The 144,179-nt window shown below is 40.7% G+C and overlaps 1 protein-coding gene across 1 annotated transcript; it reads left to right on the top strand.

Annotated features, from left to right (window-relative positions):
- Positions 1-41,048: 41,048 nt before the first annotated feature.
- LOC126251660 (splicing factor YJU2) lies at positions 41,049-109,561 on the top strand. The gene is made up of 7 exons (XM_049952231.1): positions 41,049-41,176; positions 41,284-41,384; positions 49,344-49,455; positions 63,101-63,268; positions 65,072-65,259; positions 90,470-90,620; positions 109,089-109,561. The coding sequence occupies exons 1-7, from the start codon at positions 41,153-41,155 to the stop codon at positions 109,356-109,358; spliced, it is 1,014 nt and encodes a 337-aa protein (XP_049808188.1). The 5' UTR covers positions 41,049-41,152; the 3' UTR covers positions 109,359-109,561.
- The last annotated feature ends 34,618 nt before the right edge of the window (positions 109,562-144,179 follow it).

Raw genomic sequence — 144,179 nt, 5'->3', positions numbered from 1 at the left:
TAAATGGACTTCTTCGAGGTAGTTTGCGTCAATTCAATTATTCTAGCATCTCTGTGACACTCTCAGATGGCTCACCAAAAAAGCGTTCATACTGTCCTTGTTTGTATTCGTTTAAGAGCCCTTATTATTCCTATTCCGTAAAGTATCTGTGAGTTCATCTTCATACTGGGTACTCGCAGGGCTTCGGCTGTTCAGTATAAAATGTCAAATGGAAACACCTACAGCCGTCTAAATTTTCAGTTTTATTTTATTTTTGCTACCAATTTCAGCGTTATATTATGGTATCTTCAGGCCCCTTGACCGACGAGTAGGAAGAATCCCACCTCTTGTACAATCAAAATAGTGGACTGCTATTCGTAGAGTAGCCATACCTTCGATCATCGATGAACTCCACAGGAGGTAAAACACGCTGCGTCCACCCTGTCAAGAAATCCTCAATCCAGTTACAAATTTCCCCTGACACGCCATAAGAATGTACCTTCAATAATCAGCGTAACTCAGATGTTTTTCGGAAATCAAGAAATACTGCATCTTCCTGCTGGCGCTGATCCACGGCTTTTAGGATGTCATGCAAAAGTGCAAGTCTGGTTTCATATGACCGTGTTTCCGCCTAGAAGAGGTCACTCTGTTCAAGATATCTCATCATACTTGAGCTCAGATAGGTATTTGTGTGGCTTATAAGAGGGACGATAAACAGTAAGACCAAAAAAAGAATAGATTTTGAAATGTGGTGCTGCAGACGAGTGCTAAAGGTTAGGCGCGTAGATTGAATAACTAGTAAAGAGGTAGGGAGAAAAGAAATTTAAGGCGCAACTTGACTGGACGTAGACACCTGTTGATAACACACATCCAGAGGCATCAAAGAACAGTGCGTCTGGTATTTCAAGAAATTCTGGGGAGGGGGGGGGGAGGTTGGGGGTAAAAATTCTAGAGGGGCACAGAGGCGTTTCTACAGTAAGCAGGTTCAAATGAATTTAGGTTGTCGATGAGGCTTAGACAAGACAGGGCAGCGGCCAACTCTTCGTCAGTAAACTTATCCATGTTGTGTGTCGCTGTTGACGTACAGCTAACACAGCGACAAAAACAAACCGAGATAGAATGTACTAGTACTAAATGCAAGTTGAGGGCGAAGAGTAAAGTTGGCATCATTGTTGTCTAGTATCGTGCGTGAATGGAACAGGTTTGTTTCCAAACAAGCCACACTATGCCTACCGTCGACATCCGCACTGCTGGAGAGACATTTTCACTGCAGCACAGATACAAAGATAAAAGTGAGTAACAAATCAAACGAAATGTAAGTAGTCCCCATGAACCATTGGAGAGCACGAATCCCTTATACCAAGGTAAACAGAAAGAAATCCCTGAACAACCTCTGAACTTTTGTCGATGGAGTTCGGGTTCACCACGCGTAACTTTTCTTGCTGAAGTACAGTATATAACCCATCCACCAGTAACGTCGTGCGTTAATAATGTACCATAGGCATGCCACGCCGTCTGTTCGCCATCGAATCTCTCTGTCAGTACATTTTGCTGCACTCGGTAACTTAAACTTCTATCTTTAAAGCATCGTTTCTACCCCAGCACCCATGTTAACATCAGTAAACCAAAATAGTCCAAAAATATTCAAAAGTTATTTTCTCTAACCTATGTTGACAGTTTTGAAAGTGAAAAGACTGTTCTCGAAAACTGCTTAAATTCTGATTTGTTCTGCATGCACTCATATGATCTTCCAGGCAACGTCCATTTGCCATTACGTTGCTTCCGAAACAAGTAAAGCTGTTCGCACTGTACAGCTATTCCCTAAAACTATATCACTCTTAATGCCATCGCTATTCACTATAAGTACAATGAATTTTTCAGTCTGTACAGACTGCCAAGAATGGCTGTGTGAATCTCAGTTTCCTCTTAGACAAACTGAGGTTTTATGGATTTGATTGTATAACGAAACAATGGATAACGGCATAGCTAAAAAAAAGAATGCGGGATGTTGCACTTAACAATTCAACCAATGTAAGTAGGAGAACTTCATCAAATCAGGAAGAAATCACATATGGCATTCCACATGGCTGAATTTTAGGTTCACTATTGTTTCTCATATATATAAACGATCTTTCGTCCAACATATAAGTAGAATAATTTTTTTTTACTATAGTATTGTAACCAATCCAAACATACATGCAGCAACAGAAGATATGGTAAATAATGTTCTTAAAGTACTACTGAGCGAGTTTTTGCAAATGGTCTCAAACTAAAGTTAGAAAAGACACAACGTATTCAGTTCCGCACATCGTTTCTACTCCAGCACCCATGCTAACATCAGGAAACCAAACTACTCCAAAAATATTTAAAAGTTGTTTCCTCTAACTTTAAATAGTTTATCTTTGACAGCTCCTTCTACTTCGTCGAAGAATTTCTTTTTATGTAATGTGTAAAGGGTAGGAGATAGGAACAGCTATTCACATCTGTATTTTAAAAAAGTTTGTAAAAGTCTTTGCAACTATTTTTTTTTTCTTGCTGACACGTGCCGACTTGGAAAACGCAACATTTACATGTAAAAGGGCGAAGTGGGGACTACATATGTGGACAATGAAGAACACGCGAAGATTGTGCCTCACATTTTTATTACGATAATGTACAGTGTAATACTGGTTTCATGATGCAAAGTAATCGCAGCACACATACGGTTGACAAGACAAAAATGGTATGAAGATGCCCGAAAGAACAGATACCATCTTCATACAGTTAAGGCTAACCGGCCATTGACCTTCTTCTTCTGTGCGGATGCACACGTATTGCCCGAACTCTTACGGGACTCGGTAAGATTGCCGCCAGTAATGAGTGTAATGGGCAGGGACACTACGAATGTAGTGTGTGGACAATACGTGGGGAATGTGGGTCTCAAGGGGAGCGTGTAAGGGATAAGTCCCTGCAGTCGCACTATCCTCTGCGCCCTCGGTGGCTCAGATGGATAAAGCGTCTGCCATGTAAGCAGGAGATCCCGGGTTCGAGTCCTGGTCGATGCACACATTTTCAACTGTCCCCGTTGATGTATATCAACGCCTGTCCACAGCGTAGGGTCTTGGTTTAGTTATCATTTCAGACAAAAATGGGTCTAAAGGCCCCTAAAGTATTCATCTGGAACGTTCCCCACACGCTACGAATGATGTGGAACGCACTGGCGACGCCTCACCATTGGCCACACCATGCCTGAATCTGGTTATCTATTGATGCACAGCAATGGCAATGTGCTGTCGTGTTGCAGACAGCCTACCACCTAGTGGCTCCTTTACCTTTCGTACGAGATCAGAGTCGCAGGGCAAACGGTCAGAAAAGTGTGGCTGTGGAGCTGCTCTGTGACGTCACGTGCCACGTTTGTCCACACACTGAAAGGTCGTCCCGAGCGCTGCTCAAATGGTCCAAATGGCTCTAAGCACTATGAGACTTAACATCTGAGGTCATCAGTCTCCTACATGTAGAACTACTTAAACCTAACTACAGCACACACATCCATGCCCGAGGCAGGATTCGAACCTGCGACCGTAGCAGCCGCGTGGTTCCGGACTGAAGCGCCTAGAACCGCTCGATCACAGCGGCCGGTCCGAGCGCTGCTGATCACCGGTTGCCACACGTCCTTACTGAAGCTTTCCTACCCGCCATGCAACTGTACGGCTTGAGAGGACTTTATTCCCAAGGGTTTCCACCGCATGCTCTCGCATTTCTCCATCGGAGAACGGCTGTTTTGATGTATGCGAGGTTTCTGATCACGGCTTACTTCTATCTGGCACAACTCTAGCCACACTTCTAACTTTGCGGTGCACTCTGTGGTACCACCGCTCATCACAGAGCCATCTGTTGCTGCATAGCTTCTGTGGTGTCACCGCTAGACACCACACTTGCTAGGTGGTAACTTAAATCGGCCGCGGTCCTGTAGTACATGTCGGACCCGCGTGTCGCCACTGTGTATTCGCAAACGTAGCGCCACCACAGGGCAGGTCACAAGACACGGACTTGACCTCGCCCCAGTTGTACGGACGACATAGCTTGCGACAAGACGTATCACGTCTTCCTCTCATTTGCCGAGAGACAGATTAAATAGCCTTCAGCTAGTCCATCGCTACTACCTAGCAAGGCGCCATGTGTATCATTGCTAATTGCTTACTACTATGCAAGAGATGTATTTCAACAAGAAGAACATCATTAAAAGTTAAGTATATTAAAATCTCTCTTCTTTTCTTTATAGTTTTCATCCAGTCTCCTGTTTCAGAATTTACGCCCGTCTGCGTTAGTTTCGCGTGCACCTAGCCACTCATTGTGTCGAGACCTTAGGGAATCGACACAACAATATTTTGGCGCCGAGGAGTGGTGCCGCGCCCACGTTGCAGTCTTTGTGTTATACTTGCTCTAATTTGCTTGTGTCATGGCTTCGCCGCATTCTCCAGATGTACTGTCCGAATTTTTTCGCTTGCAGAATCAGCAGACGCAGGCGTTATTGGAAGCCCTTGGACAGCTCGTCCAGGGTCAACGTGCGCTGCAAACCGATGCGGCGGCAGCCGCTTCTTCGCTACCGCAGCCACACAACGCTGTCGCACCGCCATTTAGGCCCTTCGAGGCCACAACCGAGAGCTGGACTGAGTGGGCCGATCAGTTCAACTTCCACCTCACTGCTTATGGAATTCAAGGTAAAGAGCGGCAGCCGTTTTTGCTTTCTTGTGTCGGTGTGTCTACCTACCGGGTGATAGTGAAATTGTTTCCCCGACGCGACGTAGCAACTCTGACCTACGAGGAAATTTTGTCGGCTTTAGATGCCTATTTCAAAGAAACAGTAAATGTAGTTGCCAAACGGTATACGTTTTTTCGTACAAAACGTACGGCCGGTCAGACTAATAGGGAGTGGGTAGCAACTTTGCAAGGACTTACTAGAGACTGCGCGTTTGCCTGTGAATGTGGCCTCCCATATTCAGATACTATGGTGCGTGATGCAATTGCACAGAACGTTTCTGATGTTCGCATACGGGAACAGATTTTGAAACTCGTTAATCCCTCCCTGCAACAAGTGATAGACATATTGGACAGGCAAGACACACTTGACTTTGCTCAGGAATCATTTGAAACTTCGCCAGCAGTGTGTCACATTAATCGGCCCGCCGGGCCCGCTGCACGGGACGCTAAGCGGCCCTCGCGCCCGACTTCGCTGCGGCCGCCTAGCTTGCAACCACGTGCGCCGCGTCAGCAAGCAAATGCAGTGAAATCTTGCCCGCGGTGTGCAACTAGACATTCGCGTGAAAATTGCCCGTCACGCCAAGCTATTTGCTTTTACTGTCAAAAGAAAGGACATGTACAAAGTGTTTGCCAGAAAAAGTTAAGATCAGACAATCACACAAATTCCAGGCCCTTTGCTTCGCGCCGGAATCGAACCCAGGACAATCAGGCTCGTGGACCTTCGCCCATGGACATTCATGTCGTTCTTTCCCACCCGTCCAGTGACACTTTAGCTAACAGTGACTGTGTTCGTCCCACCCAAAGTGTGCGTCGACGTCGCCGGAAATCCCGTAAAGTTGCAAGTGCTTCTGGACCTGTATCAGTTCAAATTGCACGAGACAGTCGCTCTTGTCGTCAACAAGACAATAAACTTTTTGTGGACTTAGACTTTGCAGGAAAAGTGATACCATTCCAGCTCGATACCGGAGCTGCAGTTTCCTTGCTCAATCACGACACGTACAAACAACTGGGCGCCCCGCCATTGCGTGCCGCACATGTTACGTTAACTAGTTACTCAGGACAGCATATACCTGTGTTAGGACAGTGCAGCCTTCTTGCCACATACAAGGGACAGACAAAACTTGTGTCATTTTACGTTCTTCGTTCCTCTAGTGCAGTGAACTTGTTTGGTTTAGATTTGTTTCAATTGTTTAATATGTCTATTGTAAATCAGGTCCTTTCAGTGAATCAGACTGTGCCTTCCGCCAGTGTTTCTAGTCTTTGTGAAGAATTTGCAGACATTTTTGCACCGGGCCTTGGTTGCGCTAAGAACTATGAAGCGCATTTGGAACTGAAAGACAACGCGCAACCGAAATTTTTCAGAGCGCGCAATGTTCCCCACGCATTGCGTGATGAGGTCGCACGAACATTGCACGATTTAGAATCTCAAGGTGTAATTGAACGTGTGCAGGCTTCTCTCTGGGCCTCACCCTTAGTCATTTTGCCAAAACCTTCCGGAAAACTGAGACTTTGCGTGGACTTCAAGGCAACTGTGAATCCGCAACTTGTGACTGCTACTTTTCCTTTGCCCCGCCCGGAAGATCTTTTTGACAAACTGTGCCCGGGAAAATATTTTTCAAAATTGGACCTAGCAGATGCGTACTTGCAGATACCTGTGGACGAAGAATCCCAGCGCGTCTTAGTGGTCAACACGCATCTTGGCTTGTATCGCTTCAAAAGACTGCCGTTCGGGTGTGCATCCGCCCCTGCTTTGTTTCAGCAATATTTACAAACTATTTGTGCGTCGGTCCCTACGGCTGCGAACTATCTGGACGATATTGTGATCTCAGGAAAGACAGAAGCAGAACATTTGCAAAATCTCCGAACATTATTTCAGGTATTGCGTCAGAATGGTCTTCGCTTGAGGAAGGACAAATGTGTGTTTTTTGCTCGTGACTTACCGTACCTGGGCCATGTCCTTAACGCCCAAGGTATACATCCGAGTCCAGAGCACCTTCGTGCCATTCAGGACTTGCCGTCACCGCAGAACTTAAAACAGCTACAGAGTGTGCTGGGTAAGGTAAATTATTATCACCGATTTGTGCGCAATGCTTCTTCCATTTCAGCTCCGCTTCATCGCTTACGCCGTAAAGGTGTTCCGTTCGTCTGGACGACGGAATGCGAACGCGCCTTTCGCCAGTTGAAATCGGCGTTACTTTCAAATACTTGCCTTACGCCATTCGATCCCCGAAAACCCCTTTTGTTGATGGTTGATGCCTCGGATTTCGGGATCGGTGCTGTGCTTGCGCACAAGGATGGCTCGCATGATCGCCCTATTGCCTTTGCGTCCAAATTGCTCTCATCTGCGCAAAGAAATTATTCACAAATAGAGAAGGAAGCTTTGGCTCTTGTGTTTGGTGTCACAAAGTTTCACGATTTCTTGTATGGTCGTCACTTTACCATCATCACGGACCACAAGCCTTTGACATCGCTTTTTCATCCGAACAAACCTGTACCTCCACGTACAGCGCAGAAATTCATTCGCTGGTCTCTTTTTCTCTCGCAGTACCGCTACGATATCTTGTATCGGTCCACTGCTAAGCACGGAAACGCTGATGCGTTGTCCCGTTTGCCTGTTGCTGAGGATAAAGCATTCGATTCTTCCGAACTTGCTTGCATGTTCATTGATTCGGAAGCCGATGACGTGGTCGCATCGTTTCCGATTGATTTTCGTCGTGTAGCTACAGCCACAGCTGCTGACCCTGTCCTTGCTCCCGTTTTGCGTTTTGTTGCTACGCAATGGCCCTTGTCAAAGTCACGGATCGAGGATCCTTTGGTTCGCCGTTTTTTTGCTCACAAGGAGAGACTTTTTGTCCGACGTGGTGTTTTGTTGTTGCGTTCCGATAATGATCAATCCCGAGTCGTGGTCCCACGTTCGTTACAGTCCTCTGTCTTAAAGCTTCTTCACCAAGGACATTGGGGTATAGTGCGAACGAAACAGCTTGCTCGTCAGCACTGTACTTGGTTCGGAATCGATGCTGCGATTACGAATATGTGCTCCTCTTGCGTGGCGTGTGCCGAACAACAATCCGCACCGCCGCGGAAATTCTTTGCATGGCCGAAAGCCACTTCCCCTTGGCAACGCTTGCACATCGATTTTGCTGGTCCGTTCTGGAATGCTCGATGGTTGGTTGTGGTCGATGCTTTCAGTAATTTTCCTTTTGTTGTCCGGATGTCTTCCACGACGTCTTCTGCCACCATCCAAGCCTTGTCTGCTATCTTTTGCATTGAAGGTCTTCCGCAGACTATTGTTTCCGACAATGGCCCACAATTCCTGTCCGCAGAATTTCAGTCATTCTGCAAGGCCAATAGTATTCAACATCTGACATCCGCGCCGTTTTCGCCTCAGTCAAACGGTGCCGCGGAACGATTGGTCCGGACTTTCAAGTCACAGATGTTGAAGTTGAAAGAGTCGCATTCACGGGAGGACGCTTTGTTGCTCTTTTTGTCTTCCTATCGCTCTCAGCCCCGCGATGGTCGCTCGCCGGCTGAATTGCTCCATGGTCGTCCTCATCGAACTCTGATGTCTTTGCTGCATCCGCCACATCAGGTTCCTGTGCAGCGGCAGACTCCTGCTTTTGCTCCTGGCGACGTTGTCTATTATCGCAACTATCGCGGTTCACGGCGTTGGCTCGCAGGGCGCATTCTTCGCTGCCTCGGCCGCGCGATGTATTTGGTTTTGGGGGCCTCTGGTGAGGTGCGTCGGCATCTCCATCAGCTGCGCCTCTGTCGTCGCCTGGGTTCTGCCGCTCCCCGTCTGCTTTCAGCGACGGAGCCGTCAGGTCAGCGCCCTGGGGACCCATCTACTGGCTCGCCTCATCCCCAGGTGTTACCGACGATGCCTTCCATTTTGCCTCATGGCGTCGCGCCGCCGCAGCCGCCGCCGGCGCCGCCAGCAGCGGACGCTTCGCTGCAGCCGCCTCGCGCCTCCCTGGGTCACGCGCCGCCGCTTGCTTCCCGTGACCAGCCGTCCTCCGCCATGGACCTCTTGCCCGCTCCGGACCAGATGTCGTCTTCGCCCGTCGGGTGCTCCGACCACATGGAGGTCGACCCCGCGGCTCCTCTTATATCATTCCGTGCGCAAACACCTCATGTTGACGTGCACCCTGGACTAGGTTTGCAGGCGTTTCCTAGCTCCCCTCGGACCGAATGGCCGGGTGCGGGTGGCACAGCCTCGCCTGTTGTTAGGCTCCCCACCTCATCGCATACGTCAACATGGGGTCCTCCCCACGGCGGGCGGAAGCCTTATCTCACGACCGTTCGCCGATTTGCGGGGGAGGAATGTGGTGTCACCGCTAGACACCACACTTGCTAGGTGGTAACTTAAATCGGCCGCGGTCCTGTAGTACATGTCGGACCCGCGTGTCGCCACTGTGTATTCGCAAACGTAGCGCCACCACAGGGCAGGTCACAAGACACGGACTTGACCTCGCCCCAGTTGTACGGACGACATAGCTTGCGACAAGACGTATCACGTCTTCCTCTCATTTGCCGAGAGACAGATTAAATAGCCTTCAGCTAGTCCATCGCTACTACCTAGCAAGGCGCCATGTGTATCATTGCTAATTGCTTACTACTATGCAAGAGATGTATTTCAACAAGAAGAACATCATTAAAAGTTAAGTATATTAAAATCTCTCTTCTTTTCTTTATAGTTTTCATCCAGTCTCCTGTTTCAGAATTTACGCCCGTCTGCGTTAGTTTCGCGTGCACCTAGCCACTCATTGTGTCGAGACCTTAGGGAATCGACACAACAGCTTCCATGCAAGAAACAGTAGTTTGTGATCGCCTCACAAACCTGCAAGAAAAAAAATAATAATTGCAATGACTTTTGCCCCAACCTTCATATATACTAATGTGTAATATGAATGTAAAATTACTTGTTACACATCATTACGAACAATAGTACAAACAATGCTCGGAACGTAGAACCACCCAAAAAACTGTAAACTAAAACTGCTATTCTCCCTTCCCGTACTCCGTGACGAGTGAGGTGGAATAGTGGTAAGGCACCGAGCTCGTATATGAGAGCACGATGGTTCACATTCCCACCACCTGACCATCCAGATTTAGATTTTTCCCTGATTTCCCTTAATCGTTTAGGGCAAAAGCCGGTGTGGTCCCTCTGAAAGGGCAAGACTATTTCCCTCCCCCTCCTTTCTTAATCCGAGCTTGGTTTCGTCTCTAATTATCTTGTTGTCAACGATGCGTTAAACTCTAATCTTCCACTCTTCCTTTCCTCTTACGTCCCCAGATTTTTGCTCCCTTCATCTAACTTGTTATGATAATCCACAATAAAAAGTTTAGACGACAGTAAGCACCATTGTCTGGTCGTCTCTTCATCGATGCATCATGCCGGTATTCACAACACCTCACATGTGCTACTTCAGCTTTTTACCGGTTCTAAATTAACAATCGGTATTGGTGTTTCAAAATAAGCTCTTGCAGTGCCTCAAGAAGTAGCTCCCAATTTATACTGTCACATTCTTTCTCATTGTGTATGAAGGAAAAAAAATGTCCTTGCTCTCTCTGGACTGTTTTCTGTGATTAATCTGAAACTCATGATGTCATACATTGTAATTCTGCCCTTTCTGAAGACAAACTGATCTTTGTATCTTAAGACCTAGATGTGGATAGACGTGAGCATTTGGATTCAGTATTTCTAGGTATTCAAAGAGCTTTGTATTACCACACAGACATTATTAGGGCCTCGTCTGCGATTCGACTGAAACATTTTTGACAGGCATAACGCAGCACTTTATCACTCACAGGCACAGAAGACACTTCGGGTGTACAGTAGAAAACTGTGGTAGAGAAAGTAGTATTTACGATACACAGGGTTAACGGGTATAAGTGCAGATATCTCTACTGGTGACTGATTATGGTGTACTGAACAACTGAACCGCAAAGTAAATAAATGTAACGTACTGCAAGTAAATAGGCAGACCGATTATCGTACGATTACATGACAGCAGAACAATCAATAGAAACATTTAAGTCCATAAAATATCTATGAGTATGTGTACGGGGCAATTTAAAGTAGAGCGACCACATAAAATTAATATCGGGTATGGCAGATGCAAGACTGACAAGAATCATCAGGAAAGGTATTCCTCCGTCAAAGGAGGTATGTAGTTTACAAAACAAGCGTTCTGCCAATGTTTGAACATTTCTCGTCAGTCTGAGATCCGTACCAGGTAGGATTGATAGAGGAAATAGATAAAACCTAAAGAAGAGCAGCGCATCTCATTACTGGTCAATTTAGAAAGCTCAACCAAGTCCAGTGGCACACGCTGGAATACGATTATGGGAAAGTGGCAGTGACACACGAAGTACCCTCCACCACTGACCAAACGGTGGGTTGCGGGGTATAAACGTGGATGCAGATGTAAAAGAGCTTGGAAGGCACAGCCAGAATTTCTGGAAGCAAATTTCTGGAACCAAAATGAAGAGTGCTCTTGATCATTTTGGATCTACGTGAACTACAGTCAATCAGTGATCCATTGCCTTCTTTCTATTCTGTTGACTTACATCCTCGAAAATAAAAGCAGAAAGAATAGAATCCCTTCTAATTATTGAACAGGATCATTCAGGTTTGCCCCTGGTTAGAAAAAACCTCAACTTCAAAACAACAGCTGTGTTAAATATCTTTAAAGTAATTTTAGTTAAATATCGGAAAAAAGAACGGATATGTAGCCAGCGAACCTACTACCATCTACATCACAAGTTCTGGTGCTTGGGTTGCACTGTCAAAATGAATTTTTCGGAAGACAGTTTCTTTCTGTCGTATATTCTGCAATACACGATTGCAGTTTCGGCATTGTCATGTGCTTAAAAAGTGCCTTAACACAAGTCATAAATATTCGACCATTTCTTGACAACGGAAAAGCTCGATGTTTGTATCATGGCCGGAAATTATGACTTATTCTAGGATCATATTTTAAGCACTTGACAATATCTAATTGCCGAAATTGCAGTCGTATGCTGAAAAATAATACATTACTGTCAACAGCAGAAAAATGTCCTTCACGAAAAAAAATCGCTAGCTGTAGTCCAGAAGAGTTATGGGAATGGTAAAAGTAGTAGAAGAAGAAGTTTAGTAAGTGGATGGTAGGATAAGATCGGAAGGACAGAGGGAGGGGCGGAGCTAAATACGAGATACGAATATCTGAATGATCTGTAGCACAGAGACCGACGTCATAGCGCTTTGGGACAGATAGATGATCGACTAGAACCACATTACCCTTATTTTTGTCGTTGTTGTTATTGTCGTTGTGTTGTTGTCTTCAGTACGAAGACTGGTTTGATGCAACTGTCCTGCGCAACCCTCTTCATTTCTGCACAACAACTGTAACCTACATCCATTTGAATCTGCCTGCTGTATTCAGGACTTTGTCTTCTACAATTTTTACCCCCCATACTTCTTTCCATTATCAAACTGACAATCCTTAATACCTCTGTACGGGTCCCTTCTTTTAGTCAAGTTGTGCCATAAATTTCTTTTCCCCCCAATTATATTTAGTACCTCCTCGTTAGCTACTTTATCTACCCATCTGACCTTCAGAATTCTAAAGTACTGCATTTCAAAACCTTCCATTTCCTTCTTGTCTCAACTGTCTTTCATCCACGTTTCATTCTTGAACAAGGCTACACTACAAACAAATACCTTCAGAAAAGAGTTCCTAATACTTAATTATAAAGGCGGTGAAAATAGGGTCAGACTGATTCACTGACTCATCATCGCCCAGTCCAATTTAAATTTGACTTCTCAACTAGAAATAAAAAAGGCTGTGCTCCAGTGTTTTTGGAAATTCCACCTCTGAAGGGATGAAACGGGGGATGAAAGTTTTTATGGAAATAATTCATTGTGCAAGCATTTTTGAAGCTAAATCAACGAAAATTTGTGTTTTTGCTTCCATTTTAGAAATAAAACATATGCATGTCACTGTTTTTGGAAATTATACCGTTATGGGGGTAAAAAGGGGGGATGAAATATTTTATGGAAATATTTCATTGTGTAACCATTTTTGACGCTAAATCAATAAAAATTATGTTTGACTTCTCTATTAGAAGTAAAACATACGCATGTCACTGTTTTTGGAAATTCGAGACTTCAGGCGATTTAATAGGGGGTGAAAGGATTTATGAAAATATTTCGTTGTGAAAGCATTTTTAAAGCCAAATCTTTGAAAACTGGTGTTTGGCTTCTCGATTAGAGATGAAAAAATACGTGTTCCACTGTTTTTGGAAATTCTTCTCCTAAGGAGTTGAAATAGGGTCAGACTGAGTCACTGACTTACCATCGCCCAGCCCAAAACGGCTAAGGTAGAAACTTGAAGTTTGGAGAGGGTGTGGATCTTATACTTTAGGCATCGTTTAAGAAGTGATTGTCTGAAATTCCACTCCTTACGGTGTGAAATAGGGGATGAAAGGATTTTTTAAAGTATGTCGCTATTAAAGGAATTTTGAAGCTACTACTACGAAAACTGGTATTTGATTTCTCGGCCAGAAAACAAAACATATGTGTTTCGGCATTTATGGAAATTCAGGCAGTAAGGGGGTAAAGTAGTGGATGAAAGTGTTTTTGAAAATATATAACCACTAAAGAAGTACTAAAGGATTTTCAAGGCTACATCTAGAAAACTGGTGTCTGACTTCTCGATTGGAAATTTAAAAAAAATCGTGTTTCAGTGTTTCTGGAAATTCAACCCCTAAGGGAACACAGTAGGGGATGAAAATTATTAAGAAAACATTTCATTACTTTAAAAAAAATTTAAAACTGAATTGGCTTCTCACTTCTCGGTTAGATATAAAGAAATATTTGTTAGGGGATGAAAGTTGCTTAGAATATCTTGCAATTTGTGAACAACATAAAAATTCGATTAAGTAAATAAAACAAAAAAATCTCTGCAGGTTACGCCGTCTACGCTAGCGAAGCATATTAACAAATTCATGTTTTTCAGAAATGATTTTCTTGCTATTGTCGTTGTGCATCTTAGATGATGTTCAGATGTGTGTGAAATCTTATGGGACTTAACTGCTAAGGTCATCAGTACCTAAGCTTACACACTACTTAACCTAAATTATCCTAAGGACATACACACACACCCATGCCCGAGGGAAGACTCGAACCTCCGCCGGGACCAGCCGCTGTGCATTTTATATCTTCCCCACTTCAGCCATAATAAAATTCATCTAGATTAAAATCCATCTACTATTTTTAGTGCCTCGTTTCGTAATGTAATTCCCTCACCGAGCGAGGTGGCGCAGTGGCTAGCACACTGGACTCGCATTCGGGAGGATGACGGTTCAATCCCGCGTCTGGCCATCCTGATTTAGGTTTTCCGTGATTTTCCTGAATCGCTTCAGGCAAATGCCGGGATGGTTCCTTTGAAAGGGCACGGCCGACTTCCTTCCCCATCCCTCCCTAATCCGATGAGACCGATGACCTCGCTGTCTGGTCTCCACCTCCAAGCAACCAACCAACCAACTCTGGTTTTATTTTTATTGATCTTTACCTTATCTCTTTCCAAGACATTATTCATTCCTTTCAACTGCTCTTCCAAGTCCTTAGCCGTTTCTGACTGAAACGAAATTTCTCTTTTTTTATTTCTTCTGTCTGAACTTTAATTCGCTTTCCAAATTTCTCCTTGTTTTGCTTCGCAGCTTGCGCAATGTACAGTCTGAATAACATGGGGGATATGTTACAACCTTATCTCACTCCTTTTTAATTGAATCAACTGTGGGTTCTTTGTGAACATTGTTTCACAAGGCTAAAATCAGTGTTTGTTTAGTTAATTATCTCACTCCCTTCTCCACTATGGCTTCACTTACAGTGTTAAAACTGCAGTCTGGTTTCTAAAGTAAAATAAGTAAAAAGTTATTTTAGTTATTTTCATTTCCCTGTGTAAACGAATCTTTAGGTTGCAACCCCTGTCGATCCATGAATCCATCAGTGATGAGACGGGTTGCGTACATCAACGATAGAGACAGTTGTACTATAGGAGCAACAAAATCGGAGAGTTCTCTCTGGAGGGGCTATAATAATATATGGTCCTTAAGAGGGACATCAGCCTTTCCAGTAGGTGCAGTTTTTAAATAAACTAAATACTGTTCTAATTTATGTAGAAATGTATAGAACATAATACCCACTGCTTTATAGCATCACAACAATCTTTACCCTCCATAACATGTGTGTAAGCCAGAAGACGCTAAATACCTGCAACATCTCTGATAATGTTTGTGGGTAGCGAATGTGTAAAGCCCAAATGCAGTACTCTCTAGGAAAGAACAAAGCGAAGGTACACAGGTTCAAATGGCTCTGAGCATTATGGGACTCAACATCTTAGGTCATAAGTCCCCTAGAACTTAGAACTACTTAAACCTAACTAACCTAAGGACATCACACACACCCATGCCCGAGGCAGGATTCGAACCTGCGACCGTAGCAGTCCCGCGGTTCCGGACTGCAGCGCCAGAACCGCTAGACCACCGCGGCCGGCTAAGGTACACAGGAATACAGGTATGTCACATCAGTTTCAAAATATTCCTTCTTATTAATCCATCAAAGTCGTTCTGCCATCAAAGCGCTAAACTTGATCTAAGTAAAAGAAAGTGTAGTGGTGTCATGCGACGTGTATTTTATTTATATTGCAACCTACTAAACATGCGTATATGTTAAATTTACAGAATTCAATTTTCATTTTGCACCGCTGTTAGTTAATGTCTGTCCAACATCGAACAACTCTAATAAGGCGACCGTACGAAATTCCCCTCGCCGATATGATTCATATTGACAGCGTGTGTAGGGCACGACTAGAACTTCAGTATATGAACTCTCATCTGTTTTCGAGAAGATACAGTTTAAAAATTTTGTGAGAGCTCATATACTTTGCATGGTTGCAAATATTCAAATCCGCAGCCGAGCGAGTAAGCATTAGCTTCATGAGCATCATGTCTCTGGATCGAATCTCATTGTTAGCGCTTTTTTCCCGATTTCCACGTAATTCTAACAACAGATTTATTATGAGTGTACAAATTATCAATATTTAATGATTCATTTATTATCGGCTTAATATTTATCGTGAAAAAGGAGAAAATAATTTTTGCTTGAGGAGATTGGAAATACTGTTTTTGTCATTTCGTGTACATTATTGTATCTACATTTGTGAGAAGTATTATATGTAACCTATGGTGTACTGCCAGAATCAGGATGACAGTTATCGCAGAAACACAGAAAACTATATTATTGCGACATAAATCACGTGTGATGGACGCCGAATTTTCGCATGTGCGTGATTTTCCAATGTGTCTACATTCTCATCACACAGTTTAGTGGCTTACCTCGCACACCTCATCACATCATCGAATATTGGTACAGACGACTGATGGTGTATGACTGATTGAACTGTTATGCAGTCTCCTCTCGAAGCTAGCTGTCTATTTTGTTCGATGATGTACTCGCAAAAAAAAAAAAAAAAGCTTTGAGGACTATGGGACTTAACATTTGAGCTCATCAGTCCCCCTAGAACTCAGAACTACTTAAACCTAACTAACCTAAGGACATCACACACACATCCACGCCCGAGGCAGGATTCGAACCTGCGACCGTAGCGGTCGCGCGCTACCACGGATGTACTTGCAATTTTGTAATTATATTATAAGGTTCTTCGCCTGCCTGTAAAAATAAGGCTGCACCGGTGGAGTGCATTTAGGTGGGATTACTTTAATACTGTACATTGACAGAATAACGTGAGAATGGAACAAAGGAAAAAGAAAACCGTACTGGTAACCAGACTCGACCCAGGGACATCGCGTTTAAGAAGCTAAAGCTTGCTCTTCCGTTAGGAACTCCTTGAATACTGGCGACTATACAAAGTATATGCAAATGCAAAGTCCTACACTTAGGATATGAGTGTAGGATAGCCGATGCAAGAAACCTGCACCGCTGCTTGTGGTAAGGTCCTAATGGAGGTGGTTTGCCTTTGCCTTCCTCCGACCGGATAAGAAAAGTTAAGCGTGTATGTGCGTCGTGTGCTGAGGGCTTGTACAATGTAGTGCTGGGTTTGTATTGTGAGGGATGAAGGAACGGGAGAGGATGAAACCTTGTGCCTGCACATAGCCTACTCCTTGCGACCAGCTCCAAGAGGGCCGCCCATCCGACGGACGCATCACCTTCGAGAGTGTCGCATGCCATCACTAAATAAGACACTGCGGACAGTTTTTGAACTGAATCCGGGACATTGGCGCAATGACAGGTGACGAGGATTTTTACACCACCAGCTCTCCTCCCCTCGCCGGCCGAATACTAGCAGCGAAAATTTCTTTCACAACCAGAATTCGAACGGGTGTACCCTCGAGATCAGCGTCACTGAACTACCCTGCGTTAGCGGACGCGCAAAGGGTACAAACACGCCTAAAATTTTCAAACTCGATTTTCTCAAAAGCGGTCGACAGTTGGGTCTTCGTATTTACATAAAATGTTGAACGTCCTGGTCGTGCTCTACACATCCTGGCAATATGAACCAAGTCTCGGTGAGGGAAAGTACGATAGGCCCCTTCTAAGGTTAGTTTTGACTGTACGAGATCGAAGTACTACAGGATAGGCCAGTGTGTTGCCCTGCTCGAGGAAACTACAGCGGAATAAGAAAAGGCGCAGCGCCGCTGACTGGCGAATTCCTGTGGCGATGAGGCCTGCGCGTGACAAAGGGGAACAGAACAGAACAGAACAGAACAGGGCCAGGGGCAGGGGAATGCGGCGCCTCGCCTCCCACGGGCGCGGCGGCGACGCAGGCGGGGAGGAGCCAGAGGAGGAGCCGCGATCCGCATTATGCGCCGAGGGCCCAGATAGAGTCTAGGGCCGCTGATAAAGGGCTCACAGCCCGCAGGGCTGTCCAAGGGCGGCCGCCGCCCCGTCCACTGTGCCGCGACGCACAGCAGCACAGCACCGCTGTTTGTGTTGTGACGGCAGGCTGCATCAAGGCGGTAGACAGCTCTTTTCGTCTCCGATACAGCGTGTGACGTCAAAATGACGTCATGTTTGTACAAAGTCTTGAAAACTCTAGGTTACCCCTGCATCAAGTTGGCGTGGTGTCCAGTGTTAAAAGGTTTGAAGGTCTTAGGAAAACAAATAGACTATCTGTTCAAAGGTATTCGGGCACCTATTAGTGGGGTGTGCGCCCCCTTCACCATTATGACTCTGTGCTCTGCTGGGATCACTTTTAGAGAAGTATTGCTATGTCTCTGGAGGAATGGCAGGCCGTTCTTCTTCAAGAATCGAGTCACAGAAGGCAGTGTTGTTGGACACTGGGGTCTGGATCGTAGTCGACATACTATCGCATCCCAAGCGGTTCCATTGGGTTCACCGCTGTGGTCGCAGGTTCGAATCCTGCCTCGGGCATGAATGTGTGTGACGTCCTTAGGTTAGTTAGGTTTAAGTATTTATCAGTTCTAGGGGACTGATGACCTCAGATGTTAAGTCCCATACTGCTCAGAGCCATTTGAACCATTTTTGACTGTGCTGTAGGGGTTGCCCACTCCTGGGATGGAACTCCCAACATTATGTCAGAATATGTGGCCTGAGACCTTTGGAGCGTCGTTAGATGCCAATGAAATGAAATTAATTATTACTCCATTTGTTGTTCAATATATATCTTGTAGCTGTGCCTTCAGCGATGGCCAGTTGCTATATAGGCAGCAGGAGTATGTGTGGCACAGTGTGGCAATACTAAAACAATCATACACAAGGTATTTCAATACAAAAATCAGAAAATCTATACCAAACAAACTAAATACTATCGATCCTATTGATCGTCTGTCTCTAAGCTAGCTGGATGGGGTATTTATATTGAACTGTGAAGAGGCTTTGTTCTGAGATATCATTTTTAATGTCCAAATCAGTGCCATTTATTACAATTGGTCAGGCGGCTCTGTCTCTGCTACATATGGTTAACGTCTTTATTTCAGTACCTGACAGGCATTGTTGCATCCTATCTAGTGCATCTTACTTAACCCTATCACACACAGCGCCCACCACAGTGGAGAACTGTGAATGGTCACTTCTTCAGCGCTGGCCGCTGGTGGCCGAGCGGTTCTAGGCGCTTCAGTCCGGAACCGCGCGACCGCTACGGTCGCAGGTTCGAATCCTGCCTCGGGCATGGATGTATGTGATCTCCTTAGGTTAGTTAGGTTTCAGTAGTTCTAAGTTCTAGGGGACTGATGACCTCAGATGTTAAGTCCCATAGAGCCATTTGACCATTTTAAACTTCTTCAGCGTTTTGAATAAGTCCTGAGACTGCAAATGAACACAGTCCACTGCAGTGAGCACTCCCTACTGGTGTTGTGCTCTGCATGCAGTTACAGCCTCATGACTAACTGAAAACGCCAGAAAAGTGGCCATTAACAGCTTTCCATTGTAGTGAAAATGTTGCACATCAGGGTTCATGCTAGGAGTGCAATGAAGGCAGTTTGTTCTGTGCTTATCAAACACTTTTCCACTGAGATCACTTGCACTCACACAAAGAAGTGTCCATCTCCCACTCTTGGTGACTGACTAATCATGTTTAAATGCTTACGTCTTGCGGCTGCCGTGTGTTGACTCTTCTTTGTGCTTAGGCATTGCAGGGCTATAGAGACTCATAAAGTCTTTACTTTTCCATTCCCATACCACCTCAGTGCATAACATTATCATACTGATTCACACGTATTTAATTTGAAGCTGGAACGGCTGCTTGGGTCAGGTGTGGGGTCACATATTGGTGTGGTTCTTGTTGATTATACTAGATATGGCCTACACGTCAACAGGAACGGGAAAGGTAGTATCGCTGACCTCATAGTAGGAAATTTAGGGGGAGGGGGGGACATTACCATGAATGGTAAAATACACTATGTGATCAAAAATATCCGGACACCTGGCTGAAAATGAGTTACAGGTTTGTGGTGCCCTCCATCAGTAATGCTGGAATTCAATATGGTGTTGGTCCACCCTTATCCTTGATGAGAGCTTCCACTCTCGCAGGCATTATGTTCGCTTAGAGAATGTTCTTGGGGAATGGCAGCCCATTCTTCACAGAGTGCTGCACTGAGGAGAGGTATCGATGTTGGTCGGTGTGGCCTGGCATAAAGTCGGTGTTCCAAACCATCCCACACGTGTCCTGTAACCACTCCGCCACTGGTTGTGCATTATGAACAGGCGCTCGATCGTGTTGAAAGATGCAATCGCCATCCCCGAATTGCTCTTCAATAGTCGGAAGCAAGAAGGTGCTTAAAACATCGATGTAGGCCCATGCCTAGGGATTTTTAGAAGTGTAGAAATCTCGCGTACAGACGTTCAAAGTCCATTAGTTCCACAGAGCGCCCCATTCTGCTCTCTCACAGTGTCTAATGACTACTGACGTCGATGATGTGGAGTACCTGGCAATAGGTGGCAGCAGAAGGCACCTAGTATGAAAAACGTATCCTGATACTTTTGATCACATAGTGTAGCAGCAGTTACAGGTTTTGGAGCAGCACCCTCTTTGCGATATATAGAACAGAAAGAGCTCAATTTCTAACTCTAAGGAAGGTAGGGTTGAAATGAAACTTCTGTTTGAGAAAGAAATTAAACAGCATAATTCCGGTACATTGGATCAGCTAACACAGTGGTTGGTTACAAATTTTATCTAATCAACAGAAATTTTATTCCAAGCACCATTTTATCTTAGTCAATGTGAAATGCCAACTATCTTTAGTGCATCAAAGTATTAGAGGGATAAGAAGTGAAATTAATGAACTACTTATCTGTACAGATGAATCAGAGTCATCCAACCCAGTTGACATAATCTACCTCTCTGAACATCATGTAACCACTGGTATAGATGTATTAAGTGTTTTAGGATTTAGGTTTACTTCTCACTGTATGAAAATATGTGCAACAGAAATAAAATTTCATAATAAGTCATTCATAATAGTAAGTGTATACCAAATACCAGCAGGCAATACTAATCTGTTCATAAATCACTTTCAAGTTCTGTTCTCCTATTTACAACAAAAAAGAAAGAATTAGTGGTTGCTGGTGATTTTAATGTGTATTTTCTTGAAAACTCTTTCAGTAAAAACTTTTTACAATCAGTAGCATTGTCATTCAGTTTAATTCATAGTTAACCTCCAACTAGAATAGCTAAGTGCTCAAAGATAACCATTGTTAATATCTTTACAGAAATGTCTAATGAACAAAATTATATTATCAAATCAATAATAAGTAGCCTCAGAGGCTATGACATGCGGTTCCTTTTGACAAATGTTGATATTGATCAGGATATAAAATTTACTAAATCTGAGTTAAAGAGTAAACAAAAAATTGATTGTTTCAGGAAACTCCTCAAAGACATGAATTAGAGTAATGTGTACAATGCTCAAGCACATATGAGAAATACAAACTTTTATTGTTTATAATAATGTCTTTAAATTTTTTGAAAACTGTTTTCCCCTTAAACTAACCCATATTAGACCAAGGTCTATAAAAAAAAAGCCATGGATTATTCAAGGAATAAAGGTGTCCATAAGACCAAAATGAAACTACACCTATCAGTCAGAAACAGCTCTACTGTAATTGGCAGATATGATTAAAAAACATATTATAGAACATTAAAGACAGTAAAACAGACATCAAAGCGAATGCATTATCTGAAAAGGATGGTCACATCAGATAATAAAATAAATACAATACAAGATGTAGTGAAGGAAGAGATTGGTAGAACCAGAGAATTAAGAGTAAATTATACATACATAACAGATGTGTGCAGCTTTGAAGTATTTCTCAATAAGCGCTTCATAACTGCTAACTAAAAGATGGGGTTGTCAGGTTCATTAGATGCTGCCATGAAATACCTCAAATCAATCACGACAAATAACTACAATAATATGAGCATGACCCTCACAACACCAGTAGAAGTAATGTCCACCATAAAGTCAATAAAATCCTTCTATGATAATACATCAACAAAGTTGATTAACCCTCTGTTAGTCATGTGGGCTACAAGTGTACCCTATACAAACACTAATTACTGCCTTCCCATTCTAGACAGGTGCAGGCATCTCTTGGACTCAGAAACTTCCTGTAGTGCGGTGCGGTTTAAGCCAACATAGGTGTGACATTCACTGAGTTTTGGCAATCATTTTAAATTTATTTTTTAAACTGGATTAATCCTATAGTCCTTACACCTAGCCTTGTCCCTCTTTTGGGTGCACCTGATGAACGGTTAAACAGTGTACCTGTGTGGTTAGTGACATTTTGGGTTATTTGTGTAAGCAGTCTTTTATCAATGGAACATTTTCTGAATGGTTGAAATTTACTGAAGATAAGCCTTTGAATAAGAAAGGAGATAAAGGAATATTACCAAATATCCATCCCATTTCACTTTTGCCCACGTTCTCAAAAATTTTAGAAAAGATAATATACATAGGTCTTTTTAACCATCTGAACACAAATAGATATTATCTAAGTGACAATTTGAATTTCTAAGTATTTCCAATATCATTAAATAATAAATTACAGGCTATTGGTGTATTTTGTGATTTGTCAAAGGCATTTGACTGTGTAAATCACAATACCTTTTTAAGTAAAACAGAATATTATGTTGTAACAGGAAATGCTGCAAGATGGTTCAATTCTCCTATCTCTGACAGAAAACAAAGGGTGTCAATAGGAAAAAGACATGTGTTAAGCTATCAGACATCATCCAACTAGGTACCAATAATATTTGGTGTCCCCCAAAATTCCATTTTAGGGTACTTACTTTTTCTTATGTATATCAATGACTTTTCATCAGTAACATTACCAGATATGAAGTTTGTTTTGTTTGCAAATGATACAAACATTGCAATAAATAGTACATCAAATATAGCCTTAGAAAAGTCGGCTAGTGAAATTTTTTTAGACATTAATAAATGATTCCTGGCCAATTCTCTGTCATTAGATCTTGATAAAACATATTCAGAACTTGTAAAAGGCTTCCTGCCAGTATTTGCCTAAAATATGACGACAAGCAGCTAGAAGAAGTTGACAGTAACAAATTCTTGTAATTACATCTTGATAATAAATTTAACTGGGAGGAGCATATCACATTTGCTATGAGAATGTTGTCAGATATAGGTGATATAAAAATAGAAAAGCTAGCTACTACACTTACTTTCATTCCATAATGTCATACAGGATTATTTTCTGGGTAACTCATCAAGCCAAGCTAAAATTTTCCAAGCTCAAAAAGTACAATATGGATTATTTGTGGTGTGAACTCAAGAACATCCTGCACAGGGCTGTTTCAGGAATTGTGGATACTAACTACTGACTCCAAATCTATTTATTCTGCAATGAAATTTATCATTAAAAATATTTCTGTTTTTCAGCCAAGCAACTCAGTTCATGGAATCAATGCTAGAAATAAGAATAACTTTCATAAACATTTAACATCACTTACTGTGGTTCAGAAAGGTATCCACTATCCAGCAATAAAAATTTTCAATAACATTGTAGCACCCATATAAAGTGTAACAAATAATACAGTTCAGTTTGAGAAGAATCTAAAGGATTTATTGGTGGCCATTTCTGCTACTCCACTGATAAATTTCTTAGCAGAACTGATTGATGTGTGTATGTTATTAATAATATCATGTAAGTGAATATTGCATTCAATTTTACTTCTGTACATATTTTGTGTAGTTCATTATATCAAGTCCTCTAAAAGATTTTTATTTAATTTTTTTGTTTGATGGTGCATGGCTAAAATAGCCATTGAATTTTCATATGCACTTAGTATATTGAACATGTAATATATCATGACAAGTTTGATATCTTTTTAAATGTAAATATGCTTAAGTTTTTCTACCAGTTCTACATCCTCAAGCGCAATTTCATTTAGGATCTGTGGAAGATACATTTGCATCTCTGTTCTTATTTTGTAAATATTTTTTGTGCATTCTTGTTTTCTGACATGTGCATCATTCCAGAGGATCTCCTCACTATGGATCAACTGGAATGAAAAGTGCATCTAATCTGATCTAGCCATCAACTCCCAACTATTCCCCCATTGTACGCAGTGCTGTAAAATGTGTTCATATCTTTCTGTATTCAGCATTATCTTAAGAGCAACAAGGGGACCATACGCTAAGCACGAAAATGTCCCTAAAATTAATACCACCTCCTTTGCACTTCACTGCACTTCACTACACATGATGGCAGGCCACATTCTACAGGCATTCGCCAAACCAATACCCTTTCATCAGATTGCCACATTTTATAGCTTGCTTCAAAACTCGTTTCTAGCCCTCCACTGTCCAGAGTTGTTTACCATTCACCACAGAAACGTATGGCTGATGATGAGCTGCTAGACGATTGGACCCAATTTTTTTAACTCATTGTACACAGTTGTGTGTTAGCTGGATTGCTGGTGGCACGATTAATTCCTTCTGCAGATTTCATGCAACTCTTAAAACAGCTCTCCAGAATACTTGACTATCGCTGGCCATTAGTAAATGAGGTCTGCCTGGTCTTCATTTAGATGTGGTTGTTCCTTCGTATTTCCACTTCACAATCAGCAACAATGACTTGAGCACCTTCAGAGGGATTGAAATTTCCCTGACAGATTTGTTACTCGGGTGACAACCAACGAGTATTCCACATTCAAAGTCAGTGAGTTTCTCCTTATCAGCCCATTACCCTGTTACTGCTGCTTTACTGATAGCACAAGACTCCATACCTACTTTTATGCTACTGTGTCCATCTCTTTTCACATTAGTGGTCAATTCTGCATTATCTAGATGTATTCAGGTGCTTGTGATCAGATAGATATATGCTACAGGGAAGACTTGCGACATACACAAGTCGCTAGAATGCACTGGTTGTGATGTCAGTCGTCGAATGCTGAAGTTCATTTGGTGCTTTGGTCTCTGAAGAAACGGTGTTCTGTTGCCCCATATCCGTTTCAGACCCACTCGCTTCAATTGCGTGTATTAACTTTTACTTTGTCTTAGCTGCAACAGAAAAATTTCCCTCCAATGGAAACCTGAGGGACACGTTTGTGAATGTTCAACCCTTTCATCACATGCAAGTGATGCCAACTGTTGGGCATCACTATGAAAATATAAGCAAGTTAATGCTGCAGTGTGCAGCAGCTTGTGACCACCAGAATACTGGGCTGTGGTTGGTTTGCCATACTCCACTGTATAACTGAATATTGTTATTCTGCATGGTAATTATTGAATGGTCATTTTATTTATTACAATAGTGAATATTTCATAATTAATTATTTCAGTACATAAAATGAAGCCAAGTGTACAAAGTATATCTTGAAAACCGATTCATATTTTTGAATAAATCTTGCAACTAAAATCATTTTTAAAAAGTTACCTACGAGAATTACCGCATAAAGAAAAATTTTCCTTCCTCCAGAATGAAGATCAGTTCTGACAGGAATACCCAAATCGGCAGAATACTGAATTGCATTATGCTGTCGACAGCCCTGTATAGCTCTGAAGAGGTGAAGGGCCGTGCATTCATCAAACACTTGTGGTCGTCCTATGCGGCAGTTTTCACATGTGGAAATGTTGATGTACACAGTATGTCCCAGTTCCGTTAGGACTGTTTGTGTGAAATTCCAAACTTTAATGGTATCTCAAAGCGAGCTGCAATGTTATGATCCTTCGAGTTTGGACAACAGCCATGTAGACGATCGCTGCAACAGGCATCCTTGCCATGAATGTAACGACAAATGTCTGACACTCGTCGGAAAATGGTGATGTAGCAGGGAGACAAAATCAAGTTTCTCTAATCCTCCATTGTTTCAATGCGAGAATACGTTGAATTCAACCCACATACTGGGAGGCAGGGTCCTGGTCGTTTCCCTACGACAACACCCCGCCTCACAAAGCGAAGATCGTGGGCGACTTTTGGCCAGAAAATTCATCACAGCAGCCACCTGATTGTTCCCTAAATTGCTGTTGGCAATGAAAGGACACTGTTACAATGCAGTTAAGGACATCCAAGAATACTGTACTGCAGTACTAAATGCATTCAAAGAAAGGACTATAGTCACTGGTCAAAAAAAGATTTAAAAAGATTTCAACTATATACTCATTCAGGGGGAATTAATTTTGAATAAAGACGATTATTTTGTGAACACAGTCCATTACTTTTATTTTTCATAGGCACATCCCTAATGGGACTGGGATACACTGTGTATTGAAGATCTGCCTTAAATGGCGTTGACCACGGAAGCCTAAATTCTTGCCCAATCTACGATACAATATGATCCATACATCTTGCACCAATTATTATCATCCAGTGCCCATAGACTATACCTCATGAAAAGTTGACATCTTATCTACACTTTGTTGTAGACTGGTCAGTTATCGTGTTATCATTCCATGGCATACATCGCATCTACCCCAGCAGTTGAGCATCATAAATGGCAAATCTTCAAATAGTGCAACTCTTCCCATGGTTTTAGCGAGTCAGCTTATAAAATTGTCGTGTAATAACGATAATGAAGTCCAAATCCGAAAGCAGTGTCGTCACTGCACTACAACACTTAGCACTAAATGCATCTTTATTATGGACACCATTGTACAGACAGAGCAGAATAGCCTCCTGAACAAAGAGTGCTGCTACTTGTAAAAACTTCGAATATTCCAGGATATGCAAACATTGCAAACATAGTAAAATTGGAGAATGTTCTAGAATGTTAAATAGTAAATATTTGCTGGTGACTTGATTTGAACATGAGACCTCGAGCACACCAGTCAGTCAGCTGTTTCTGATGTGTCATACATTACACATACATTTACTGTACACAGTGTACTCCTACAGGATAAAAAAAAATCAGTAACTCCAGTATTGTGGAACTTCGTTAGCTACACTCATTGTAAAATCACTCTCAGATACTATGTTCTCCTTAATGACATTGTTATTGGTAAAACACATTATTTTTGAGAGCTTTTCCCTCTCTTCACGTTCTATTACTCAGTTTTCCTCTAACAGTTTTAACATGTGTGTGAGAATCTGTTTCACAATATTTAACCCGTGTTCCTGTATTTTTCTTGCCATTTGCTTCAACTTAGGTCTATGATTACCACCATTACTTGATCTTCTTCCTCTCTCCTCCACCTGAGTACCTCCTGTTTACTGTTCTCCCTCAATTCCTCAATAATTCAGAACCATCATCAGATAAGAGCTTCCTAATACACTCCTGGAAATGGAAAAAAGAACACATTGACACCGGTGTGTCAGACCCACCATACTTGTTCCGGACACTGCGAGAGGGCTGTACAAGCAATGATCACACGCACGGCACAGCGGACACACCAGGAACCGCGGTGTTGGCCGTCGAATGGCGCTAGCTGCGCAGCATTTGTGCACCGCCGCCGTCAGTGTCAGCCAGTTTGCCGTGGCATACGGAGCTCCATCGCAGTCTTTAACACTGGTAGCATGCCGCGACAGCGTGGACGTGAACCATATGTGCAGTTGACGGACTTTAAGCGAAGGCGTATAGTGGGCATGCGGGAGGCCGGGTGGACGTACCGCCGAATTGCTCAACACGTGGGGCGTGAGGTCTCCACAGTACATTGATGTTGTCGCCAGTGGTCGGCGGAAGGTGCACGTGCCCGTCGACCTGGAACCGGACCGCAGCGACGCACGGATGCATGCCAAGACCGTAGGATCCTACGCAGTGCCGTAGGGGACCGCACCGCCACTTCCCAGCAAATTAGGGACACTGTTGCTCCTGGGGTATCGGCGAGGACCATTCGCAACCGTCTCCATGAAGCTGGGTTACGGTCCCGCACACTGTTAGGCCGTCTTCCGCTCAAGCCCCAACATCGTGCAGCCCGCCTCCAGTAGTGTCGCGACAGGCGTGAATGGAGGGACGAATGGAGACGTGTCGTCTTCAGCGATGAGAGTCGCTTCTGCCTTGGTGCCAATGATGGTCGTATGCGTGTTTGGCGCCGTGCAGGTGAGCGCCACAATCAGGACTGCATACGACCGAGGCACACAGGGCCAACACCCGGCATCATGGTGAGGGGAGCGATCTCCTACACTGGCCGTACACCACTGGTGATCGTCGAGGGGACACTGAATAGTGCATGGTACATCCAAACCATCATCGAACCCATCGTTCTACCATTTCTAGACCGGCAAGGGAACTTGCTGTTCCAACAGGACAATGCACGTCCGCATGTATCCCGTACCACCCAACGTGCTCTAGAAGGTGTAAGTCAACTACCCTGGCCAGCAAGATCTCCGGATCTGTCCCCCATTGAGCATGTTTGGGACTGGATGAAGCGTCGTCTCACGCGGTCTGCACGTCCAGCACGAACGCTGGTCCAACTGAGGCGCCAGGTGGAAATGGCATGGCAAGCCGTTCCACAGGACTACATCCAGCATCTCTACGATCGTCTCCATGGGAGAATAGCAGCCTGCATTGCTGCGAAAGGTGGATATACACTGTACTAGTGCCGACATTGTGCATGCTCTGTTGCCTGTGTCTATGTGCCTGTGGTTCTGTCAGTGTGATCATGTGATGTATCTGACCCCAGGAATGTGTCAATCAAGTTTCCCCTTCCTGGGACAATGAATTCACGGTGTTCTTATTTCAATTTCCAGGAGTGTATTTTTGGAAGGTGACTATCAACAGCTATCAAGTAATGTATAAAATGTATGTTTGGCCATCAGCTGCTCTTATTTTAAACCCAAATATCACCTTGTACAAAAAGGTGTGCATTATTCAGGAACACACATTTTCAATAACTTGCCAGCAGCCATAAAAAGCGTAACAACAAATGAAATTCAGTTCAAGAGAAGCTTAAAGGATTTATTGGTGGCCAACTCCTTCTACTCCATTGATGAATTACTCAGTATAACCAATTGATTTGTCTGTGTGTGTATATATATAAGTACAATATAACTTCTGCACAATTTCAGTGCAGTAATGCGTTCATTGTAAATAAGTGTGTGTGTGTGTGTGTGTGTGTGTGTGTGTGTGTGTGTGTGTGTGTGTGTGTAAGTACAATCTAACTTCTGCACTATTTCAGTGCAGTAATGTGTTCATTGCAAATAAGTATTATAGTAGTTGTATTAGACGTTTATTACCTTATAAATAAACAAAAAAACTTTTTTATTTTAAATTCAGTGCATTAGTATTTGTAAAGTGATTCTTTCATGTAGTGTTCATTAAAAAATGACGATCATTCCACTTGGGACCTGTGGAATGGTACATTAGCTTATTTGTTTGAGTTGTAAATATTTGTCATGTATTGTTGTCTTTCTGACATGTTCTACATGATCACTACAGATCAATTGGAATGAAAGAAAATCTAATCTAACCTAATCAACCTTTTTCAGTTGTGGACCATCTTCACAGATAAGGGTGAAAATGGTTTAAGCCACCACATTACGTTTGTCATTACTTAAATTATGTGTAGAGCATGTCATGAATGCCAGTATATGATACAGGATGTTTGGAAGCAAACATACTAAGTGCACTCATAGCAGCTGAATACTACTCAGGGTACACGTAGCATGTTTGTTTCTAAAAGTCCTGTATCATATATTGATATTCATGTCATGCTCTAAACATTTTTTAAATAATGACAAATGTAATGTGGTGGCTTAAACCATTTTAACCCTTATCTATGAAGATGGTCCATGAGTGAAACTGGTTAATATTTGGGTTTAAAGTAAAAGCAGCTGACGGTCAAACACGAATTTTATAGGTCATAGCTTACCAGTTGTCGCTGTAGTATGACAAACTCAGGCACAAAATCTAGTGGCCCCAATGAAACAGATGACAAAAATCATGCAACCAGCTACTCACACCATTCATTTGCCCAAAGCTTAGTAGATGAGACCATCATACTCATTTTGCAGTGAGCTTCTTTCATGTGTAGCTAATGTCTGATACCACAGGTTGGTGAAGTGTCACTTTACACATGGAATCCGACTCTAGCACTTACTGCAAAATACAATGTTTCTTCATCTCATCTTCTTATGAAGTGATAAAAACTGTAATTGTCGTCATCCATGTGATGGGAGCTGCTCCTGAATTTTCTGTGTGACATAGTTATACAATGATCAATAAAGCAAGCACTTCTTTGGCTGACCTATACCAACCTACTCGTTTTGTAGTTTAATGTGATGAGAGCATTACCTTCACTTTGACTGATGAGACTAGGTCTGTTGGTTATTAAAACCATAACACTGCTCGAAAAACATTGCTACATGTACTGGCTTTCATTACACATCCTGTGCTAGTCCAGTCACATGGAGTCCATCACACTTTAAGAATATTCCAGTATAGCTCAAATGAGTTCTTAAACAACTTTTTCAAAATCTTCAACTTTCTGATCAATATTGCCAAGTTAGAATCCAAGATGCAAAATAGAACATACCGTGAGACCTTAACTTTTCCCGGCGAATCGAATGTTCAAATACTTACGGGTTTGCTGCCGGGTGACGTCGTCGAACACAGCCGATATTTCGACAGGACCACACCCTGCCATTCTCAGGCACAAATGCAAGGAAGAAAACATGTGCAAACAATTTAATACCTCTGTTCACAGAGGAGAGACAAGGAAGACACCATACACAGAACAAGTGTCAACACAACCAAAGATAACCAACATCAGAAATATCGATGGTTCTGTGTGTGGTGTCTTCCTTGTTTCTCCTCTGTGAACCGAGGTATTAAATTGCTTGCACATTTTTTATTCCTTGCATTTGTGCCTTGAGACTGGCAGGGTGTGCTCCTGTCGAAATATCGGCGGTGTTCGATGATGTCACCTGGCAGCAAACACGTAAGTTATTAGAACTTACTGTGCTCTTTAAATTTAGTCACCTGAGAACCATTCACAACTTTAATTTGTCGATGTGTTCTCTTTAATATTTCCAAAACCTAGAGAAGACTCTTCTATGATAATGGGAGAACATTTCCCTTGGGAGAGTGGCACATCAACACTTAGTCTTGCTACAGCCTTAACTAAGAAGAAATTCTTTAATTTCTGGTATAATATGCTCTTTGCTGCTCACTTATGACATGTTGAAACAGTGCAGTCAACTGGAGCCCCAATTTAGACATGTACATATCCAGGTAATTGATCAAAGTGTATCTCAGAGAACTACTGGAGCTTTAATGCACCATTGGCTCATCTCTCATCCCTGCAAACTCAAATGAGGGTATCACACAAGGTTATAAATTTTGACAATACTGAAATAATTTCATCTCACTTACCACTCAGAGGCAAATGAACCTGACCATTGTGCTAATTTCAACACAGCACTAAAAGAGCTCTTTGGATTTAGAGTTTTGCTAGATGAAATGTTGAAATGGTGAAAACATTGGATATTTTTCAGAGAACAAAGTCTTCAGTCTCATTTTACAATGGTGGCAGGATTTCCTTGGTTTCTATAAGTTACTTAAGGTGAATAACAGAATGATTCCTTAATTAATGCCACATATGCTTTTCTTGACTCTCCTTTTGTAGTCTGAACAACCCCAGATATAAAGCTTTTTATCACTGCAAGAAATGTGTTGTAAATGGTATTCAGTACATAAATTGCATGGTTTACCATTTTAACTATGTAAACATCTTTTCAAAGTGAAAGATTTGGTTTTACATTTCAGCGATTAAATTTTATTTGGCCCAGTTTAATTGCATTACGCACTGTGTGTGTTTTTGTAATACAACACAAATTAACTTAATTTGATGTCTTCGAGTATTTAGTTTACTTATTACAATATGAAACATAAAATTTGCCAAGATGATGTACTAGATTCATTTTTGTCTCAATTTAAATTTAGGTCTTATTGTTATTTATGTACTCTTTAATTCACATGACTTCAGACCAGATGAGCAAAAACATGTAGTGAATCAAATATATTCAGATGATAGCAGTACATTCATACAGGTAATAAAAGCATTTGTCATTATTTACCCATATGGTCCTCTGTGCTGTAAAATGCTTGTTCTTTTAAATAATCCTTAAGAAATTCATGGAATGTCTTTCAGTCATACTGTCCTAAAGACTTGCAGGAAGACACTTTACTGGTTGTACACCTAAATAGTGAAGATCTTTTTCAGGATTTTTAAGAATGGTTTAGAAGAGATGACCTGGCATGAAATTTCTAATGAACCAAATGCAAACATAATATTTAATCTATTTCATGATAAATTCATTGCATTATTTGAAAAAAACTTTCTCCTTAAACTTATTAGAAACGACATTAAACAGCCATATAAAAACCATAGGTCACTACAAGAAATTGAAGTATATTGTGAAAGGAAAAGGGGAATGCGTCTGTTGGCAAGAATGACTACAGATCCTGTAATAGTTGCACAAAAAGTACTCAAAACTACTGAACTGGATGGATGAACTATCAATGATGATGTTACTTAAAATCCATCTTGATTGCAATTTTTTTTATTCATATGACTGGTTTCGGTTCATTCAGAACTATCTTCAGATCTGATATTTCAGTTACAGGAGTAGCCCATCCAAATCCAGCAACTTTCACTTGCTACGTCATCTGAAAGTTGCTGGATTTGGACGGGTTACTCCTGTAACTGAAATATCAGATCTGAAGATGGTTTGTATTGAACCGAAACTGGTCATATGAATAAAAAAAAATTTGCAATCAAGACGGATTTTAAGTAACATTATAAAATCACTGATTGCTGTCATCCCAAAAGACATTATGTCTGTTTTTGCAAAATATCCATGATGAGTCACAGTAGCAAATACATGTAATAATCATTCCTTAAATATAATGGAAGGTGTACAGACAAAATTTTCAAGCGAAAAATCACAGCAGCATATTGAAAAGTAACTCACATATAATTCAATTACATGGATTTATCACCAACTTCTCCTTCTAAAATTAAAATAATTCTACATTCTCTCAAAAATAAAAGTTCATCTGATTTTTCTGGTGTTTCCAATAGAGTACTAAAAATTTGTTCCAATATAATAAGCGCAGTCTTATCTGAAATATGTAACACATCATTAACTCAGGGCACTTTTGTTGCAGAGAGACTGAAATATGTCATTGTTTAATTCCTCTTTCAGAAAGGTGACAAGAGAGATCTCAACAACAATCGACCAGTTTCACTACTGAAATCATTTTCCAAAATTTTTGTGGTGATGTATTCTAGAATAATATCTCACTTTAGCAACAATGACATTCTCAGCAAAGCATAGTTTCGGTTTCAGAAGAGTTGCTCTACTGAGAATACCATTTACATATTCATTCACCAAATTTTACAAGTGTTAAATAGTAAAAGAGCGCCAGTTGGTATTTTTTGCGAACTATCTAAGCCACCTGACTGTGTAAAACACGCATTCTCTTAGGTAAATTGAAGTTTTATGGGACTGATGGTATAGACAACTAAGGGAAAATGCCATATCCAGTCAAAAGAATGTAGAAAGTTGTAGTTAGTAATTCAACCATTGTAGTCAAGGTACATAATTCTGACTGGGGAGAAATAATACATTGGGTTCCTCAAGGCTCAATATTAGGTCCACAGTTGTTCCTCATATGTAAATGATCTTCTGTCTAACACACAAAATGCAGAGTTATTTATTTTTGCAGATGACACTAGCATTGTAAACAATCCACACATACATACAGAAACAGAAGAAACAGTAAACAGTGACTGGTTTTCTGTGAATGGGCTCATCCTAAATTTTATAAAAAAACAAATATATCTGCACATCTAGAAGTACTAACCAATGATATTTGTAACACCTGATGGGGAAATAATAAACATGGCGGAAACTCCAAAATCCTTAGGTGTTCATATTGAAGAAAATTTAAAATGAAAAAAGCACATTTGAAATGTCAAAAATAACTTAGTTCAGCCATATTTGCACTTTAAATCACTGCAGATCTTTGGGAGAGACGAATCAGTTAGTTGACATATTTTGCATACATCCATTCAATAATGTCAGATGAAATAATGTTCTGGAACAACTCATCTTTAAGAAAGCAAGCCTTTGTCACACAAGAAATGCTACAAAAATAATATTTGGTGCTCACCTATGATCACGCTGCAGATACCTGTATAAGAAGTTGTGCATTCTAACTATGATCACAGTATATGTAATCCATTATGAAGGTTTTTGTAAATAATCCACTACAGTTGAAGAAGAGCAATGATGTACATAATTGCAATACTGGAAGGAAGAATACCATTCACTCCTCCACATCATGGTTGTCTTTAGCACGGTAAGGGGAGTAAAAAGCTGCAACAAATTTTTGGATCACTTGTGCAGTGATATAAATGTCTGACAGACAGCAAAGTAAAATTTGGAAACAAACTGAAATGTTTCTTCTTAAAAGTCCTTCTACCCTGTAGAATAATTTCTATTATCATAATGCGTAAAAGGTAGTGGATAGGTATTGCTAACTCACATCCATTTATTTTAAAAACCTTAATCGTTCACCATGTAGCCATATTTACAAATTAATTTCCAGTGTGAATGTCAAATGACTTGTTCCACATCATTACTATTTATCAAGCAAAATGATTCACAGGATATGAAACTAACTAACTAACAACTCTGTCCTGTGTTGTACTTCTTAGCTGGCCTTTCTTCCTCATGTTATATGAATGAAACTTTGTATTTTGTTCTAGTAAAGTGTTGTCTTTTACTAATGAAACTATTGTTCTGTATATGATGCGGCAATATTTTTATATTACTGAAGAGAGATATACATCAGCAGTTTGTTTTTATTTGGGATGCTTCTAGTGGAATTATTTTGCAATAAATAATTCTCTTTGTATTACTACTGCTGGAGTTTCGTGTAAGTTGTTTAAAAACAAATATAACAGTGCTTAATGAATAGCCAACTTTGTCAATATGTAGTCTCCATTGGGTGCTATTGTGAAGTGTTATTTCTAAAATAAATTACAGAGTTAATGTCTTCCACTATTGTTCCACCTATGTATATAACTACGTGATGTTCCTTCTCTCTGTTCATGCACCATGAACATTGTGTTTTTTAGATTTATAATTATGTCATTTTGTATGAGTCACTGCACTATTTTATTCATTGAAATAAATGCACTAACGCTTTTTGTTTTCTAGTTTTACTAATGTCAGGTTATCAGTGTACAGTATGCCTGCTGCTTTTCACTGACTTCAGTATTGCCTATAAAGAGACTGACCAAAACTGGACTGAGTACAGATCCTTGCAGTAGACCATACTTCATGGCCTGCATCCCGATCCAAACTTTGTAGTTACATACCGCTATCTGTTGTCAACATATTATTTTATCCATTGTGGTGCATGTGCATGCATGCCATAGCTTTGACGTTCTTCAGTTGTTTGTATGACTGACTGCATCAAAAGCTTTAGACAAATACAGAAACATAGAAGATACTGAGGTTCTTTTGATTAATGTGTCTATAACAGATTGTGTTAGGCTTCAGAGAGCTGTTTATGCAGATTTCGTTTTTTTTAAACCAGATTGTGCCAAAATTACAAATCTATGTTTCTTTACAGAAATTATCAATATACCGTGTGCAAGCACCTTTAGTACCTTTGAGAAACCAGACACTGAAGATACTGGTGTGTAGTTATTTGGGTCATCTTTGTGGCGTATTCGTACTACTTAGCTTATTTTTAATTTTTCTGGAAATATTCCTGTGATTGAGCAGTTAGTTGTATCTAAAAGTGGTTCAATCATTTCTTCAAGCTCATGGTTTATTAGATAATTTGATATTTCATCATCTCCTTGAGACTTCTTGAATTTTAGTTTCAGAATTATGTTTTAGGCGTTTATATTCTGTTTCTGGTTCAATGAACAGTGAGTAGGAATTCCGCACAAGTGTTCTATGATGCTTCAATCCCTGGTTATTGCTTTCACTCTTTAAATTTTGCACAGAATGTACGAAATTTTATTGATTAGGCCTATATCAGCACTTTTGTTCATTTTGTAACAATGCTGTTTTCAATTTTCATTGATTTAATAATATTTCTGTTATGTACACTCTTTCCGCTTTATCTTGTGACATTACTGTCACATATTGCTAAGCAATGTTAATTCATTTCATGGCCAGCACATTTTTCCATTTTTGTTTGTTTTTGTTGAATTGTATGTTCAGAGAGAAAAGTTTCACACATAGCTGCTGTTCAGAGGGCGGTCAAGGGTTCTGTTGCAGCGATAGAAAGCACATCAGTAAATCCCATTGCGTCAATCGTGCCCTCCTTGTGGCTGGTCTAGGTTTGGCATCAGTATGAGTGCCTCAAACCATCAGCTTTCCGTGTTAGTGAGCGACGCCAAGGTGGGTGGAGTCATTGAGGGGTATGATAACCTAGCTTCTCTGTATGCACTACTTATGGCCTGAAATCTCATTCCTAGTAGAAGCATTGGATCATCATCTATGTTTTCATTCAGCCAATGATACTGCATCAGTTCGCCTAGTGCACCACGCGGATAAATTGATCAATCGAAAAATAATGTGGTTTCCTGCCAGTACAAAGCACATGAAGGTGATATGTGTTTCATGTACACAGCAAAGGGGATGTCTGCTCTTTTCGTTCCCCAATTTTTCGAAAATATTGTGGCATTTCCCAGCCATAGCGTTGGTGACAGTGTAGAATCAGTCCCTCCACATGTGAGGTTTGAGAGGCTGGTAGTTGGGCAGGAGGAAGGAATGTTCTAAGAGCTGGAGACAGACGTTTGAGCCACATGGTCAGAGATTGACAGAGAAGCGATCTGATTTCTAACTATGCCTGCTTCTCAGCACTCTTGTGACTTGGAACAGAGATAAGATTTTGCAATAGGATGAGTTCAGTTTGCTAGTTATGGTAGCAATGTTGTCTTTCCACAATAAACAGTTGTCTATGGTGAGCCGTAAGAACTTTGTGTTGTGTACTACTTTCAAATCCAGTTCTTTTAATTGTGGTGATTCCTCTATTCTTGTTCTGCTGTTGTGCCTAAACAATATTGCATTACATTTCTCTTTATTAACCTCTTGATTCCAAGCCACTGAGGCATAGATTCAAGTATCATTTTGCTTTTTGTTATGTTATCAGGTAAATTTTTGCCAATGGTTGTGCTTGTGATGTCATCTGCAAACAGAATCATTTCGATTTCAATGCTAATAGGTAAGTTATTAATATATATTAGAACAGAGATCCTTATATGCTGCCTTGTGTACACTACATCTTTTTGTTGAAATTTTTATAAATATTTCTTTGGTTCACATTCTACTGCTCATTTTCTATTATCCAGGCATGATTTAATGATACTTGGGGCTTTTTACTCCAATTGTATAATGATTATGTTCTCTTATTAAAATGTCATGGTCAACTAGGTTGAAAGTGTTCGATAACTCACATAATATACCAAGAGGATTTTGGTCTTGACCTAGTCCCTCTAAGATGATATTTATACATTCGAATACTGCTAAAACTATCAAGTTTACTTCCAGAAATCCAAATTGTCTACCATTTATGATACCATTTCTTTACATAATATGACAATATGACATAAATCTAATTTCTTTTTTAAGGAACTTATGAGAAAATGGGTAGTAGGCTAACTGGTCTGTAAGATAGCAGAGCACATAGAATCTCCATTTTTGTATCGTGGTAATACTCTGACTATTTTCATTCCATATTGAAAACCTCCTCCCATTAGATGTTTAATTATTTATTTCATTTCTTATTACACTTTACAAGATAACATTAGTTTGAAGCTATTGGTCTAATATGCTAGCCACTATGATAAGACAGATAACATGAAAGATACAATTTGTTGACTCTTTCACTTGTATCCAGCAATATGAAGTTGAAAACTTTGGTTCAACAGCCACATATTTTTAAACTCCACAGATAATGCTCTGTGTCATCGGAAATATATGTTGCTGTCACTTGTAAAGCATAAAGGCAGAGAATAACTCTGAATACTCCTTATGATAACAGTTTTTCCCTGCAGAAAATGTCTCAGGCGTACAGAAAGAAGTGAAGACTTGTATCCTTATGAAGCCAGGAACTCAAATTTATAACTTCGCAAATAAAAAGAAAACAGGTGAGCTAGAAGTATTATCTACTGTATGAGAGTACAAGTTGAACTGTGCTTGAAAAAGAAAAACACACTTATCGGCACTGGTGGAATGAATGGTTTAAATAAGTGTCTTACATAAACTGTTAATATGAAGACTTTTCACATTTTAGTTTATATATAGTTACCAGTTTCATATTTCTATATTTAGCATCACCAGTCATATAAGCAACAATGAGAAGAAACGACAACAGTGGAAGCTGAAGAAGAAAATATTGAATAAAAAAAAAATTGGAGGCTCACGTAACAAGTCTTGTGAGAGTACACAAAGAAAACGTCAATCTACACTAAATTAAAGTGAGGATTAGACGATTTTCACAGATATGGAGGGCAAAATTTCATTGACAGAAAGTTAGACTACCAAAAGCAAATATATTATCAAAAACTGATTCTGTTCACTGAAATTCATAGCTTTGTATATGAATTTATCTATTTGACCATGTAAATCTCTTTTTCCCATACGTATATATTTATGGGACACATAGTCTTTTTTGCATTTTGATTTAACAACTTGCAAATTTAACAACTTGCAAATACATCTCTTTTAAATTTTTATAATAAATTGGATGTCTACAATTACTGCTAGTATTGAAGATATAAACTACATTTTTTCATGCATAAGAAACCATTAAACAATGTAAAAATTAAACAAATATCAATTACACATTTAACATGAAGTATTTGATCTGTTATAGGAAATATAATGATTTGCAAAAGTCTCAGTTACGACAAGTTTGACTAACCCTCTTAAAGTATAATAGTATAATAGCCTGAAAACTTAAGATAAAGAAGACCATATATGCTCCATGTCTCTGTTGTCTATGGGGTATCCACCTGTAAGTGTTTTTATACTATCTGATTATGGAGAGTCATAGGATTATATGTTTCATAAAATGGAGTGCTTGTGTTCGTTCTTCAGTTAACTGTTACAAAGACACTCATTTTAACAGTGCTTCGGTTATTTTTCCCAAAATACTGCTGAACGAAAACTCAACAAATTTCCATTGACCTGTAAAGAAGTCCTGTTTGCTCTACATATAAAAAATGTAAAGTTGCATATTTAACCAAAATAAGAAGTGTTAAGTCTTAAGCTGCAATATTAACAACTTTATAGCTGAAATCAGTCTGCAGTAAAGAAAAAACTGAGACATCTCCTTCTCATTAATGAGCTCTGGAGAAATTGACAAGTCGTTTTTGTTTTCTTGCTATGACTTTTCTCCTAACATCTGGATTGTATTTTGAATGTGTAAAGGACTTTTCTTAGTTAATTGGAATTGTGGTGTTGCCGAATCAGTAATGAATAAAGTGTAAGGAGGAGGTGAAAGAACAAGCACTACTATAATTCTGCAGTATTGTAACCACATCTCTAAACAGATTCGTTAATGATAACTGGTTGTATGAAACGTATCATCTTTGTAAATTCAGTTGTGCATTGTGCAAGAGGGAAAATAGGGTTCATTAATAGCTTACTTGAATTGTAATTCAGCCACATTCTACCTACAAATATAAGGATCCATCGCTGATAAATAAAAATGATGAATTCTGCATTGCTGATAAATAAAAAACAATAATTCTTCATGTTTTTCTATATAAAAAGCTTTTAATTTAATATTTCACATATGACTAACAATCTAGTTGCATGATGAGATTTTTGACTGCATGACATTTTTTGCAAAAAACATGGCAAGTTATTCTGGACAGAGGTTCGTCGGCAGCTGCAGGATATACTTTGTTTAATTAATTTTGACAGCTGTCAGAACTCTCATTCGTTCTTTACTGTTGCTGATTTCCACTAGAATACGTAACAACTGAATAAAGTTATGAAACCATAATTCTAAGAAGGGAACCTCCCCATCGCACCCCCCTCAGATTTAGTTATAAGTTGGCACAGTGGATAGGCCTTGAAAAACTGAACACAGATCAATCGAGAAAATAGGAAGAAGTTGTGTGGAACCGTGAAAAAAATTAGTAAAATATACAAACTGAGTAGTCCATGCGAAAGATAGTCAACATCAAGGACGATTTGAGCTCAGGAGCGCCGTGGTCCAGTTGTTAGCGTGAGTAGCTACAGAACGAGAGGTCCTTTGGCTCAAGTCTTCCCTCAACTGAAAATTTTACTTTCTTTATTTTCGCAAAGTTATGATCTGTCCGTTCGTTCATTGACATCTCTGTTCACTGCAATAAGTTTAGTGTCTGTGTTTTGCGACCGCACCGCAAAACCGTGCGATTAGTAGCCGAAAGGACGTGCCTCTCCAATGGGAACCGAAAACATTTGATCGCAAGGTCATAGGTCAACCGATTCCTCTACGGGAAAACACGTCTGATATTTTCTATACGACACTGGTGACGGCATGTGCGTCACATGACAGGAATATGTTGTCGACCTACCTAACTTGTACACTTGGCGAATGGGTAAAAAGATTCTTCTACCTTGCCCGATTTAGGTTTCCTTGTGGATGTGATAATCACTCCCAAAAATGTGATGAAAACATAAGAGTTTTGTCACATAAACTGAAAATAAAAAATTAAAGTTTTCACTTGAGGGAAGACTTGAACCAAGGACCTCTCGTTCCACAGCTGCTCACGCTAACCACGCGCTCCTGAGCTCACATTGTCCTTGATGTTGCATATCTTGCACATGGACTACCCAGTTTGTATATTTTGCTTATTTTTTCATAGTTCCACACAACTTCTTCCTGTTTTCTCGATTGATCTGTGTTCAGTTTTTCAAGGCCTATCCACTGTGCCAACGTACAACTAAATCTGAGGGGGCTGCGATGGGGAGGTTGCCTTGTAAGAGGACACGTTAGTACAAATCGGAACATTATGTCTTCTCTTTTGTATTTCTTACTTAACGAACATCGTATCCTATATATTCAAATCATAAATCGTTATCACGGTGAACTGTTCAAATTTGTTTATATAATATCTTTATACCAATACTATTTTAATTCTTCATCTCAGCACCCTGACATGTACAATTTCAATGTAAAAATGATCCAGAGATGAACAATCACTAATACTACTGGTACATCTATTAGTACTACATTCTTAACAAAATAGGGCACTCAATCCCAGTTTAACAAACTGATTCACTTCACACCATGCTTCACAAAGTGTTTAGAGAGGTTACCACTTCGACCATGGTTACCAGCTCACTATTTTCATCTTTGGTTTGGCAAACGTGTCTTCCGCGCTGAGGAACTTTGCTGTGTTGTATATGTTGCTGAGTGTGTTGTTACTGTGCTTCTGTTTGTAAACAGTATATTGGGTTTTTAACTGAGCAACACAAGCGAAAATGTCGGAAAGAAAAGTGTTAAATGTAGGTATCCGTAGTGAACGTTTTGTTGTAAAATTGTGTATTCGTCTAATGACAAATTAAATTGTTGACCAGTCATGAGTTCACTGATATGTAACTTGACTTTTCAGAAATATTATCCTCCGGATTTCGATCCGTCGAAAATCCCGAGGATGAAGATGCCAAAAAATCGTCAATACACTGTGAGACTTATGGCTCCATTTAATATGAGGTGAGAAACCATATCATAAGTTATAATGACTTCTCAGTGTGATGATGTCTGTTCAGTCTTGTTTAGTAAGCCATTTATCTAAGTATGATATTATGTGTCTATTCATTCTTCGACGATTTTCATTGTATAGTTTTCGTCCGCTTACATGAACATGAATAGTCTGTTGTAACATCCAAGTACTGTCAGTAAATTCTCTCATGAGGCCATACTCTTGTCACTACGTTATCTCAGTTGATGTTGGAATGAGTGCTACTTCTCCGAGTGGCATACCATGTAAAAACCGAAGAAAATATTTCGACTAATGGAATAGAGAAGAGATTTCACGATGGGAAAAATTGCGAGGCCTTGTCTTGCCAGTTTTCGTTCTGTGAATGGCAAGTGATTTTTGAGCAATCTGAGAAAATGTTAGTGAGAAAGTGCTCTAGAGGTCAGCAAAACAGTATTCCACATCTATTCCTAGTCTACAGAAAATTCGAGTTGCCTTCCAATCTCATATTTAAAAAACACTGCTGTGGACAGTTGGGTTTAGTCTGTCAATGTTTGGGAAAATGAACACCCATTTTGTTTCCTACTCTTATCCAGTGTGAGCTTACGCTTCATCTCTAATAACAGTAGCACCAGTATCAGGATGTTAAACTTAGTTATCTTCAGTATTCACCCATTCCTAATTTCCAGTAACCGCAAGTCAATGAGAATAATGTAATCAATATAATTATGTCACACTGCGTCAGTTGATTGTGTCTCCTCAACCACTACTCCTATAACCGATCCTGGCAGCTGATGGTAACTAGTATACTGCACTTAAAATTGCTTTCTGATTGATGTTTCAGTGAATTGAGTGGTAGGTGCGAGCCACCAGTCAGACTTAGTTCTTTCTCGAGCACCAAGTGCTTGCTGTGTTTCCTGTTTTGTAGGTAGGTGCGGCGCCTTGTTAAGTGTGGCCGGCAGTGCATCGGCAACACTGCAATGCAATCTGTCAAGCACAAAGTAATTTTAATCAGAGTATAATTAAAAATGTGTTAAATTGATGTGTTGACTGTTTGCTTTTGTCTCAGAGTTTTCGGCTGACATTTGTTTAATGATTTTACTGACTTTATCCAACACAAGTGACTGGGATTACCTAAGATTCACACTCCATTGCTTGTGGCAGACTAGAGTCAAACCCAGTTCTCGCATGTACTTTGTGCCCCAGTGTCTTTGAGACTTTCCCAGATCTGTACCATTAGTTCTCCCTCTGTTACCTGCAACGATCATTCACTGTAGGACGGGAATGCAGGGTCTATTTCTCTCGAGTTTTTCTGCTTTCTTGTTAAGAATATTGTCATGCTTACATAGGCATCCAGTTGTGGAGTAAAGAAGGGGCTTGTGCCCCCTCCTGGTGATTATGTGCTACTCTACTAAACTACACATTATAAAATTGTTGTTTCCATGAATTGATGATACCTTCTCAAGCTGTGTTGGGTGCAGCCCAGTGCCACATATAGTCCAATGAACTCTGCAGTCCAGTTGTCAAAGCTGCACAGTAATGTTACAAACTTCAGATGAAGATTGCATTGATTCAGCTGCTGAATGTCAATACCAAAGGCCAGTTTGAATGTGATTTTGCAAGATTTCCCACATTTAACTAACCATATACAGGCCTTAGGCTACACTTTACATGATCAACTAAAAAAATAAAGCTTTCAAAACACATTCTGGTTAACTTAACTATGCCAGTCAACATTAAAAAATAGAAAACACGAAAGTAATGGAATAAAGGTAATAATGTGATCAGGTGTGAAGTTTTGCACATGAACAAAGTGTAGTAGATGCCAACATACTTGAATTTGTTGTTGCTGTGCTCTTCAGTCCAGAGACTGGTTTGATGTGGCTCTCCATGCTACTCTTTGCTGTGCAATCTTCTTCATCTCCCAGTACCTACTGCAACCTACATCCTTCTGAATCTGCATAGTGTATTCATCTCTTGGTTTCCCTCTACGATTTTTGCCCTCCACGTTGCCCTCCAGTACTAAATTGGTGACCCCTTGATGCCTCAGAACATGTCCTACCAACCGATCCCTTCTTCTAGTCAAGTTGTGCTACAAATTTCTCTTCTGCCCAATTCTGTTCAGTACCTCCTCATTAGTTATGTGATCTACCCATCTAATCTTCACCATTTTTCTGTTGCACCACACCTCGAAAGCTTCTATTTTCTTCGTCTAAACTATTTATCGTCCACATCCACTTCCATAGGCCTACATGGCTACACTCCATACAAATATTTTAAGAAGTGACTTCGTGCACTTTTAAATCTATACTCTGTGTTAACAAACTTATCTTCTTCAGAAATACTTTCTTTGCCATTGCCAGTCTACATTTTGTGTCCTCTCTACTTAGACCATCATCAGTTATTTGACTCCCTAAATAGCAAAACTCCTTTACTACTTTGAGTGTCTCATTTCCTAATCTAATTCCCTCAGCATCACCCGATTTAATTTGACTACATTCCATTATCCTCGTTTTGCTTTTGTTGATGTTCATCTTATATCCTCCTTTCAAGACCCTGTCCATTCCGTTCAACTGCTCTTCCAAGTCCTTTGCTGTCTCTGACAGAATTACAATGTCATCGGTGAACCTCAAAGTTTTTACTTCTTCTCCATGAATTTTAATACCTACTCCGAATTTTTCTTTTCTTTCTTTTACTGCTTGCTCAATATACAGATTGAATAACATCGGGGAGAGGCTACAACCCTGTCTTACTCCCTTCCCAACCACTACTTCCCTTTCATGTCCCTTGACTCTTATAACTGCCATCTGGTTTCTGTACAAATTGTAAATAGCCTTTCGCTCCCTGTATTTTACCCCTGCCACCTTCAGAATTTGAAAGAGAGTATTCCAGTTAACATTGTCAAAAGCTTTCTCTAAGTCTACAAATGCTAGAAACGTAGGTTTGCCTTTTCTTAATCTTTCTTCTAAGATAAGTCGTAAGGTTAGTATTGCCTCACGTGTTCCAACATTTCTACGGAATCCAAACTGATCTTCCCCGAGGTCCGCTTCTACCAGTTTTTCCATTCGTCTGTAAAGAATTCGCGTTAGTATTTTGCAGCTGTGACTTATTAAACTGATAGTTCGGTAATTTTCACATCTGTCAACACCTGCTTTCTTTGGGATTGGAATTATTATATTCTTCTTGAAGTCTGAGGGTATTTCACCTGTCTCATACATCTTGCTCACCAGATGGTAGAGTTTTGTCAGGACTGGCTCTCCCAAGGCCGTCAGTAGTTCTAATGGAATGTTGTCTACTCCCGGGGCCTTGTTTCGACTCAGGTCTTTCAGTGCTCTGTCAAACTCTTCACGCAGTATCTTATCTCCCATTTCATCTTCATCTACATCCTCTTCCATTTCCATAATATTGTCCTCAAGTACATCGCCCTTGTATAAACCCTCTATATACTCCTTCCACCTTTCTGCCTTCCCTTCTTTGCTTAGAACAGTTGAATTAACTTAGTTATATTAACCTATTATAAAGTTTATTCCCAGTTTCTCCACTTCTAGAAGCATTAATTTCTCAATTTTGGTTGGTTATTTTTGTTGACCTCCAACACACACACACACACACACACACACAAAATAACAACCATTAATGAAACCCATACGTACTTAATCTACATACATACTCTGCAAGTTACCATGGCTGCCTGACAGAAGGTACCATGTGCCACTATTAGTCATTCCCCATCCTATTCCACTCGCAAATAGAGCAAGAGAAAAGTGACTGTCTGTGTACCTATGTATTAGCTCTAATTTCTCTTATATTTGTAGGCCTTATGTGAACTGTGTGTTGACGGCAGCAGAATCATCCTGCAGCCAGCTTCAAATGCCATTTATCAAAGTTTTCGAAATGTGCTCTTCCCTCCAGAGATTCCTATTTCACTTCACAAAGAGTCTCCATAGTACTCACATGTTGATCAAACCTGTTGGTAACATGTCTAGCAGCCCCTTTAATATGACTTGGGGTGAATTCCAAACACTCGAGTAGCACTCAAGAATAGGTCACACTACTGTTCTGTTCATGATTTGCTTTGCAGATTATCCATACTTCCCTAAATTGTCCCAGAAAACTGAATTCAACCATTCGCCTTCCCTGCTACCCTCCTTATGTGATTCTTTCATTTTATATCACTTTGCAACATTACACCTAGATATTTACTAATGCTGTATTAGAACATTATGGAATTGTTTTTCCTGCTCGTCTGCACTAACTTAGGTTTTTCAACTTTTAGAGCTAGCTACCATTTGTTACAGCAACTGGAAATAAGTCATCTTGTATTCTACTGTCACTCAAATGACACCACCGTCTCACACACCACAGCATTATCGAAAAAAAGCCACAGGTTGATGCTCATCCTGTCTATCAGCTCATTTACGCACGAGTATATAGAGAATAAGAGCGGTCATATCACACTTCCCTGGGGCACTCCTTACAGTGCTATTGTCTCTGATGAACACTAGGTTATATTATTTAAGAAGTCTTTGAGCCACTCAATATCTGGGAAGTTATTCTGCATGGTCACACATTTGTTAACAATCTGAAATGGGGTACCATGTCAAATGCTTTCTGGAAATGTAGGAATATGGAATCTGCCTGTTGCCCTTCATCCATGGTTCACAGGATATCGTGTTTGAGAAAAGGACAAGCTAAATTTCATGGACAGTGCCTTCAAAATATGTGCTGATTTGTGGACAGCAGTTTTCTTTCTTTCTTTCTTTCTTTCTTTCTTTTTTTTTTTTTTTTTTTTTCTTTTCCCCCCCCAATGAAATTTATTAAATTCAAATACAGAATCTCTTCAAAAATTCTTCAGCAAACCAGTGTTAAGGTTATTGATCTGTAATTTTGGGTGTCAGTTCTTTTAATCATCTTGAATACAGCAGTCACCTGTGTTTTTTCAAATCACTTGAGACTTTGTGCTGGGTGAGAGATTTGTGATATATACAAGCTAAGCCAATGCCATATAGTACTTTCTGTAAAACCGAACTGGTATTCCATCCAGATGTGGCGACTTATTTGTTTTGAACTATTTGAGTTGTTTCTTTAAGACAGGGATGCCTGTTGCTATGTTCTTCATATGGGAGACTGTATGACAATCCATAACAATCGTGTGTGGAACATTTCTTAAGTGTGAAATTTAATTCATTTTTCTGAGTTCTGTTGCCACACCTGACTGGTCAACAAATGACCGCATAGAAGCCTTTGACCTGGTTGGCGATTTTATGTAGGACCACAATTTTTTCTGGTTCTCAGCAAGATCTTCTGCTAAGGTATGACAGTGGTGGTTGTTGTATGTTTGCTTATCGGTATTTTTAAGGCATACAAATTTCTACCAACATTTTCCACTCATTTTTCATGCATTCTCCTTTAAACTGAGAGTGCAACAGTGCCTGCCTCTGCAGGAATTCCTGAATTTTGTTATTAAACTACAGTAGGATTTTTCCATCTTTAATCTACTACTTGCCACAGAATTCTCCACAGTGCAGTTTTTACAGTCTTTTTAAACTTTCCCCATAATTTCTCTATGTCCATAAACCTTGAACTGAATTATATCCATTCAGTAACTAAGTGGGATGCTAACAACATGCTTGTCTTTTCCTTTCAACAAAAATACTCTCCTGGCCTTCTTGCTGGATTTATTAACTTCAATAACCATTGACACTATTACAACAGCATAATCACTATCTGTATACTGATGCCACTGATAAGGTCAGCCTATTTCCATAGTATGTGGACTGTCAAGCGAGCTGCTAAAGATTGTTTTTGGAAAATGTGTTCAAAAGTACTTCCCAAGACTGCTTATCCATACCACCTGCAATGAATTTATATTCCGCCTCAGATACTCGTTCCTGGTTCAAGACTCGGCAACTGTGATTAGTTTCAATAGTTCTGTGCACTGTTGACACTTCACACATTGTATCATAAGGCCATATGACTGGATAAATTTCCAATTGTAGTTGCCGTAACATCACCCATAGTGGTAGCTAACATGTGACTCATAAATTGTGCTGTAAGGTCTATAACTTCAAAATTTCCAACTGTTAACAACATGTTGAACTGAAAATTTGAAGACCAAAAACAAAAGAGTAGCCAACTAATGATATTAAAATAATTCACTGGCAAGCCAATGAAAACAAATTTTCAAAACATGGAGTAACATTAATGTTGAGCATTAAGTCCAATGCCTCACCAACATCACTCACATTGAACTACTAAACTAAGATATTAAGTGCTAGAGAGGGCCAACACGGATGACAAATCACCATCTCCAAAAACAATACATTCCAAATACTTTACATAACACAACGTAGCTTGCACCACTGGTCAAAGCTGGCAGATGGTACAGCACATTTCAGTGGAATGAAAATTTCTCCAGGCACCGTTGCATTCTTATAAATTTTGAAATTTTGACAGCTTTCTGAACAAATGGGAATAGTAGCTCTCCTTCACAGTAAGCACATGTGTGGCAACAAATTTTATTCCTTGGTTCATTTTACACACCACATGCTATGCCACAGCCTTCAGTACCGTTTGTGTTTGATTTTCCTGGTTTGATGAAGCATCCAGTCATTTCAACATAGATTTTTCCCTTTTCTCCTGATACACATAGTATGCAAAATACTCCTTACATTGCAAGTTTATCCTTTTTAACACACTCTGATTTTTTTTGATCAGTTTGTTTAATAATTTTCCTGTGTTTGTGCAATATACAACCAATTCTGTCTTCCTGGAAATTTATGGCAATATCTCCATTTCATCTCCTGACTTGCCAATTTGCCAGATGTTAGATTTTGTGGCACTTTGTATATAACTAGTGGAGTGCCCATTGTTCCTCAGAATGCATTCCAAGTGTTTCATTTCGGAACTGAGGTGGTGCAGCTATGAGTGTGTTAATCATATCTCTTTTCTGCAGAAAATGATTTGAAAGTTTGTACATGTGTATTGATTTCCAGTGCATGTTTTGTCCTGGATTGTCACCATTCCTTGTAAGCAGCACATCTGGAAAGGATAGATGTTGATCCTTTTCTACCTCCATAGTTTATTTAATGTTTTCATGGAGACTGGTCAGATGTCCTAGGAAGTCACCAAGATGTTCCTCACTGGGGTTACTCACAACAAAGGTGTCTCAACATATCTGGACTACATATTAACTTTGCAAGGTGTCAAATCCAGCATCTGTCTTTCAAAAGGCTTCACGAAGAAATTGACAACCACTGGACTAATTGGACTACCTGTGGCGATGTCTTCCAGCCATTTGTAGAAATCACCATTCAACATGAAGTAGCACTTAGTAAGACTTGTGTGAAACAGTTTGATGATGTCCTGTGGAAAAATAGAACAAATATGCACCAGAAAGTTATTGAGTGGAACATTGGTAAACAAAGAATCAACATCAAAGTTGACTAGGATGATGTTTGGGCAAAGTCGTAGTTTCTTCATTTTTTCAGTGGAATTTCCTTATTCCTTTCTGTATGTGTCAGTCTTTCCCACATATTGATGAAGCAGATCGGCCAAGTATTTAGCTACTTTTTACATTGATGAACCAAGAGCACTTACAATCAGCCTTAATGGTACACCATCTTTGTAGATTTTTGGTAACCCATATAGCTGATGTGGTGGGGTTTCCATGTTGTTTAGGTTCCTGTGTATGACTGCCTAGAAAGAAGACACCTTGATTAACTGACCTGCAATGTCAGATTATGTGGAATATGAATCGGTTATTGTTTTTAGCTCACATGATGAGCAGTAGAGCTACAAATTTGTTAGTCACTACAAAGTTCCCATTTCACCACAAAATTTCTGTATAAGGCCATAACAACAAAAAATTACAAGAGTTTTCATTAGAAGATCAGTGTGAGCAATTTGATTTTTTTTCCAAAGAAAAAATTTAGTTTATCTTATTTATCTTCTGTCATTTGTTTTATTAAAAGGTGTGTTACCTGTGGAGAGTACATCTACAAGGGAAAAAAATTCAATGCACGAAAAGAAGATGTTGAAGGAGAGGATTATCTAGGAATAAGGATCTACAGATTTTACATAAAGGTAAATGTTTTCCACATCTTTGTAACACTCATTTAATTATGTAATCAGTTTATTATAAATTATGTATTTCCGATTTATTGTTTACAGGAGAAGTAAGTTCACACATTGTATCAGCTTTAGTTACAATTGTCCATATTAGATGTGCACAACATTTTTCCAACTCATGTTAAAGAAAATTGCTGCTGTAATCTGTACCTGTAAATTTATTTTACTTTACACTCATAAATATAAATAATTACAAACACTAATCTTCCTCTTCTTCTTTATGTTTATGCCTGCTTAGGACCACAAGGTTTACTTTGACACTTTACAGGTCTTCTGTTTCTTCTTGGCCCAGAAAGCTTTCATTTTCTGACTGCGAGCAAGCTTCTTCTCCTCTGTCCTCTTTAGTCTGTTGGTTCCAGTGCTCTTTTTGCTGGTAAGAGACATTGGGAATATTCCTTGTAGAATGATTTCCCAGAATTTTTACTGACCCTGTATGGTTTCTAATGGAATTTCAAGTTGCTACAGGTCTGATTTCACTGTAGTAATCCATTTGTTCTTGGAGGCTCTCCTACTACCTGTCATGATGAAGATTCTATTTGTGAGTCTACAGGAGTTGATGTAGGTCAAATGTCGTTAGAAGGCCAGTCATCTCTTCCTCATAGATGTGATTATGTTTTCATAGAGATAGTACAGCTCACTACTACGTTTGATCTGGTAGTTGCCATCCTCTTCTCTTATTGGTTCTAGTATTCTCCGTAGGATTTTATGTTCCTTGAACTCTAGTTTCCTAAGTGGGCCCTTGCTGGTGATCAGGAAGCATTCAGAGGCATGCAGTACAGAGGGCCTTTCTGCTGAGTCATAATATTTGAGTTTAAGCTTCTTGGAAAGGTACTTGGAGATGTAAATACTCTTGCAGGAGTGGTAGACCCTCTCCAACTTGTCACATCTGGTATGTACTGACAAATTCTCACTCTCATTTGGTGAAATCCACTCTCCTAAATATTTGACTGCGGAAACTTAGAGAATGCTTTGCCATCTAGTGGAATTGCAGATGGAAGTAATGTTACTAATTAACTCAGTTTGTTGTATACTGATCTTCAAACTGGTCATAGCTGCAATGCTGCAGGGGCTCTGTAGTTGGTGAGTAGCCTCGTTTATATTGTCAGGTCATCTGCAAAGGCTAGGCAGAGTACATTGAGGTTATCCTTGTTGTACTCAATCTTCATTCCAGTTACCGATGGTAGTGTGAAAGTCCATTCCCTGATAATCTTCTTCAGTACACTTTTGAAAAGTATGCATGAGGGGCCATCACCTCGTCTAACTCCTGTTTGAATGGTGAAACTCTCAGAGAGCTCACTGTGGAGGTTGTGTTCCTCAGAAGGGCCTGACTTAATATGCTGTTCTTATGTAGGCCAACTTCTCGTAGGGAGGAGATCAAGGTCTGTCTACCTATCAAATCATAAGCCTTTTGAAGGTCTGATTGGATGGCTACCCAGGTACGTCTGCTGTGACTCTGGTATTAAAGATGGTCTTGACATTTTGTATTTGCTGTGTGCAAGATCTATTAGCTAAAAAGTTGGCCTGATATTCATCTAGTTGGGAATCAAGTTGATTGCTGACTCCAGTTAGCATTGCTCTAGACAAAATCTTGTTCATGATAGCCATCACAGATATGCCACAGTAGTTGTTGAGGTCAGTCTTACTATCCTTCTTGTGAAGAAGATAGATCAGAGCTGAGGTCCATCCACTAGGTACGGTCTCCTTATCCATATCTCATGTGCAGTCTGATGGATGCCCTGTGTAAAGTATTCATTTGCATGTTTCCACATCTCCACTACTATGCCATCTTCACCAGAGGCCTTCTTGTTTGTGAGGCTGTTGATAATCTCCTCTTTTCTTCACTGGTTGGTGGTATTTAGACTGGATTCCTAGAAGGGGGCTCATGGAAGGTAAATCTCTTTTTAGGTTCCTCTGCATTGAGGGGCTTTTGTAAGTACCCAGCAAGAGTATTGCTGCAGTCTTTACTGTCCGACTGAAACTTCCCATCAGGTGTGCGAACCTGACAAACAGAGGCTGTGTACCATGTGTTCTCCAGTTTGTTCCCCCAATGGATGTCTCTTGTGTTCTTGAAGACCTCCTCTTCATGTTGTATCAGGAATGTGGTGTAGTTTCTCTCGAAATTACAGATGGTGATCACTTTTATGTCTCTTTATGTTAAAAAATCTGGTAGTTTGGCTCATTCTTCCACTTGATCCAGCCTCTGTGCCTTTTCTCTGTATCCTGGTCACAGTCTGTGTTCCACCAGGGATACTTGCCTTTGTTGGATGAGGCAGGGATGGTTTCTTGTGTGGCATCCAGCAGAGCTTTTCTGTAAGTTGGACCACTCCTGCTATTGTGTGCTTTTCCTTATGGAAGGTACAGTCCTCATCATTCAGTCGTAATGTGTTGAACTTCATCATCTTAGAGCTCTTCATAATGTTAGATGATTTCCTCAGTGGTTGTAGATTGGTCTTTACCAGGTAGAGGTAATGATCAAAGTGTCTAGGTTAGCTCCTCTGAGTACCTGGACAAACTGTGCCTCCATATGGTACCTCCTGTCTACAGCTACATGGCCTGTTTGGAATTCACCTAACAGAGATTTAGACTCTTTCAGGTCTTGGACTTCTTAGGTAAGTATTTGAAAAGCAGTTGATGTTAGCACCATGTTATACGTCTCACAAAAGTCTATAAGGTTCTGTGCATTCCTGTTGGTCCTCTTGTGAGAGGGATAGTAGCCAACTATTCTGTGATATTTTTATTCTTTGGCAACTTTTGCTTGGAAATTATCCATAAGCAAGGTGGTGTGGTGTTGTGGGATCTTGTCCAGTGTTTCTTCTAGAGTGCTCCAGTAGTGTTCAGGTACTTCTGGGTTTTCCTTGTTAGTGTCATTTTTAAGTGTATGAAAGTTCACTGTAGGGGCATGGTGAGGTCCTACCATCAGGCGAAGTAAAACCTGTTAAAGGATTGATCATTCTTTGATGTACATCTAAACCAGTACCTAGGTAGGGAAGTTCCTTTATCACTCTGATACGTGGTTTCCCTTTATAGAACCTATCTTATACAAACATTATCATTTAATGGACACATGAAATGTATTTGTAATTGTGAATATGGACAACCGTCAGTTGAAATTGAATCACAACAATGAAAATTTGTGCCGGACCGGGACTAGAACCTGGATTTCCTGCTTATTGTGAGTGTTCACCTTACCATTAGGCTATCTGAACACAATTCAGGGTCAGACCCAAACCTCCATATGTCATCAAGAGGAAGGCAAATGCTCACAGTAAGTGGAAATCCGGGTTTGAGTCCCAGTGTGGCACAAATCTTCATTGTCATACCGGTATAGCTGATGGTTGTCCATATTCGCAACTGTGGATACATTTTATGTGTTTCATAATGGCTGTAATCGCTGCAGTGCCTGTATTGTTCAGAAATATGATGCAATGTTCATTCAGACATGCAAGCCTGCCCAAAGGAACATTGCATCGTACTTCTGAACAACAAAGGCGTAGCAGTATCATATTTGACAGACTCTTGAGTCAAAATTGTACGTATTGAGTCAAAATTCTGTAATAACCCACTTGCCATGTATCATCTGTTGATGTATTCTAATATTTCATTAGCTACCTTTTCGGTAAGAGGACAGTTGCTGTTGTTTATTCCTATTCCTGTATCATTTGCAAAAATTAAAAATTTTGCATCTTCTGTAGCTGCAATTAAATGATTATGATTTCAGAAAAATGGGATTGTTTATTCAAGAGAAAGAGCTTCGCAAATTGTGGACGTCAGTGGTGCATTGGTCCACCTCTGGCCCTTATGCAAGCAGTTATTCGGCTTGGCATTGTTGGCAGAGTTGTTGAATGTCCTTATGAGGTATTATCGTGCCAAATTCTGTCCAATTGGCATGTTAGATCTTCAAAACTCTGGAATGGTTCGAGGGTCCTGCCCATAATGCTCCAAACATTCTCAACTGGGGAGAGATCTGCTGACCTTCCTGTCCAAGGTAGGGTTTCGTAAGCACAAAGACAAACTGTAGATACTCCCACTGTGTGCGACTGTGCATTGTCCTTCTGAAATGTAAGCACGTTGCCATGAAGGGCAACAAAATGGGGCATATAATGTCATCAACATAGTGGTGTGCTGAAAGTATGCTGTGGATGACAACCAAACGGATCTTGCTTTGAATTTTGAAATGACACCCCAGACCATCACCCATGTTGCGGGTGCCAGTCAGGTTGGTTCCCACTGCTGTCCAGTGTGTCTCCAGACATATCTTTAGCCTGGAATATCATTAACTGGAATAAAATTGTCTTCATTGGTGAGTACCGCTTTGAAATCAACCCCAATGATCAGTGAAAATGGATGCGGGGATGCCCTGGACAATGTTCGGTACCAACCTGACTGTTGCCTGCCATATGGCCGATAACCAGGAGTAATGGCCTGGGGTGCCATTTCGTTTCATAGCAAGACCCGTTTGGTTGCCATCTAAGGCACCCCTTCAGCACAGCAATACATTGACGATATTCTATGCCCTCCTTTGTTGCCCCTCATGACAAACAATGCTGGACTTACATTTCAGCAAGATAATACCTGCCTGCACGTGGTGAGGGTTTCTACTGCTTGTCTTCAGGCTTGCCAAACCTCACCTTGGCCAGCAAGGCCCCTGGATCTCTCCCCAGTTGTGAATGTTTGGAGCAGTATGGGTAGGACCTGCCACCATCTCGGGATTTTGATGATCTAATAATCCAGTTGGGCAGAATTTGGCACAGTATCCCTCATGCGAACATCCAACAACTCTGCAGTAAATTCCTAATCAAGTAATTATGAGGGCCAGAGATAGAACAACTCCTTATTGACTTGCTCAATTTGTGAAGCTTTTTCTGTTGAATGAATCATCCAGATTTACTAAAATTGTAATCATGTGTTTGTACATGTACATCACATCTGCCATTTTCCATTTCATTCATGTAATTTCTTTATTGTACGTCCTTTTTATATCAGAAATAACAAAAGACCCAAAATTGAACCTTTTTGTACACCATGCCTGATTGTTTCATATTCTGAGTGCCTGCCATCATGTGGCTCACATGGAGCTGAAATAAATTGTTTTTGTCATTCAGATGGGATGAAAACAATGAACCTGCTCTGCTTAAGTGTTCTGAAATATTTTACTTTGCATAAGGATAGTATGGTTCCACAATCAAAATCTTTAACCAGCTCAGAAGATATTTCCAGTGGCAGCAGTTTCTGATCTATTGATTCTAGTTTATCATCTGTCAAGGTAAGTATAGCCTGTTCAGTTGATAATACCTTTTGAAATTGCAGTTGTTTGCTGGTGAGTATGTTTCTCTGCACTTAGTGTGTGCATAGTAAATTATCTTCTGGAAAATTTTGGAAAAATAATGGCAGTAAAGAAATGTGTTAGTAATTCTCATGTATCTTCTCGTTTCTTGTGAATTGGTTTGACGGTAGCCTGTTTGAGTCACTGTGGGAAGTATAACTGCAAAAAGAGTCATTCACAATAAATCACTATGTTACTAAGGTCAGCTGAATAACATTTCATTATGTTACTGCTGCTTTCATCAGAGTCACTTGAGCATTTTTTTTTTTTTTTTTTAAGAAAATAACATTAACAACTTCTTCTAGAGATGGATGAAATTCAGTTTTGTCAAACTTGTCTGTGTAATTTTAGGATTATATTTGATTAGTCCATTATTAATGATTACAGAAATGTCTTCAGTTTCTTGATTTGTATGTCCCATCTCATTTTTTACTATGTTCCATGTTTTTATCTTGTTGCTGGAGGAGTGTATTTTTGTCTTGATTGTACACACATTTTGATGCTCTGATGGCAACAGACACATTTAGAATTTTACAGTGCAGTTTGTACTGTGATTTAACCCTTTCATCAACTGTGCCCCTTGAAGTGAAGAAGAGTCTTCTCTTGGTTCTGGATGATTTTCTGCTCCCATTTTTAATTCAGGGTTTAGGTGCATTTATTTGCTTCCACCAGTTAATTTTGCAGGAAGACAGTTTTGAAAGTAGCCAATGACTATGATACAGTACCGAGCGAGGTGGCGCAGTGGTTAGACACTGGACTCGCATTCGGGAGGACGACGGTTCAATCCCGCGTCCGGCCATCCTGATTTAGGTTTTCCGTGATTTCCCTAAATCGCTCCAGGCAAATGCCGGGATGGTTCCTTTCAAAGGGCACGGCCGACTTCCTTCCCTGTCCTTCCCTAATCCGATGAGACCGATGACCTCGCTGTCTGGTCTCCTTCCCCAAACCAACCAACCAACTATGATACAGAATACATTACAGTTTTCATTTATACCAGGGGGGTGAAACTTTAATTTCTCCCAACATACGAAATATTCACACACATTATGGGAATGTAGCCTGGTGACATCTCCAATGACCACCAATATTTCAACAGATCCATACTTTCAAGGCACAAATGTAGGGAGATAGAACTTTACAAGGAAATTTAAAACCTCATTATGTGGTGCATATAAGTGTCACATAGACTTCCAATACCTAGCAAATCTGCTGTTAAACTTTTCCAATCTATAGCAGAGTGTGCACTGATATGAAACCTTCTTACAGATTAAAACTATGTGCTAGAATGAGACTCAAACTTGGAATCTTCACCTTTAGTGGCCAAGTGCTCTAGAGCACTTGCTCTCCAGCACACAGTTTCAATCTGCCAGAAAGTTTCAAGTCTGTTATTGCTAAACTTTACCTTGGCACTGATCATCTTTTGGAATATAACAATACAGAGATTTTAGTGTGCCTTTCCAGCAATTGGGAGAGTGTCATTAATGATGCAGTTGAGATTAAATTAGCAAATTACCGTATAAACAGAGAGAGAAGTTGTTGCTTAAATTCTACTTAGAATACTACTCTTTTCCTGATCAAACAACAGAGGGACAGAGCTAATGCTGCTTGCTCATCCATTGGTAATTCATATTCGTTACCACTACTGCTGTTGGTCATCTTTGGTTGTATGATGGCACTAATTGTTTGCAGTGTCTGTGTTGTCTTTCTGCATGTGTCCTCATATATTGAAGTTTTAAATTTCTGTGCACAGCACTCCCTCATTACATTTGTGGCTTGAAAAGACCAGATATGCACCAATCGAAATATTGGGGTTGTTGAAGATGTCACACGGCTGCATTCTCTTAAGTTGTTTGTACACCCAGGGGTGTTGTGCACATTTTTTCAGTCTGCATTTCACAAATACTTCATGAATTTCACAGTCAATTTTTCATTTATTAGCCTTGTAGCTTAGCAGTTATTTTTGTCATGCTCTCTGATGCTGAATGTCAGCAGCTGAGAAGCCATTAGCTATGAAATTACACTGTGACTTTGCGGTCTCAGTGCATCTATAAAAATGTTGTCAATGGCAGTGTTATTGGTTCCAACCAATCTGCACCACAGCCGTGGGCATCCACATATTACCCTCCTATGCCAGTCTCTTTATGGGCCATCAAGGCACCCAGAACCCCAAACACCTTGTCTGGTTCAGATTCATCTTCTCTCCCGTTTGCTTCAGTTGTTCCTCCACAGTGCAACGTGCCATCTTCCTGAATGTTAACCTCTACCTTTCTCATGGCTCCATCCATACCTCTGCCTATGTAAAGCCCTCTATTCATCAATGGTACGTGCATTTTAATAGCTGTCATCCCCCCACCCCACCCAAAAAAAAAAAAAAAAAAAAAAACTCCCAAGTAGTCTGGCCACCTGTGGGTCCCTCATCTGCAGTGGCAAGAATTCTTTCCCCCACTGTGCTCACTCATTAAGGCATTCCCAGACAGGCACTATCTCTCAAACCTAGTCGACAGATGGATCTCCCTCGCCATAACCTCACAAACCCTAAGTATCCCGCAATCCCCCAGACACAGCTGCAGAGGAGCATCTTCATCACTCAGTATCATCCTGGACTGGAGCAACTGAACTATGTGCAGGAAGGGCCAGTTGTGAAAGTAGCCGTGTCATGTACTGTCTCCGCTGCAATTTCTGTAATGCATTGTATGTTAGCATGACCACCAACCAAGTAGCCAACTGAATGAATCTTTAGTAAAAAGTTTTATTTTTAGGTGTCAATCATCTGACTGGTACTATTCAAGGATTGGCACTTGAATTCGTATGCTCAGCAGCAGAGTACTGTATGCCTTTCTGGCTTAATAGTCCACACATAAAAAGGTAGATGTGCAATTTATTGAAACCATGCACATTATTAGTGGGTGAATGTGATTTACGCCCACATACTGGTTGTCTATCTTGAGCCACAGTCCACCTCCTGATGTCAGATGGAAGAGCATGTTACATTGTGTATACCAAAAAATTTCTGATAAAACTGACCTTCCATAATTGAACCATGTATTCCCAGCAGTGTGATAAAGACTAAGATCAAGACAGCCCATTCTTATCACAATCAGGACTCTCACAGAAATTGAATTCAGTACCACTGAAGAACAGGAACACTGTTTGCAACAAAACTGTCCTCCACAATGCCTGAAACTGCCCTGCTTCCAGAAGAAACCGCCTGGATTGTAGCAACCTCAGGCAGTTTGTACTATCCTGAACCACATCTGAATGGGCCATGGAAGATGTGCACACACACTCCACAAGTGGGGGCAAACTTTCATCACCATCTTGTGACTGCAGTGCAGAATGACAGACAGTTGCTCATGTAACAGCAACATGTCCCCCACATGCCTACAAGCGTCCTTTCGAAGGTTTCCTAACAGCGATGAGTGGTGTGATAAAATGCATAAAAGACGTTCATATCCACATATAGCTGTTGTCATTTATGCTATTTCATGCTGGAGAGGTGCTGACATGAAGCAGTTTTGTAACTTTGTATTTGTATTTCCATATGATAAATAAGTAAATAATAATCCAACTGAGTTGATAAGGCCCACCAAGTAATCCTCTCCTGTGCCAACCATTTCATTTTAGAGCTGCACCTGCACCCTACGTTGTCAAATTATTTGTTGGTTGTATTCCTATCTCTGTCTTCCCCTACAGTTTTACCCTCTTAAGTTCCATGTAGTGCTGTGGAAGTTGTAGTTAGTTATTCTCTGATATTGTAACAGATTTCCTGTCATCTGGTCCCTTCTTGTCAGTGTTTTTCGTATGATTCTTTCATTGTTGATGACAGAGTGAGGTGGTGCAGTGGTTAACATGATGGACTCACATTAGGAAGGTTGAAGGTTCAGATACCCATCTGACCATCCGGATTTAGGTTTTTCATGATTTCCCAAAATTGCTTAAGGCAAATGTGGAAATGGCTCCTGTGTAAATGACACAACTGATTTCCTTCCTCATCCTTTCTCAATCCAAGCTTGTTCTACTTCTCTAATGGCCTCACTGTCAATGGGATGTCAACTTCTAATCTTCCTACCTTGTTTCTTCATTGTTTCTCTGGAGGACTTCCTCATTTCATCTAATGTTCAATATCCTTCTGTAGCACCACGTCCTATTCTTTTCCAGTTTTCCCACACTCCACAGGTCACTGCCATACAAAGTCATGCTCTGAAAGTACATTCACACATTTTTCTCCCTCAAATTAAGTCCTATGTTTGATACTAGTACATTCTTTTTTCTCTCCTCAGGGATTCCTTCGTTGCCTACACCACTTTGCTTTTTATGTCCTCCTTGCTTAGTTTGTCATGTGTTCTTTTGCTTCCAATGTAGCAGAATTCCTTCACTTCATCTACTTTGTGGTCACCAATTTAGATGTTAAGTTTTTCACTATTATCATTTCTGCTACTCCTCTTTATTTCTTTGGTTTACTCATAGCTATCTTCTGTACTCATTAGACTGTTCATTCAATTGAATAGGCCCCATAATTCTGTTTCACTTTCACTAAGAATAGCAATATCTTGATGAATATCTTGATAAATATCATTTCATCCTGAATTTTAATCCAATACTTGAACCTTTCTGATATTTCCATCATTACTTCTTTAACATACAGGTTGAATAATAGAGATAAAAGACTGAATTTCTGTCTTGAACCCTTCTTAATCTGAACATTTATTTCATGGTCTACCATTCCTGTTGTTCTCGGTTGATTTTTGTACATATTGAATATGACACATCTTTCCCCACAGCCAAGACATATTGTTCTCAGAATTTCAAATATATTGTTCCATTGTATGTTGTAAAACACTTCTTCTACGTTGATAAATCATGTGAACATGTCCTGATTTTTCTTAAGCCTTGTTTCCATTATCAATCACAAAGCGAGGAGGCACAGTGGTCAGTACACTGAGCTCACATTCAGGAGGATGACGGTTCAAACCCACGTCCAGCTATCTAGATTTAGGTTATACTTCATTCCCATATTCCTCCTGGCTTCAATCTCCGCTAACCTCCTGCCCCCACAACCACCTCCACATGGCCTGGGTCCCAACGTTCACTTGTACTCCACCCACTCCTTCTACTCCATAGTCTATTTTTCCTCGGAAGTGTCATCCAGTCTCAATCCACTCTATCACATCATCATTATTGTGCACTACACGAACTCACCGTGACCGGCACTGGTGTGTTGCATTCTTATCCTTTGAACCTGCTGTCTCTTTCTGCCACATTCGTATTTTGTACACCTGTCATCTCACTCCAAGTTGTCAGTCAGCCGACCCAACTCCTCACTCCTCTGTATGTGTGTGTGTGTGTGGGGGGGGGGGGGGTCTCTATTTGGTCACTCCTACATTATTTACATTCTGCCAGAATTTTCCATACCTATTTACTGATCATACAAGAGGGATTTAATCTAGGTTTAGGGGGCTTGTTCTTGAGCAGTAATGGTTTCAGAGTGTTTTTATATGTTTGTGTTAAGTGTCATCAGCTGTAATGTTCTGAGAAACGGGTCAAATATATTTGTAGCTGCCTAGATTGCTCCTTCTGTAGTACCAAACAAAAGTTAAGCTGCAAGTAGTAAATAAGGAAATAATTTAAAATGTAATTTAAAAAAATAGGGAAGCAATATGAGAAACAGGATGTCTTCACAATGTGATGACTGCATGGATAATTAAAACCCTTGTTTGAAAAAAAGTAAACACTTGGTTTTGCATAAAATTAAACAGAATTTAAGTCACTAAAAAGATAGAAGTTGATGAGAAAGCTGCCCACAAAATTCAAGCAGTAATAAAAAAACTCCTGTCAAATTGAGAAGAAGCAGGTGATTAACAGTTAGAAAAGGGCATCAGAAAGTGTCAAGTACTACCACTGTCCATAACAAATGAAGAGACTTAGTTATACCACAGACCACTTTCCTTAGGCCGGTAATACACTGTCATATTTCTTTGTCAAAGTTAATATGTCAAATATTTATGTCAAAGAAATTTGTCAGATCTTGCCTGTCATCAAATAAATATGATCAAATCTAGGGCCTCGCTGTAGATTTGATCATAAAAGTTGTTTTTCTTCTGTTCACTGCACTGTGAAATGAAACCACTTGGAGCTCTGGAGTCACTACATCTATTTGACATCTTTGTAATGTGTTTGTAAATGTGGCTTCAAAGTTGGTGTGTTCCTTCATCTCAAACTTGCTTCGACTATGGTGGAGGGGTTAGCAAGGGGCACAGTGCATGCTGTTAATTGTGTGTTGATGGGTTGGTGGAATATGCTGCAGGTGACATTTGTCCACAATTACAGCTACAGCCATCCCCATCTACATCTGGAAACATCCAGTCAGCTTTTCAGCAAGTCGGAATAGAGGATGTGGTCACACTCTAAAATAAAAAGTGCTTTCTTAGCTTCCCATTCTACTTCATCTATTTTTGAACTCTGGAAGCCACAAGTTAAAAAGTGCTACACGTCTGTTTCATACTTTTTATTAATTTTGTAGTTGTTGGAACACTAATCCCACTAATTAAATTATTCAAAAATAAAAATAGTTTTTATTGCCCATATAGTGTATTAAACATTTATTTATCTTTACACATTCCACCTTCAGTGCTTAATCACTTCACACATTTCTGGAATTATTTTGGTTAATGTGCAGTGTGATATTCGAGTGATGTGTTGTAAACTAGAGTGACTCTCACCTCTATCAAGAAATCCCAGTGTCGCAGTTGCCTGTCTTCTGCAGGTATAACATTTCTCAAGAGAGTATTTTGTTTTGTAATATGAGAAGCTACTTTACTGAGCAAATACTGAAACACACGCTCCATCCATTCGTAAGTAATTTACATATAAGAGTTGATATCCCCCACTTGCAGCTCTCGTATCAAATTTTGCTGGATGCTTTTATTACCTCGACATAATACCCATGGCTTCATCCACGTATGTTTCCTTTTTTCGTGCTGCTTCTCTTCCAAATACACACACAATGCAATTGTGGTACTAGCAAGTGCAGCGCATAATAACAAGTTGTTATCTGCCATCTTGAAATTTGACAAAAAATATGACGACAATGTAATACCCTGTTTAGTGCCACGTCAAGGATCTTTGTCAAAGAAATTTAACAAATATTTGATCATATTTCTTTGTCAAAGCAATATGATAGCTTAATACCAGCCTTAGCAGGGTCTCTCCCCCAAGTGCTCATTTTGTTGTCTCCCTTACTTCCTTCCTTCCTTCCTTTATTCCTTCTGGTCACACTTCATGTCCTCTTTATTTCTCCCCACTACCTATGTATTCATAACCTCGGCTTCTAGTCTTACATACCAGGATATTGTCTTAACACTTTGTGTAGCCTTGTAATACACTCCCTTATTGTGTATCATGAATTTATAGTTTTCTTTCTTTATCTCCTCTCTGTTATCGAAAGTATGAATATTTATCTTCTAGAGTCTCTCTTTTCTCAGGTTATCTTTTGTTATTATCACCAGTTTTCTAGTATGTTAGCAGGTTTTTTTAGTCTCCATTCCTAACTGTCCACCACTTTCTACTTTATGCTGCTGTATCTGCTGCTGTTCTGCACATCATCCAGGATCCGAAATCTCTTCATCCCTGACCCTGTCTTCCCTCCCCCATATCCTTCTAAAACAGTTTCTATAAGCCCTTCCCCCTTTCTTAATGTGTATCCTATCCAGTTTCTTTTCCTTTGTTTAACCACAGTTATTGTCTCTGCTCTCCCACTTTTATCAGTACCTCCTCAATTATTGCCCCCCCCCCCCCCTCCCCCCCCCCCCACTTATTTTTTTCCATTGTCTGCCATGTCCACATCTCAAAAGCCATTAGCCTTGCTTTCCTCCTTGTACATGTTATAGCACTATGCAGGCTGATACCGCAGCGCCTGTTAGTTCACTGGAGTTATTTCATTTCTATGTTACCATGCATAACTTTGAGGCATTCCCCAATCTGCCGTCTGCAGATATGCTCTGTAGAGATCACAGATATCCTGAGGAGGAGAAAGGTTATCTGATTTTAAAAAAGTAAAGCAAGTTAGAATATGTTTCCCATTGTATACTTTGGGTTTTACTACTGCCCAAATCATTGTTTCAGCTATCACTAATAGTGTCTTCTTTACTCATTTTATACATAAAAATAAAGGAAAGAGACAGGCTTGGACTTCAGAACAAAAAATTAATCATTCAGTGGTGCAAATAACATATTGTATTTTGTTAAAACTTACATTAACTTTCTTGTTTCTATCAACAGTGTACACGCTGCCTACAGGAAATCTCATTCAAAACTGATCCTAAAAATACAGACTATGAAATAGAAGCAGGTGCAACTCGCAATTTTATGGCCCTGAAACTTGCAGAGGAACAAGCACAAAGAGAAGAGGATGAACGTAAAGAGGATGAGGCAACGAATCCTATGAAGGTGAGATGTCAGAACATATTTGTGTTAAGACATTTGTGCACTGCATGTCAAAATGCACATGCACATGTGCGTGTGCACACACACACACACACACACACACACAGAGAGAGAGGGGGGGGGGTATTGTACTCAGCCTTGCTTCTTTGCAGTTCCTTTTGATCTCATTACTGCCGACTATTCATCACAGTCATCCTTTAATTGATAAGCTGAAGTATTTCTTCTTTTATTTATGGCCCTTTCACATCAGTAATTGTAGTACCTGTGTACCCTTTTCAAACTTTTTGTTTTATCATTATCATGAGCTGTACTGTACCTTACTTATTGAATGTTTCTTAATCCTTTACAGTTTACTACTCATCACCAATCACTTGTGATCAAATCTAGTATACTTTGTAGTCCAGCAGCTAGCTCCTAAATTTTTGTTTATCCCTTATAGTCCATTGTATTTCTTATATCCCATGGTCTTGTCAAAGTATACCTGCTTTTCCAGTGATTGTTTTTTAATTTCAGTAAATTGTGGTTTTAGTTACTTTGATTGAGGAAAATACGAGGGTTATTCCAAAAGTAAGGTCCGGTTATAAAAAAAAAATCAAAACTAAAATGTTTTTTCAAAACAATTGTTTTATTTACATTCCTTACATCTTTATCTATTTTTCTACATAACTTCCATACGTATTTAAACATTTGTCACATCGTTCTACAAGCTTTTGAATGCCCATGTTATAGAAATCGGCCGCCTGTGACGATAACCAGTCCTTAACTGCTTCTTTCACTTCACTGACGTTTAGACTCTGGAGTGATGTGAGAAACCCATGTCTCATCCCCTGTGACAACATTGTTTAAAAGACTGTCACCTTCCTTATGATATCGCTCCAAAACATCAAGAGCAAAAGCCATTCTTTTCATTCGTTGGGGCTCAGTAAGCAGCCTGGGAACCCAACGGGCACACAATTTGTGAAACTTCAAATGTTCAGACACAATTCTGTACAAAGTTGTTCTACTCACATTCGGAAAATGCATCTCTACGTCTGTAATAGTGAATCGGCGATATTCACGAATTTTTTTGTCAACCGCATTGACCAAATCGTCTGAAATCACTGATGGTCGGCCACACCGTGGTTCATCGTGCACATTATCCCGTCCTTCATTAAAAGCTCGCACCCACTTGCGCACTTTACTGTCGCTCATTATGTTAGGACCGTACACTTCAGTAATCTGCTGATGGATTTCCGCAGCTGAATTGTTTCTTGCAGACAAAAACCGTATCACTGCCCTTACTTCACAATCGGCGGGCTGATCAATTGTCTTAAACATTGTAAAGTGACACTGTGAACTACACTCAGCAACAGTAACAAAGCGAATGGCGGCGTTTGACGCGCAAGGCTTGCCGGGAGTCGGCGCGCATGCGTGTTTTGTCATTGGCGCCAAATTTCAATAGTTACGGCGAATCGGACCTTACTTTTGGAATAACCCTCGTATATGTATGAAATCACATTTTTATTGAGTTGTATATAATCTGTAACATACTTCTATACAATACTAACATTATTAAATATTTAGTATTTTTGTTGGCAGGTTTTGGATTTAGGATGTAGAAATACATACTTTTTGCCCCCACTTGTTAATGTGATTGCCGTTTTGGTTTACTTGTCTCATTTTTCTGCCGTTAATGTTAGTTTCTTACATATTTTCAAAATTTTAATCTTGGATATGATGATTTGCATTCTTCAGCCTGACACAAAAATAGATTTGCTTCAGATCAAGAGAATATATATTTAGCTTACATTCATTGTTTCATTTAAGCTTCTTGAGAACCGCACAAAACAATCAAAGCAAGAACTAGAGCTACTTGAATCACTGGAAGAACTGAGAGACCTCAATCGCCGTCAGCGATCAGTTGATTTTGATGGCATGCTCTCCCAGTTTGATGACACTGAGATTCGTAAACGTCTCGCAGAACAACAAGAAGAAGAAGACGAGAAATTTATTAAGTAAGTAATCAATCTCATACATTTCAATTTTGAATGGCACCTATTAATTTATCTGTATTATCAGCCAAAAACCTTGGTCTGTATCTTCAAGTAGACCATTGCAATATTTATTTGCTTATCTGTATCAGCATTGCACATATGTATAATTTAACCATTGTTCATCTGTTTTTGAATCAAAGATCTTGTTGCTCTTCAGACTAAGTAATTTCATTTTGACTATCAATTTTTCCACTTCTAAGGATTAAATTTGAGGCAAGTGATACCTGTCATGATGAGAGCCAGTGGGGTTGTCTTTTGTGTAACATTCCTATTAGTTATTCCGAAACTGCAAATCTTGCCATCTCTTCCAATTTGTCTACAGATGCCAATAATGTTGACATTGGTACTTTAAAAGATAAATTAATCGGTGTGCACTCAGCTATAAAATCTCCAGCATAACCAGCATGTGACAGTTATGGAGATACAAACAAATAAATGAAGAAACAATTATCCATTAGTAACTGCCATATGCAACACTAGATTTGATGGATCTGGAAATTTCACTAGCTGGCCATCACAGGATATGGCACAACAGAAAGAAGTTATTTCAATGATGTCTGGTATCCCAAAATAGGATACACTCACAATAAAGAAAAGGAAAGAAAAATGTAACTAATAACAATTATTTCCATACTCTGGTGGAATGTGGAAGATATTCTGGATTTACATGGAGGAATTCATAATAAGAAAGAGCCATCTTTATCAACGACAGTTTTTATTTCTTTGCTCCTTTCTCACGAACAGCATTCAAGAAGAATATGCCCAACAGCATAAAGAGACCTCACTTTAGCTTACCCTAATCAAGTCATTGCTGTAGAGACTCAAATTAATACGAAGGGCATTCAAAAAGTTTTGCACAGTCGTCTCAAATTTACTTTTTTTTTTTTTTTTCCCTTCAGGAGGAGAATGAAATTTTTTGTGAACATACTTGGAACATTTAGCTATAAGCTGGTATATAAAAGTATTTTCTTTTATTTACATGTGTGCCACAATGGACTGTGAAGTATACGTCAGGTTGCGACAACAGTCGGTGATGGAGTTCCTCTTCAAGACTGGCAGTGACTGTACCACATCAATTCACAGGAAGTTGCTCCCTGTTTATGGGGAGGACACAGTGGATCGCAGCAATATCCAGTGGTGGTTGCAGAGGTTTAAAGAAGGTGATTTCTTTCTACTGGACAATCCATGATGCGGTAGAGCATCGACGGCAGTGAGTGATGTGAAGAAGGAGACCATTGATCAAATAATCCAAAATGACAGATATGTGATGACAGCTTTATGAAATGACTCATTTGTCATTGGGTAGTGTGGTACAGTCACTAGGGTACAGAAAAATCTGTGCATGTTGGGTGCCTAGATTATTAACAAGAGAAATGAAAACAATGAGGAAGAATGTGTGCGAGGGTCTCATGAAGACCTTAACTGAAGAGTGGAAACAGTGTTTTGATGGCATCATTACCCAGGATGCAACATGGTTGTATTTGCCTGAACCTGAGAGCAAAACCCAATCCACGAAGTGGCATCATCCGGGTTCCCCTCAGAAGAAGAAACCAAGACTATCATGAAGAGCGGGCCGAAAGGTGATGGCCTCCTCCTTCTGGGATCTCTGTGGTGTCATTTTCATTGACTGGAACCTGGTTCCACGATTAACCAGAATCGTTACTGTTTGTCATTTGACAAGCATGCGACCTGCCATGAAGACCCACAGACCACAACTTCAGGGTCAGCTCATCAGATTACACCATGACAATGCCAAACCCCATACAGCCCTTATGACGCAGGAGAAAATCAGGAAAATGGGTTGGAAAATGGTTCCTCATCCTCCTTACAGTCAAGAGTTGGCTCTGTCTGATTTTTACCTCTTTGGTCATCTGAAGGTCCACCTGCACAGTAAAACATTTGATAGTGAGAATGACTTATTTCCTGTGTCAAGCGATGGTGTAAAAGTCAATCCCTAGAATTTTACCAAAGTGCATTTACATCGTGGAAAGAATGTTGGGCCAGATGTGTCACAACTGATGGAGGCTACATTGAGTAGGCTCAATGTATATCTAAATGTTCCAAGTATGTTCACAAAAAATTTCATTCTCCTCCTGCAAAAAATAAAAAAATTAGAGATGATTGTCCAAAACTTTTGGAATGCCCTTTGTAGATTAATATTATTGTACAATTTCTCATTTTAGCATATTTCAATGACCCCTCCCCCAACTCCACCTCCCCCGTAAGGGAGAACCAGTAAGAGCCTCAAACTGTCAGAGGAGACCCAATCTATAGTGCTATTTTTGTTAATTTGTCTTCTGTCTTTGGCTTATAAACTTTTTCTCTGGTGTTGGTCAGTTTTTTGGATCCTGTATTTAAATACTGAGGCAGGCATAAAACATCATCTGAAATTGTACTAAATGCTTTCTCCAAAAATCATTTTGAACAATTAATTTAGAAGCTCAGTAGAAGTGTAGAAGGTTGAGAAAATGGGCTTGATCTCTTAGCAACAAATAATCCTGAGCCAGTATAGAAGCATCGTGATGGATACAGCAATTAGTGAACACAAGATAATTATGGTGAGTCTGAATACCATAACATCCAAACCCACCAAAACTAAACACAAAATGTATGTATTTGAAAACATAGATAAAAATTCGCTCGATGTTTTCCTAAGAGACAGCCTAACTTAGATTCAGGTTAAATCCAAAGAAACAGTGTCAACAGCAATTGAGAGATTTATACCAAATAAATTAATAAGAGATAGAACTGACCTCCCATGGTACACAAAACAGGCCAGTGCATAAGCAACGAAAAAAGCATGCCAAATTTAAAAGAACACAAAATACCCAAGATTGGTGAAGTTTTACAGAAGCATAGAATTTAGCATGTAAAGTTTTACAGAAGCTCAAAATTTAGCATGGATTTTAATGCAAGATGCTTTTAATAGTTTCCACGAGAAAACTGTATATAAAAATCTGGTGGAATATACAAAGAGATTCTGGTCTTAACATAAAGTGCACCAGTGGCAAGATACAACCAGTACATTCACTGCACAACAGCAATGGTAATGTTACCAATGATAGTGTGACTAAAGCAGAATTATTAAGTAAGATTTTCTAAAATTTCTTCATCAGAGAGGACAAAGTAAATATTCCAGAATTTGAATCCAAAACTGCAGCCAAGATGAGCAAGTTAGAAGGATATATCCTTGATGTAGCAAAGCAGCTGAAATCACTTATTAAATGCAAGTCCTCCAGTCCAGATAGTATACCAGTTAGATTCCTTTCAGAGCATCCTGATATGAAAGCTCTGTATTTCACAATTGTACAACCACTCATCCAACGAGAAATATGTACCTGAAAGATTAGAAAGTTGCACAGGTCACACCGATATTTAAGACAAGAAATAGGAGTAATCCACTTAATAACAGATCCATATCACTGATGTTGATACAGTGAGATTTTGGAACATACACCATAGTGACCGGAATCAGACAAAACCGCGAAGGAATTGAGATCAGCGGAGGCTGGCTGACTAGCCAATAGTATCAATAGTGAGATGCCAAAGAGTGACAGGTGGACAACCTGAAAGAAACACAGACAATATAGATTGCATGACAGAATAACAGGGCAGTGAGCAAACCAAGATCAAAAACTAAGACATGGTGAATTCAGAACCAAGACAATAATGTGTATCGAGATCACTATTGTAGCACAGAGAAATCACAACTGACTGTGGAGCCACTACACAGCAGACTTTTAAGGAAAGCTGAGGGCACTGATAGGTCAGTACAGTGGGTGTGTCAAGACAGTGCCTGTGCCAGAAGCGCCTCTAGACAGAGCTGTCATTGATTTCCATACTGTCTGGCAGGCCTTCAAATTCACTTGGCCAGGACACCTGATACTTCCCCCCTGAAATGGGCACATAGGGCCAGAAGCACCCTGGACAATGCTGTGGAGGTGAACAGATGGCACAGGTTGAGGCTCGGCTTAGAAGCCCACCGACGGAGAAAAATGCTGGCTTATCTGGCAGTGCACTTGGGCATAGCGACACAGTCAACAACACTATGGGCAGCAATGGCCAAGATGGTGGAGGTCCCACTGAAACCTCCAGTTCTGTACCAGCAGCATTGGGAACTGCCACTGGGATCCAGAAGAATAAGTTGAGAGTGGTAAGAGCAGGCGATCCAGGACTGATTGTGTCAACAGCGGTGGCACAGTCAGTAGGTGCAGATGGTGCTCCTTGGTATGTCAGTGCTCCAAGCCCTTTGGAATGTCCACTATCATAAGGTGCCACCCACGGGTGGCAACAACTGTGGCCTGCATCCACATGAGGATTTCACCCCATACAAGCATGCCCACAGAGCTGAACTTGGTAGAAAACAAGCGGTATGCTGGGTCCGAGGTTTTGTGAGCAGTGAGCCCAGGAGGTGGTGGAGAGTACGTGACTGCTGCCCTTGAAGGAGCTCCACCGGGCTATAGTCTTGGGCAGGGGTGGTCCTGTAGGTACTCAGGAAAAGCATGAGCCCAGCCATGCTGCTGAAAGCACCCATCACTTTCAACATTTTGTTGCTTATCCTTTGGTTTGTCGTTGGAGAACGAGTGAAATGGCAGACTAAATGAGTGTTTGATACCATTGAAGGTGCAGAATTGTTGAAAAGCCACCACCATGAATTTCAGTTCATTGTCCGACAGAATGGTGCAAGGAAGCCCTTTGATGACTAGAATCTGGACGAGAGGGTATCAGTGGTGGTGGACACCATGCTGACCACATATGGGTAGCTAGAATAAGTGTCCATGACAATGAGCCCCATACATCCCAGAAAGGGTCCAGTAAAGTCCAAATGAATGCGGCCCCATGGATGACGGAGTGTGCGCCTGCATGTGAAAGATGGGTCGAGCAGCCTGGTGCCAGACCTAAGCAGAATATCTGTGCACTTAATGGCCTCCACATCTTTGAACAGTCCCGGCCATTAGGCATGCCAACAATAGAGTAGTTGCAGAACTAGGGGCACAGGGTAGGCAGAATGATGAAACGATGAGTATCCACCTTCATGTCAATAACGAGAACATCAGAGTCGCCCAACAAGTGACATGGTTGGGAGACAGCAAAAGACAGCAAGGCTTCATGACTCGTCTGAAGGAAAAAATCAAGAAATAATTTTGGAAAGATATATCAAGCATGCATTGTTTTGTGCACCAGGAAGCCTTTTGTGCAGACAGTGTGAAATGTGCTGAAGTCATGAAGGTTGTGGTAAAGTGTGTAAATTTTGTAAGAGACCATGGTATCAACCACTGCCACCAGTTCAAATGCGTTTTGCATGTCCTGGAGGCAGCCTATGGTGAGAACACAGTGACTTAGCGAGGCAAAGCTCTTGGTGTATTTTTCTCAATTTGGGAAGAAACTGCATTGTTCATGGAAATGAAAGGAGAGAGCCAACTGTCATTCAGTGACGAGACATTGATAGCGGACCTGGCCACTGATTTTAAACAGCTTAAATACGTCACTTCAAGGAAAGCATCTATTAAGTGTTGATATTTGTGATAAGATTAATACATTCATGGACAAACTTCGTCTATTTAAAACTTCGTCTATTTAAAACTTCGTCTATTTAAAAGGCAACTTGGTAGTGGAAACTTAACATTTTCCAATGTTTTTCCTCCATTCAATTGGCTGAAGAAATAAGTTTTGGTGATCATCAACAGATTATGGTACAACTTCACTAAAGTTTTGAGGTGACATTTCAGGACATGTGATGCCTACAAAATGAGTTAAACCTGTTTAGCACTGCATTTTAAGTTGTACCAGATACTGTTCCTTCAGAAATGCAACTAGCACTAATAGAATTGCAAAACAGCACACTGCTCAAGGCCAGATATTAAAACACCATGAATTTGGTAAGATGGTATCATGATCTTCATGCAAAAGACTTTCCCAAATTAGATAGAAACGCAGCTGGCTTCATATCTATGTCTGTCTCAACATATGGTTGTGAAAAACTGTTTTCTTTAATGAAGAGAGTAAAACTTGCAGAAAGGTGTAAGCTGCACAAACCAACATTTTAAAAGGTTATTCTGCGTCTTGTGGCAGCTCGAGGACTGACACCCAATATTTCATTAATTGCGAATAAATGGAAATATATTTCTCAAACTAAATAAAACGTTTGTACGTTTGGCTCATATTAATGTTTTTTGTTAATTATAATCAGTCATTATGTATTGCCCTGTGCATGGTCTCCTCCCTATCAATTGTTTTTTGCACAGTGCTGGATTTAAGCTGCTTTCCCTCCCCTATCCACCTGTCACATTGTGTGCACATGTGCAAGCTGTTTACTCGTTCTGTCCGCCAGTGCCTGTGGGCACCCAGTTGCTTGCTGCTGAGCTCTCAAGCTGGAACAGCTTGGTTTACAGAGTACACAAATGGATAGTAGGAAGAGTCCATTGCCCAGCCTACATTTACATCTACATCTACATCATACTCCATAAGCCACCTAATGGTGTGTGGCAGAGGGTACTTCTGGTACCCCTGACTGATTCCCCCCACCCCTCTTCCACTCGTGAACGACACATGGGAAGAATGATAGTCAGTAAGTCTCTGTATTGACTGTAATTTCTCAAATTTTCATGTCATAGTCATTGCAAAATATGTATGAGGGAGGAAGTACTATGCTGTCTGATTCTTCTCAGAAAGTGTTCTCTTGAAATGTCAATAGTACACCTTCCTGCGAGGCACAACACTTGACTTCTTAACGTATGCCAATGGAGTCTGTGGAGCATTTCGGTAATAATCTCACACCTACTAAATGATCCCATGATGAAACGTTTGCTCTTTGTTGGATCTTCTCTATCTCTTCTAACAGTCCTACCTGGTAAGGGTCCCATATTGGTAAACAGTACTCAAGAATTGGTTGAACAAGTGACTTTTTAAGTACTTCCTTTGTTGATGAATTACATTCCCTTTAGATTCTTCCTATGAATCTCAATATGGCATCCACTTTTCCTACTATTTGTTTCATTTGGTCATTCCACTTAAGGTCACTCTAGGTAGTTACTCCGAGACATTTTATGGTAGATACTGTTTCCAGCAGTTTCTCATCAATAGTGTGGTTGTACAGTAGTGGACTTCTTTTCCCATGTACGTGCAATAGGTTACATTTATTTACATTCAGGGTCAACGGCCAGAGCCTCTGCAAACTGATACTGCCACTGGCATTGCTACTTTGTACTGATAACCACATCATCTGTGAACAGTCTTAAGGATCATTTATATACACTGTAATCAATAATGGTCATGTCACACTTCCTTGTGGTACTCCAGAAATTACCTTCCCATTTACTGATTTTGTTCTGTTGAGAGCTATGTATTGAGTTCTATCTGCAAGGAAGTCTTAAATCCAGTCACAAATCTGGTCCAATACTTTATAAGCTCAAAGCTTTTTACTAAACAATAAAATTCTAGGGGACTTTAATGCTAGAGTTGGATTAGATAACGACATATGGCCGAATTGCCTGGGACATCATGGGGTGGGAAAAATGAATGAAAATGGCCAGAGACTGCTTGAAGTTTGCTGCTTTTATGGACTCTGTATCACAAACACATATTTCCAGCTTAAGGATCAGCACAAGGTGTCTTGGAGACACCCGCGCTCTCATCACTGGCATCAACTTGACTTAGTCATAGCTAGGCATACTGCTCTCAAAAATGTGCTACTGACACGAAGTTATCATAGTGCTGATTGCAACACAGACCACGCCCTAGTGGCGTGCATATTGAGGCTCACTCCTAAGAAATGTCACCATGCTAAACCGAGAGGTCATCCCCGTATCAACACAGATCATGTTCACGACACACAAAGAAAGCAGGATTTTGCCAGTAATTTTGAAAGTGCTTTCCCAGGAAACGTGCAAGCAGAAAGGAATGTTGATAAGAAATGGGCAAAACTCTTGGGTGCAATCTACAACTCAGCAGTATTGGCCTATGGAATACAAGGAAAAAGAAATAAGGACTGGTACGAGCAAAATTTGGAAGAAATGGAACCAGTCACTGAGGCTAAATGGAAAGCCCTGCTTGCTTACAAAAGAAACCCAAATCAAAGAACTCGAGATGACCTACGAAAAGCAAAGAACAGGGCACAGCAAACATACAGGAGATGCGCAAATAACTACTGGCTGAATTGAATTTATGTGTAGATATACAGAAAGCGGCCGACTCTGGGAATGCTAAGGCAATGTACGATGGTATTAAGAAAGCAATTGGACCAACTGTCAGAAAAACAGCTCCTCTGAAGTCCAAGACGGGTGAAGTCATTACTGATGAAGGCAAACAAATGGAACGCTGGGTTGAACACTACCTCGAGTTGTATGCAGTCGAGAATGAAGTTAGCAAGGATGCATGTGATGCCATCAAACAAATGCCAGTTATGGAAGAACTAGATGCAATGCCTACTATGGAAGAACTTAGTAGAGAAATAGATTCTCTTGCTAACGGAAAGGCCCCAGGTGAAGATGGGATCCCTGCAGAGGTTATTAAGTATAACAAGTCTGTTCTTCTCAAACCAGCTGGGAAGAAGGTTATGTCCCAGTGAGTATGCGGAATTCGAGGATAGTTACTCTATATAAACAGAAAGGGAACAGAAGTGACTGTAACAATTACCGAGGCATTTCATTACTAAGTGTAGCTGGGAAAGCTTATGCAAGAGTCATCCTAATGCGATTACAGACCTTAGCTTCCAGAATCTACCCAGAATCTCAGTGTGACTTCAGGCCCGGCCGATCAACCGTAGATATGATCTTCTCCTTAAGACAGCTACAAGAGAAATGTCGTGAGCAGCAGAGGCCACTTTATATTGCTTTCATTGACCTTGTTAAAGCGTTTTATTTAGTGAGCAGAAATGGGCTTTTCAAACTGTTGCAGAAGATTGGATGCCCACCTAAACTACTGCAGATAATTGTCTCTTTCCATGAGAAAACACAAGCAACAATTTGCTTCAACGGTAAAACATCAGAAGCATTCCCTGTTAATAGCGGTGTGAAACAGGGGTGTGTGTTAGCTCCTACATTGTTTGGGATTTTCTTTTCCCTTCTGCTCAGATTTGCCTTTGAAGACTGTGAGGAGGGAGTGTATCTACATACTAGGTCTGATGGAAATCTTTTCAACATTGCTCGCCTCAAGGCCAAGACCAAAGTAAATACAGTCGTTATCCGTGAGTTCTTATATGCGGATGATGCAGCTCTAGTAGCGAACACAGAAGATGAGCTGCAGTATATAATCAACAAATTATCAAATGCCTGTGAAAAGTTTGGTCTACTCATCAGCCTTCAAAAGACTAAGATCATGGCACAGAGCACTACCAACCTTCCATCCATTAGCATTGATGGCAATCCTCTCCAGATAGTTGATGACTTTACCTACTTGGGATCCACAATATGTAGCAACTTGTCCATGGACACTGAACTTACTAACAGAATCGCAAAGGCATCATCTGTCATGGCTAGATTGAAAAACAGAGTATGGAACAACGGACTGCTTACCACAAAAACTAAATTAAAAGTCTACAACGCTTGTGTTATAAGCACCCTTCTCTATAGCTGTGAGACATGGACAACTCTTTCTAGGCATGAATCTCGACTGAACAGCTTCCATCTCCGCTGTCTCCGGAAGATCCTTCAGATCTCTTGGAGTCTTTCATCATGCAAGCACAACCAGTATCTTTTCACTCCTGAGTCATCGACATCTAAGATGGTTGGGACATGTCAGGTGCATGGATCCTGAGCGGATACCAAAACAGCTGCTGTACGGCGAACTTCAGGAAGGTGTGAGGCCAGTGGGACGACCGCATCTTCGTTTCAAGGATGTCTGCAAGAGAGACCTGACCAAGACCAGAATCAATCCAAGTCACTGGGAAAGCATTGCAGATGACCGTGTCAAGTGGCGAGTAACTGTGCGCAACGGCATCAAGCTCTCAGAGGACGAACGCACACAGGAACAAATCAGGAAGAGGACAAAGCGAAGAGACAGAGCGGCTTCTGTTCGAAGTCCCTCAAATTTCACATGTCCAAACTGCAGTAGGGACTGCCACTCTCGAGTGGGACTTTTTAGCCACAGCAGACGCTGCAGACTCTGAACCAAGCATGCTACACCATCATCCCTCAAGGATGGACGGATGCCATTATATAGTGTGAGGTGGTGTCATATGCCTTCCTGAAGTCAAGGATCATGGCATCAACCTGAGCACCATTTCAGCAGTGCTATGGATCTCATGGAGGAAGAGAACGAATTCGCAGAATCCATGTTGATTTTTATAGTGGAATTTTTGTTCTCCAAAAACATCATAATTCATAAACATAAAATGTGCACCGTGATTTTACAACAGGATGACATCAATAATATATTTCTAAAACTGTGTGCATCTCTCTTATGGCTCTTCTTGTAAACGGGAATGATCTGCGCTTTTCTTCCTGTCGCCAGGTATCCCTCGTTTCTCCAGCAATCTATGATAAACTGCTGCTAGAAGGGAAGCAAGTTCTTTGCATAATCTCTGTAGAATCTTACAGGTATCTCATCTGGTCCTGATGCCTTTCAACTGTAAAGTGATTGTAGATGCTTTACTATTCCGTGTTTGGATATCTCAATATCTGTCATTTCAAACGATCAGATGGTGATTGAAAGAAGGGAATAAGGTACAATCTTCTGTGGTGAAACAATTTCAGAAGACCAAATGCAGTATTTTGACCTTCTCTCTATTATCTTTTCTTTTGAAGCCAGTATGGTCTCTGACTGAATGAATAGATGATTTTGAACTGCTTACTGATTTAAGCTAAGACCAATACCTCTTAGGGGTTTTTAGTCAGATCGGTTGACAAAATTTTACTTTCAAAATCACAGAATGCTTCTCTCACTGCTCTCCTTATGCTTATTTTCCCTTTGTTCAGGTTTGGTTTGTCAGCCAGGTTTTGACTTCTCCGGAATCTGAGATGAGGGACTCTTTATTAAACAGAGCAGTTTTCTTACAGGGCTATTAAACCACAATGGGTCTTTCCCATCCCGTAAGACCTTAATCAGAACATATTTGCCCAAGGCATATTGAGCGATGTGTTTGAATTTTTTCCATTTGTGCTCCACGTCTTTGTTCTCATCACTGAATATTTGGTGCGGACACACTCAGATACTCTGCAATTTGTACGCTGTCAGTCTTGCTAAGCAAAATTATTTTCCTACCTTTCTTACCATCCGTTGTGAAACCCATAGTCTAGTTGCTATCACTGCCTGACAGTCACTGATAGCCTACTCTATGTTAACTGATTCAGCAAGCTCAGGTCTGTTTGTTACTAGGAGGTTTAAGACAATACCTTCACGAGTTCGTTCCATAACTATCTCCTCAAAGTAATTTTCGGTCAAATATTCATGTCACATGAATCCCTGTCTTTGGCACCAGTTTTGAAGGCATTACTCCCCCAATATATACCAGTCAGATTGAAGTCACCCTCCCTTAAAACAGCATGATCAGGAAAATTGTCAACAATATTCTGTAAGTTCTCTCTGAAGCACACTATCTATACAGCTCCTGACCCAGGAAGTCTATAAAATCATCCAATTACCATTTTTGACCACCTTTCATGCTTAACTTCATCCAGATTAATTCACAATCTGGATCTGTGATAACCTCACTAGATATTACTGAGTTCTTTATGACAATAAATACACTACCACCATTGGGGCCTATCCTATCCTTGCGATGAACATTCCAATCTGAACTTAGGATTTCATTGCTATTCACTTCCAGTTTCAACCATCTTCCTGGGCATTATAACCTTCAATAAGCAATACTAATTCTGGGACCTTTTCTTGGATTCTCCTGCAATTTACCAGTACCATATCAACCTTTCCTATACCAGTCTGTGAGGACGAGAATTCTCTGAAAACACTGTGGCCGATGTAAATTCGATTTTGGCAGGTAAGTCTCTGATCCCAAGGAGGGGTTTGTCTAACCTCAGGACCTCCATATGGATGCCACAAATCATGAATTCATTAGCTACCTGAAGTTGGTATATAATGGAAAAGACAAACTTGGAGAGGAGTAACTGAAACCAACAGACTGAACTTCTTTATGAGTAACTGACGTTTTTGGTGTGCCTCTTCACTTAAGTAACTTTGAACCACTACCCTGTTTTATACTTGTAAATATTATCCATGGGCATTGGAAGGAACCAGTGGGAAGCACAATATTGGTAGTTAATCATGTATGTTTCCCAGTCCATTTGCTGGACACACAAACCTTTCTGAAAGCAACTGGTTTACTACAGGGAATATACACTACTGGCCATTAAAATTGCTACACCAAGAAGAAATGCAGATGATAAACGGCTATTCATTGGACAAATATATTATACTAGAGCTGAAATGTGATTACATTTTCACGCAATTTGGGTGCATAGATCCTGAGAAATCAGTACCCAGAACAACCACCTCTGGCCATAATAACGGCCTTGATACGCTTGGGCATTGAGTCAAACAGAGCTTGGATGGTGTGTACAGGTTCAGCTGCCCATGCAGCTTCAACACAATTCGACAGTTCATCAAGAGTAGTGACTGGCGTATTGTGACAAGCCAGTTTTTTGGCCACTATTGACCAGACGTTTTCAGTTGGTGAGAGATCTGGAGAATGTGCTGGCCAGGGCAGCATTCAAACATTTTCTGTATCCAGAAAGGCCCGTACAGGACCTGCAACATGCGGTCATACATTATCCTGCTGAAATGTAGGGTTTCGCAGGGATCAAATGAGGGGTGCAGCCACAGGTCTTAACACATCTGAAATGTAACGTCCACTGTTCAAAGTGCCGTCAGTGCGAACAAGAGGTGACCGAGACGTGTAACCAATGGCACCCAATACCATCACACCGGGTGTACGCCAGTATGGCGATGACGAATACACGCTTCCAATGTGCATTCACCGTGATGTCGCCAAACACGGATGCGACCATCATTCAAGAGTAGTGACTGGCGTATTGTGACAAGCCAGTTTTTTGGCCACTATTCACCAGACGTTTTCAGTTGGTGAGAGATCTGGAGAATGTGCTGACCAGGGCAGCAGTCAAACATTTTCTGTATCCAGAAAGGACCTGCAACATGCGGTCATGCATTATCCTGCTGAAATGTAGGGTTTCGCAGGGATCGAATGAGGGGTGCAGCCACAGGTCTTAACACATCTGAAATGTAATGTCCACTGTACAAAGTGCCGTCAGTGCGAACAAGAGGTGACCGAGACGTGTAACCAATGGCACCCAATACCATCATGCCGGGTGTACGCCAGTATGGCGATGACGAATACATGCTTCCAATGTGCATTCACCGCGATGTCGCCAAACACGGATGCGACCATCATGATGCTGTAAACAGAACCTGGATTCATCCAAAAAATGACGTTTTTTCCATTTGTGCACCCAGGTTCGTTGTTGAGTACACCATCGCAAGCGCTCCTGTCTGTGATGTAGCATCAAGGGTAACCGCAGCCAGGGTCTCCGAGCTGATAGTCCATGCAGTTGCAAACGTCGTTGAACTGTTCGTGCAGATGGTTGTTGTCTTGCAAATGTTCCCATCTGTTGACTCAGGGATCGAGACGTGGGTGCACGATCCGTTACAGCCATGCGGATAAGATGCCTGTCATCTCGACTGCTAGTGATACGAGGCTGTTGGGATCCAGTACGGTGTTCCGTATTACCCTCCTGAACCCACCGATTCCATATTCTGCTAACAGTCATTGGATCTCGACCAACACGAGCAGCAATGTCGCGATACCATAAACCGCAATCGTGATAGGCTACAATCCGACCTTTATCAACGTGATAGTACGCATTTTGCCTCCTTACATGAGGCATCACAACAATGTTTCACCAGGCAACGCCGGTCAACTGCTGTTTGTGTATGAGAAATCGGTTGGAAACTTTCCTCGTGTCAGCATGTTGTAGGTGTCGCCACCGGCGCCAACCTTGTGTGAATGCTCTGAAAAGCTAATCATTTGCATATCACAACATCTTCTTCCTGTCGGTTAAATTTCATGTCTGTAGCACCTCATCTTCGTGGTGTAGAATTTTTAATGGCCAGTAGTGTATTATTGGTATTGGACTAGTGACCATTTTAACCTTGGCTCACATCGCCTGTCATAATAACACTGGAGACACTCGTCTGTATGACTAAACAGGTTAAATGGTGCACAGTCCCAGTTGTAGGTTTCCTCCAACCTCTTCAGCTCAGAGTAGCACTTGCAAATTGTGTACTCAATTGCTGCTTGGATATATTCCAGTCTGTGTCCTCCTCTACAGTTTTTACCCTAGTTTTTACTCTAGTACCATTTAAGTTATTCCCTGATGTTGTAACAGATGTCCTATCGTCCTGTCCTCCTTCATGTCAGTGATTTCTTTATATTTCTTTCCTCACTCCTTATCTGATCAGTCCAGTGAATTTTCCACATTCATCTGTAGTACCACATCTCAAATGCTTCAATTCAGTTATGTTTTGGTTTTCTCACAGTCCATGTTTCACTACCATACAATGCTGTACTCCAAATGCACATTCTCAGAAATTTCTTCCTCAAGTTAAGGCCTACGTTTTATACTAGTTGACTTCCTTTGACGCCGAGTGGTTCTGGCGCTACAGTCTGGAATCGCGCGACCACTACGGTCGCAGGTTCGAATCCTGCCTCAGGCATGGATGTGTGTGTTGTTCTTAGGATAGGTTTAAGTAGTTCTAAGTTCTAGGGGACTTATGACCTCAGCAGTTGAGTCCCATAGTGCTCAGAGCCATTTTAACTTCCTTTGACCAGGAATGCCCTTTTTCTTTGCACTAGTCTACTTGCTATATCCTCCTTGCTCCATCCGTCATGACTTATTTTGCTGCCTAGGTAGCAGAATTCCGTAACTTCACCTACTTCATGACCATCAATTCTGACGTTAAGTCTCTTGCTCTTCTCATTTCTGCTACTTTTAATTACTTGTGTCTTTCTTAGATTTACTATCAATTCTGTACTCATAGACTGTTCATTCCATTCAACACATCCTATAATTCTGCTTCACTTTCACTGAGAATAGCAATGTCATCAGAAAATCTTATCACTGATATCCTTTCACCTTGAATTGTAATTCCACTCTTGAACTTTTCTTTTATTTCCATTATTCCTTCTTCAGTGTATAGATTGAACAGAATAGGCGAAGGACTACACCCCTCTCTTATACCTGTTTTAATATGAGCATTTTGTTTTTGGTCTTCCACTCTTATTATTCTCTCTTGGCTCTTGTACATGTTGTATATTACACATCTCTCCCTATAGCTTACTCCTATTTTCTTCGCAATTCTGAAAATCTTGCATCATTTGACATCATTGAATACTTTTTCCCGGTCGACAGATCCTATAAATGTGACTTGATTTTTCTTTAGTCTTGCTACCATTATCAATCACTACATCAGAAATGCATGTCTGGTACCTTTCTTAAAGCCAAACTGATCACCTTCTAAATACACCCTCAAGTTTCCTTTCCATTCTTCTGTATATTGTTCTTGTCAGCAACTTGCATGCATGAGCTGTTAAAAGCTTGTTGGCTCTTGCAGTATTTGGAATTGTGTGGATGATATTTTTCTAAAAGTCAGATGGTATATCGCCAGACTCATACATTGTACACACCACTGTGAACAGTTGCTTTGTTGTCATTTCGCCCTATGATTTTAGATTACTGACACTATATTCATCCAGTGCTTGAGAAGGAGAGCACTTTGTTATTCCCAGTAAACTTAACACAAACACTGTCTAGTCACATTGATGTGACCTGTCAAAAGCCTGAATAACCACCTTTTGCAGTGCGGACCACTACAAGACATGCAGGAAGAAAGACAATGAGGTTCTGGAAGGTTCTGACAGGGATGTGGAGACATGGCGGCTCCAGTACCATGGCCAGCTGCACTAGGTTTCTGAGCTGAGGATCCATAGCACAAACAGTTCAACTAAGATGGTCCCACTGATTCTCATGTGGACTTAAATCCAGATAGTTTGTTTCCACAGAACAGACCCTGTCCCATGGCAAGCACATGTTTTCTACAGACAATCTCAAATATGACATGAAGTAACACATCTAGCAGCTCTTTGAAAACCTGTAGTTCCAAATTAATGCCCCTCACAAATATTGTGAGTCGAGCAACGTTTGCAACATTTGTGGTTTAGTCAAGGGTTAAAGCAGTAAAAGTCTGGAACTTCTACTGTAGTTGATTTTCCAAAACTGTGTGCAAATTGCAGATCTGATAAGACACCATTTGCTTGAAGAGGCAGACTCCTTCAAATTTCATAATGTCTGCTGTCGCTAAGCACTCGATGACAGCGAGCAGGCACGATTTCACCAAGGCCCCCATTGAGAACCAAGTTCCAGTTGTTACAATGATGTGTTTGTTACAATGATGTGTACAACTTTGTAGCTTGCTCAAAGCACTGCATCATTGGAATCTTCATTGACATCAGCAATCTACAGTAGTTGGTAACACATAAGTAATAAACAAAATCAATACAAATACATAGTGCGTAGAAGAAGTGTGTATTTATTTGTTGCATTTATTTATTTATGTATTTTGCTTCAGATTTACCTGTTGCTGAACTTTGCTGTTCATGTGACAATGAGTTGCTTTCTTGCATACTGTCCAGCTCATTGTACTACATCGCGTGAAGAGACGTGTAGTGATGCTGTATGTTGTACTTCACCATTTTCAGAACTTTGTGACTGACAAAACACTAAAGCAATCCATCTTTCTCAACAAACAAAAGCTGTTCTTCCCAACTTGGCAAAACTACAACTGACTGCTTCTAGAACTCATTGTCATCACTACATCCACAGTGAAGCACAGGATGTTACTAAACGACAGGCACATAATGCAGCAGTGTGCAAGTGTAGTGAAATGGACCCTTTTGGGCGCAGTACTCCCAGTGCCTGCCCACTGGGCAAGCCCCTGATCATTTACAGTCACCCATCCTTGTGCGGCTGACTTGGAACAGCCTGCTCTATGTCACACTTCTGCCTACAAAAACTGGATAAACTGCTCAGCAGTATGCACTCACATGTTGAGTTGCATACTGTTCTGAAGTAAATGCTTTGTCCATCACTGTGAATCAGTAACTTCCAAACTAAAAAATCAATCATACTATAGAAATATCATCTTTGTCCTAGAGTGTCCACAACTTCTATACGCAGGAGGGCTGCCAACCAACTTCTCAATTTTATGAACACCAAGCTGTTCTCAAAATGCATTAAATATTTGAGACTTTCATCTGGGAACAAAATCATGATTTTATTGTTGGTCATTCCCTTGTCCTGCTAAATACACACCTCTGGAATGTGTTGCTTATTGCCAGGGCTTTTTGCGTGTGTAATTCCAACTTATAAAGGTGTTGGAAAACACTTGTTGGTACGAGAGTAAATAGCCTTTAAACAAACCTAGTAGATACAGCCACAACACTGTGCTAGCGTTGTTAATTTCCTATACAGTTCACTTTAAACTAATTAGGGGAAATACAATGTATTGGCTCAAGGCTGCATAAAACCGAGTTCTACGGAATGCTAACCCGATGAGGCCAGGAATGAGGTCACACGTCTGATATGATACATACATGTTGGCTGTATTTTCATCATTTACACCCTTTCCCTCCTGTAATTGTTGGTTTTGAGGTATTGCTTTTCTTTTTTCTCCTAGTTTCCTAATTTCAGTGCTTTGTTCTCTCTCCATTATTTGCAAGATGTAGTCATAAAGTTTAATTATCTCCTTGAAAAATCAAGCTGCAACCAGGACACTTGGTGATGATATTAATCCTTCTCTATACAAGCTGTTCAAATAAAAATACCAACACTGACTGACACAATGACAGAGATGACAACAAATATATTTCTTTAAGCAACCAGTTGTCAAAAATGCATATTACATTAGTGCAGACTATCCAGGGTTCCAGCCCCTCTATTGGTACAACAAATGTTCAAAATAAGCAGCATTAAATTCAGTGCAGAGTCAGTGTTGTCATAGCGCAGCACATTATGAGGGATTTAAAATGTGTGACATGTTCTGTAAGTTTGTGGCAGCTGCAGGAATTGTTTTAACCACAGGAGTAGAATATGCTGTGGCTTTCATATAGCACCATAGAAAGGTAGTGGGGTGAGGTCTAAGAATCACACATGCCAATGTACAGCTCATCCCAGGCTGGTCCAGTGATTGGTGAAAGTATGGGTTAATGCTGCATGTACTGGTTTTGCAAAGTCCACTGGGGCCCCATGTTGACCACATTTCCCTCTGATACATGGAGGTACCCCTTCCAATAACCTCAGCAGGTGCTCTTCTGTGAACAGTCTGTGCATAGGCCACCTGAGTCATTGAGGCAACATGTGCATCTGCAATTGGCAGAGGGTTCATGAAACCACTTTCAGACTATTTCTCTACTATTCCACTCACAAATAGCATACGGGAAAAGCAAACACTTGAATCTTTCTGCCTCAGCTCTTTATTTCTCTTATCTTATCACATTTATATAGATTAGGAATGGTATAGGGCCTATAACAGTTCCTTGGAGAATGCCAAATATCACTTCTGTTTTACTTGTTGACTTTCCACCAATTAGTATGAACTGTGATCTTCTTGAAAAGAAATGGTGAATCCATTAGCAGAACTGAGACAGTACTTGTGAGGAACCCAAACAAGTGAAGTTGCCCACAATACTAGCCCTCAAGTTTACTGAAAATTGGCTCTGGTAACCTTGAATAACTGTTCGTAGGTTTTCATCAACCCATTAATTTTGGTGCAATGATGTTTCAATAGGGTCCTTTATGTTTATCTCCTTCACTTCAGGCGTACTTATGAATGCTTAGTGCTCACTCAATATGCATATCTTACAGCTTGTTGCTTTGCAAAAGAATTACAGACATTGGCTGCGAGTGGGAATTGATTGAAATCAATGGGGAAAGTTGAAAATCTGTGTTGGGCTGGGATTCAAATCCGGGTCTCCTGCTTGCTAGGCAGATGTTCTGACCTCTGAGCCATCTGGAGGTGTCATAATGGCAGCTGGATCAAAAAGGCGTCTCTTCGTTTGGACATGTCCAGAAGAACAGACACCTCATATGCACCTTGTTGCTTAATGAAATATATTTGTTGTTGGCTTTGTTGTAATGTCTATCAGTTTGGGAATTGAATTTTTCAACACCTTATATATTAACCTCTCAATGCAACACATTTTTCTCAATGGTGGATGACTTGTTGGAAACCTTAATGGTAGAAGTCTGTGCTTAGGCTGCTCTTCAACATCAGTTATCATCTTTCTGTAAATTCCTGTTATGCAATAGTCTCTTCATCTGAGGAAGTAGGAAGAAGGGAGTGGCTGACATGTCCAGAGGATAATAATAAGGGGGCGGGGGTGGGGGCTGAATCAGTATTTAAGGAAGCAGTGTGTGTGACCGTGTCCTTTGCAGAAGGATCTGGGGCATTGTCATATAGCAAGTGATGACCTTTGCCATGTTCGAAATGCACCGTGACTGGTTATCAGTTTTTCTACTTTTGACATGACTGTGGTATGTTGACCTTTGAGCACCAGGGTTTCCTTTCTCTTGACAGAGTGATAATCTGCAATTCACTCTTTTCCATTTAGACTTGTTTTGACTTTACTGGACCGAGCGAGGTGGCGCAGTGGTTAGCACACTGGACTCGCATTCGGGAGGACGACGGTTCAATCCCGTCTCCGGCCATCCTGATTTAGGTTTTCCGTGATTTCCCTAAATCGCTTCAGGCAAATGCCGGGATGGATCCTTTGAAAGGGCACGGCCGATTTCCTTCCCCATCCTTCCCTAACCCGAGCTTGCGCTCCGTCTCTAATGACCTCGTTGTCGACGGGACGATAAACACTAAATCTCCTCCTCCTCCTCCTGACTTTACTGGAAACAATTGCACCACCTAACCCTCGTGTCATCTAACAGTGGCTCATGTGTTGACATACACTTCCATCCAGCATTGATTGTTGCAGTGTTTTCCCTTCAAATGCAGAGATACAAAAGATCATTATGACTGCTACATGTAATTTACTTTTCTACATTTGCTTAATCTGAATATCTCATCGCACTTTTCACCACTTCAGATCTTGGACTTACTTAAACTTAGTTTCTCCAACATTAAGTAATATATTGGGCAACAGGTTTCCTCCAGCAAACTCGATCAACTTCCAGGTTTTCAGCTTCCCCCCCTGTTAATGTCTATGCATTGAAGATCCTCTGCAAAAGCTCAATTCTCACATGTTTTATGCAGGTTTCTGTTAGCATAAGAACATCTGTTGTGCCCGTTGTCTGTCCCACGGAATGAGTTGCATAGGTGGAACTTTGCAGCTGGGAGGAGCATGCCCCAGATATTTTCATGTTTTTTCTTAAATAACTAGAGGTGAACTCTGAAGTGATTCCCTTGTAAAGGACATGACCAGTTTCCTTCCTCCATTTTTTCAAATACAAACTTGTGCTGTTTCTCTCTTCTGATATAAACAGGATATCAAACACTAATCTATGATTTTTCTTCCTTGCTCCTTGGGTTAATAACTTCCTGTTTAATTACTTTCATAATATGCAAAAGCTTACATTTTATTCAGCTTAAGATATTCATTAATTTTTTGTTCCATGTATGTGGTATAAATGTGAAAGCATTTGGAAGTGTGTCCGTATGGCTGCTGCCTACCAAATTGGTGTTTTTTGTATATTTATTTGGCTAGTTTTTATTTTAAGCTTAATATTAAACAGTTGTATTAGTACACTCTTTCCAACTTGCATGCTGTTCTGTTCACTCACAGTATCCTCATACTAAATGAAGATTTGCATTTCATTAAGTACTTTTACTGTGCTGTGATGTTGGTTGACTTTTGTCACAATATTGGTGCTGCCAGTGCCAAATGTTTACATCATCTTCCCTTTATTATTTCCAACTTCTCTATATTTTCACTTTTGAACCAATATAATAGTTAAACTAGGACATAAATGTATGGGTCAGTTGAACCTTTCAATACTGGATGTCAACGTTGTCCTTTGAAGTTATGATGTTGTGGTGCATATTATCATAAAGGTGCAAAAAGGAAAAGCATAGGACACCAAAACTACTTTTTTGCATTTGTATTAGTTGTTTGGAATGTAGGTTGTGCTGACAGAGAGATTTGTCACATAGCCAAAGGTATAGCTTAGGTTGAAAATTGCCAGTTTGGTTGTCAGTTGACAAAGTCAACAAATGTGAAAATGAAATCTTAGTTGTGGTAACGTGTATCCTTGGTTAGGGTTGAAAAGTGACAGTTCAGTTACGAAATGATGAAACAGTATCTAAGGCTTCAATTAATCCCAAGATACAAGTACATTACATAACATGTCATAGAGTGAATTTCATCCAAGAAACTTTCTTTACAGAATGTAGATCTAGCAATTTTTTTCATTCTCTCACCTTGCCTCATATTTGAATTTTGATAAATAGATGTTATTGTGCCATTGTACATTGTTTATCGTGTGGAACATAAACCCATGTTATTCACAGCAGTATATTGTTTATATGATTACAAAAGTTGTTACTCACCATATAGTGGAGATGCTGAGTCGCAGATAGGCACAACAAAAAGTCTGTCACAAGCCTATCTGGAACTCAGCATCTCCACTATAGGGTGAGTAGCAGCTTTCCTCCATCCTGGATTTTCCAATGTTTAATATGATTACAAACCAGTTATGAATCATGGCAGCATGCAATAACTTTGGCATTAAAAGAGGGTAGCCCAGTTGCAAAGTGCAAGATTACAGATCCAAAGATCTCATGTTCAAACCCCGATCATTCCTCTGATTTTTAACTGTCTCTTTTTCACCACTGACAGTGTTTGTTAACGTGAAAAATGTCAAGTTGCACCATGGTTCGGAGTCCATTTTCAACTGTAGCCCCCCCCCCCCACACACACACACACATAACTGGCTGGGTAAGTTAGTCCAAAGATCAGAGGAAGAAAGACATTTCACTTATAATAGGACCATGCCTAGTAAAGCCCTGTAGTGTTCAAACCATCCTTCGAGTTGATGAGAGCTTTACATAGACTAACATAAACTGTTTAAAAAAGTAATATTATTAGGACTTTGTCCATCACAGTAGCTGAGTAGTCAGCAGGCTGACTGCCATACAGAGGACCTGGTTTCAAATGCAGCAACTGCTAGGGATTCTTCCTTAGTTGGTGAGAGGACTGGAACTAGGTGCACTCAGCCTCCTGATGCTAACTGAGGAGCTACTTGAATGTCTGCTGACCTGCCAATGGCCAGAAGTGCGTCTGCAGACCCCCACCCCTCCATACTACATCCAAATGATGCCATTGGCTGATGGATGATATGGCAGTTGGCGAGGTCCGATTGGTCTTTCTGTGGGCAGAACAGCAGTGCTTGCTTGCTTGCTTGCCTGTTAGGACTTAAGTATATGGAGAACTAGTCAAGTCTTACCAGTTATTCTGTCACTGTTGAGCAAAAATTGTACACGTGACTTCACACTACAGGTAGCAGCAGTGAAAATGTGGATTTAGGGAAGAACCTCCAGGATGAGTCAGGTCCAAAGAGACACAAATTTGGAGATTCCAAATGCAAAACATGCAGAGAAAAAGCTCTTGAAGGTAACAGAAAGAAGAAAAGTTCTAGGGGCCATTTAGTGAGGCATAACAGATGAATAGTGGAACCTGAACCAAAATGTAGAGTAAAAGATGCAGTGATAGGCTCAGAAACTGTTCATTGAAAACATGAAAGGACATTGGGACACTGAAACTAACATGTAAGGAAATGTGAAGCATAAGCCCGAAAAATGTGGTTTCAGTGAAGAGCCTGAGCTTTTTCAGTGTTATACTTCATATACTTTATTAATTAGTGACATTTTGTACCCTTTTGTGGTTGCCCCTATTCATTATTTTTTTGTTAATTAAAATTTTCATAGTCTTGAAATGTTTTTCTTTAGTACTACATTCTCTCTCTCTCTCTCTCTCTCTCTCTCTCTCTCTCTCTCTCTCTCTCTTTCTCCTCTACGGGTTTTCCTTTTGCATGTTTATTTTCTGTTTTTCTGTATACATATTTCATCTAATACAATCTTTTCTCCTGTATCAAAAAGAAAATTCGATTAGGAAAACTGTTAACTTACAAGACAGAATGAATGGCAAGTACTTACCTTCAGGATGTAAAATGCCAAGTACTGCAGATAAATACACTTAAAAGTAGAAATAAAACTGTTTGCAACTTTTGGAAGTTATATGTTCTTTCTTCAACCTTTTTCCTCCCTTCATCCTAATTCAGGTGGATCCTTATCCACTTGGGGTTGAGTGACCTGCCCTTCCTTCTCAGCACTACCCAACCAAATCCTCTTTTCCTCCTTGATGATGGTACCTACAGTTTCCAAAACAATTTTATCTACTTTCAAAAGTTTTTGTTGACAGTATTCGGAACTTCACTTTGTGAAAGTAAGTACTGGGCAGCCACTCTCTCCCATTGTAATTTAACAACCTATTTCTCTGCCATTGCACATCATTTCAACTGAAATCTTCCTCAGAATCTCACACTTGCAGCTCGTTTTAGTTCTTCTATCTGTTTCAGTTAACCTGCTTACTGTTATTCCCTAGCTAATTACAATTCATTTGAGCACTTTTTAATTTTCTCTTCTACCACTGTCAACATGACAACTGTATTTTTAAATGTTATTGTGATCAATGCAGCACATTGAAACCTGTGGTCTATACAGGATACATATTTTTTATTGGTGCTACGTTTCCCTAGATATAAATCAGCAGTAGTCTGAAGTTGGAAAAACAGTATGTCTGTGTCAGCTACCTACAACACTTTGTAGTAAAAGACTCTTTTTATGCAGTCAAATACTCTTTTTGTGAGATCAAAGCATAGAGGTAATGAGGAACTACTATCACATGGCTCTTTCCTTTGAAAAGTGCCGTGAGGTACTACAGTACCAAACATGCACATCGTTTGAGTTGTGAACTGACAGTACTGTATGACACAGTAGTTTACTGCTCCATATGCACATTATGATGTCATTGGTTTGAGTCTTACGCTAGTTGGCCACAGGTGTACCTATGTGCTTTGTTAATCAGCAAGAGATTCAGAACTATATGTTTTATTAAATATTACATTATAATCATCCCAACTGTGTGACCTTCATCCAATGTGAGAGACTTCTGTTAACACGGAGCTCATAATTTCAGAACATGAGCAACACATCACCATTGTAATTTAGCAGTACATCACCATTGTAATTTAGCAGTATATAACACTGAGTGCATCTTTTACCACCTCCATTATTGCTCTTCCTGCAGTTTTTGCTCTGCAGGGCAGAATTTCCTTCCCATTCCCTATATTGTCTCTGAAATCAGTAAAGAGAAGCACCCACAGTGTACATCATTAATTTATCCTCCTCCTCCTCCTCATCATCATCATCATCGTCAACCCCCCCCCCCCCCCCCTTTTCACACACACACACAAATCTACAGTTAATGATTGATGTTGTCTAAAATTAATTCTGTGTATCTCTTTACTGTCTCTCAGAATTCCGTCCACCCATTCCCCTTTTTCTTGGTACATCATGTGTGTATTTCGCCACTGAGCAGATACTACAGTTCTGTTCTTAATGATTAACTGTGCATTCTAGAATTAAAGGTTCTTGAGTTGCTCAGTTTTTTCTCTTTTGTTCAGTGTCTATAATGTCATTATTAACAAGAATTAATGGTGTAGCATCAGATACAATCACGGGTAAACCAAATGTCCTTGACAGTTTGAGAGTAAATACAGGGAAATGAAAGGTGGTTGATATAAATGTAAAAGACATTTGACAGATACATAACCTTTGTTGATAGCAGTTGCATGAGTGAAAATGTCTGGGACATGTCCAGTTTTGAACGTATCTGTGTATCACACCTTAGATTTGAAGGTAATCTGAGCATATGTGAGAAGTCCATAGTAATGTAGAAAATGTTTTTGAACTGGTTGCCAAGAGACCACTCATGTACAACCACAGAAAGCACATTCTAGCATAAATTGAGGTAACCCAAGAAATATTGAGAGCTGTTAAAAGTACCTTCTTGAAGTTGTTCATATTTTCTAATTTTCAAATGCATTTTCTGACGTTAAAGTGTGTTATTTACTTTTCTTAGGTCTGTATTTGGCAAGAAGAAGGTTATAACAGAAGAAATTGTAGAAACTTCAAATATCACGAGTACTAATGTCAGTGCTGGCAACAGTAATGAACCCCCTCAAAAAATAGCACGCTATACAGAACCAGTACAGTTAAAGACAACACAGACAGTAAGTTCTTTGCTCATGATTATTGTTTTTAGTTTAATGTAATTTCAATGTCTGGTTCTTATTTCCTAAAGGAAATTATCCAGAGTTTGAAACTTTTTTTTTACTTGTTCCATTGCCTCGCCTATTACACATCACAAGAACATAAGGATTAAACATATGTACAAGTATGTGAACAACAGTTTAACCTCAATATTATGAAAAGGATAGATTATAATGTAAATGAATTATTTAGTAATATAGAGCTGACTCACCGTAAGGCAGAAACACTACATCGTTGACAGATACATGCACGAAAGGTAAAGAGCTTTGCTTTACTAGCTTTCAAAATGAAGTTCCTTTCTCAGGCTTCAGGAAACACACACACACACATACACACTATTGGGTTTGTGGGGGACAGTGAGTTATCTTAGATTTAGACCAGGGAGGTTATGGGAATCAAGGAGGTGCTGTAAGGATAGCTCCCATCTGCACAACAGTTTGACAGTGGCCATTCATTCTGTTTGACAGCTGGTTGGTTGTCATACCAATGTAAAATGCTGTGCAGTGGCTACAGCAGAGCTGGTATATAACATGGCAGCTTAGACGGGTTGCGCATCCTCTGATGGGGTAGTATAAGTGTGTGGTGGCAGGGGATTGGGGGTGGGAATGGCATAGAGGTAGAAAAGGATGTTATGGAAGTTGGGTGGGCAGCAGAACACTATTTTGGGAGGGGATGGAAGTTTCTTGGGTAGGATGTCCCTCATTTCAGGACATCATGGCATGATGATAGATCATCAAAGCCCTGACGAAGACCGTGGTTCAGTTGTTCCAGTCCCAGGAGGTATTGGGTGACAAGGGTCGCTTCTGTGTGGTTGGCTCTTAGAATGGATGTGAGGATCAGGTGTGTGTGGTGATATGGCATGGGAGATCCGTTTGTGTATTAGGTCTGGGGGGGGGGGGGGGGTACTGCCTGTCTGCGAAGGCCTTTGTGACACCAACAGCATACTGAATGAAGGAGTTCTCATGACTGCAGATATGTCTGCCATGGGTGGCCAGGCTGTATGGGAGGGATTTTTTGGTGTGGAAGGGGTGGCATCTGTCAAAGTGCAGGTACTGTTGGTGATTGGTGGATTTTATGTGTACTGAGGTATTGAAGGAACCATCTGAGAGGAAGAGATTGGTATCTAGGAAGATGGCACAAAGGGTGGAGGAGGATGAGGTGAAGTGGATGAAAGAGAAGATGTTGAGGTTGTGGAGGAATGAGGATAAGTTGTCCTGGCCTTGGGTCCAGATTATAAAGATTTCGTCTGTAAACCTGAACCAGACCAGGGAATATGTGGCCCATGAAGAGGTTGGCATAGGAGGGTGCCATGTGGGTTCCCGTGGCAGTGCGACGATTTTATTTGTATAGGTTCCCTCAAAAGGTGAAGTAGTTATGGGTTAGAATGTAGTTGCTTAGGTGTACAAGGAATGAAGTAGTGGGTTTGGAATCCACAGGACTTTGGGAGAGGTAATGTTCAATTGTGGCAAGGACATGGGCGAGGGATGTTGGTGTATAAGGAGGTTGCGTCTAATGTGACAAGTAGGAACCCCGGAGGTAAGGATGTGGGGTTGTTGGAGAGCCGATGTAGGAAGTGGTTGTTATCTTTAATGTGGGAACCTAGGTTTTGGACAATTGGTTGCAGATGTTGGTCAACCATGGCCAAGATTCTTTCGGTGGGAGCATTGTAACCAGCCACAATGGGGCACCCAGGAGTGTTACATTTGTGGATTTTGGGGAGCATGTAGGAGGTAAGTGTGCAGGCTGTTGCTGGGGTGAGCAGGGTGATGGATCCAGTGGAGAGGTTCTGGTAAGGGCTTTAGGATTTCAGCAGGGACTGGAGATTATGTTGGACTTTTGGAATGGGGTCACTTTGGCAGAGCTTGTAGGTGGAAATGTCAGACAGTTGGCGGAGGCCCTACACCAGGTAGTCACTCCGTTTCATCTCAACAGTGGTGGAACCTTTGTCTGCTAGGAGGTCGATCAGGTCAGGACCCATTTTTAGGCTGTGTAGGGCAATCCTTTCTTCTGCTTAAAGGTTGTTGTTCTTAGGAAGGGACATGGGAAAGGATGCTGAGGCCTTGGAATTTACGAATTTCTGGAAGATGACCAGGGGATGGTTAGGCAGAAGTGTGGGAAGGTCACAGATAGATGGTGGTATGAATTGGAACCGGCAGGGTTCAATGTTAAGATTGGACTGGCTTTGTTTGGTTGGAGAGGTCGGTGACAAAAATGTGTTTCCACTGTAGGGAGTGGGAGGAGGAGAGTAGATCTTTCACAAGTCTAACATGGTTAAACGTCGGAGTAGGGCTGAATGTGAGGCCTCTGAACAGGACTGAAACTTCTATGTATTTTGGTGGAGAGATTAACAACAGTGTTCTGGTATTGTTTCAGTCTGGATTTCGTGGAGTGTTGCTAGGGGATTTTGGAGTGGTGGTATACTGAAAAGGTCAGCTAAGCAGGGTCTGGGAACTATGAGCGGCTACTAGGAAGAACACTGGGAGTAGGGTTGGGGGTGTGTAGTGGTAGTGGTGCCCGAAGGTGGGAGTAAGATTTCAACAGGCTGGATAACTTGTGAGGGTGGTGTTTGGAATGTTCTTCTAGGTGTTTGAGTGTCAGGATTTTAACAGCTCCAACCAAAGCCATTCCAGTCCTAACATCAAACCGAGCCTCTCCCAATTCATACCACCATTCAACTGTGACCCTCCCATACTTGGGCCTAACCATCCCATGGTCACCCTCCAAGAATTCTTAGCTTATGACCTAGCCTCGCCATCCTTCACCAGGCTCCTCCCTTAGAACAACTTTTTATCAAAAATAAGGACTGCCTTACATAGCCTAAAAATGGATCCTGACCTGATCATCCTCTCGGCTGACAAAGGTTCCACCACTGTTCTGAGAACCTGAGTGACTACTTGGCGGAGGTCCTCTGTCAGCTGTTCGACACTTCCAACTAAAAGTTCTGCTAAAGTGACCCCATCCCAGAAGTCCAACATAATCTCCCGTCCCTGCTGAAATCCTTAAGCCCTTCCCAGAACATCTCCCCTGGATCCATCTCCCTGCTCACCCCAGCAACAGCCTGCACACCTACCTTCTACATGCTCCCCAAAATCCACAAATGTAACAATCCTGGGTGCCCCATTGTGGCTGGTTACAATGCTCCCACCAAAATAATCTCGGCCATTGTTGACCAACATCTGCACCAATTGTCCAAGACCCTGCCTTACACATTAAAGAAACCAACCACTTCCTGCACCAGCTCTCTACCATCCCCACACTCTTACCTGCGGGTTCCCTACTTGTCACTGTAGATGCAACCTCCTTATAAACCATGCCCATGCTCATGGCCTTGCTGCTATTGAACACTACATCAACGAAAGCCCTGCAGTTTCCAAACCCGCCACTTCATTCCTCATACACGTAACCCAGCATGGCACCCTCCTAAGCCAACCTCTTCATGGGCCACCTGCTAGGGGGCTTCCCAAAACCCCCAAACCCCTGGTCTGGTCCAGGTTTATGGATGACTTCTTTATAATCTGTACCCAAGGCCAGCTCAACTTATCCTCATCCCTCCACAACCTCAGCACCTTATCTCCCATCCACTTCACCTGGTCCTCCTCCACCCATCATGCCACCTTTCTAGATATCGGTCTCCTCCTCTCAGATGGCTCCATCCACACCTTAGTCCACATAAAACCCATCAACCCCTAACAGTACGTGTACTTGGACAGCTGCCCTCCCATTCAGCTTGGCCATCCATGGCAGACACATCTGCACTGATGAGAACTCCCTCACCCATGCCATATCCCCACATGCACCTGATCCTCATATCCATTCCAAGAGCCAACCACAAGGAAGTGCCCCTTGTCACCCAATACCACCTGGGATGGAACAACTGAGCCATGGTCTTCGTTAGGGCTTTGGCTATATATCATCATGCCTTAAAATGAGCGACATCCTCCCCAAGACACTTCCACCCCTCCCAAAGTGGTGTTCTGTCAACCACCCAACTTCTACAACATCCTTGTTTACTCCTGTGCCACTCTCACCCCCAGTCCCCGCCACACGGATCATACCCTTGTGGAAGACCTAGATGCAAGACCTGCCCTATCCACCGACCCAGCATCCCCTACTCCAGTCCCATTACAGACTCATCCTACCTCACCAAAGGCCGGGCAACCTCTCAGAGCAGCCATGTTATATATCAGCTCTGCTGCAACCCCTGCACAGCGTTTACATTGGTATGACAGCCAACCAGCTGTCAGCCAAAATGAATGGCCACCAGCTGTTGCCAAAAACTAGGCGGACCACCCAGCGGCACAATATGCAGCAGAGCAAAACATGGGAGATTTCAATGCCTGCTTCACAACTCATGCCATCTGGATCCTCTCCACCACCACCATCTTTTCGGAGCTGCACAGATGGGAACTATCCCTACAGCACATCCTTCACTCCAGTTTTCTCCTACCACTTGAGAAATGAACTTCATTCTGAAAGCTAGCAAAGCAAATCTCTGTACCTTTTGTTTGTGTACCTTCTGTCTTTCGATGAGTCATCTCCTTATTCCTAAATAATTCGTTATTCTCAACCAGAACTTTCCGTGCATTATTATAATGTAAATGGATAGGTAAAAAATATCCACTCAGCCAGCAGCGGCAGGAGAACACACACACAAAAAGGTTTAACTTTTACAATCTTTCGGAGCCAGTGGCCCCTTCTTCTGGCAGAAGAGTTAAAGGGGAAGGAAGAGGGGTGAAGGAAAAGGACTGGAGAGATGTAGGGAAAGGTGTACAATTCAGTAAAGTCACCCTGAACCCCGGGTCAGGGGAGACTCATCGGACAGAATGAGGAGGAAAGACTGAATGTTGGGGGCTGATCCGGACAAGATTTGAAAACCTAAGAGCTTAAAGGTGGATGACAGGGTAATATGCAAAATAGATAGTAGTACCAAAACATAATGCTTGAATTAATAAGATTGAAAAGCTAAGTGCATTGTATGTAATAGACATGGGAGGGTGGGGGGTGGGGCGGCAAAAAATAGACAGGTCAGAAAACGAAAGATATAGGAAAGTGAAATGGGGTGAAGAAAGGAGTAGTTACTGTGAAGAAATACTGAGACAGAAAAAATTAATGTAAATTCAGGCCAGGTGGGTGGTGAGAACCAAGGACATGTTGTAACGCTAGTTCCCACCTGTGGAGTTCTGAGAAACTGGTGTCTGTGGGAAGAATCCAGATGGCACATGTGGTGAAACAGGAACCAAGATCACAATTGTCATATTGTAGAGCATGCTCTGCAACAGGATATTGCATGTTGCCTGTATACCCCCTCTGCCTATACCCGTTCATCCTAATTGATAATTTGGTGTTAGTCTTGACGAGGTAAAAGGCCGAACAGTGTTTACATAACAGCTGGTATATGATGTATCGTTTCACACGTGGCTCTCCCTTTGATACTGTATGTTTTCCCAATTACAGGGCTGGAATATGTGGTGGTAGGAGAGTGCATAGGGCAAGTCTTGCAGTGGCGTCGGTCACAGAGGTAGGAGCCATAGGGTAGGGAGATGGGTGCAGAAGGAGCATAGGGTCTGACAGGGATATTTCAGGTATTGGGAGGGCGAGAAAAGCTATTCTAGATGTGGTGGGTAAAATATCGGACAGAATGGATCTCACTTTAGGGCACAATTTTAGGAAGTCATGGCCTTTTCGAAGTAGCTGATCATAATACATTCAAGACCAGAATAATACTGAGTGACAAGAGGTGTGCTCCGAAGTTGTTTTTTGGATGGATCAGCAGTACTGGGATTGGATGTGATGGCCCAGGAAATCTGCTTTTGAACTAGGCTGTTGGGATAATTACGTCCTGTGAAGGCTGAGGTGAGAGTGGTGGTGTATTGCTGTAAAGAGTCTGCATCTGGACAAATACATTTGCCTCAGATGCCAAGGCTGTATGGGGGGGGGGGGGGGATATTTGACATGGAAAGGATGGCAACTGTCAAAGTGTAAGTACTGTTGTTTGTTAGTCAGTTTAATGTGGATGGAAGAGTGTAGCTGGTCTTCGGTGTTGATCTCATCATCTCCAAAGGCCAGCTACATACTTTATATTGTCACTAATTGATTATTTTGATCGTTATAGAAAAGAATAGATTACTGCTCGCCATAAATGTAACACATTCATGCAGGTGGGGGCAGTGAAAAGCCTGTTATATATAAGCTTTTGGCCAAAGCCTCCCTCGGAAAAGAGAAACACACCCACATTCACACAAGCAATCACAAGTCCCACATACATGATTGCTACTTCTGGCCAGAGTGCAACAGAAAAATATCAGAACAGGAGCAACAATCTGGAGTGAGGTAGGGAACATGGAAGGATAGCAGGGTACAGGTGGGGAAGTCCTGCCACCTCTATACCCTGCGTGCTCTGATAGCGCAGATTCCTATTCCTCCACCCATACCCTGCTGTCCCTCTGCCTTTCCCACGTCTCTCTGGACTGTTGCTGCCATTCAACGTATTTCTGTTGCAGTCTGACCAGTGGTAGCGATAATGTGTGCTTGCTTGTGTGAAAGTGTGTGTGTTTGCGTTTTCAGAAGAAGGCTTTGGCTGAAAGCTTATATGTAACAGTCTTGTTGTCATGCCTTTCTGAAGCTCGACATGTCATCTTTACAGTGATAGCAACCTATCATTTATATAATGTTTTTGATATTCGTACCTGGAATTTACATTGTTTAGTTTAGCCTCAGTGTTAGATACAGCATCTTTGGTAACAGGAATTAACATGTTTAAAATTTTGTCTATAATAAATTCATTATTATGGTCTTACTCTTTAATGGGAAACAAAAAACTAAGATAAAATACAATAATCAATTAATCAGTCAGTTGTGTTTTTGATGTGGTTGTTCATTATGAGTGGATTCAGAAAAATTAACAATCTATCGGTGGGAGAGTGAAATTTTAGGGAGTGTTGACTGAATAGAGTTACAGGTGGCTGGGATTAGTGAAATAAAACCATTCTGTGTGATAACTGTAGCACAGTATCCACTTTATCTCCCAGTGACACATTTATGTGTGATTAATTCGCTCTTGAAAAGTACAAAATTATAATTCTTGATGGTATTTTTGTTCTGTCGTTAAGACTACAAAAAAAAATTTTTTTTTTGTATTTTTTCCCCACCAGATGCATTCCCATCTATTGAGGTAAAGCATCATCACTGGTCTGTAACTAAAGATATTTGCAATTTGATTTTTTTTACGATCGGGAAGCAGTTCATTAAAAATATGTTGGTTTTTACTCACAGTGTTTCTGTTTGGTTTCTCTTATTAGACACATACTTGTCTAATTTTTCATTGCTCTGCAGAACTATGCATTTCTTTCATTTTACACAGCACACTTTTTTACACACTACTGTTTATCATTTATTTTTATACTTGTAGGTGTGTATTGTGTTTTGTGGTGTTGCCAACACAACCTTGCCATTAATATGTCTTCGACCTAAACCTTTTTTTATTTAATTGTATGTTTGTTATTCTATTTAATTATGTTGCTGTGCATTTATATACTGTGCAAGAGTAATGAAGTAATGTAAGAGTAATTATGAGACAGTATAGCTAGCCAGTACTAAACTTAGGAGGGGAAATACTTAGTTCTGATGATAGGCACATGTACTTGTACAAGCAGCTTTCCATTATCAGGGAGGAGAAAGGGATAGGTTAAGGAATGTTAAAAAGGACAGATTACTCCGACCCAGCATGTGAGGGACTCACCTGTTTTTAGTACAAGGAGAGACCAGAGGTCTGGGGGAGGCATTAGAGTAGGAAGTCAAAGGAGCTAAATTTGTTATCATGTTCCAGCTTAATTTGAGAGATGATGATGCCAGAGTCAGAGGTAAAAATGAATTAAAAGAAAAATTTAATAGTGTTCTTAAAAAACTGAGAGAAGTTGGGGGGGGGGGGGGGGAGTTAAACTCATAAAACAAATGCTTAGGTGAGAAAAGAATGTAGTTAATAGGGATTAGTTGTAGGAGGGTGTTGGGATGTGAGGATTTATTGGAGGGCTAGTTCCATTCTCTGAAATTCAAGGCAACTAGTATTGGGTGAGAGAACTAAAATAGTGTGGTGTAGAGCATCTTGAGCAACTATGTCCATTCATGCACTCTGCCAGTTTAGTGGCAGTATTTCCCATATAAAGCAACGTGCTGAGCCACAATTTACTTGGTGAATAATGTGTGTGGTTTTGGAAGTTGCCATGCCTTTGATATTGTGGTATGTACTAGAGTAGTGGGACTGTAGTAGACAATAGCAGGTGGATGTATGAGGCAGGTGTAATAGCGGCATTGATTTCCAGGGTATGAACCTTAGAGTAGGATAATGGTTTGTGAATGTCATATGATTGAACTAATACTTTGTGGAGGTTGGGAAGATGATTGAAGGCAAAAGTGGATGGTGTGGGGAGGAAATCAAGAATAAAGGATCTCTTTTTCAGGGCTTGACATGGGTTGAGTCATTCATGCCCTGGTTGGTGCTGAATGATGAGGAGAGGTTTTGAGTTTTTTTTTTTTTAGTGTGAACTGTATTAGTAATAGGGCAAAGGGAGGATACTGTCCAGCTGATTTTTTAGTGTATAAGATCAGAGGGGAGAGAAATCCTGAAATCCTGGGAGAGATTGCTGTTGTACCGGGATTTGGTGGTGAACTAGATATGTTTGCCACAGATGCGTAGATTGTATGGAAGGAAGTGTTTGATGTGGAAAGAGCAACAGCTGTCAAGGTGTAGCTACTGTTGCTTATTGATTGGTTTTATATGGACGGAGGCTGAATATAAACTTCTGTGAAGAGGAGCTCAGCATCAAGTAAGGTTGCTTTGGATTTGAAAAAGGACTATGTGAATTTAGGAAAAAGCAGTTTTCTTCTTTACCATGAGTCCATGCCACAGGATCATCATCGATAAATCTGTACTAAGAAAGGGCACAGCATCTGTGTCTTGAAAAATGTTTTCCATCTTAGGCTCATGAAAACTTTGAAAAATGATGTAAGAAGTGAGATACACTGGTCAGTAATTGTAGATTTACAATAGTAATCACCATTACACTAAATTATATGCGAATAAGAAACAGTGGCCACTTGACATTGGAATATCAACAGTGTATGGAAAAGGTAGATTGCTGCTTACCAAAAAGACAACACGTTAAGTTGCAGACTAGTACAATTAAAAGACACTGAACACATTACCTTTCAGCCACAGCCTTAATCAGAAAAAGAAAGAGTAAAACAATCAAACACACACACACATATTCACACAAGCCAGCACACCTCACACACTCATGACCGTTATCTCCAGCAGCTTGGACCAGGAATTCTGGTCTCAGCTGCCAGAGATGATGGTCATGAATGTGTAACGTGTGCTTGATTGTGTGAATGAATATGTGTGTGTGTGTGTGTGTGTGTCTTTCTGTTCCTGACTAAGGCTGTGGCATAAAGCTACTGTATAAGTGTCTTTTAATTGTGCCTGTCTCCAACTTAACATGTCATTTTTATGGTAAGTAGCAATTGCATTGTTTATATGCTAATATCCTACTCAAATGAACTAATGAGTTTGCATAGTGGGGAAGGCACTGGACTTGGATCCAGGAATTGCAGGTTGTAAATCCTCATGTAGGTTTCAGACCACTTCAGGCAAATGTTGGAATGCTTACTTTAGCCAATTTTCTGCCCATGCTTGTCCAGTTCAAGCTTGTACTCAGTATGGCTTCATTTTCAACAGAACATTAAACCTTAATCTTTTGGTTTTTTCACTATCAGATGACGTGAAAAAGAGTAAATATATGAAGAAACTGAAGAATTAGTGAGACAGGAATGCTATAGTTAGGAACAGGAGTCTTCTGGAGTTCTGCTGCAAGTTTCAGATTGCCATAATAAAGATAGCCTTATGAATCATCTTAAAATGAGATTATATGATGAACTCATCAGTATCAGTTGGTACATAAGGGGTGCAGTGCACCAGACATGATCAGGTGAACTACTGAGTGAATCGACACAGGGCTCTGTTATATAACAGGGAGAAATGGTATTCATACTTCTGTAATGCCAACCAGAGGCTTGCTGTTTATGTTTAGCACTCAAGAAAATTATCTGGATGGTTTCTTTGAAAAACCGATAGTCAGTTTCCTCCCAAAATGTTCTTGCAAACAGATCTTGTGGTCTGTAGACTTAGTTATCTATGGTTTGATAAAACACTGATAACTCCTAGTCATTGATCCATAAAATCAGCTGGCTTTGGAACCAGAAATAATATTGCAAAAATACATGTTGCAGTTATCATACATTTTATAAAAATGGAAGTACATACGTATGTGTGTATGCATGTATGTATATATATTCCACATCTCTTCCTAAACCACTGGACTGATTTCAACCGAACATGGTACACTTGTCACTTACTATCTAGAAAGGATTACTGCAGGGGTAAGGACCATGTACCTATCAAAAGATAAGTGTTGGGGGTGAAAAAGAAGTGTAGCCCATGACATGCACATACCAAGACTTGAGCAAGAGCGCTTGCTGACTTGCAACAAACTTTACAAATCAATTCAAACTTTTATGGAACTTTTTCTTACTGACAGTCCCCACAAAATGATGAAAGGAAAGAACTTCATTGCCTATCACTTTTTCCCTGTTCATGCAGAAGACTGCCACCTCAAGCATGACACTTTAATTTATCACTTCTTTACTACCAACTATATTTGTGACACATTTTGCACACAGTATTCACATCTATGTGAAAAATTATATAATATACAGGAGATGTTGAGTCACAGACATGCACACAAACAAGACTGCTAAATGTGTGAGCTTTCAACCAAAATGCCTTCTTCTAACATAGAAAACATGCACACATTCACAACTTGCACACACAACTACTGTCTCTGGCCATCGGCGCTGGACTGTGAGCAACTGCACCTGATGGAAGAAGCAATCTTGGGTAGTGGGGGTAAGGCGGAGGCTGAGTGGGGCTGGGTAGGGGTGGGGGAGTATGTAGTGCTGCTTGTGGGAGCATGCAGGAACATGGCGGGGACAGGGTAGGGCTGCTAGGTGCAGTCAGGAGATTTGAGGGGGTGGGGGAAAGGGTAGTGGGAAAGGAGAGAAGTAGAGGAGGGGAAAAAAGAGAGAAGTAAAGGATGGGAAGCAAGTGAGGGCGGATGTACAGAGGGGGGAGGGGAGGAGGAGGTGATGGACACAGAGGAAGAAGGAGCAGATGGATATAGGTGGGTGAGCTGATAGAGAGGGTGGGGAGGAACAGATGGACAGAGGGGAGGAGGGGTTAGCAGATGGACAGAGAGAGGATCAGGAGGAGATGGACAAAGAGCAGGGGTGGAGGAGGTGGACAAAGAGGTGGGGAAGGAGATATACTAACAGAATTGGATTAAATACTTACCCAAGCAGTACTGGATACTCAGCTAGTTTCCAAATATAAAAACTAATTTGTGGGTGAGAGTTGCTTTACTTCAAATTCTTCAGTTTTTTGGTGGTGAGCGCTGCTCATTTAATACCATTTGCTCATTGAGCACTTTAACAAACTCTTATTCTTTTCTGCAAGTACTGCTGTGCAATAAATGTAATGACTGCAAGAATTTTGAGATTTTTGAAAAATGCATCCAAGATCTACAAGTATCTACTTTCTTTTACAAGAAGATAGAGTGACTGGCCAGCACTTTATTGCAGGCAATGTTAGTTCCTGCCTTCTCCATCTACATCTTCCTCTATACTTTGAAAACCACTGTGAAGTGCAGGGCAGAGGGTACATACCACCGTACTGTTTATTAGGTATTTTTTCCATTCCTTTCCCATATAGAGCTTGGGAAAACTGATTGTTTAAATGCTTCTGGGCATGCTATGGTTAATCTAATCTTTTACCTCATAATCCCTGTTGGAGCAGTATTTAGAGGGTTGTAGTGTATTCCTAGTGTTATCATTTAAAGCTTTTTTTGAAACTTTGTTATTAGATTTTCTCGGAATAGTTTCTGACTATCTTCAAGAATCTGCCAATTCAGTTCTTTCAGCATTTCAGTGACCCTCTCCTGTGAATCAAACAAACCTGTGACCATTCGTGCAACCCGTCTCTGTATATGTTCAGTATCCCTTGCTAGTCCTATTTGGTACAGGTCCCACACACATGAGCGATATTCTAGGATTGGTCACACTAGTGATTTGTAAGCAACCTCCTTCGTAGACTGATTGCATTTCTGTGGTATTCTGCCAATAAATTGAAGTTGCCAGTTGCTTTCGTCACGACTGGGCGTTAGTGATTGTTCCACTCCATGTCCCTACCAAGTTTTAAACCCAAGTACCTGTACAAGTTTACAGATTCCAGCTGTGACTTACTAATATTATATTCATGGATATTATGTTTTTTTTGTTTTGTATAGCCTTAGGGAGTAAGGAGATGGGTCAATTTCATCCTGATGTCTGAATGACTTGCCCCTCATTTTTAACCTTCCCCAACTTGTCACAATGTCTTTTCTGAGAAAGGAACTAACAGTTGTGAAAGCTACAGTAGTTTTTTTGTACTGTTGTATGTGTCTATTGACACTAGAATTTCACCTCCTGGAGGTAAGTTCTGCCCAACTATTTTCCCTCTTTGTAATTTTACAGTTTGGTCATGCGAATTTTCCTTTTGAAACAATTATTGCTTTATTTTACTCATAAATACTTAATTTACTTTAGGTGCACATTCCTGCAAAATAAATAAATAAATAAAATTTTAAAAAATCCCATAATATAACAGGGACTGAAAACGTGCATAATATGTTCAAGCCAACACAATCACCTTTAAATCTCAGACCTCAAAATTTGTGGTTGTATTAATGCAAAGAATAATTCAAGGAGAACATGAAGATGTTCCCACCTATGAGATGAGTAGGATATATAGAAGGTCATTTTTACCTTGTGTTATGTAATGGAAAAGAGATTTACATCTGCATCTATACTGTGCAAACCACCACAAGGTGCATGGCAGAGGGTGCATCCCATTGTACCAATTATTAGGGTTTCTTCTTGTCCCATTCATATATAGAGCACAGGAAGAATGATTGTTTGAGTGTCTCTGTGTGGTGTGTGGGTAGTAATTATTCTAATCTTATTCTCATGATCCCCATGTGAGCAATACGTCGGTGGTTATAATATATCCCTGGAGTAGTTGTTTAAAGCTATTTCTTGAAACTTTGTTAGACTTTCTCATGATAGATTACGTCTCTCTTCAAGAGTCTGCCATTTCAGTTCCTTCAGTATCTCTGTGACACTCTCCCCTGTATTAAACAAACCTGTGGCCATTCATGCTGCCCTTCTCTGTATACTTGTCAAACAAGTAAGCTTTCGGCCAGAAAGGCATTCATCAGAATAACACACACACACACACACACACACACACACACACACACACACATATGACCATTGTCTCTGGCTGCTGAGGCTAGCCTGCAAGCAGCAGTGCAGGATGGGAGAAGCAGTCTGTGTGGTGGGGGTAAGGAGGAGGTGGGGGCAGGGAAGGGAGGGATAGCAGGGTAGGAGTGGGAGACCATAAAGTGCTGCTTATGGGAGCCTACAGGGATGAGGTGGAGAGAGGTTAGGGCAGCTCGGTGCAGTCCTGAGGTTAAACAGAGGGCGAGGGACGTGTGTGTGTGTGCATGTGTGTGTGTGTGTGTGTGTGTGTGTGTGTGTGTGTGAGAGAGTGAGAGAAAGAGGGGGGGGGGGGGGGCAGCAGTAAAGGAGAGAAGTAAAAAGGCAGGGTGTGGGTAAGTGGAACAGAGGGCTGTGTAGTGCCAGAGTGTGAACAGGGAAGTGGATAGGTGGATATAGGAAAATGACTAATGAATGTTGAGGCCACGAGGGTTACAGGAACATAGGATATACTGCAGGGAGAGTTCCCAACTGCACAGTTCAGTAAACCTGTTATCAGTATGAAGCACTCATTAAAATGGAGAACATTGTGTTGGGGAGCTCGCTCAGCAACTGGGTGCACCTGCCATCTAATGGCCACAGTTTGTCGGTGGACATTCTTGCAGACAAACATGTTGTTGGTTGTCATGTCCATGTAGAACACAGCACAGTGATTGATGCTTAGCTTTTAGATCACATGACTGGTTTCACAGGTAGCCCTACATCTGATGGGTTAGGTGATGCTTGTGACAAGACTTGAGTAAATGGTGGTGGTGGGAGAGGATACATGGGACAGGTCTTGCCTGTGGGTCTATTACAGGCAAATGAGCCAAGAGGCAAGGGGTAGGGAGCAGGGGTTGTATAGGTTTGGTGGATGGCGATATACCACTGTGTGAGGGGTGGAAAGAATAAAGGGAAGGGCATTCCTTAGTTCAGGGCACAATGAGAGGTAGTCAAAACCCTGGCAGAGAATGTGATTCATTTGCTCCAATCCTAGAAGGTACTGAATCAGAGGGAAATGATCCTCTGTGACTGGAATGTGGAACTTCAGGAGGTGGCAGGTGACTGGAGAGATCTGTTTTGGTACAATGTTGGGAGGGTAATTACAGTCTGTGAAGGACTCAGTGACACCCATGGTGTATTTTAAGACAGAGTGGTCATACTACAGATGCGGCGGCCAAGAGTGACTTGGCTGTATGGAAGGGTCTTCTCAATAGAGAATGGGTGGCAGCTGTCGAAGTGGAGGCATTGCTGGTGGTTGATGGGTTTAATATGGATGGAGTTCAACATCGAGGGAAGATGGCTTGTTGTGTTGAGGAGAACCAGGTGAAGTGAATGGGGGAGGAGATGTTGAGGTTCTGGAGGAATGCGGATAGTGTGTCCTCTCCTTAACCCAGTTCACAAATATTCCATCAGTGAATCTGAACCAGGTGAGGGGTTTAGGATTCTGGGTGATTAGAAAAGATTCATTTAGATGGCCCATGCGTAGGTTGGCATAGGATGGTGTCATATGGGTTCTACTGGACTCGCATTCGGGAGGACGACAGTTCAATCCCATCTCCGGCCATCCTGATTTAGGTTTTCCGTGATTTCCCTAAATCGCTTCAGGCAAATGCCGGGATGGTTCCTTTGAAAGGGCACGGCCGATTTCCTTCCCCATACTTCCCTCACCCAGCTTGCGCTCCGTCTCTCATGACCTCGTTGTTGACGGGACGTTAAACACTAATCTCCTCCTCCTCCTCCTCCTCATATGGGTTCCCATGTCTGTACCCCAGATTTGTTTGAGGGTGATGCCTTCAAAGGAGACGTAATCGTAATTATGGGTGAGGCTATATAGTTGATCATGGTGACTAGGAAGGGGGTTGTGGGTTTGGAATCCGTCGGGCATTGGGAAAGGTAGTGTTCAATAGTGACAAGGCCTTGGACATTAAGGATGTTTGTGTAAACGGAGGTGATGTTAGTGTAAAGGGTGGTGGCATCATTAGTGACGAGCAGTGCTCCCTGCTGTAAAGGAACAGGAAGTGTGGAGAGTCATTGGAGGAAGTGGTTGGTATTTTTTATATAGGAGAGAAGAGATCCGCTCAGAGGGGGCATGGTAATGAGCCACAGCAGGGCATTCTGGGTGGTTAGGTTTATGGACTTTAGGAAGCATGTAGAGGGTAGGAGTGTGGGGAGTGGTAGGGGTGAGTTCTCTGGGGAGAGGTTCTGGGATGGGCGTAAGAATTTCAGGAGAGACTGGAGGTCATGCTGAATTCTGAAATGGAGTAACTGAGTCAGTGTTTGTAGGTAGATGAACCTGACAGCTGGTGGAATCCTTCTGCCAGGTAATCCTTGCGATCCGAAACGACAGTGGCATTCTGGGTGGTTGGGTTCATGGACTTTATTAAGCATGTAGAAGGTAGGAGTGTGGGGATTGGTAGGGGTGTAGGCTCTGGGGAGAGGTTCTGAGATGGGCCTAAGAAAAAAACTCCATCAAAATGCATGGAAAAAATCACGAACAGGACAAAACAAATGAAGTATGGGCAAACGAGATGAAACCTGAGGGAGTGTGCTGATAGTGAAATGCAGAAACCAACTAAAATCAAAGTGAAAACACAATGAGATCAAAGAAAAAATAAATAAAAAGCTTGTAGTGTGGGTTGCAGGTCTGTGGGGAGATAAGTGTGGAGAACTGGGAAGCAGTTGTAACTAGATTAGTTGCAATCTGGAATAAGAGAGGAGAAAAAGTAAGGGGTGGGGAGGGGGTGGTAGGACAAGGTACAAGTTCCTGTGGCACAGGAAGGAATGGAAAATAACATGCGAAAATATGTGGTGTGACACAGGAAGACTGATCAGTTTGAAGGTCTAGGATTAATGATACCAGTGGGAGTAATGTGGGACATGAAGTGCTGCACCAACAGTGTGGTCTTGTAGCCGTCAGTTGTGCATGGACAAGATGGTTGATACAGTGAGGCTCATAAGTAGAGTGTGCAGTGCACTTTGGAAGGCAACAAGTGAAACACAGGAAAGAAGAGAAAGAAGGATGGACACTGAGTATATTAATGTGTTAGAAAATAGTAGCAAAGGAAAACAGCACTGGATTATGGAATGGAAGAAAAACCCTTAAGCAAAATCAAACTGTGGAAAATCCAGGATGGAATAATGCAATCTTATTAAAAGGATAGATTACTACTCACCATATAGTGGAGATGCTTAGTTGCAGATAGGCACAACAAAAAGACTATCAAACAAGTATGATTTCAGCCAAAAAGGCCTTCATTAGAATTAGACAAAACACACACATCTTACACACATGACCACAGTCTCTATCTGCCAAGGCTAGACTGCAAGCAGCGGTGTATGATGGCAGAAGCAATCTGGATGGCGGGGGGTAAGGAGGAGGCTGTGGAATTGGAGGGAAGGGTAGCAGGGTAGGAGTGGGGGGTGGTAAAGTGCTGTTTGTGGAGCATACAGGGACGAGGTGGAGAGAGGGGTAGGGCAGGGCAGCTAGGTGCAGTCAGGAGGTTAGATGGTGGGTGAAAGAGGTGGGGGGGGGGGGAGGGGGGGCAGTGGTAAAGGAGAGAAGTAAAAGGACTGAGGGTGTGTAGTTGGAATAGAGGGCTATGTAGTATCAGAGTGTGAACAGAGAAGGGGTCAGATGGGTGTAGGACAATGACTACTGAAGGCTGAGGCCAGGAGGGTTATGGAAACACAGGATATACTGCAGGGAGAGTTTGCAGCTGCACAGTTTAGAAAAGCTTGTGCTGGTAGGAAGGATCCAGATGGCACAGGCTGCGAAGCAATCATTAAAATGGAGAATGCTGTGTTGGGCAGCTTGTTCAGCAACTAGGTGGTCCAGCTGTTCGTGAGCCCATGGCCTTGCCAATATTGAACACTGCCTTTCCCAGTGCTCAATGGATTCCAAGTCCACAACCCTCTTCCTAGTTGCTATGTTCAACTACATCCTCACTTACAATTACTTCTCCTTTGAAGGCATCACCTACAGACAAATCTGGCAATGGGCACCTGCATGGCACCATCCTCTGCCCAACTAATCATGGTCCATCTAGAGGAATCCTTTCTGACTACCTAGAATCTTAAACCCCTCACTGGTTCTGATTCATTGATGACATCTTCATGATCCGGATTGAGGGTGAGGACACCCTATCTGCATTCCTCCATTGCCCTCAACACCTTCTCCTGCATTTGCTTTTTGGCCGAAAGCTTGTTTGACAGTCTCCACTATAGGGTGAATTAGAATGCATGAAGTAGCCCTACCCAAGTAAAGAAAGTGTTATCCAATAAAAACAATTTTTGTGTCAAATTTTTAATTAGAATGAAAAACACATGTCTGGAGAGAGAGAGAGAGAGAGAGAGAGAGAGAGAGAGAGAGAGAAGTGAAACTATTTGGAATTTAAAGTAACTGTAGGGAGTTGAACTGCATGTGTCTAAATGAAATAACAGGTCAAGATTTATTAGACAGAATATTCATAGGGAAAAGTTTGTAGAGAATCAATATAACATTAAGGAATAAGTTTGCAGAAAATATGCTAAGATGTGTTGAAATTGAGATTCTGGCAATGGAAGAAGTTATAGAAGGGATTAGTAATTGTAAATTGTAGAAATTAGACTAGGCATTGTAATGTATTTTATATGTTCAGTGTAACAGGTAAACAAGATGAAAAATTTAGAAGATAAATACAAGCCATTTGAAAGTAAGCTTTATATCAGTTTTCTTGTCTGTGATGTTATAAATGTATGAGTAAATAGAGCATTCCATGGCTCAATATGCATAATAATAATATCTCAAAGGTATTAATGTACTTATTGAAATAGAATGTATTTTTTACTTGAATGGCAACTGACGTTGATATAAAAGTAAAGAACTTTATGCTTGGTTTTGTGGACTTTTTGGGGCTGCTGCCGCAAAATATTAGCATACTACAGTTTTTTTATCTTTTTTAACTGTGCATCTTGCCAACAGCTTTATATTTTATTCTCGTCCATGATGGTATCCTAAGTAAAACTTGTAATTTGTTTTCTAGACCTCTGTGATGGTAAAGCCAAGTAGTGTTGGTTCATTGAATGCAAAGAAACCACTTAAAGGACTGGTTCGTTTAAAGAGCTCTACTGGAAATGACTCGGTTGCTAACCAAGGAAGCAAATCATTTGTTGGGACTGTGAGCTCAGAAAAATCAAAATGTGATGAGAAACCTCCATCTTCAAGCAACAAGAATGAAACACAGGCAAAATCTGTTCCAAATGGGCTGTCATTATTGGGATCATATTCTGGGAGTGATAGTGACAGTTCTTAGCCACTGACATGTCATTATAGTGAAATTCGACTATTCTGTACAATCTTGTTTTTGTATATTTTATAATAAATGAAAATGATTGTAATATAATTTTACAATTAAGTGAATTGTCTGTCAATACTTGACAGACTATTGTAATATAATTGTATACAGTTATGAGGGAAGTGTGTTTATATGTTGAAATATATTTGTTTTCTGCCTCACGTATTCTCAAAATTCCATTTCAGAGTAGAACTTCCTTCCCTTCTTTGTAGACTTCATGGATATCACCTCTCTCTCTCTCTCTCTCTCTCTCTCTCTGTGTGTGTGTGTCCATCTCCTCTCCACCCCCTCCCTCCCCTCCCCTCCCCTCCCTTCCCATCCTGTCCCCTCTCTCTCACCTCTTTTTACCTCCCATCTCCCCTTCTTTCCTCCTTCCTCCTCCCCTCCCTCTTTCCCTTTGCCCTCATTCTCCTCCCCTCCCCTACTCCCCTCCTTCCTCCTCCCCACCCTTCATTCCCTGTAGGTAAAAACAATGAATTTAATTTATATATTATTCTGCATATTAAATAAGTATCACCTATCTCTAGAACAAGTTTTACACAAAATGAAGCCAATAATGTTCACACTAATAATATTATCATGGAATACATGTGGCATGTGGAATAAATGTGGCATTATCATTGGGATTTGTTTGGACAGAATAATCCCTTCACAGGCCCAACAAGCTACACTTTCTGATTTCACCTGGACAAGAATACTATCTCCATTATTAGAGAGTAGCATGAACCATGGACCTTGCCGGTGGGGAGGATACAGATAGCCGTACCATAGGTGCAGCCACTACGGAGGGGTATCTGTTGAGAGGCCAGACAAATGTATGGAAGGTTGCATCAAACCAGTCTCTTGACTGAAGAATACAACAACAACAGCATTTGTCATGACAGGTCAGAGAAAGAAAGTGGTACTATATTATTAATTAACTGGAGGAGGATACACGGAAAGGTACCAGTACTGCTTGTAAACATTAATAATGCCCACATGGTACTAAGGACAGAAACCACGATGAAACAAGATGGTAATAGCAATAAAATTCTAAGTTCCATTTGGGATGTTTGTGATAAAGATAGGTTGAACGCTGGTGGTAGAGACTTGCTTATAGCCAAAAATATGATGATATGTAGAAGTTAGTACAGATGCTGAATGTGAAATAAGTAGGGTGAAAATAAATGTTACACATGGATCAGATGTCATTATTAGATACTTTTTTAGAGCCCCTCTCTCAGGAGCAGTAGTGGCAGAACATTTGAGAGGAAGCTTGGAGAATATTTTTTGGAATTTACATAGTGTGAGGTGGAGTTTTCAATGTACTGTTTATTGATTGGGAGATTCACATGCCTAAGGTAGAGTGTAGGGACAGGGAATCACGTTAAATTATTCTAATGTCTTATCTGACAGTTGCTTTGAGCAGTTAATCAGAGAACTGACTCGTGTAAATAACATATTAGATCTGGTTACTAACAAGTCCGAACGTTTTGACCCCATGTAGAACAGGAAATCATTGATCATAAGGACATTACAGCATCACAGAATAAAGTTGTAATTAGGAGTATAAAGAGATGTAGGAAGACATTTCTGATTAGTGAGAGTGACAAGAAACATATTTCAGATTACCTGGATTCAAGTGTAATGGATACAGTATGCTTAAAACTCGTAATCTATAATCCCCCATTAAACAAACATGGAAAACACTGTCATGAGAGGAACTGCATTAAAATTCTATAAAACAAACTTTTACACAGACAAAACCACCATCAACATTTATCAACACAGTAAATGAAAATTATGCAATATGACTTGTGAGCTGTAACATAACTGAACTCTGATTAAATACAGTTAACCAGGAAGACTGGAGCCACAGTGCTCATAAACTCTTGAGACAATCAACATGCCTTAGGCTAGTAATTCCAAATGTTTTCTGAATCATGGCCACAACCTTTTTGGATAATAACCAAGTTCACCCAGCACTTCGGTGCAGCAAGCAAGTGTTATCTGGGTTCACAACCCCAAACAGACATCCTTAAAACATTGGATCATTCGATAGTAGCCACTGCTGTTGAAGATATGCAGCAAGGAAACAAGGATGTCCCGAGTATGGAAGTGATGTCCTCTGGCCAGTAGCCTCATAGAGTGTTATTACAGGTTTAAAGCTGGAGGCAGAAGGACTCTTGCTGTTGTCACCCCACAACAGACAACTTCCTTTGGGATGCACCATTGTCGCACTGGCCCCAGCACTACTGCCCAGAGGTGCATGTGTGAGCTTGAATCCATCGCAACAGTGATGACTTCTGAGCGCACCCTCCCCCACCAAAACTGAAAGTTGGGGTGCTGGATGTAGCTGAAAGAACTCACATGTGCACATTAGTAACACATGGCAACCGCTCTTCTCACAATTTACACTAAAAAAATAAAAAAAATAAAAATACACATGATTTAATACTTAACTCAAAAGAAATTTTAAAACAATCATACCTTTTTTACTTGGGCTTAACCCAAATATTACCCAGCTACTAAAAGTTTGGAAGGAATTCGTATTACCAACGTCAGGTTTGTAAAAAAACAGTAGCACTAGAGTCACCAAATAATAATATTTACTGAGGTGCATTCTCTTCAAGATATTGTTTAACCCAATGATGTATGTGTGTTCATCTGCATCTACATGATTACTCTGCAGCTTATAGTAAGTGCCTGGCAGAGGGTTCATCAAACCACTTTCCAGCTTCTCTATTGTTCCACTCTCCAATGGCGCGGGGGAAAAATGAGCGCTTAAATCTTTCTTTGGGAACTCTGGTTTGCCTTATTTTATTACGATGATCTTTCCCTATGTATGTGGGCACCAACAAAATGTTTTCTCAGCCAGAGAGGAAAGTGGGTGATTGAAATTTCATGCGAAGATTCTGCCACAACAGAAAATGCATATGATTTAATGATTGCCATCCCATTTCCCATATCATGTCCATAGCACTCTCTCCCCTCTTTTATAGCAATACAAAACAAGCTGCATTTCCAGAACATTTCCGATGTCCTCTGTCAGTCCCATCTGACGCAGATCCCACACCGCCCAGCAATACTCCGGAAGAGGGCAGACAAGCATGGTGTAAGCAGTCTCTTTACGATACCTGTTGCACTTTCTAAGTGTTCTACCAATAAATCACAGTCTTTGGTTTGCTTTACCCACAACATTACCTGTGTGATCATTCCAGTTTAAGTTATTTGTAATTGTAATTCCTGAGTATTCATTTGAATTTACAGCCTTTAGAATTGTGCAATTTATCATGTAATCAGAATTTAATGGACTTCTTTTAGTACTCATGTGGATGACTTAACACTTTTCATTGTCTCGTAGAATCAATTGTCACTTTTTGCACCATGCATACATCTTGTCTAAATCATTCTGCAATTGATTTTGATCACCTAATGACTTCACAAGATGGTAAACGACAGCACTACCTGCAAACAATTTAAGAGGGCTGCTCAGATTGTCGGTCATGTAGATCAGGAACAGCATTGGACCTATAACACTTCCTTGGGAAATGACAGATATTACATCTGTTTTACTTGATTACTTTCCATGAGTTACTAAAACTGTGACCTTTCTGATAGGAACTCACAAATCCTGTTGCACAACTGAGGCAATGCTCCATAGGTACACAATTTATTCAGAGGGCACGTGTGAGGAACAGTGTCAACAGCTTTTTGGAAATCTGACAATAGTGAGTCAATTCGACATCCCCCAGTGATAGCACACATTACTTTGTGGAAATAAAGAGGTAGTTGTTTTTAATAAGAACAATATTTTCTGAATCCATGCTGACCATCAGTAAATCGTTTTCTTCATCATGTTCAAACACAGTATATGTTCCCAAATGCTACTGCACATTGACGTCAGTGAAATGTGACTGTAATTCAGTGGACCACTCTTGTTTCCTTTCATAGGTATTGGTGTGACTTGTGCAACTTTCCAGCCTTTAGGTATGGATTTTTCGAGCAGTGAGCAGTTATATGTGATTGCTAAGTACAGCACTGTTGTACTCTGACCAGTGGAGAATCCTGACCAGAGGCCTTGCCTTTATTAAGTGATTTAAGCTGCTTTGCTACACCGAGGATATTTGCTTCTAAATTACTCATGTTTGCAGTTGTTCTAGATTTGAATTCTGGAATATTAGTACTTCATCTTTAGTGAAGGAGTTTCAGAAAGCTGTGTGTAATAATTCTGCTTTTGTGGCACCATCATCAGTGACATAAACATTATTATTGCGCAGTGAAGGTATTGTGTCTTTCCAATGGTGTGCTTTACATATGACCAGGATTTCTTTGGGTTTTCTGCCAGATTTCGATACAGAGCTACATTGTGGAAGCTATTAAAAGCATTTTGCATTGAATTTAGGGCTTAATTTCAAGCTCCAATCTTGGGGATTTTGCACTCTTTTAAATTTGGCATGCTTTTTACATTACTTCTGCAACAGCATTCTGACCCATTTTGTGTACCTTGGAGGTCAGTACTGTTTCCATCAAATTATTTGGTATATATCTCTCAATTGCCATCGATATTATGTCTTTGAATTCAAACCAAATCTAGTCTACGCTTCATAGTCAGATTGGAAGGAGTAGAGACTGCCTCTTAGAAAGGTGTCAAGCAAATTTTTGTCTGCATTGTTAAATAGATGCACTTTGCATTTATTTTTGTTGGGTTTTGTATGTTATAATATTCAGTCTCACTACAACAACCTTGTAGTCACTAATCCCTGTATCCATCATGATGCTCTCTTTTTCCTCATGATGCTAAGAGGTCAAGTATGTTTTCACAACCATTTACCTTTGAGTGGGCTCTTAAGCTAATTTTTCAAATTAATTTTCTGAGTAAGCATTCAGAACAATTTCAGATGATATTTTATGCCTACCATTGACTTTAAACATGTATTTTTGACAACATATTAAGGGTAGATTGAAGTCACCTCCAACTATAATTGGATGAGTGGTGTACCTATTTGAAATAAGACTCAAGTTTTGTTTGAACTGTTTGGCAACTGTATCCTCAGTCAGGTGCCTAGAGAAAGAAACAAATTATCCTGAAAATTGTTTTGCTTGTGGGGTTCCTTACCAAAACGGTCAGTGGCGCCACACAGCATAGAATCTGAGTAGGCTCCAAAAACTGGGGAAGAGCTTTCCCATAATCTCGTCTGCACCATGGCTTACCGCACCAAATGTTCTTACCCAAACCTGATCCCCTGATTTCACATAAATTGGTCATCTCCCAGCATTATAACACCACTAATCCTTTCATGAGCTACCTTTAGATTGTTTCAGGCAGGCTTCCAGCTCGTATAGATCTAAGCAGCATCCACTTCTACTGGGAGCAGGTCATTAAGTGAGCATAAATTGGCAAGCAGAGATTCGGGTTTAAAAGCAAACATAAGACTAGCAGGTGCTGCGTTGTAAGCTTCATGTACTGTGGTATTAAAGGTATATTCCAACCATGACAAGGAACTACCTATCATGTGTGATGGCTATGATGGAATGCAATCAAGGTTGCTTGCAAATTGAATTAACCTGTTGCGCAGAACAAGGGTTCAGTTAATATGGTGTAGTAGTGCTGTGAGCCACTCCCATTTCAAAACAAAAGTTGTGAAAGGCGTCAGATTTGAATGCCTATACAATATTGGAAAGTACGGCATGGCCCAAAGGTCCAAATATCCCTCACAGATACCTAATTGACATTAGAGATGTAACATTGCAAGTAGGGAGTGAACAGCAAAGCATATAAACACATCTGCACACACAAAGATGTACTGTTTACCCTCTATAGAGCACGGGAATGGACCCATGTAATCCACATATAATTTCTGCATAGTCTCATCAACTGTATCAGAAGACAAAATCCTTTGTCACGTATTTAACACAGGTTTGCTAATACCACAGATTTTACACTCCAGCAATAGTTACCTAATCTGTTTGCCCATCCTCTTCCAAATTAAATTCCTTGTTATTTTCCTTCATCCATGGTTTGAAAACATACAAATGACAGCCCATCTGTTTCATGATAATACTTGAACCCTAAAAAAATTAAATCAACCAACAGCACAAACTTTTCACCTCGATTCCCACAACTCACACAATACAACACATTTCCCTTAAAACAATATGGCTTAACTACCTCTGCTGTCCTTATACTTTCCTTAAAATAGCTTGCCTCAGATTTTATCCTGCTGTACTGCAATATCTTTAAAGAGCAACTAAGAATAGTACAGCTGTATTTAAGTAATGGTTCTGATGATCCAGGCAGTCTTGTTCAAGGTGTTCACCAGACTTCTAGTTGAACATCCAAACCAAACGGTGAGCCACAGCATTTTCAGTGCCATGAATATGCCTAACTTGAAATTGAAATAAGTACTGCTACTCTAGAAATTTGCCCTATTTGCCTTGGTTTTGCCAACACCAAACTGGGGGGCTTGGTTGTTGGTTTCTAAGAGAAATGGGTGATCTTCCAACTAAGTTTAAATTTCGCAAAGTTGAACAAAAGTACCAGTGCCTCAGCTTCCATGGAGAAAGGCCATGCAAGATAAAATGTAATAGGCTGTCTCCCAACCATCCCTTCCTGCAAAAGGACGGCCACAATCCCCAACGTGGAGGCACCTGTTTGCATAATAAATTCTTTGCTAAAATCAGTGGCCAATGCAGGGATGCTCGCTAGAGTTTACGTTAAAGCTACAAAGGGCACTTCTTGGGATGGATCCCACTTGAATTTTCTTCCTTTCTTCAAAAGATAATTTAAAGATACTACTGGTTGTGCAAAATCAGGAATGAATTTAGGGAAAAAATTTATCATCCAAATATAATGAACCACCACTTTTACATTGTACAGTGTGTGATAAGAATAAATAGCCCTTGTCCACTGATCAATTCTAACACCGTTATTAGTAACAATATTACCTAAGAATGAGATTTTGGCTTAACTGTAAATCCAGTCCTATGCAACCTCAGAAGTGCCTCCCTAATGTGGCCTATGTATTTCTGAAAGGTCTCACTGAAGATCACCAAATCATTAAAATAATTATTCCCACAGTCAGATTTAATATCAGAAAAAATTCTGTCCAATAGACTGGACAGTATGGCTGCCCCTGTAAACAACCTGAATAGGACTCTGTTACATTTTTACAGTGTCAATCTGTTGCAAAGACCACGCTTGCTTAGACTCCTCAGGTAGCAGAATTTGATAATAGGCTTGGTTGAGATCAAAAGTGGGAAAGACCTTTGCTCTTTGAACCATGAGTAGCCTGAGTGCAAATCAGAAAAGGGTATAGATTGAAGAACTACTTTACCTGTTCACTGCCCATTAGTTAACAACCGGCCGGCCGAAGTGGCCGTGCGGTTAAAGGCGCTGCAGTCTGGAACCGCAAGACCGCTACGGTCGCAGGTTCGAATCCTGCCTCGGGCATGGATGTTTGTGATGTCCTTAGGTTAGTTAGGTTTAACTAGTTCTAAGTTCTAGGGGACTAATGACCTCAGCAGTTGAGTCCCATAGTGCTCAGAGCCATTTGAACCATTTGAAAGTTAACAACCAGTTTCACCCCACCCTGTAGCTTAGATGCTAAGAATATAGGAGAGGAGTATGGGGATTTGTATGGCCTAATAATTCCCTCACATAACATCTCATCCATAGTCACCATTGACTCTTTCATTCTGGATGGTGGCAATCTGTATGGGCGATGTCTTACAGTTATGTTTTCCGTTTATTCAATTTTATATGTATGATTGTCCCCATGTGGGCACCAGAAATGCAGTGTGTCATATGTCCATACAGCTTAGAGTCACCATAAATTATCAGTTTTACCTTCTTGCACTTGAAACCAGTTGCAGAAGTAACTCTTGCCTGGATATCTTGGATTCACACACCTTTTCCTCCTTTGCGATGTGTGTCAGCCTAAAACATTATGTAAAAAGCCAGCTGCTACTCAATGATCTCAAATTCTTCTTCTTTGCAATACATATGTTAAACTCCTGTTACAATGTGTGCGTTTCATTTAACAGTTGCTTACAACTTCAAGCCTACAGCAGTAGCTCTTACAACATCTCGCGTACATCAGAGCTGTCAAGCAATGACCGACTTCATTTCCTAGACACAGTAACAACAATGTCCCCAACACTTGGGGTTCCATGGAGCAGGGTGTATCTCCTAGGATAATTACTCACAGCAGCAAGTGCTGCAACACGTTGAATATCATCATCTACCATCCTGTTTTGCAGATATGCTGTATTTAACCCAGCACAAAGTACATGCACAAAGATTACCAAAAAATCCTTTTACTGGAGGCAGATCACAAATGTCTACAAAAATAACAAGAAAATTCCTTTTAAAAATTGCAGACATAATTCGTTGGATTGAAAGATCAAGGTATAGCACATTACTTTAACCCAAACCACCGTCCTACACTTGACAGTGTGTTACATCGCTTTCAAATTGCATTTCAATTTTATTACATCAAACAATGGAAAAATCCAGGATGGAATGTAACAGTAGTATAAAAAGTATCTTTGCTACTCACCATATAGTATGGATGCTGAGTCGCAGGTAGGCACAACAAAAAGACTGTCAGAAAATGAGATTTCGGCCAACAAGGCCTTTGTCAAAACTACACGCACACACACACATGCAAATGCACATGCGACTCTCTCAGACACATAACCACAGTCTCTGTCTTCAGTGGCCAGAGAATGTGATCATGTGTGTGTGAGCTGCATTTCTTTGTGTGTGTGTGTGTGTGTGTGAGGGAGAGAGAGAGAGAGAGAGAGAGAGAGAGAGAGTGAGAGTATCCCAAAAGCTCATTTTCTGACATTCTCTTTGTTGTGCCTATCTGTGGCTCAGCAACTCCATTGTCACAACTTTCTTGGCTAATAAAAGAATCCAAGCTACACTAATTTGTCCATTGTGGGCTTGACATAGTTTTTAGACATTATTAGTCCTGTAGTTATTAGAGATTCAGATCTGATGGTATTTTGTCACACGAGAAAGTTTGACTGAAAAGTGAATAGATGTTTCCACCTCAAAAATAATTGCGGACTGAGATTTGTTGGAAGAACTTTCAGGAAATGTAGTTCACTCACGAAGGAGGTAGATTACAAAACTGTAACGAAACCCTTGTTCAACCACTAACTGAATATTTCTCATCAGTCTGGAATCTGTACCAGATAGAATTGATAGAATAAATAGAGGAGATCCAAAGAAGTGCAGTTCATTTCATTACAGGTTCATTAAGTAGGCACAATAGTGTCTTGAAGATCCTCTGCCTATTCCAGTAGCAGACACTACAAAAGAGGCATTCTGCATCATGGTGTGGTTTCCTGTTACAGTTCTGAGGTAATCATTCCTGGAGTAGTCAGCGAATATATTGTTTCCTCGTACAAATGTCTCACAAAAGACAATGAAAGATATATTAGAAAGATTTGAGCTCACACTCTGCCAAAAATTGTAAGGCTGCTCGAGGAGTGTATATGTTGATGTAGATGTTGACCAAGTGTTCCAGTATTTCCTTCCAGTCATTGAATTATGAAATTTTTCTCTAGACAACATTGTTAGCAAACAATATGATAGTGCTGTTGCCCCTGTCTGATAAATAATTTGAGTAAAAAGGAAGGGTAGGTCACGTAGACCCCAAGGTGAGAGGAATCCACATATTGTGATGATGAGGAAAGGCAAATATTTTCCTACCTTCTTAACCTTCATCAAGTTATCCCTCTCTTCTCCCTCAGAAAGGAAGTATTAGGCCTGAAATGCACAGGTTTATCAATTGTACTTTTATATGTGTATATCAGCAGTATTACACATTTCGCTCCTGAATTAAGTACTGGCCAACAGTTCTATCCCAAAATTAATTAGTTTTCTCAGTTGAATTTTGCTTTGATATAAATAATTTGTATGTATTGAAAACATTAAAGGCACTATGACACTTCCTTCAGTTATTCCTGGTGTTTGTTTCATTAATGTAGAACATCTGCCTTCCAGTATAATGTAGGCCCTACCATGTTTTATTAGCCAAAGCTGAACCAAATGCATATCTCTCAAGATATTACATATGGCTTTTATCTTGCTTATTATGCAACAGTGTGGTACACTGCTGAACCCAAAAATCTAAGAAGATTAAATTAATCTGTTTACCTGCATCCACTGTTTGCAAGATACTATGTATGAATACAACAAGCTGTTTCATGAGTTGAAATTCCAGGATGGAATAATGACAATATTATGAAAAGGAAAGTTGCTATTCACCATATGGTGGAGATGCTGAGTCACAGGTAGGCACAACAAAAAGACTGTCAAACCAAACTTTTGACTAAACAGGCCTTCATCAGAACAGACAAAACACACACACACACACACACACACACACACACACACATGACCACAGTCTCTGGCTACCAAGACCAGAGAAGCACATGATGTCAAAAGCAAACTGCATGGTGGGGGTAAGGAAGGGGCTGTGGCAGAGATCAGGAGGGATAGCAGGGTAGGGGTGGGGGACTGTAAAGTTCCGCTTGAGGGAGCATGCAGGGACGAGGTGGAGAGAGTAGAGCAGCTTGGTGTAGCTGGGAGGTTAGTGGGAGAGGTGGGGATGCAGCAGAAAAGGAGAGAAGTGAAAAATCTGTGGGTGCGTTAGTGAAATAAAGGGCTGTGTAGTGCTGGAATGGGAACAGGATAGGGATAGGTGGCTAAAGGACAGTGACTACAAAGGTTGAGGCCAGGAATGTTATGGTAATGTAGGATATATTGTGGGAAGAGTCCCACCTGTGAAATGTAGAAAAGCTGATGTTGGTGTGAAGAAACCAGGTGTCACAGGCTTTGAAGCAGTCATTGAAATGAAGAATGTTGTGTTGGGTAGTATGCTCAGCAACTGGGTGGTCCAACTGTTTCTTGGCATCAAAGGCAGGACTAACTGTGAAGCTGGCCGGGGTGGCCGAGCGGTTCTAGGCGCTACAGTCTGGAACCGCGTGACCGCTAGTGTCGCAGGTTCGAATCCTGCCTCAGGCATGGATGTGTGTGAAGTCCTTAGGTTAGTTAGGTTTAAGTAGTTCTACGTTCTAGGGACTGATGACCTCAGAAGTTAAGACCCATAGTGCTCAGAGCCATTTGAACCATTTTTTGAACTAATTGTGAAACAAGTCATGTTATCTACAGTCTAAGCTGCAACTACAGTGCTGCATTCTACATGGGTATGACAACCAACAAGCTGTCTGTCTGCACGAATGGCCGCCGACAAACTGTGGCTAAACAGCTGGACCACCCAGTTGCTTAGCACACTGACCAACACAACGTTCTTCATGTCAGTGACTGCTTCATGATTGTCGTCTGGATCCTTTGCACCAACACCAGCTTTTCTGAATTGTGTGGGTGGGACTCTCCCAATGATATATCCTACATTCATGTAATCCTCCTGGCCCCATCATTTATAGTGATTGTTCTTTACCCACCTACCCCCTTTCCTGTTCCGATTCCAGCACTACACAGTCCTCTATTCCACTAACACACCCACAGTCTTTTTACTTCTCTCCTTTTGTGCTACCCCCTCCCTTCCCTCCTTGCACTCCGTCTAACCTCCTGACTGCATCTAGGTACCCTACCCTCTCTCCAGCTTATCCATGTATTCTTCCAGAAGCAGCACTTTACCGTCCCCCACCCCTACCCTGCTATTCCTCCCCCTCCCCGCCCCAGCCTCCTCTGTACCCCCACTACCTAGTTTGCTTCTCCCATCATGCGCTGCTGCTCACAGTCTGACCTTGGCAGCCAGGGACTGTGTGTGTGTGTGTGTGTGTGTGTGTGTGTGTGTGTGTTCGATGAAGGTCTGATTGGTCAAAATCTTTGTTTGACAACCTTTCTGATGTGTCTATGTTGGGAATGTCATAACTTTTGAGCTTAGAATGTGCTCTAGGACCAAACAACTCACAGATATTAGTGACAATGGAATGTAATAATTATGTGCACCAATTCTTTCAACTGTTATACTCAGAAGCAGCTCTTTTCTTGTTTTACACATGTATTCACTGGATGAGGGTTCCTTGATGAAAGGAGCTAATTTTGCTATGTGCCCAATACAAAATCTAAGGAATTGAATCCTATCAGGGTCTGATGTCTTACTTGTTTTGAGTATTCTTAATTGTTTTTCAGTACTATGGGTGCTTACATTGGTATATCTCACTTTTTAGTGTGTTTGGTTGTCATACATCATACATGAATACCTTTTTAAGTACATAATTTAATATCTTGACATTCTTCTTCTGAGGTTCTTGGGTGTACTGCTGATTTCAGTCATTGAAGGTCCATGATATTTCTGTGAATAATTGTTTTGACATCATCAGGTGCAGCTGGAATGGTTATTTGACAAATATCGTAGACCTTCAATGGCTGAATACAGCAGCACAACCAAGAACCTTGGAACCAGTGTATACACCAGAAAGCCTCAGACCACATAGCTTGGCATTCTGTATGCAATCTTCAGTTTCAGCATAGAATGATTCATGAGAAACTGAATGGAAACTGTCCATCCAACACATCTTTTGTTGTTGTAGTCCATCTGCCCTCAGTCTCCACTAGTCCATGGCCTATACCCTCCTCTGCCACATTTTCAGCCCCTTTTCTGTTCATCAACCCTCATATTTCTCGCTCACCACAATTTGATTCTCAGCTCTTACTTTAAGTCAAGTTAATAGACATCATCATCATTACAATCAACAACAGAAGTAGCAACAACAACAACTTTACAGCAACTGCATTCTCCATTCTCCACTGTACAACCTTCAATTTTTATAATGATTTTTACATGAAAAATCTCTACCTCATTACTTTAAGTCAGAACTGGTAATATACATGATTGTACTTTCATTTCAGTCATACTGGAAGCTTGGTTTTCAAAACCCCTATTCAGTTTTCCAAAAGTTTTTCAGATCACTTCAACTCAATGGTTTATTTCTTTTCTTCTCCTTCCAGTCTTTGTCTTCACCTGTCATAAATATAGAACTGGTTCTATGGCTTTCTTGTTAATTTATACAAATTTCTTTTTCAGTATGTTGATTATATGAGGGCTGCTCAAAAAGTATCCAACTTATTTTTTATTGTTGAAACCAACAACGGCATCAGCACATGCACGATCTTTATGTTTGTAGGCATATCTAGTGTGCATGCCTGATTTTTTATCCCCATGATTGCAATGCTGGCCTGCCATTGATACGTGAACATGTGAAAGTGGTAGTCATCAGATTTTGTTTTGCGGGAAAAATGGCAGAAAACGTTGAACAATGTTGCTGCATCAGATTTTATTTTAAACTTGGCAGTTCTCAAGTTCAAACAATCTGGGAGATTTGACAAGTGTTTGGGAATGAAGCAATGGATACTACACAGATAAAAGATTGGGACAACTGCTTCAAAGGTGGCCACTGAGCAGTGAAGAGAGAAGCATGTTCAGGGAGGCCCTCAATATCCACAAGTGAGGTTATCATTGATTACCTTAGGATCTGTTGATGAAGGATGGATGAATCATGATCGTAGAACTTACAGAACGGTTTATAATTAATATTGGACCCATTCATTCCATTCCAATGGAACTTTTGGACATCAAGAAGATCTCAGCAAAATTTGTGCCAAAATTGTTAACAACTGAGCAGGAACTACTTCATTTGGAAATCACACAGTGCATGCTGGTACTGTGAACAGTAATCCCAGTTTTCTTAACACAGTGATCACTGTTGATGAGTCCTGGGTTTATGGGTGCAGCCCAGACCTAAAGTTCCAGTAATCACAGTAGAAGCATCCATCAACCCCACAAACTGAGCGAGGTGGCACAGTGGTTAGCACACTGGACTCATATTCAGGAGGGTGACGGTTCAAACCCATGTTTGGCCTTCCTGACTTAGCTTTTCTATGATTTCCCTACATTTCTTCTGGCAAATGCTGGGATGGTTCCTTTGAAAGGGCACTGCTGACTTCCTTTCCCATCCTTCCCTAATACAATGATGCCAATAACCTTGCTGTTTGGTCTCCTCCCCTGAATCAACCAACCAGCCTCACAACCTGGGAAGCGAGGCAGGTCTGCAGCAATGTGAAATTCATGCTGACCATGTAAGGTGCCAGGATTTGGGCACTTACACATTAGCTTACCAACATTAGTATTAATAATAAAGGGGCTGGCAAGGGCATCAGATCATGACTTTATTCAATTATGATGAATATGAGGTCCTCTCGAGTAATATTCTCTGCATGTCTGCATGATTGAATCACTAACTTAAAGCGTTGGTGAAAAGTGTCGGGAGTTGAGAATTCTGGAATATGAAGTCTGCAGGTGGCCTTAGCTTGCCGGGCCGCCGTGGCTGGCAGGTAGCGTCACCGGAAACTCGGGACAATACGGCACTTTTGTGGATAGCCCAACATCCAGAGCAAGCTGTGCTGGGCAAACCGTGGTGAAGACAGGAATTCCGTTTGCCTAGGGGCGATATGACTTACTCGAACATTGGGTAGAATCTCAGAAATGGCGTTGGAGGGGTTTTGGCAAAGTTAGAGTGTTCGACATTGGTCGAAACTGAGTATTCTTCTGCCACGTTTTCGTACGCATGGTAGACAGAAGAATTGTGGAAATGGAGGACTTTGCCTTCAGCCATCAAGTGATACAGACTAGGAGACGGGGTCTTGGCCATCGTGTTCGAAGGGAGGTATACGGTCTGTATCGCAGCATTGCACCAATGTGTGTTCCATGCAGAGTTCTGCACATAGAGCTCTTTGTGTGCTCAGAAGCGAGATTTTCACCAATGCTTAACCACTTCCAAAAACTTATATAGTATTCTTGATCTTGTAGTTATCCTTATGGGGTGCCGAGTATTCATCAACGTAGCTGCCAGTAATTGGGGCACATAATTGCAAATTAGTCGATGTGCCATTCTCAGCAGTGTATGGGTGGTCAAAAAATTCACAGTTTTGTAATTTTTGTTAATTATGGGAAGTATCAAAATCAAATGCCAGTATTACAATTGAATTATCAACTTCATTGTAGCTAGCATTTAACCTGTCCCAGTAAGCTTTACATATACCCTAGTCACTGCATAGCTTGCCCAGATGGGAAGGAAAGAAGGTTTGCGATCTTCCATGTAAGCGATTGGCAAATAAACCTACACATGGCGACCTTGCCAGGCTTGTTCATAAATAGGCATTTTTTGTGACATAGTCAGATTTTCTAAATTTTTGTTAAAGGTGACCCTAATTTCAGCTATCAGTTGTGGTGATGGAAACTCTTGCTACTGAATAAGGCAGAAGGTTTGACACAGCAATTGTGCGATATAAGATAAATAATTTCTTGTGTTGCTGAATCGTTGTGATTTTTGTTTTATTTATTGTTTTTGTTTTTCAGGATATTTAATACAGCATGTAGTTTGTATGTTCTTGTATATGTATTGACGTGAGAGAGTAACCTATGACTATGTTGAAATATTGATGAGATGGTGACACAGAAATCGTGCTTGTAAGGCGCTTCCTATAGTGTGCATAAATGTAGTTTTCGCGAAATGGTCGAAATTTTTTTTTTTCTCTTCTTCTTGTCTTTTGCAGTAAGTTTTATTTGAATTATTTTGTGATTTGATTTGTTTTTTGTGTGCTGCATTTTTGTGTAGTTAATTGTTATTTTGGGGGTAATAATCGTTAGTACATGAGGACTCGTAGCAAAGCCAAGGCGGGAGAGTGAACACAGGCTAGTGAGAGAAATATGGAAGGCCATAGTGAGGAAAATGGAATGCTGGTAGCCACAGAAGTTCATGAGGTTCCGTTTGAGCATGAGAAAATGCAGGCAGAATGATCCAACACAGTTAACTTGGGTAGCAGAGGTTATGAAACTTCCTGGCAGATTAAAACTGTGTGCCGGACCGAGACTCGAACTCAGGACCTTTGCCTTTCTCAGGCAAGCACTCTACTGACTGAGCTACCCAAGCACAACTCACACCCCATCCTCACAGCTTTACTTCCACCAGTACCTCATCTCCTACCTTCCAAACTTTACAGAAGCTCTCCTGCGAACCTTGCAGAACTAGCACTCCTGAAAGAAAGGATATTGCGGAGACATGGCTTAGCCACAGCCTGGGGGACGTTTCCAGAATGAGATTTTCACTCTGTAGTGGAGTGTGCGCTGATATGAAACTTCCTGGCAGATTAAAACTGTGTGCCGGACTGAGACTCAAACTCGGGACCTTTGCCTTTCGCGGGCAAGCTGTGAGGACGGGGTGTGAGTCGTGCTTGGGTAGCTCAGTCGGTAGAGCGCTTGCCCACGAAAGGCAAAGGTCCCGAATTCAAGTCTCAGTCCGGCACACTGTTTTAATCTGCCAGGAAGTTTCATATCAGCGCACACTCTGCTGCAGAGTGAAAATCTCATTCCAGCAGAGGTTATGGTTATACTAATGGTGAAGGAGACAACTCTGAATCGGAAGTTGAATTCGAGTACCGTGGTAGTAAAATTAATTTGAACCAGCAGGAGAATTATAGTCCGATACCATTCAGACGTTGCTACCATGGGCCTCCGGCATTTGGGGCAAGTCGGGCTAGCGCTCTAAGAAGACCAACCGGACATGAATCTAACCATAACAATCACCGGGTAGAGAAAGCTACGCACTCACAGAGACCGTGAAGTCCTGGAGGAACTGTAACGATAGATGAATGGTTGCTCACACAATTGAAAAGGAAGATGGATGAAAACAAGAATGATATTGAGGTAAAATTTAGACACACAAAGCAGAAAGACCGATGATAAATTAGGTAGAATGTGTACAGATTTGAAAACAAAAATGCTTTCCTTCGTGCAGGAAATCAAGAAAGAATTAGACAAAGTTAAAAAAGATGCAGTTCTGGTGAGATGAGATGCACGCGGTGTGAAACAGATTGCCCAAGAGGCTCGTTTGCAAAGATGATGAACTCCATCAGAAAAAAGGAACTGACTAAACTGAAACATCATCTGGACAAACTGGTGAAAGTTGCAGGAAAGTCATTACAAATTAATGTCGAGGAAGTAGTTGAAGAGAGAGTGGCACAGATGGAAAAGTCCATTGGCGAAAGGGTCATGCAGATCGTGCAGCAAGAACGCGAAAATCTGTGCGTGCAGATAACTGGGGACACGGTGCAATCACAAGAGAGTGCAGGAAGTGTAACACTGCTAACTAGGGACATAGAGTTTCTGAACGGTGGCAGTCCAAGTAGCATGGGACATAACCAGTCAGGTACTCCCACTTATGAACCAAGTCCCGTTCAAGCAGCTAGACAGGTCGTGATGGGCAAAGATACGGTGGTCCTCATGGTTGCAGAGCCGTGGTCAGTACAAAGCAGCCATGAGAACTGTTTACCTCTGCAACAGTGCAACTTGCAGAATGGAGATTCTGGTAGCACAGAAACACAAAACAATACGAACAGAGAAGACAGTACACTGCCGACACATTACAGTATACAGCAGGGTCATGGAAATGAACGTGCTCCAAGATACGAGGAGCAGTTCGACCATGAAAAGTACTTAAGCCTACGAAGATTCCAACACTGTCGAGAGGAGAATAATGTTATGCACCCACAGACTTTCATTTCCCAGTTCACAGAAGCACTGCCACCACATTGGCCAGCATGGAAACAGATCGACTTCATATGTGCACATTTAGAAGCGTTAGTGGCAGAAATGATGTTTAAATGTGGGAAGTCTTGTGAATTGATCGAAGAATTTTGGTCAGTATTTCTCAATCAATAGTGGTCACAAAGTAATCAGACCAGAATAAAACACAAAATGATGTTGGCTAAAGACATGGAAACTGCAGGCTTCAAAAGTGCAGTGAAATTCTTTGTCCAGATGGTCAAGAAGAATCAATTCCTAGACAACCCGTATACGAATACTGAGATTATCTGTATCTGCTACATGAAGCTGCTGATACGTTACCAACAAAATCTGATAGGTAAATGTGGAGATGATGTGGAGGGCTTCAGAAATATACTGAAAGAAGTTGAATTTGAGCTGAATGAGGAGCTGGCATGTAACCATAAGAGAGATAGAGAAACGAGAGTCATGTCACAAAATTTCAATGCACAAGCAAAAAAAAATTGAGTGAACCAATGGCATAGTAGTAACAGCTGGCAAGCACGTAACGGTCAACAGGAAGCAAAAGCAAATAACGGTAATAAATGGAAGAAAGAAAAGTGGGGTAACAACCAGCTGTGGTTGCAAGGACTCTCACAACCTAACTTTGCATCCCACAAAAGACGAGAAAACAATCTACAGACTATAGATATTAGGGGGCCCCACCCTGGGCATGAACAGATAGAAGAAGTGCATGAACAGCTATGACTAGCCGATGTTGCAGGGATGATGGCACAAAAACCTGCACCACATGTCAGAAACTGCCACAGCTACATGCTCCAGTATGAGGATATTAGGGAATTGCTCTTAGAGGAGAGGGAGGAAGGTGTTACACGAGATCTGCATCCCGTCATTAAGATTAAACTAGGTGACATAACAGCTGAGGCTATACCAGACAGTGGGAACCAAATTTCAGTGATCTCAGAAACCCTATTTGATAGATGCAACATGTTGAAACCTCTGACACTAAAGGTCCAGAAGATTAAAATCCGAGGTGCAGTCAGAGGGAAACCCACTGATATTAAGCATCAGACAAGACTGCAGTTTAGTTGTGAGGAGTATGTACTACACAGAAATTTTTTCATCGTTCCACACCTCACGGCTCAAATAATCATTGGGATTGATTTTATGACTCAACACAAGGCGATAATCAGTATGGGCCTAGGCACACTGATGTTAGGAGGAAATGGCAAAACGTGCATTAGGTTCACAGAACAAATGAGGAAAGGTGAACTACCAGTGGATTGTCTGAATCTAAAGATTACTGGAGTCCAGAGTCAGGCTGTGCGACCGCAGTCTGCACAGAGCCAATTACAAATGAGCTGTCAGGACAGAGGCGAAACACTGACAGAAATCCATAAGGCAATACAAGCAAAAGTGGCGGTACTGGAAGACAGCTGCTGCAGAGAGAATAGAATTAGAGACAGTGCTAAGACGAAATGTGGAGGTATTTCTTCCAAAACCGGGAGCCATAACAAGGCTTCAGTATAGGTTTAGAGTAATGATGCATGTTCCCTTCTGTGTACCTACCTATCCCACACTGCTGGTATATCAGGTGGCGCTCAAACTTCAAGAAATGCTAAGAGACGGAGTAATACAAGAGGCTACTTCCACGAACAACAGCCCCTTGCATGTAGCAGAGAAAAATAATAGAAAAATCTGCCTGGTCCTAGACTCTTGTCAAATTAACACCATAATCAATTCCCGAAACGGATAGACCAGAGATGCTAAAAGAGCTCTTGCAAAAGTTCGACGGTGTATCAATATTTTCTTCGATCGTCTTGCACAGTAGTTTGTGGCAAATAGAGTTGGTGCCAGAGTGTTGCAAATATACAGCCTTTCTTGCATTCAGCCATTGTTACTAGTTCTGACATTTACCTTTAGGGCTAAATGTATCTTCATCTGCATTCATTCGTGGTCTGGGAACAATACTGAATGACATGTTGATGGAGTGCATCACATGCTATGTAGATGACATTTTTACAGGGGAAAGTTCCTGGGGACAGCACAACGAGGTGTTAGGGATGTTGCTGGACAAACTGTGCAAGCGTGACATCACAGCAAACATCGAGAAATCGTGTGTTGGAACCAAGGAAGTGGACTTCCTAGGGCACGTTATTTCGACACAAGGGATCACCCCCCCCAACCCCGAGAAATTGGAAGCAATAGCCCAATTGGCTGCTCCAAACTCTCGGAAGAGTTTACGTAGGTTCCTCAGAGTAATTAGCTTTTTTAAACGATTCATACATGTAGAGAAGTTAGCCACACCCCGGCTCTGTGCACTGACAGGGAAGAACAGCCTTTTGTGTGTGGTGAGGTAGCCGATGGGGAATTTAGGAGTCTGAGGCTGCTATTCTCGCCCACCCCAATCTTGAACAGGACTTCTGCATGGCTACTGACTCCATGAAGATGGGTATCGGAGTCATGATCTTTCAAGACTTTGAGCAGGATGATCGGAGGATACACAAAACCATAGCTTTTGGAAGTTGTGTGCTCAGCCAGAGCGAGCAGAACTATTCTGTAACAGAACTGGAAGCTTTGGTGATAGTTTGGGGATTCCAAAAATTTTGGTACTTCTTGTTTAGCTGTAGAACCCATGTATATGTGGACCATCAAGCACAGCAAAGCTCACGCATGGTCATCTGGCCCGGTGGACTTTATTGTTACAAGAATTTAACTTTACAACCATTTATGTACCAGGGTCATCAAACATCATTGCTAACATGTTGTCACAATTGCCATTTGGTGGAAATGACACCTTGCTACAGGAGAGAGATGATGAACCATTTTCCCTCTGCTACATGAAGAACTATGTGGCTGTTTCAATGAAAGATATTCAGGAAGAACAGGATAAGGATCCGCACCTGTTGACAATCAAACAAAAATACCAAGATAAGACACAAGTAGAGATTAGGCACTGCTACTTCATGCGCAATAGTGTGCTTTTCTATCAGAGGAACATCGACAGCTCCCTGTGGGTAATATGTGTGCCAGAACAGCTGATCAACAAGGTCACCTGGTACATGCATTTTAGCTACGCCCACTTCGGTGCTCGGAAGTGTTTCTTGAAGTTGCGGAGCGTATGCCACTTCCAGAACATGGAGAAAAGAATATGGGTGGTGCTGCGTTACTGTAAGGTTTTCCAGAAAGGGAAAACAAGCACGGTCACCATGCAGGCACCAAGGTATCCAATTGTCCCTACAAAGCTATGAGAGACCGCAGTGTTGGACTTAATGGGCCCCCTAAACAGTAAAGTAGAGGCTACTGCTACATACTGGTAGCAATTGAGCTGAAGTTGAAGTATGTAGCGCTGACACCTTTGAAAAGGGCTACGGGTCTCAGTGTCAATCAAGCTTTGTGGCAAGATTTTTTAAAGCAAGTTGGGCATGTTGACCGGATTATATCTGACAATGGTCCTCAGTAAAGGTCAGAACAGTGGCAGGCAACCCTTCAGGAATACAATATCAAGCCTATTTACATCTCTCGGTACAAACCAAGTTGTAACCACGCCAAGTGAATGATAAAGAATTTGAGTCGATGTGCCGCATGTACTGTTCGAGACGACATGAAACATGGGACAGCTTTCTTAAAGACTTTGAGGAGGTCATCAATGAAATGCATCCTAGCACCACACTTCTTCCCCCGGTGACAGTGCTTAAGAACACCTACCTGCTGGACAGAATTCGGGAGCTTGTAGGTTTTCCCCCACACCCAAGATTAAGACACAGGGAGATTGTACACCAGGCGTTGCAAAACATTCAAGTGGCTACACACTCATGTAAGGTGAGATCGGACAAGTCAGCAGTAGTGAGGACATTTTAAGTCAATGACAAAGTGTTGGTAAAATCTCACTGCTTGTCTAATAAACAGAAGAAAGTGTGCAAAAAGTTCTTTGCTCTGTATCATGGCCCTGTGCGGGTGTGACAAATTTCCCATCCCAATGCCGTGGAGCTAGAGAGCCTAAAAACTGGAAAGTCCTTGGGAGTGCACCATATCATGCATGTGAAGCCCTATGTGGGATAGGAGGAGACCATGTTGTTCTGTTTTTGTAAATAATGTTAGTGTTAGTTAGATGTTAGAATTTTTATTGTTGTGGTATGTTCTTGTGTGTATGTTGTTGTTTGGTAAATAAGGGGTACATTTGGGCAAACATGACTTACAGTTCTGCCCATAAGAAGTCAGTAATTTGTGGTTCAAGTGACATTATAGTCATCAGTAAATGTGCAGAATCTTGGGCAAACAATGGAGAAATTAGTGGTTACAGTAAAGCAGAAAAATGACTAGGTAGCTGAATCTGTGGCGGACATCTTGATGAGTGAGCTCATAGAAAAAGATGAGAAAAACGCAAACAGCATTGGTTCAGTGGGTTACCAAACAGATTTTTCATGAAGCCATAGTGAGTTTTTTTTATGCATTTGGTACCTACCAGCAGAGTCAGCGTGACTTGCAAAATTATCTGAAGAAGTTCATCATCAGGGTGACGTGAACTGGGGAAGTATGTGTTGAGAGGGCTCTGTGAAGTTGCAAGAGTGGTGTTTTATTAGTGGTTGCGAGAGCGGAGAACAACCCTAAAGAAGGGTACAGGAAGCTAAGTAAGGTAGAATAGTCTTATGGAAAATTGCAAAGGACCCATGACATGACGTGGTGTTGCATAGAAAGAAAGTTCTGAACATTTGGGCTTTTGAAAATAAACAGTGTGTGTCAGCAGAGAAAAGTAGTCTAAATAAAGTAAATATTGTACGGTTAATGGCTCTTTATGTTCATCAGGTCCAACCAGGCACAATTACAGAAACAAATTTATATGAAACCACATTGGCTTCCAGTTGAGGAGGAAGGAGAACTAAATCACAGAAAAAGATTTTGATGTAAGAGCAAGGAAAAAAGGGTAACAATCACGATTGACAAGAAATCAGAATAACTAAAATACTAATCAAGGAATCAGCACAAGCGAGAGCTGGTGTTCATGCTTGATTATTTTTGTTCACAGGAGGACCTTGGCGACATATCTTCATGTGTACGAAGATCCTATATACCGTCATTCCTCTTTCTGCATATTAATAATAATTTTGCATGTTTAAATAAAATGTATGTATGAAATATATTTTTAACTGTTCAGGTACTGAACAACATACAAACAACATACTGATAACATACTACAGACATGAGACACCTAAAAAAAAGCTTTTTTATTTACAATTTTGTAAAAAAAGAAAAAAAAATGCATGTTCATTCAATTACATCTGTATATTGATTAATTATGATGTCTGTTAAGTTAGAAGAATCAGATAGCTTTAGGCCATTCCTGTAGACTTAGTTCACCCATATTGTGAAGTCAAAAGGGTGCCATTTAGGTTAAGACAAGGTAAAATAAATCTGTGTTGTATGTACCGATTGTAGATGAGGTGTGACTACCAAAGGGGGCACAGTATGCTGAGAAGCACTAATGATGCAATAGCTGTGAGCACACACATCCTTTGACCTAATGGAAAGCTGAATGGCAAACAGACCAAGGGCAGTGCCAGACTGCAGTCAGCAGCTGTGTGGCACCGAGACCAGTTCTGCTGAACGACACTGCCCATACAGGTACACACGAGTGCTGGGTGCTCTATGGAGATGCGGCTGCCAGGTTCCTATTGTTCGGTTGTGGCAACAGCGTCCAATATCAGCTAACAAGCGGTCAACAACTTGTAATCTGGTTAGAAGGACACACGCAGATAACCCGAGTTGGAGCCAACTGCAGGGAAAGTTACATGGTTGCACTTGGTAGGAACAGTTGCATAGATCCACCTCTCGTCTCCAGCTATTATCAGATCAGGCTGACTCCTTAATTATAGCGGTACTGTGAAGACCGGACTTAAGAAGAGGAGGTCTCTGCAGGATTGGAGACTTCCAGAAGAGTTAGAAATAGGGAATAAAGAAGGCGAGGTGCCACTATAGAGTCAGTCAAGAAGACGATGAATAATTAATCGTTACCGTAAGATGAGGATGCAAGATGTATGAGGGCACCAAAAGAGAAATGGTAACCGTAGCTTTTCGCCTATGACCCCTGCAATTTGTCCCAGCTAAGCCAGAGCGCACAAGATAGCCGATAAATGCCACTGATGCTATGCCCGACAAATACGTTACCCTGCACGGATGAGCACAACACGCCGCCGAATGTCAACGCTGGAGGTGCATGCCACTTACGTGCATCAGGTGTAGATGACACGGATGATGCTCCATAACCTCACAAATGCCCGTAAAGGCAGTAGCTCTCTGCTAGATCGAGCAACTCCTACATCAACAAACTGCAGCATCCCATAGACAAATCATTGCCACTCACTTCCCGTAAATGAACTAGTGCCATTGCTTCTCCTGTGCAAAACCCCAAGAACAGTCAGTGTCACTCCTCTGAAGAACTCACTCAGCAGAGACAAACTGTCCTTTTTTGTATAAAAAAAAAATTGTGAGCCAAAGTTCAGAACAATCATAAAGGGCTTGCATTGAATTTTAATTGATATTAAATTTGTATAACCAGTCACTATTGAATCTTAGCGGTTGATGTAATGTCATTTCTGTTCATTTAGATTTTCTTTTTACATGCATACTTGTTCTATTATACAGCTCTGGTGGAAATTAATGTTTGATTCTTTTTTGTGTATTATATATTCATGTGTTCATATTTAATGTTCTGTTTTGATGATATTTTTGTGATATTTTTGTACAACTAGGCTAAGGCACACTTTTATACATTGTTGCCATACTACTGCTTGCAAATTAACAAGAAGTAGGGTAAATGAAGTGACCACAATAGCCATTAGTTGTCTTGTTTAAGCCAACTGTGTAGGGACAGTGATCATTGATAAAGTTTTTCATAACTAAATAATTATACTAATGAAGAATAAGGGCACATTTGTTTAGTTTCTTTTTGATATTAATATCGGACAGCAAAATAGTTTATCAAGACAGGGAATTTACTTCCAGTTTGAGTAGTACTGCTAATTTGCTTAAAATATTAATTTCATAACAGTTTCACATTATTTATTCAATTTTAATTTGTAGCTGCAACTTCAATATTGGGCCTAGAGCCGTATTTTATTTGTAAAATCATTAATAAAAGTATGGCAACTTGCTAACACCAATTTTATAATTAATATGATTTTTTAATGTTTTGTGGAATGTATCTGTTGATTGTGGTGATTAGAGATTCTCTCGGGGGGTACATCATCGTATCCCAAGGGTAGGTGAGACATGTTGCTAGCGTACAGATCGAAGTATTATCACACTGAGACTCTATTGCTGTTGTTCCATACAGGCTAAGCATTAGTGAATTTGTAAGACAGCACAAAAACAAGCTCCCTTCAAGCAGTGTTGGTAAAACTAATGACATTCAGTCCTGCTTTTCATAGATTCCTAAGTAATATCATGTCTCACAAAGGTTGTATGAGTGTGTGAATGAGAATGGTACATGGGTAATATCTAGTCTCGGGTCAGCTGAAAAATTTTCTGTTCGATCACTATAACCACTGGTTATACTGATACAAACAAAAATTTTATCACGAAAGGGGGGGGCGGGGGGGGGGGGTTGTCTAAGGTGCCAGGAGTTGGGCACTTACACGTTAGCTTACCAACATTAGTACTAATAATAAAAGGACTGGCAAGGGCATCAGATCATGACTTCATTCAATTATGATGAATATGAGGCCCTCTCAAGTAGCCCTCTGTGTGTCTGCATGATTAAGTCACTAACTTAAAGCGTTGGTGAAAAGTGTTGGAAGTTGAGAATTGTGGAATATGAAGTCACCGGGTTGCCATGGCTGGCAGGTAGCAGTCATCGGAAACTTGGGACAATACAGCGCTTTTGGGGATAGCCCGGCATCCGGAGCAACCCGTGCTAGGCAACACGTGGTGAAGACAGGAATTTCATTTGCCTAGGAGCGATATGACCTATTGATCATTGGGTAGAATCTCAGAAATGGCGTTGGAGGGATTTTGGTGATGTTAGTGTTCGACATTGGTCGAAATTGAGTATCCTTCCGCCATGTTTTCGTACGCATGGAAGATGGGAGAATTGTGGAAAGAGAAGACTTTGCCTTCAGCCATCGAACAGTACAGGCTTGTAGACAGCATCTTGGCCATTGTGTTCGAAGGGAGATATACGGTCTGCATCGCAGCATTGCACCAACGTGTGTTCCATGCAGAGTTCTGCACTTAGAGCTCTTTGTGTTTCTCAGAAGCGAGATTTTCACCAACACTTAACCACTTCCAACAACTTATATAGTATTCTTGATCTTGTAGTTATCCTTGCAAGGTGCCGGGTATTCCTCAATGTAGCTGCCAGTAATTGGGGTGCATAATTGCAAATTAGTCAATGTGCCATTCTCAGCAGTGTGTGGGTGGTCAAAAAATTCACAGTTTTGTAATTTTTGTTAATTGTGGGAAGTGTCAAAATTAAATGCCAGTATTACAATAGAATTATTGACTTCATTTAACCTGTCCCAGTAAGCTTTACATATACCCTAGTCAGTGCACAGTTTGCCCAGACAAGTAGGAAAGAGGGTTTGCGATTTTCCATGTCAGCGACTGAAAAATAAGCTTAGATCCATCCTTTTTGTCTCCAATGGCATGGTCCATTGTGAGTATGCCACAGAAGGTACTAATGTTAATATGGTGTACTATCTGTGTTGCCTTAGTGAAGCAGCGAGATGCAAACGACCAGACTTTTGAGTGACCGACAGTTCGTACCTTCACCACAATAATGCACCCACTCATCATTCTCAATTAATTCAAAGTTTTTTGGCCAAACACAACGTGGCTGTGGGTTGTCAGCCTACCTATTTCCATGACCTAGCACCAGGTGACTTCTGGTTTTTTCCTTAGACTGAAAAAGACTTTGAAAGGGACCAGATTACAGAACATGGAAAACATTATGTGGAATTTGGTGAATCAGCTGTGGTCAGTACTAAAAGAGGCTTTCTAACGGTGCTTCAAGCAGTGGTAGCAGTGTTAGGAGGGGTGTAAAGAAGCTGAAAGAGACTACGTTGAAGGTGACTAGTGTCAAATAATTGTATCTGAATAGAGATTGATTTTATAAATAAAAGTCAGATACTTTTTGGACAGCTCTCGTGTATCATTGTAGTCATATTATAATTGATTTTAAGCCTATTTACAAAATTTTTCTATTAAATTCTTCAATTCATTGTTGATGTTTATCTATACTAGATGTAACCAACACAGCACTTCAAACAGAAATGGTTCAAATAAAAACTATTTACACATATTCCTCCTTCAATCTCCATTTCATTGGTCTGTAAACTTACTTTAAGACTGCCTAGTGTAGTTTCAGTGTTGTGAAAAGACTGTGACTAACTATTTTATAGATCTGTGGTTCCATAAATCTTCATCTTCACTGTTCTGTTACTAGTATTCCTTGCCCTCTGCTTTACCTTCCCCACCCTCACGTGTGACATAACCTCTGACCCCTACATTAACTTCAGCAACATATTGTTGCTTCTGCCTTTATCAAAGAAAGCTATATCTGGTGCTGATTTATGTCCCCATTGCTTAACATCCATTTCTGATTTAAGCTTCAACCCTCCCATCTCTTCCTTGTTCATCTTACCCAGTTCAACTTACACAGCACCCCATCTGCTTTCGGACATGTTGGGAAGAAGAGATTCCAGTTTTGATTCAGTGGCTATGCATATACATGACAGAGAAATTCAGACGTCAGCCACAATCAGGCAGTGAAATAAATCCAATGGCGATAAGTGAAAATTCGCGGCGGACAGGGATTCAAACTCCTATTTCTCGCTTCATGTAAATGTTCACCTTAACTGCTTCGGCTGTCGGAGCATTTTTTTCATCCAGCTAACATTGTCAACTTGTTGCACGCTTCTCAGGTAGCAGTCCCTGTCCATTATCCACATTGCTTGCAGCTTCACCTGATTCGTGCAAGAATTTGAACGTAGTATGGATTTGCACTGAAGGTGAAGTGCATTGGCTAATGAGCTTAAACAGCAATCTGATAGTATTAATAATGTGGCTGGTATGCTTAAGAAATTTAAAAATGAAATTAATACAGAATTGGAACACCATGCTGCTGAATTAAAGAAAATGTGGGAGAAAATTTGCAGTTGTTTGACACCAAGGTTGACGAAAATGTTTCTTAAATTGAGAAAAAATTGTAAAAAATTATCAGAAAGTGCCGAAACTTAGTTAACAGAGATTTTGAAAAAGGTAAATATTGGAAGGAAGCAAAGAATAGGCCAAGTTAAACAGGATGTACATAAAATTGAGCAGAAAGTTACTGCTAAAGAATTTGTTTCAGAAAATAACCACAAAGCTGTGGACGCTAAAATTAATACAGAAAATGTAAATTGTTTAAAATCAGTAAAAGTTTGGACTGATTGTATGGAAGTGGTAGAATCTAACATAGATCAGCTGACTAACTGGGTTGGGAATGTATAAACTAAATTGCTTGAGCATGTCAACAAGTTTTGATAAAGTAGAATATAATGTTAGAAAAGGCACTAACAGTGTAAGCTGTAATTTGGTTACAGAATCTTCTGAAGTTGCTTATATTATAATCAGACAATGTTTACATTTAGATCAGTCTGAAATTTTGCATCCAAAAGAATTTTAGAATGATTTTATAAATTTTTGCCTATGTTATGGACAGATCATCAAAAGATTTCTTTCACTACATTGAAATTCGTGGGGGAAGCTAGAACTTGGAGTGACTGCTACTGAACAATTTGATCTGTTAGAAAAGTTTAAGGAAGCATTTTTTTAAAGGATATTAGTATAAATAAAAGCAAATGTAATTACAAAATAGTTTCTGAACTGGTGAAAAATTTAATCCCAGTAAAGAAAGTGTGAGGAGTTTTGCATTAAAGTGGGTGCCTAATTTGTCATATTTGACAGATAAGTTAGAGACTGAGCAGATTATCATGGGTTTGGATGGGAAGTTGCCTATTAATGGGAAAATAAAATAATTGCTGCTCCTGGGGATGTTATTAATAAGCATGAGCAAACAAATAGGAACCTTAGGTCCCAGGAAAGTGTAGAAATACATTGAAATATTAATGTAAACAGAATGTGTGTATACCAGAAATAATGTATGTATGTACCAGAAATACTGTATATATGTATATGTATGTACATAGACAGTAGATGGGCAAGGGATTGGTGCCATGGTAAGGCAAATAGACCAGTTGACGGAGAGTAAGGACCTGTGTAAAGGTCATGTTCTCCAGTTTGTGATCATATGCAGAATGGGTAACAGTAATTTGAACCTGCTACCTATGCCCTTTTTATACAATAACATCAAGGTATCGGAAGTTCAAAGTAGTGATAGTAGTAGTACAACTGAGGCTAATGAGATTAATGAAATCAGGACATGCATGTTTAACAGTGGCTTGGAAGAATTTTTTAATAGGAAATACTAAAGGAAATGCTGCAGTGCAGACAATTTGAAGTTGCAAATACGAACAACCATCAGCTGTATAAGGGTTGATGACAATGAAAATTGGCACCCCACTGGGACTTGAAACTAGGTTTCCCACTTTATGCAAGCATTTACTTTAACTGTTTTGGATATACGGGTGTGACTCACAACCATGTCCAAATTTCAATGTGTCATCATTCCTGCAGCACAACCTGTACTCTTGCACACATTATGTAATTTCTGTATAGGGGAGGACATTTTAATTGAAAGTTGCTGCTTGGTATTGGCAGATAAATAGAATATTTCAATGTCTGTGTTTTTATGAAGAATGATGCAATGCTCTGTCAGACATGCATCCATGTCTGAAGGAACAGTGCATCATTCTTCTTAACAACACAGGCACAGCAATATTGAATTTGGTTGACGATTTAAAGAAAAATGGTGAAACATCTGTTACACTGGAAATTGTGTACAGTGAAACTTATGAGGAATGTTGTCAGGAGGAAATAAAGAACCAGGTAGTGAAGAATTGCAGGAGCTAGATGAAAAATGGATGGATGAAATATTGCAGGCAGTTGCATGCAGTAATGGGAGATGTGCAAGCAGGCAATGACTATGATGGGTATCCGTCAGATAGTGAGTATTTAGAGGAAGATGAAGATTATACTGAATTTGAGGAGCTGTTAAACAAATTGATTACTGTGGGAAGAGAGGAGGTAGAATCAGAGAAACGTTTTGACCTGTCAGTTGTGGACAGATTAACAAATGCTAAAAGAATTACACATGTGTGTGTAATCTCCAGACACAGGAAGGTTTTAACAGAAGGGAAACTGTAGTGATTTACTGGAGGAAGATGGTCACTAATACAGGGGAAAAGACCTGTAGTTCATTTTAGGATGCGAAGTGAAGAAGAGCAGTTTCAAGATGACAGTTGCAGTGACCTTTAGGGTGTTAGTCAGAAGTGGCCAGATATGTTCCCTGACAAAGAGGAATTGATAATAATGCAAGTTAATGGGTATCAGATAATTGTAGGCATAGGGAAAGGAAAAGAAATCTGTTAAATACGAAGCGATGTTATCCGTTAATAGAAATGATATCCAGTTGTATCATAACTTTATTATAACCGCTGGCATGTTGAATGAGATTGACTTCTTTAATAAATACAAAGGAAACATGCATTTTAATGAAGATTCTGGGATTCTGTAAATAAAGAGAACAGTAATTATAGCATTTTCCAAGAAAAATAAACTGATGCATGAGGAAAGGGGCATCATTCCTATAGGTGTTGTAGGAGGAAGGAGGAGTTAGAAGGGTATACTGAATATGGTGAAGAAATGGGGTGAATCCAAAGAAACTATTGATAGTAAAAAATTAAATAGTGGAAAAGCAAAAGAAATTCACAAGTTATATGAATACTAAAAGGAAGAGTTAAAAGAGATTTTGTTTGGACATAAAAATCTTTCTCAGATCAGCCAGGTTTACTAAGAGATTATGAATGTTACTTGACTGGTTAAGATATGCAGTTTCACAAAAAAACCATAACAAATGTGGAACAGCATAAGGAAACTGTGGAGAACTTAATTCAAAATATGTGTAAGTGGGAGATCATTGAGAAAGCTGTCAGTGTATATAACCATCCTTTAATTGTGACAATGAAAAAAGATGGATCTCTGTGGTTGGACCTAAATAAGGTAATTGTACCAGAAAGTGATTGCTCCAAAAACATTGATGAATTGTTAAAAAAATGTAAGAGAACAAAGTTCTTGACACCAATGGACGTAATGTATGGCATCTAGAGAAGAAAAATAAAGTTAAAGCTCAGCAGAGCTTGTTGTATAATGCCGTTAAATTATATAACAAATTACCCCAAAATATAAAAGATATTGACACAATTGGACAGTTCAAAACAAAACTAAAAACATTTTTATTAAATAAAAGTTATTACGCGGTAATGGACTATCTGAATTAAAACATGTAGTGTAATTAAAGTAGCCTGCATTGTAATACATGAGGAAATAATTATAATATGAAACCCAGTATTGTACAGTACTATAAGACAATTACATAAGGAGATAAAACTAATGTAAGATACTTTAAAAATGTGTGTAAATATTAATTTTATGTATATAAATTGGAGGTATATTGTATTGTATATGATTTTGCTGATGAAATCCACACAATGTAAATTGTTACATGGATTAATAAAGAAATCAATCAATCAATCAAACTTTTACGGAAGGACTGAAATTACTGAGCCCAGGAATAAATAGACAAAGTGTGATTTTCATAGTGAAATGCAGATAAATGAATTAATGGAAGATTAATTTGAAAGGGAGAAATATTATCCATTAATTATTAGTTCACATTAGGGTAAGGACAATGGTTGTACAAAAGATGATGTTGTTGTTGTGGTCTTCAGTCCTGAGACTGGTTTGATGCAGCTCTCCATGCTACTCTATCCTGTGCAAGCTTCTTCATCTCCCAGTACCTACTGCAACCTACATCCTTCTGAATCTGCTTAGTGTATTCATCTCTTGGTCTCCCTCTACGATTTTTACCCTCCACGGTGCCCTCCAATGCTAAATTTGTGATCCCTTGATGCCTCAAAACATGTCCTACCAACCGATCCCTTCTTCTAGTCAAGTTGTGCCACAAACTCCTCTTCTCGCCAATTCTATTCAATACCTCCTAATTAGTTACGTGATCTACCCACCTTATCTTCAGCATTCTTCTGTAGCACCACATTTCGAAAGCTTCTGTTCTCTTCTTGTCCAAACTAGTTATCGTCCATGTTTCACTTCCATACATGGCTACACTCCATACAAATACTTTCAGACACGACTTCCTGGCACTTAAATCTATACTCGATGTTAACAAATTTCTCTTCTTGAGAAATGCTTTCCTTGCCATTGCCAGTCTACATTTTATATCCTCTCTACTTCGACCATCATCAGTTATTTTACTCTCTAAATAGCAAAACTCCTTTACTACTTTGAGTGTCTCATTTCCTAATCTAATTCCCTCAGCATCACCCAACTTAATTTGACTACATTCCATTATCCTCATTTTGCTTTTGTTGATGTTCATCTTATATCCTCCTTTCAAGACACTGTCCATTCCGTTCAACTGCTCTTCCAAGTCCTTTGCTGTCTCTGACAGAATTACAATGTTATCGGCGAACCTCAAAGTTTTTACTTCTTCTCCATGAATTTTAATACCTATTCCGAATTTTTCTTTTGTTTCCTTTACTGCTTGCTCAATACACAGATTGAATAACATTGGGGAGAGGCTACAACCCTGTCTCACTCCTTTCCCAACCACTGCTTCCCTTTCATGCCCCTCGACTCTTATAACTGCCATCTGGTTTCTGTACAAATTGTAAATAGCCTTTCACTCCCTGTATTTTACCCCTGCCACCTTCAGAATTTGAAAGAGAGTATTCCAGTTAACATTGTCAAAAGCTTTCTCTAAGTCTACAAATGCTAGAAACGTAGGTTTGCCTTTTCTTAATCTTCCTTCTAAGATAAGTCGTAAGGTCAGTATTGCCTCACGCATTCCAACATTTCTATGGAATCCAAACTGATCTTCCCCGAGGTCGGCTTCTACCAGTTTTTCCATCCATCTGCAAAGAATTCGCGTTAGTATTTTGCAGTTGTGACTTATTAAACTGATAGTTCGGTAATTTTCACATCGGTCAACACCTGCTTTCTTTGGGATTGGAATTATTATATTCTTCTTGAAGTCTGAGGGTATTTCGCCTGTCTCATACATCGTGCTCACCAGATGGTAGAGTTTTTTCATGACTGGCTCTCCCGAGGCCATCAGTAGTTCTAATGGAATGTTGTCTACTCCCGGGGCCTTGTTTCGACTCAGGTCTTTCAGTGCTCTGTCAAACTCTTCACGCAGTATCTTATCTCCCATTTCGTCTTCATCTACATCCTCTTCCATTTCCATAATATTGTCCTCAAGTACATCGCCCTTGTATAAACCCTCTATATACTCCTTCCACCTTTCTGCCTTCCCTTCTTTGCTTAGAACTGGGTTGCCATCTGAGCTCTTGATATTCATACAAGTGGTTCTCTTCTCTCCAAAGGTCTCTTTAATTTTCCTGTAGGCAGTATCTATCTTACCCCTAGTGAGACAAGCCTCTACATCCTTACATTTGTCCTCTAGCCATCCCTGCTTAGCCATTTTGCACTTCCTGTCGATCTCATTTTTGAGACGTTTGTATTCCTTTTTGCCTGCTTCATTTACTGCATTTTTATATTTTCTCCTTTCATCAATTAAATTCAATATTTCTTCTGTTACCCAAGGATTTCTATTAGCCCTCGTCTTTTTACCTACTTGATCCTCTGCTGCCTTCACTACTTCATCCCTCAGAGCTACCCATTCTTCTTCTACTGTATTTCTTTCCCCCATTCCTGTCAATTGTTCCCTTATGCTCTCCCTGAAACTCTCTACAACCTCTGGTTCTTTCAGTTTATCCAGGTCCCATCTCCTTAAATTCCCACCTTTTTGCAGTTTCTTCAGTTTCAATCTGCAGTTCATAATCAACAGATTGTGGTCAGAATCCACATCTGCCCCAGGAAATGTCTTACAATTTAAAACCTGGTTCCTAAATCTCTGTCTTATCATTATATAATCTATCTGATACCTTTTAGTATCTCCAGGATTCTTCCAGGTATACAACCTTCTTTTATGATTCTTGAACCAAGTGTTAGCTATGATTAAGTTATGCACTGTGCAAAATTCTACCAGGCGGCTTCCTCTTTCATTCCTTCCCCCCAATCCATATTCACCTACTATGTTTCCTTCTCTCCCTTTTCCTACTGACGAATTCCAGTCACCCATGACTATTAAATTTTCGTCTCCCTTCACTACCTGAATAATTTCTGTTATCTCATCATACATTACATCTATTTCTTCATCATCTGCAGAGCTAGTTGGCATATAAACTTGTACTACTGTAGTAGGCATGGGCTTTGTGTCTATCTTGGCCACAATAATGCGTTCACTATGCTGTTTGTAGTAGCTAACCCGCACTCCTATTTTTTTGTTCATTATTAAACCTACTCCTGCATTACTCCTATTTGATTTTGTATTTATAACCCTGTAACCACCTGACCAAAAGTCTTGTTCCTCCTGCCACCGAACTTCACTAATTCCCACTATATCTAACTTTAACCTATCCATTTCCCTTTTCAAATTTTCTAACCTACCTGCCCGATTAAGGGATCTGACATTCCACGCTCCGATCCGTAGAATGCCAGTTTTCTTTCTCCTGATAACGACGTCCTCCTGAGTAGTCCCCGCCTGGAGATCCGAATGGGGGACTATTTTACCTCCGAAATATTTTACCCAAGAGGACGCCATCATCATTTAATCATACAGTAAAGATGATAGAGAAATAATTAATGCAAATGGTGAAGATACAGGAGTAACTAATAATGATGAAAAATCTGTTGAAGGTATGGAGGACAGTAATGAAGAAGGGGAGATTTATATTGAAATAAAGATGGGTGTTTCTGGTATTAGGGAAAGGGGAGAATGCTGATGAAGTTGAAGATTATAGTCAAATTTGGGTCTACGATAATTGCCTGTTGTGACTGGTAAATCAGTGTCTAAATATGGAAAATATTATGAAAAGGATAGATTGCTACTCACCATAAAGATGACATTTTGACTTGCAAATAGACGTAATGAAAAGACTATTACACACTGAGCTTA

The sequence above is a fragment of the Schistocerca nitens genome, chromosome 4 (assembly GCF_023898315.1).
Source record: "Schistocerca nitens isolate TAMUIC-IGC-003100 chromosome 4, iqSchNite1.1, whole genome shotgun sequence".
NCBI classification, from domain to species: Eukaryota; Metazoa; Arthropoda; class Insecta; order Orthoptera; family Acrididae; genus Schistocerca; species Schistocerca nitens.
Note: the sequence above shows the minus strand (reverse complement) of the source record. Positions and strands in the feature narration are given on the sequence as shown.

Coding starts and splice junctions, on each gene's coding strand:
- LOC126251660 (XM_049952231.1), top strand. CDS start 41,153: ATGTCGGAAAGAAAAGTGTTAAAT. Junction 41,177..41,283: donor CGGAAAGAAAAGTGTTAAAT/GTAGGTATCCGT, acceptor TTGACTTTTCAG/AAATATTATCCTCCGGATTT. Junction 63,269..65,071: donor AGGCAACGAATCCTATGAAG/GTGAGATGTCAG, acceptor GTTTCATTTAAG/CTTCTTGAGAACCGCACAAA.